General features: G+C 43.7%; 1 protein-coding gene across 1 annotated transcript; it reads right to left on the bottom strand.

Annotated features, from left to right (window-relative positions):
* Nucleotides 1-26,147: 26,147 nt before the first annotated feature.
* Nucleotides 26,148-142,387, bottom strand: LOC138289371 (protein FAM47E-like). The gene is made up of 8 exons (XM_069230168.1): nucleotides 141,946-142,387; nucleotides 138,443-138,821; nucleotides 127,329-127,501; nucleotides 116,949-117,111; nucleotides 75,052-75,255; nucleotides 52,364-52,522; nucleotides 47,518-47,595; nucleotides 26,148-30,567 (listed from the first exon to the last, which is right to left on the bottom strand). Exons 1-8 carry the CDS (start codon nucleotides 141,978-141,980, stop codon nucleotides 30,424-30,426), a joined length of 1,335 nt encoding a protein of 444 aa, XP_069086269.1. The 5' UTR covers nucleotides 141,981-142,387; the 3' UTR covers nucleotides 26,148-30,423.
* Between the last annotated feature and the right edge of the window lie 1,792 nt (nucleotides 142,388-144,179).

The raw sequence follows: 144,179 nt of genomic DNA, 5'->3' as shown, positions 1-144,179 counted from the left end.
AAGACTCAAAAATGAAGTTTTTCAAGGCTCTAAAGTGTGCTTTGAGGGGAGATACATTCATTACAGCGAGTGTGGGGGAGCCTACACTGCCTGAGGGTACTCCAGCTTATATCGTAATGGAGGAGAAGGGTAATGGAGAAGAAGGGAGTCTTTGGTTAAAGCAGTGGTGCAAACTGACAGAGAAGGAGGGATGTTTGGCATTTCCGGAACACGGAACGTTTAATATAAGAATTTTAGAAAATTTGCGATTGATGTTAAGTGTGCAAAAACCGTCCCCAAGACCAGCTCAGTATGAGGCATTATCAGTTTGGGATTTAATGGCCATACAACAAGGGCAACATAAATTTATGAGGAGAATGAAAAGAGCAGAAAAGACTTTGGCGGAAGCTAAATGGGATAATGAGACCAGGATGTGGAGAAGGGGAATAGTTGACGGAATTAATATGTTTCCGGCAATAACTCAAGAAGATGAGACACAGAGAAAGAAAGCCACTTGTAAGACAGACAAAGGCTCTAGTAAGACAAAGGAGACTCAGAGGTCTTGGATGGATTAAGATGATTCAGACGATGAAGAGTTTCTTAATCAGTTGTTACATGATCGCCCACCACCATATGCCATAAATGATAATGCACAAAGTACTAGTGTGGGTTTTGAAGATCTTGCACAAAATAAGGGAATCATGAATACATTACAGACGAGTGATACAGAATGGTGTCAGTGTACCCACTGCACCAGATGCGCGGATACAGTTGCAACCACCACCGATTCAGAGGCTCTATCCTGATGTCCCAGTATTGGAGACAACTACGAGTTTGATGGTGCCGCCTGATCCAGTATACACAAGATCAAAGTTAGTGCAGATTGAGCCAACTCCACAATTGCTGCCCCAGCCGCAGCAACAGGTGGTTCCGAGTTACACTTCTGTTGCAGGACTGCAGTCAGTAGCTACGGCACCCATGATGAACCAAGCTTTGGGAGTTAATGCTCCACAGGGTTTGGGACCTGGACAGTCACCAGCTGCTATATCATTGGCAATTACTGTTGGTCCACCAGTACCGCAATATGCGCAAGGTAAGCCTGGCGTATGTGATCTGGGAGTAATGACCCAAGAGGCAATAAGAGGAGGGTCTACCGGAAACCTGCAGGGAATAACACAGGGAGGACAGACAGCTGAAAGGTCTAGATCCTTGTTAGACTTTAGTCCAATTGGGATTCCTTTGGAGACGATGAGGCAAGCAGGGTTAGGTACGCTAACCCCACAGATAATGAGTACAAATACGACACAGACGCCAATGATGCAGTCTGGAAATGCCTTGTTGCAAGGCTTAACAGCGCAACTATTGAACGAGTGGTTAGACAAGCTCAACACTCCGCAAACTACTACAGTGACCACGGAGAGGTCAGAAAGGGAAGAATACATGGATTTTATGAGACTGGGTGTAGAAGCCACAGAACTAGTAGAAGGGACAATGGGGGTGATCAGATTAGAGTCATACACAGAGGCAGAATTGAGGTACCTGTGCCCCAAAATAACCAAGGAAGTGAGCAAGGTGCATCAGAGGTTGGCAAACCTGGCGGACAAATACGGCATAGATACAGAAAATACTAAACATTTGTAGAGGAGCTACAGGTTAGACTTTGAGCCTAAAGACTTCGATCACATGAGATCTACCGGAATGAAGGCACATCTTAAAGAGATATTACAGAGTGCTCAAATTTTGGGACCATTAGAGAAGTGGGAAGGCAGATGGGCAAAGAAGAGAGAGAAAGAGAAAGGTGATGGTCCGGAATCAAAGCAGGCTAAAGCCACACCGGACAAGGGGGCAATACAAATGTTACCAATGAGAGAAACAGCTGGAGGGGTTTTAGTTCATGTACCGTGGTCTAGAGGTGACATTCTGTCATTCACAAATGATTATCCCAGGTTGAGGGAGAAGCCGATAGAGTGGTATCAGCAGACGGACAGGTTTGTAAAGCTTGCAAAATGTCTCTGGGAAGACTTGAATACCCTGTTTGAAATTATAGTTCCAGCTGACTTATGGCTTGAGTGCAAGAGGGATCGGCAAGGGATAAGGTTACTGGAGCACCGTCTTCTGAAGTGATGAGATATTATTATGCTGCAGTTGATGATGCTGAGGAAGTAGAACATGATTGTCTTGAGGTAACAGATCTGTGCACCAAACCGAGACCTGACATTAAAGATACCCAGTTGGAGGAAAATGATTACATTATCTTTGTTGGTGGTTCATGCCTGAGAGACGCAGTAGGAGTACTGAGGGCTGGATATGCCGTCTGTACAATCACTGGTATCTTAGAAGCTTCCTGGCTCGAAAGAGTATACTCTGCTCAATTACTAGGGCATGCCACGCAGCTGCGACCCTGAAAGTCACTATCTATACTGACATCAGATACGGATTTGGAATTGTACATAATTTTGGCCAACTATGGTCACAGAGAGGTTTCATGACCTCTTCTGGTTCACCAGTGAAAAATGGCGAGAAAATTAAGGATTTGTTGCACGCGATTCAGTTACCTCTTGAAATTGCCGTGGTGAAATGCAATTCTCATGTTAAGTCACAAGACTTTGTGTCAATGGGAAATGGATATGCAGATCAAGTCGCAAGGTTTTGTGCATTGAACTGTATATCGTTTCAAGATCAGTGGGAATTGTTACCAGAAACTGAAAATGAAACATGCGTATGCCTGAAGGGTGGATGACACACTAGATGAGTTAAAATCATTGCAAGGACGTGCCAGCAAAGAGGAGAAATGCTCCTGGCTAAGAATGCAATGCGTACAGACATCTGATGACTTATGGGTTTCAGAGGAGGGGAAAATGGTTTTGCCAAACAGTCTTTTGTCACAGTTTGCGAGGTTTTACAATGGTCAAGCACATGTTGGGAGAGACGCAATGATCAGGTTGTTCAATATCGATTGGTTCAATCCAAAATTCAGACAAGCTGCAGAGGTTATCTGTCACAGGTGCATCATCTGTCAGCAGATGAATGCAGGAAAAGGGACCGTGATGAATTTGAGCCACATTGGGAGAGCAGGAGGTCCATTTAGCAGAATGCAGATGGATTTTGATGAGATGCCCGTGTGTGGAGGTCTGAGGTACGTGTTGGTGATTGTGTGTGTTTTCAGTCACTGGATTGAAGCTTACCCTACACGTAGGAATGACAGTCTCACAGTAGCGAAGCTGCTGCTTAGGGAACTGATACCACGTTTCGGGTTTCCGATCTCTTTAGAATCAGATAGGGGCAGACACTTTGACAATGAGGTGATTAAGCTCTTATGTGCTGCATTGAACATTGAACAGAAGTTGCACTGTAGCTATCGCCCTGAAGCATCAGGATTAGTGGAACAGATGAATGGTACCTTGAAGTCGAGAATGGCGAAGATGTGCGCAGATGCATTGCCCTTAATGCTGATGTCAATGAGAAACACACCTGACAAGACAACAGGACTGTCTCCTCATGAGATTCTTATGGGTCGAGCTATGAGATTGCCCGCAGTGCCTGCAAATGCTCTTGTGAATATCACGGATGATATGGTGTTGGACTACTGCAAGGGTCTGGCTGACGTGGTCCGCTCTTTCTCTCACCAGGTGGAGGCCACCACATTGCCACCGATAAGTGATCCAGCTCACACTCTGAAAGCCGGTGACTGGGTTGCTGTCAAGAAACATGTGAGGAAGTGGTGTTTGGAGCCACGTTGGAATGGGCCATATCAAGTAATACTGACAACTACCACTGCTGTGAAGTGTGCAGGCCTTCCAAATTGGAGACATGCCAGTCACACAAAGAAGGTGACGTGTCCAACTGATGAGGAACTTGAATTGTCCAAAACAGAAGCTGCAGAGAAGGAAGTCTCAGGGCCGGAGAGTAATCAAAGGGGAACTGAGACTGAAGGAGAGCCTGCTGAGGATGGCTTAGTCACTCAAACAGCAAACGAGTTCCAGAGGGGTGACATTGAGCCTATCTCAGCCTAGGCAACAGGGGAACGGACACCAAGAGAGGTTCTCTTAGAAGCAGACGGGCACAGGTTTGAAGTCGAGCCCATAACTGACCCTGAAGGCGAAGGAGGTGAGACAGAAGGAGGTCAAGGTGTTCTTACTCCTCCTGAGCCGCTTGCGGGTGCATCAAGAGAAAACACCATAGCACAAGAGGAGGGCGCTGTTCAACATCCTGCAAGGCCAAGCAGAAAGAAAACACTTAAAGGAGATAACTGGCCAGAGCCACAAGCTGCAGGGGAGAAAGTGATCCCTAACGACACAATAGAGGAAGAAGTTGATACAACCAGGAAAGAAGATCTCAGTGAAGGAGAGTTGCAGGGTGATCGCAAACTGAAAAGAGAGTTGCAAACAGAAGATACACAGGTCCTGAATGGGCGTATGCAATATCAGCTGAATGGCAACAAGAATTCTTGGCGTTCTGTTTTGATCAAGAAATTCCAGGTCAATACTACGGCACCTGAATTCAACCTTAGAAAGAGACTGTGTTAAATTGAAATTGAAATTGAAATTGAATAAAGCTGAAAAGCTGAGAAAAGAGACTCATAAATTACCGGATGTGACACTGTTAACCTGAATTGACTTTGAAAAAACGATTATGACAAGCTGCTAAACTGATTTGACAAAGGGCCTGGGAGTGAGTGAAACACTGTAAATACTTGCTGAAAGAGAGAGACTTTGCATGAGAAGAACAAAAAAAAAGAGCTTTTTACATCATCCTCAAGTTGATTGTTTGCTTTGTATTGTTCTGCTTTCTGATTCTTTACAGATCATGAGTTCCACTAGGGATAATAGTAATAAGGGTAGGACTTGTGCATGTTTGGCTGTTGGTGTGGGAACTATGTGTGCAGTAATGATAATAGCTGTGATTGTGGGAATGCCATTGGTGGATAAGAAAGTGACTAACAATGCTTAAATTCCTGAGACTGCTACACTAACACCATGGGAGAAGGTTGAGCAGGATACGAAATACTTGAATGATGGAACTAATTCAAAAAGGGAACTATCCACTAATGTCTTCTATCGCTTGCTGAATGAGTATGTTGACACAATGGATGCAAAGAATTGCTATGTGTGCACAAAGATTCCTTCGTCAGTACAAGAAGGGGTTACTTACCATAGTCTGCCGCTTACTTACAGAATAAGCTGTAGTTTGCTATTAACAAGATTCTATAATCAAGAACATGTTCAATACTTCTACTCTAATCTAGACGTAGTGTTTTCTTTTGTGCCTGTGATTGAGTTTTTAAATAAATTAGCTAAGGATAATAACATAAATATAATTAGGGGTTTCTTTGAGCCGACACTGACATTTGGAACAGCTTATGCGCACCGCAATAATTTAACTTGCTTACTAACGTCTGTAGAGAAAAGCTTCTTAGAACACACTGATGATAGACGAAAAGCACTAAAGGAAAGGCTAGAAAAGGGATTAGAAAAACACACGTTTGCAAATGATTATGCTTACACTGCAATAAAGACACAGGGTAAATTAGCTATAGATGCACTGCATGTAGGAAAGCTTTGTATATATAGGCCGAAATCTGAGCATGATACTTTCTTTGTGGGAACGAGTAAGTACAGACATGTGTTTTTGTTTCAGATTAAATGGACGTTCATGTTAAATGGACAGGATCCAGCGATCCCTGGGATCTATTATATATGTGGACTTAATGCTTATTACCATCTTCCAAAGGGATGGTATGGGACATGTTATTTGGGAATAGTTTTCCCAAAGATCTACCAAATTGATGACTTAAAGCAACTTCCTAAAATGTCTGAATTACATCATGCTAGACAAAAGAGAGAGACAGCGGCTGCTGTCGTAGGTGACATATTTGGAGCCATAATTCCTTCAGTCGGGGTTATCTTAAATTCAAAAAAGATTCAAAAGTTGTCCACTATTGTGGATAACATGCTGACAAATTTCACAGGGGCTACACTCCTGATGGATACTGAACTTGCTGCGGAAAGAGCTATGACTCTTCGAAACCAGCTTGCTTTAGACATTCTTTTAGCGAAGAGTGGTGGAGTCTGTAAGATGCTTAATGAGCGCCACTGTTGTGCATTTATTCCAGATAATAGTAATAAGATTAGAGGTATGCTTACTAACCTAACAAGAGACAATACAGATTTGAAGGAGCTGAACGAACCTGGAGTTTGGGAAAAGGTTGGGAAAGGAATTACTAAAGTACAGAATTGGTTTAGAAGTATTTGGAATAGGGTACTTGCAAAAATAATAGGGGGTATACTAATTGTTCTAACTTGTCTATTTGGACTATGGTTATCATGCAAAAATAGTAAAAGAATCAAGAGAAATTTGGCAAACGCAATAAAAGAAAAGAAGAAATAAAAAGGAGAAAATGTTCAAAGACATTTGGGAAAAATCACACAGGGGAGAAGCAATTGAAATGCATAGCCTGAGATAGTGAAAGGTTGTGAAGGGAAAGGTTTTGTATGATGACAAGTGTCATCAGAGGAGGGACTGTGAGAGCGTAGCTTATATACTTAGAAATTAACATGAAATGTTTATGAACTAATGCGTAATAATGTCGCATAGAAAATGTATTAATGTGTTTCTGCTAAACATGAGCTTGAAATGTGCCCACCGGGAGTGGCCGTCAATGTATACAATGATTAATCAAACTGACTAATGATGTAGAATTAATGTGTTAATGTATGGTTTTACACTAAATATTAAGGGTTATATGCTAAAGTTCTGCTAATAAAACATTAGGCCTTAGTTAGAATGAGTCAAGGCTTAGCTGCCCGGTTTCATTTTAAATGTGTTTTTCTAATGTACAGTGTGCTGACTTGCTGAAGGACATGAACTCATACTTTTCCAAATGCTAGAAGATGAGTGTAACTGTAGTAGATCCGTTCTCATGAAATTCGACTTGCTCAAGGAAACATTCATGCTGAATGCAACAGTGTAGACTAGTCGCAGGTACAAGGTCGCCTGAACCGGTACAGACAATGGAGCCATTGACTGAAGATGCGAAAAGGACCACGAGAGTATGAAATCATACCGGACATTCTACCCGCTGGAGACGTCAATCATAAGGACCAATAAACTACGTGAGAACTGTTATGGGGTGACAATTTTGATGAACTCACTGAAAACCCATTGGATGAAGATAGTGGGGTGCCAACCCTATCCAATTAAGAATTAGGGGACTGTACAACAGAAAAGGGATAAAAACCCTTGACACAAGGAAATGAGTTAGTTAGGGAAACGCTATTACGAACTTTGCTATGACCCAGACACTTTGTCACTCTACCTAGAGACTTTGCTGTTTGGTTCTTCAACCCATCCTTGCCCGTTTATACTTTACCTCCTTATGAGGGAAGTACCCTTTTACCTTGCCTTACCGAGCTGTGCTGAATTCCTGGCTGATGGCGAATTAACTGATGTCCTCAGGACGAAGACTAAATCTGTATGCTGACCCAAAACAGAGGGTAACTATATGACAATGAAATTGTGATTGTCTGTTGGCTTTTCCTTTCTAGGTACCAACTGCTTCTTTTGACAGAGACCTTAGTTAGAGGTTTTCCAAATTGATGTTACTAAATTGTTTTGCATGAAGCCCAACATGCCAATGCTAATTCGAGGTTAGTTAAGGGGTTCATTAAACAGACGCAAATAGACAAACAACTGAATCTATGCTTTGTTGAATAATGCGCTAATGTTACTCTACTAAGGATAACCTTTGTTGACGTCGTGCTATGTTCTAATATTCGTGATCCTTGCTTTGATGAAATCTTATCAGAGTTGCCATATTGTGACAATGTTAATGTGTTTCTTGGTTTTGAGACTAATAAACTTACTAGTAGAATTGTAATCAATAGGGAATAAACATCAAAAAATCATACTAAACTGGTGAGGTTATTCATGACTGAAAGGTCATGGTGGATTTCTGAGTTTATTAATGTCATTGATTAATCTGAATTGTCTTGTTATGGTGAATATTGATGACGTTATTGACATATTGATTGACATGCTGATTAGTTATCTCGTCCTAAGGTGTCTTCAATCCGGGTCGAAAGATTCATTGGCCTAAAACGAGTCCCAGAGTGAATAAATTAGTCATAAAGGGACGCGTCATCACAACAACACTCTATACCACTCAACTCTACAGTACTCAACTCTATGCCACTCCTCACTACCACACTCCATTGTGAGCTATTCCTCTATAGACCACTACACTCTATGCCACTCCACTGTATGCTATTCCCACTCCAATCTATGGAACTCCAGTGTACGCCACTCCATTCTACGCTATTCCACTGTATGCTATTTCATTACATGCTATGACACTGTATAATCTTCGACTGAATGGCACTCCACTCTATGCCACATCCCTCTGCACCACTCTACTGTATGCTATTCTGCTGTACACCACTGCACTTTACCCTACTCCACTCTATGTTGTTCCCCTGTATGCCACTCCACTTTACGATATGCTACTGTATGCCACTCCACCTATCCTCACCCTACACTGTTCTACTATATACAACTCACCTCTGTGCCACTACACTCTACAACACTGACTCTATGCTATTCCTCTGTATATAACTGTACTCTACCCACTCCACTCTATGCTATTTCAATCTATTCCACTTCTCCCCGTGTCATTCCACTCAATCCCATTCCACTGAATGCCACTACATTCTCTACCACTCCACACTACCCAACTCAACTCCAAGCTACTCCACTATGCTCCACTCAACAATACTATACTACACTTAACAAGTCTGTGCCCCCTCACTGTACCACCCTATACTCCACTGTATAGCAATGTACTTCTCTCAATGGCATTGTACAGCACTCTGCTTTACTCTATAGCATTTTATGGCACTCTGCTCCACTCTACCCAACTCCCTCTATGCCACAACATCACTATAATATACTCTGTTCTATGAGACACTATTCCACAGTACTCCACTACTGCACTCAAAGCCACTCCACTGTACGCTACTCTATGCCACACAACTCTACAAATGTCTGTCCCACTCTACCCTACCATACTGTACCACACTCTACTCGACTCCACACCTCTCCACTGTACAACACTTTAATCCACTCTGTAATACTCTACTTTACTCCACTCGACAACACTTTCTGACACTCTACAACACAACAGTATAATCCACTATACTAAACACCACTCTACTCTACAACACTTTACTCCACTGTACACTATGCCACTTCACTCTATTTGACTCCATGTCACTGTACTCTAGAACACGCTATTACACTTTATACTATGCCACTCCATTGGAATCACTCCACTACGCACAAATCCACTGCACAACACTTTACCCCACTCTATAGTACTATCTGTACTCCACTCTACACCCCTAACCTACACTGTACAACCTTCTTTTGCACTCTATGACCCTACACTACAGTGTACAACACTCTACTCCACTCTATGACACTTTCTAACACTGTACAGCACACCACTCCACTGTATTGTATAAAACACCACTCCAATTTATAACAATTTACTAGACTTCACGCTGCGCCTGTCCACTCTTGCACTCCACGGCACTGTACTACACTGTCCTACACAACATTCCACTACACTACACAACAATTTACTCCAGTCTGTGTTATGCCACTCCATTCTACTCTGTTACAATGCTCTACACAACTCTACTCTACCCCACTACTCCTTACCCCACTCCACTGTAGAACACTCCACTCTACGCCACTCCACTGTACAACACTTCACTGTACGCCATTCCGTTGTATGCCACCCCATTGTACCACTCAACTCCACTCTATGACACTATACTTTACAACAGGACACTGTACGACACTCTGCTCTACTCTTTTCTAACACATTCCACTTAATGACACTCCACTAAAAAACAGTAAATAGTATGAACTGAAACACATTTTTATTAAAAACAAAACATTTAGAAATGCAATGAAAAAACAAAGGTTAAAACTTTAAAATTCTTAAGTTACAGTTATACTTTAAATTTATAAACTACGCCCCACCTTTAAATTAATATATCTTTATTTATTCCTTATCTACAAAGCAAACATACTAAAAAAAAAAGTAATTTCTAAACGTATTCTTCTAATTTCGAAATTACGCAACACCTTCAAATTATTATACCTTCTGCACCTCCATACACAGTGTATTCAACTCGGCAGCCACACTACACTAACCATAAATCCCCACTCTTCCACGCACTGTGTTCCCACAAAAGATTTATGGCCTCATTAGAAGTTTAGTGGTCTTAAGACTGCCAAACTCACAGATGCGGTCGGACGCCGCACTCCTGGCAGTCCGACTGCCATATTACAACCCTGCCGGTCAGACTGCCAGTGGACCACCGCCAGGATCCCGACGGTGAGGCAGCAGTTGGAGTTGTGGTCAGACACGGAGGTGCCCATGGCAGAACCACCGTGCTGATCACGTGTCCAATTTCCGCCAACCTTTCCATGGCGGTTTCACCACCATTAAAAGGCTGCCGGACAGCCAGTGCTGAGAGCCACAGGGGCCAGCACCCTTGGTATGCGCACTGTCTGCTCTGCAGACTATGTGCATTCTGACAGTGCTGTTGTGTGATGCTATTGGCCTCGGCTCCCGCAAGGGAGCCGAGGCCAATGCCATGGCAGTGTTTCCATTGAGCTGACTGGTTAGCCTGGTGGAAACATCATAATACGACGGGGGATGAAGCCGCCCGTATTATGGCAGCCTCACCCCATGGGTTTGGTGGGCATACCGTCAGACCGCCAAACTCGTAATGAGCCCCTTAATTTGCAATGTCATAATTGTCCTTGTAAATACGATCATTTTAGATAGCATAAGTGAGATAGTATAAAATGGTATTAAATGGTGTAAGCAGTGCACTGAGAAAGTGCAAGTTACATTGTCAGGTCGAAAGATAGACTAATGAGTGTTGCAGTAATTATAAGTATGCAAAAAGGAGAAAAGCTTCCAATTTAGGTATGATTTTAAATTTTTGGTAGCAGGTGGGAGTAGAAAAATATACAAATAAGTGACTGGTGGAATGCATGAATTAATCTCAGCCACTGGTAATTACTCAGAGGCCACATCCCAGTCCATTGTTATTTTCCACACTGTGCAGTATAGGCCTAGTATGCGGAAGACATTGTGACACAAAAAGATTAACTAGTTCAGACACTGTTGATGAGCGAAAATGCATGCAGAAAACCAGTGTACCACACTGTGCTTGTGACGCTTATTTTTGCCATTCCATAAACGTAACTATTTGCAGTGGTGCATTGTTTATGGTACCAGGCTGAAACATGTGAGTCATGAGAGACACGGTGTTGAGGTTGTACTGACCCAGAAAGGGCTTGGGAGTAGTTTGAAGGTCCTCAGAGGAAAATTAATGGGTACCAGTAAGAGCAAGTCATAAACACTGATAACAACACAAGAAACCTGGAGAAGGGAACATAATGTGGTGTAAGCCGATTTTTAGTATATAAAAGGTGGGTGCGGTTGCCTCAGGGAAGCTCAGACACAGTGTTGTGCAGATCCTCCGCCGCCCATCAGTACCACCTTTGCTACACCGTTTCCGACAGAGAGATGAAGAGAGAGAGCATTCGGAGCGGGCTTCCCAGTGTTTGCTACTAAGCTAGGTACCAGGGCTAATGGACCAGATTCACCTGTTTTCCTCATGCTTTGATTTACTGCATTGTGAATGATTCAAAGACTGTTTCTTTCTTACGTTACTACGGAGCTAGCATTGTACTATCAATGTACCTGTAACCATTCTGCTACTGTATAACCATTATTCCCACAACACATTTATGTGCTGGTGATTTACTAAAAAAGTTGCATTTTCGACCTCTGCATTTGCTCTTTACTGGGTGTCCTTATTGATTTGTACCTGATAGACATTACTCGGGCTGGTTGCCAGTGGCCAATGCAGTACTATTGGTATCAGGAGTGGGGTACAAACCAATAATACCTTTGTTGGGATGCAAAAGAGATAAAGGAAATGAGGGAGGGCAGAATGGGGCAGAAACCAGACCCATTCCTGAGTGGTTGTCAACAGCCCTGTTGTCCGGTGTTGCAGGGATCCTGAACTGGTGGGCAGCACCGATTCTATGGAACGTGTTAGATGAAAAGGTGACTCCTCTTTTAGTGAAATATGCAGTGGATGGTGTAAAACTAAGAGGGGAGAAACTGGAGCTAAAAGCAGTAGGTCAAATGGGATGGCTTTTCCTGTCTGCACTCCGCACTGTGTACAAGCAGGCATTAACCCAGGATGCTGAGATATGAAAGCTGCGGGATGAAGTAGCAGACTTGCAAGGGAGACAGCTTATTATGAGAGAGACTGTGGAAAGGGCAGTGGTTAGAGTTGATCAGATAGAGGCAAGATGCACCACATTAGCAGCGCGACTACCTCAGCAGAAGAGCAAATGTAATCCCAGGGCACCCTCAGCAGTGCAAGTGAGGGCATTGGTGCACAATGAGGATTGAAATCCCAGTACCTGGAATGGGTCAGTCTCTTACAGTGATGAGTGGGACTGGGACAATGAGGTAGAAGCATGTGCATCAGACTTAGGAGGGGATGTAGGTGAAAACGAGGGAGGCTTTGGAGGCTAGCCCCCTCGTGTAGAACAAGTAAAAGGAATGGGTAGAGGACAACTGCAGAATACTCATCTGTTGAGAGATTATACAGAAAGTGAGTTATTGGAAATAACAAGCATGTTCAGGCAGAAACTTGGAGAGCCCCTGTTTAAACGGCTAGTGTGGTTATGAGATACTGGGGCAGATGGAACATTTTTATCACCTGATGAACTTTTAAAAATTGGATCGGTCACAACATATGCCATGTTGGGGCAGAGGTTTAGAGGTGAGCATGGGCAGTAAGCATTCTCCTTGGTGGGTTGGCTAGTTGAGAGATTAAAGCAGTTGATCCCAACTGCCATAGCTGTTGAGGCAAACTGCGAACCATGGCACACCATCTCAGAGGCAAATGAGAGGGATGGGGATGCTGACAACCACAGATTCCCAACAGTTTTCAGGTCCTGATGTAGTACCTCTGACTGGAAAGATCAGAGCATGCCTAACTAGGAATGCTCCCCTACACATGAAGGGAGCCTTGTTGGCCTTTCTTGGACCCGCTCAGGGGACAACCTGTGGGGGAAGTGTTATTGTTGATGGCACAGCTGGAGGGGACGGACCGGCAGAAAGCAGCCAGGGTTGTAGGACAAGATAGTAAAGGTAAAGGGGGAGATCCCATTATAAGACTGACCAGGTGAAAAATGTGTATAGATCTATTGAATGCCGGAGTGAAGAAGGAAGAAATTGACAGGAAGCCAACTAGGTATTTACTTAGCAAGTGGAATGAATTCCCAATAAAGAAGAGCCCTCTGCACCTCTTGTAAAGCAATTGGAAGAAAGGAAAACTGGATCACACAATAAAGGGAAGAGTACCAATGTCAGCTTTGTACCCAGACTTACTCAACAATGGCTGGAGTGTCCAGGAGCCCTTATTAAGGTTAGGCCAGGCCCTGGGGTCAAAGCAATATAAGAGGTAAGCCCCAGGACAGGAAGCCATATGTACATTACCTATTTATCACCAAAAAGGAATACAACATGTGATGGCACTGCTTGATAAAGGTGCAGAGATAACCTTAATAAGCGGCAACCCCAAGAGGTTACCATGGAAAAGTATGATTATCAATGGTTATGAGGTGCTGAGACAGAGGCCAAACCTGCTAAGATAATTAGCAGTATAGGCCAAGGACCACCATTTACAGCTCAGATCTTAGCGGCTGATGCACCAGAGTACATTATTGGTGTGGACTTGCTACTGGTCAAAACTATTGAGACAGACTGGGAGAAGTTTATATCTGGTGTGAGGAACATCCACATAAAGAAGCTTGATAAAATCCTGGTTGGACATGCTAAATGGAGCCCCTTGCATGTGCCCCCTCCAACTGAGCCTGTCTGTATTAAACAATACTGTATTACTGGAGGGCACAAAGACATTTCAGAGACTATTCAGGGGTTTTTGGAGGTGGGTGTCCCCAGACCAGCCATGAATCCTTTTTAACTCCCTTATAAGGCCCTTAACAGAGCCAGATGGTACATACAGAATAAATGTTGATTATTGCCAATCGAACAAGGGAGCCCCACCTTTAGCAACTGCTGTTCCTGACATCATCACCCTGGTCGAGAAGTAGAGCAAACAGGTGGGGGAGTGGTGCTTGGTCATTGACCTAGCTAACTTATTTTTCTACATCGACATCGATGAAGCCAGACAAGATCAGCTTGCCATAAGCTGGCAAAATAGATAGTACACTTTTAGATGACTCCCAATATGGTATGTACATAGTCTCACGTTGTGTGATGAAATGATAGTCAGGGATCTGGATAACTTCTTGGCTGGGGACACTCAATTTGCACACTACATTGATGATGTCATGATAACAGGAGATCCAAAAGAGCAGGTCAATGAGATATTAGAGAGGTTGATTGCATACTTACAGCAGAAAGGGTGGGCTATCAACCATGTGCTAGGTCCCGCCTAGAGGTGAAATTTTTTAGTACTATCGGGTCAGGGCCACTGAAAAGAATACAACAAAAAGTGATTGATCCGGTACAGCTGTTGAAGGTTCCTACAACAAAGGCAGAGGCACAAAAGTTCATTGGGATGATGGGATTGTGAAGACAGCACATACTTCATTTAGTATTAATACTGAAACCATTGCACCAGGTGACTAGGAAAAAGCATTGTTTTCAGTAGGGTTCTGAGCAGCAAGAAGCCTTTGAGGGAGTGAAAGATGCATTGCAGAATTATGTTGCTTTAGGTCCTATCACAGAGGGGGATCCGTTTGAGTTAGAAGTGGCAATACATGATGATGTGGCAGTGTGGAGTCTATGTCAAAGGCAAGGAAGGAAGAAGGTCCTGCAGGGATCTGGTCCACAAAACTGACACCTCTAATGAGTAATTACACCCCTCTAGTGAAGGAGTTGGCAAGAGCATAGTGGGCACTATCAGAGACTAAGCATATCGCTGGGGACTGACTAGTCACCCTAAGAACACGAGTCCCCCTGTTGGGTTAGGTGAGAGAAGGAGGAGCAGGTGCTAGACTAGTTAGGGCACAGGAGTCTACCATTATAAAGTGGAAATGGAATCTGCAGCAGAGTGCAAAGCCCGGGCCCACAGGAGTGTCTAAACTGCAAGAGGATATGTTGGGGGCCATGGACTTGCAGACAATAGCCCCTCCACTAGAAGTGACTGAGATGGCACACTATCCATTCAAAACTGCCCCACCTTTTGAGCAACCTAGTGAGGAAGAACATTGGAATACATAGCTGACTGATGGAACAGCTCAATACCAGCAGGGCAAAAGACAGTGACAAGCAGTTGCATTCCAACCTGCTACAGAGACAGTCAACCTGAGAGGAGGAGGCAAGGGTTCGAGCCAGTTTGCTGAATTGCAACGGGCGGCAGTGGTGATACAGCAAGCCCCTGTTGGAAAAATAACTTTTGTGTATAATGACAGTTGGGCCACTTATCAAGGATTGGTGAGCTGGGCAGGGACCTGGCACAGAGATGGGTAGAAAATCAAAGGCACCCTTATCTGGGGTGGTGAGCAGTTGTAGGAAGAGGTGTGGAAGAAAGGGCAGGAGTGTCAAATCTATGTGGGACATGTGGATGCCCACTGCCCATCAGATACCTCCCTTGCATTTCTGTTCAACAGTGAGGTGGATCACATGGCCAAAACATGATCAGTGGTCATTAATGAAGACGTTGAAGTGGCCTTAGCAAACTGGGCTCACACAGCATCAGTGCATCTGGGAGAGAACAGCACTTATGCATGAGCTCAACAACGACAAATTCCAGTCTCCAAAGAGCGAGTGCAACAAAACTGTAAAGGAGTGCCCTTCATGTAGCCAATGTAAACAGATACCCTTGCACAAGAAACTAAGTGGACATTTCAAAAGAGGGACTGCAGCTGTCACAGTTTGGCAAATTAACCTGAAGTATGTTGGACCGCTGTTGAAGGCAGGGGGCAAGATCTATATATTGACTAAGGTGGACACTTATTCTGGCTTGCCTTGTAAGTTTGTAGACCAAAAGGTCACTTTGCAGGGGGTAGATTACCTCATAGGACACTATGGGGTGCCAGAAAAAATCCAGACAAACAGAGGCACACATTTTTCAGGAACAGATGTACATAGTTGGGCTCAGGAACAAGGGAGGAGGTGGCTGTTAGATCTTAGCTATTACCCACAAGCAGATGGAATGACAGAGAGATACAATGGTTTGCTGAAGGAACAGCTGAGGAAATTATCAGCACATAAGAATTTGAAAGCATAGAGTAAAAATCTAACTAAGGCATTGTTTGACTTCAACAATGGCCAGTAGGACAACAGACTCAATCTATACGAATAGAAGGACAAAACACTGAGCCTACACCTACTACAGTTATTTGGAAGACAGACCCTAAGCCAGACTTCCATTACAGGCCACTCCAGGTAGTATAGGATTAGACCTATTTGTCCTACAAGGGGTGAAATTCAGACAGGACAGACAAAGGTGATGCCCTTGGGAGTAGGAGTCAAAGTGCCAGCAGAAACATACGGTAGGATTGCCCCACAGCCTAGTTTAGCTATCAAAGGAATATCTGTGTTACAAAGAGTTACTGACCCAGATTACAGGGGGTATCAAAGCGGTGCTACTAAATCAGGGAGCTACTGCAGTCTCATATCAAACACATGACAGAATTGCACAGTTGATCTGTGAGAAAGTGTAAACCCCACATATAGAGGAAAGATGTGGACCCCCAGATACTACCCAAAGAGGGGAAGGTGGATTTGGAAGGACTGGAAAAAAGTATGGATAGACCATCCAGGGAAAAAGCAGAGGCTGGAGCAGGGAGTAGGAAGTAGATATATGTTGCTTTTGAAACATTTGAATGTGCCTGTATTTATACCTGCAGCGAGGCTCACTCCGCAATCATGAGTGGGGAAATCCAAACCAAAGATCTGGTTCCTGTTTGTGTTGATGATTGTGACTGCGGGAGCCATATGGGTACATCCAAACATATATGAGAACATCACCTATGACCTTGGCGTAATTTGTGTACCTTAAGCAACCAATATTACGGACAACAAAGGGGTGGTCTCGCCCTTTAATGTGCCAGTGCCCTGAGGCAGATAGATGGCCACCAAGGTGATGACTTGGAAAGTGACGGGACAAATAATCTGACATGTTGAGGGGTAAATGAGTTGCAAGGATGCAGGCGTTAAACGCTTTTCTGAACATGACATGCAAATACTGTAATGCAATTGAGCCTTTTGAGCCAGAATCGATGCATCCGTACGTCCAGTATGAGTGCTCCAAGGAGCACATCATTCTACCAGGGCACATGGTGATCATTACTATGCATAATGGAACAAAGGGAGCCCAAAGCTCCAAACCTCCAGCGTCTATGTATTATGTAGCAGAGGTTATGCATGGTTAGCAATTTCGGCAATTACTCTGTGGTTCAGAGGCGTAGCGAACCGCCATGCTTTAGCACCTACAGCAGGAGTGGGGTTCTTTATGGGCCACTTCTATGTGGAATTTGGCAAACAAAAGCTCCTCTTTAACGCTGGAAGACAGCATCAATAGAAGAGCAAGCAGGAGCAAGAAAAAGCAACAGCTGCTTAAATAGATCAGGGCAACAGACAAGGAGTATTAGAAGGAAGGTGAAAAGAAGAAAGTATTCATGAATGTGTGGATGGATGAGAGTATGCGGATGAATGAGTGGGTGAAAGGATGAGTGAATTATAGGTGGATAGACAGGTACAAAGATGGCAAAGTAAAAGGAGGGGTGGATGGATGAGTGAATGAATGGATAGGTGGATGGACAGGAGAAAAAGTGACAGAGGAAATGGATTGATGAATGAGGGAATGGACAGGTGAATGAACAGGAGAATCGATGGCAGTGTAAAAGGATAGATGGATAGGTGGATGAACAGGTAGAACAATGGCAGAGTAAAGGAATGGGTAGTGGATGGACAGGAGAAAGGATGTCAGAGAAAAGAGATGGATGGATAGGTGGAAAGACAAGTGAAAAGATGGCAGAGGAAAGGGATGGATGAGTGTGTGAAAAGATGAGTGAATGGATGGCAGAGTGGATTGATGATTGGCCAAGTGAATGGAAAGATGAGTGAATGGATGGCAGAGGGGATGGCTAGCTGGCAGAGTGAGAGGATGGATGCAGAATGGATGCATCAATTGCACAGTGAACGTATGGATGGGTGGCAGAGTGGGTGGGTGGATGGGAGAGTAGAACGATGGCAGAGAGGATGGATAGTAGATTGGATAGATGGATGGATGAGTAGCCAAATAGATGGATGGCTCAGTTTAAGGATGGGTAGATAGCAGAGTGCCTAGATGGATGGATCGCAGAGTGGGTGGATTTATGGATCTCAAGGTGGATTAATGGATGGCGGAGTGGATGCATGGATGGCAAAGTAGATGGATTGCAGAGTGGATGGATTGATGGATGACCGAGTGGCGGAATGGAAGGGTGGCAGAGAAGATGGATGGAAGACATGATGAAAGGATGTATGGATGTATGGATGGATGGATGGATAGACGGATGGAATAACGAAGATGAATGATGGATGAAAGAATGTTGTTTGACTGAACATAAAGGTGAAATAGTAGATATCAGCAGGTAGCTGAAAGGGTGAAAGACAGAGGGAAGCAGTTCTAGGGAGAGTTTAGTTCACTTGCTTCGCTTACTTGGTGGAATCAGCACTTTAGTTAAAAGTGGGGGCTATTTTAATTTTGTGCCTACTGCCTTGCTATTGCTAGATATAAAATAAGATGTAAATAAGCCTTGCATGCAAGTATCATTAATCAAGTCGTAGTCAGATCAATATCACTAAGGGAAATAAAATAACTATTACAAACTGCAGCAATGGGATCATCCAACATGCACTGAAACCCACCCACTAAGAGTGATAAAGTAATAACTGGATGTGCTACAACAGACAGTACCCCTGTTGCAAAGAGGTACATTCATGTGGAATGCCAGAAGGAAAACCACACAGAATATAATAAACAAAAGACCAGAGCACAAGGCGAACAGTCACATAACAAGTAAATCAAATTCTAAATTTAGAAATCATAGCTTTTTTTTTTATAACAAACTATATAAAAAGATCAATGAGATGCAATGTCCATCTAGATATTCCAAGTTACAATCTCCACATGTTGCATACGCGATCGATATGATATACGAGCAGCCTTAAGAATACCAGGTTATAATTATTGTCTCTATCTGTTCTGTGCCAAATTGTGGCGAAGAACAAACAGCAAACATGTGTTTCATCTTTGCAACAAATACTTTTTCAGGGCTTAGGCATCATGTCAAGGCAAGTCAGTCTATTCTCATCACTCAACACTGATCAAAGAAAGAAGAATAGAAACCAACTATAATTCGAAAAATAAGTCACTTTCATGAATATAAAGGAAGTCCATATCCCAATACTTCAGAAAAAGGGGCGCTCAATTAAAGAATGTCTGAAAAAGTAGAGCAACAGACGCGAAAGTAAGGCAACCAAGAAACTCCTTGATAGGGTTTGTATATCCCCATGTTCAATTCCACAACCGGAGACGTAGCACGACGAGATGCCAGAGGGACAGTGTTGTTTTTAGAGAAACTTCAGCCCCCAACCGGTTAGAATGGACAGACAACCCGACAGAACATGATGTGCAAGGGGAACAAGTGCAACAATGTAGGGTTAGTAAACCAGTTATATGGTAATTCTGTAGTTTGTCTGTTTACGTATTACCAGAACTGCTATCTGTTTTTTCCGTGGATGTTGGCAAATACTTTAGGTTGCTTTAATGCTAAGAGTATTATTAATGATGAAAGCCTTCATGGACACAGTACATTTTTTTAACTGTTTAGTCAAGAAATATGTTTTCTCTTGTACATTTCTGCTTGAATTCTATTCATTTTAATGTTTTAAATAAAACAAAAACAGGAAAAAACGAAGTCTCTGACCCTTCATAAAGCCACCTTTTGGGCACTTTTTCTAGTTTTCTGCGTTCTAATTTGGTAGCCCATCAAAGCAATGATAGGAGCAGTTCATGATGCAAGTTATCATCAGATTTTCAACATCAGTTGAGAGGGCCATGGGTCTGGCCCCACATGACTTCCATATTTACAGTATGCCGAGAGAGGTGTCTCTCCATATCAAGGTAGGCTTTTCCTGCAGATTCCAAATAAATACTTAAAGTGCTAACTATACTATCATAAACTTCAAGATGTTAATGTGGCACAGTCCCTTTTGTAACCATAGACCTTGACCTGGTGAGGCTCTTGTGTAGCTTTCTCTTCATGAATAATTCCCAGAAGGGAGACTTTTAGCATATTGCCCAAGTGGTGCTTCATTTCTGAGATAGAAATAGTCTCATCAACTATATGTTTCCCTCCTTGTAGGAGACCATCATTAAGGGTTGAAGTCTGGCCTTTTTTTCAAATAAGGTAAAACCTGAATTTGGGGAACATAAAGGTGGTTGACTGTGCGCAATGTTTATTTCCTTGACCAACAGCCTTTCATAAGGCAGTGGCTTGGCTAAGGATTTATACAGAAATCTTGTGGTGCAGATAGGTTCCCACAGCAAATGCCGCAAAGCATCTGAAAAACACTCTTTTCAACATGAAAAGAACTTTCAACTCATTGTGGTCCTTCTCCAGCACAGTCTTGAGTAATGCTTTGAACTATGCTGTCAAGGCAATGAGGAAATAAGTATCCTGAAGATCTAGCATGACCATGTATTCACCTCTCTGAAGAGGCGCCGTCAACATTTTGAAATGCTTTTTGGGTGAATATGTTTAGGGATCTGTTAGAAATGGGGTCTTTGGTTGGCAGTCAGGTTACCCCCTGTCCAAGCAAGGCCCCTCACTCTAGTCAGGGTAAAAGAGAATTGCCCTTAGCTAACCCCCCTCACCCCTTTGGTAGACTGGCACGAGCAGGCAGGCTCAACTTCAGAGTGCTAGGTGTAAAGTATTTGTACCAACATACACAGTAACCAGGAAAACACTACAAAATGACACAACACAGGTTCAGAAAAATAGATAATATTTATCTAAACAAAAACAAGAGCAAAACGACAAAAATCCACAATACACGCGTCAAGTTATCAATTAAAAAACGAAAAGAAACTTCATGTAATTTTAAACACAACGCTAACGCTGTTAGCGTGGAAATGTACCTGGGTGTGTCAAAAATAACCCGGCATGGGTGAGTGTGCGTCAAAAAGAGCTTGCGATGCGTCGATTTCACTCACGAGCGAGACCTTGCATCGTTTCTCCTTCAGTCGAGTCGGCGTGCGTCATTTCTTCTCTCCGCAGGAGAGCGATGCGTTGATTCAAACCACACTCTCGGGTCCGGGCAGGCCTTGTGCCGTTTTTGCACGGCCAGCGATGTTTGCGTCAGAAATCCTGCTGCAAGATGATCCGAAAACCATGCAGCGCGGGTTGGGATCCCACCAGCCTTCATCAGCGATGCTGCGCGTCGTTTCACCAGCCACGGGCGTCGATCTTCCGGTCGTGTTGCAGATGGGTGCCGATTTTCAGCCGTGAAGCCAGCAGCTCGTCGATTTTCAGCAGCAGATCGGAGTCGCATCGATCTTTTCCCTGCACGGCAGTCAGTGCGTGGATTTCTCACTCTTGGCCCGCCAGCTTCTCTTTTCAGGGTCCCAGGAACTGGATGGGCACCGCTTGGCAGAGTAGGAGTCTCAGCAGAGGCTCCAGGTGCTTGCAGAGAGAAGTCTTTGCTGTCCCTGAGACTTCAAACAACAGGAGGCAAGCTCTAAATCAAGCCCTTAGAGAGTACTTCACAAGAAGGAAGGCAACACAAAGTGCAGTCTTTGTTCTCTAGCACAGGCAGAAGCAGCAACTGAAGGATAGCTCCACAAAGCACAGTCACAGGCATGGCAGCTCTTCTTCCTCAGCTCTTCTGCAGGCCAAGGTTCCTCTTGGTTTCCAGAAGTGTTCTAATGTCTGTGGCTTTGGGTGCCCTTCTTATACCCATTTTGCCCTTTGAAGTATGCTTACTTCAAAGAAAAGTCTCTCTTGTTTGTGAACTCCTGCCTTGCCCAGGCCAGTCCCCAGACACACACCAGGGGGTTGGAGACTGCATTGTGTAAGGGCAGGCACTGCCCTTTCAGGTGTGAGTGATCACTCCTCCCCTCCCTTCTAGCACAGATGGCTCATCAGGATATACAGGCTACACCCCAGCTCCCTTTGTGTCACTGTTTAGTGAGAGGTGCAAAGAGCCCAACTGTCAAACTGACCCAGACAGGGAATCCACAAACAGGCAGAGTCACAGAATGGTTTAAGCAAGAAAATGCGCACTTCCTAAAAGTGGCATTTTCAAACACACAATCTTAAAATCAACTTTACTAAAAGATGTATTTTTAAATTGTGAGCTCAGAGACCCTAAACTCCATATGTCTATCCGCTCCCAAATGGAATCTACACTTTAATCATATTTAAAGGTAGCCCCCATGTTAACCTTATGAGAGGGATAGGCCTTGCAACAGTGAAAACTGAATTTAGCAGTAGTTCACTGTTAGGACATATAAAATACATTACTATATGTCCTACCTTAACCAAACACTGCACCCTGCCCTTGGGGCTACCTAGGGCCTACCTTAGGGGTGTCTTAAAAGTAAGAAAAGGGAAGGTTTAGCCCTGGCAAGTGGGTACACTTGCCAAGTCGGCTTGGCCATTTAAAAATGCACACACAGACACTGCAGTGGCAGGTCTGAGACATTGTTACAGGGCTACTCATGTGGGTGGCACAACCAGTGCTGCAGGCTCACTAGAAGCATTTGATTTACCGGCCCTGGCAACTCTAGTGCACTTTATTTGGGACTTACTAGCAAATCAAATATGCCAATCATGGAGAAAGCAACGAACAATACAATTTACACAGAGAGCATATGCACTTTAGCACTGGTTAGCAGTGGTAAAGTGCTCAGAGTTCTAGAGCCGACAAAAACAGGTCCGAACAAAATAGGGGTAAGGAGGCAAAAATATTGGGGATGACCCTGCAAAAGGGTAAATTCCAACATAATCTCATTGTCAACATGGGTTTTTTATTGTTTGATCCTCAAAAAGGTACTGTCTTTTTATCACCCTCTTTCGTCAAAGGCTGTCTAGTGCAGGACAAGTAGATGTACTTGAGACAGTTCCTAGGGACATCTGGGGTACATTTGATAAAGTTAAGCCTGTGCAACATTACCATTCCCGAAAAGGCCAGGCACAGAAGTCTTGCAACCACCCTCTAACAAAGGTGTCTCAAGGAGATATCAAACATTTCAATGTAAACCCTTACAATGAAAACAAGTACATCGAGGATATGTATTTAACATCTACATCGCATAAAATCACAGCACAACTTTTTTCGAAATCTTCAATGCTACCTAATTTTAGAATGAGATCCGTATGAATTCGAATCATTTGGCAGAGTTGATTTTCAAAAGAATGTTAGCAGTACAGACCTATCCCTGCTGGTAACATTCTGTGTAAACCCTTTGTCTTTGCTTTCACATTCAGTAAGTTGACCAGTGTATGGATGTATTCAAGATTCAATACTACCACCTACTGGATGTTTAGGTAAAGGCACACTTCTTTTTTAACGTTTATCGTACAGTGTAGTAGAAATAATCCAGATCCCTTTTAATGTATCTCCTTGTTCAGTACTCTTTCCAATGATAAGGTACAACGAATCAAAGCAAGGTGAAAACTGTCCAAAAAGCTATTCTATAAAAGAAAATATAAACCCACAGTGTTCTAAACCCACTGAGTGTCTTTCGTATCAAAGAACCTTCCAGCAGGTTTAAGATAAAGGCTGGTGCTTGCAGACTTGCTGATCCTATTTGGACCAACAAAAGTGTGGCCATCCTTCGATGGGTTGCAATAGGAATCCTCACAGCAAGTGCTCCATTGTGTATGTCCTCCTATGAACGGTATGTTACCTTTATAATGGATCATTTGCTTAGACTTACATTTATAATTCATTTTTATAGCATGTACTTTACATGGGCTTATACCTACACAACATGTTTAACAATGTATTGTATTTCTGAGTCTATATAATGACATGTTTGTGTTCCTCATTTTAGGAACAGGTTAGAAAAGTATTATTTAAATTAGAATCTTTTTCGGTATTAAATTTGGAATTGTTTCATATTTAAAATCTACATTTGTGGAACTGGTTAGAAGAGTGAAATAGGGTCAAAGGTTTGGTAGTAATTTCATTGGAAAAAGTCACTTTAAAATAGAAGCTTTTATTTTTTTCAAAATACATTCTTTTTTAAAACAGCTCTTTAAAGTGATATTGGGCATGGGTGAGAAGTAAGTAAATAAACGATATTCCTTATTTTAGGAACGAGTTAGAAAAGTAATGTAAGGGCAACATTTGGGAAGTAATTTACTTTGTAAAAAGTACTTTAAAATAGAACTTCATCTCTAATCAGATTTCGTTCTATTTTAGAACAGGATTTTTACGTGATATAAGAGCCAAGGGTGGGAATTATTTAAAACAGAATACTTTTCAAGTTTTAATTTGGAATTATTTCGGTTTGCGATTCACATTTTTAGAAAGGGTTAGAAGAATAAAATAGGGGCAAATGTAATTTATTTTTAGTAAAACTATAAGAATAGAAGTTCATCTTTTTTCGAAATATATTCTGTTTTCAGCTTTACACCAGATTATCTGCTGCTCATTGGGCAAATAAATTGTTTTCCAATGAGGGGTGTCACGTTACATCAAATAGACAAAAAGAACAAAGATTGAGTTGTCTGTCATGTAAAACCCAGAAGTGGAAAATTCGCCATTACTAATTACCCATCTACAGTATTTTGTGGGACATAAGCCCTCTCCTGCCCCCTGTAATCTAATGCGATGGTGCTGTGCAGTAGAAGAGGAGGCATGAGTGAATCATATTGCACAATCCCACCACCTTGTCCGTTTTCTACTCGTAGCCCCAACCTCAAGTATCCAAACATTAAAATAAAATATCTGGTGCCTTGCCACCCTCACCACCTTTGGAAACCTGTTCCTACACCCTGCCAGGATATATTTCGTTTTCAAAGCTGTGTTGAATTCTGCCCCTCTGCCTCCAACACTGCAAAGTATCTTCCCATCCCAAATATAAAAACATAAGGCCAGACGTCCTGCCAAAGGTAATTACCTTCCTCTGGGCTGTCTAAATATTTTAATGTTTGGAATCATCACAAACCACCCTGTAAGCCACATCTTCCTTTCCCCGCAACACTGCCATGCACACTGCTCTCATGAGTGAGTGGAGAGCCAGTGCCATGGTGACAGCTGCCCTCAGTTAGCTGTGTCAGTGCAGGATAACGTCTTCTGTCAGCCACAAGTCAGCATGGACCACGGCTGTCTGGAAAAATGGCAAATAGTGATGGAACAACACCACCACATTTCTCCCCATCCTATTGGTCATCAGGACCAGAGAGCGGTAACGGAAAGGCTAATCTAACATCTACCATGCATCGCTTTGTCTGGTTCTACGTAGATCTGTGCTAGGTGGGGGTAAACACTGGAGAAGCAAGAGCTTCCCGGTGATGTCACAAAAGTGGAAACAGACTTTGTTTTCACTGTTGTGCTTGAATAAATTGGAGTTATATCCAGAATTCATTCACAACAAATCTATTGTCTTCAAATGGCCACCCTCCCATTCTCTCTTTATGAAGACAACCCCCAGTACTTCTCTGAAGGCACACCAGCTTCTCAGAACTTACACTCTTATAGAAACAGCAAGGATCAAAAAAATACAATAAAAACTAATTTTCCTAAAATTACGTAGAAACCACTTTGAAAGAGGGGAATGTCAACAAAAGCAAGAACATCGGGTACAAAATAACTTTGATGATCAGAAGTGGCCAACACAGGTGTCAATAATGTGGGGATCAGATTGAAAATTAATCTTTTCTGCATCTCCTTTAAAATAAACAGGCCCGCCTCACCTTACTGTGTTTTTGAATCTTCCAAAAGTAAAGGAGTCTTCATAAAATCTAGCTCTATCTTTTTGTCTGCGCCCCCTTGCTTTCTTCTTTAGAGGCGAGTTCTGATGTACGAGACATTTCTATTTTTTTTTTAAACTTATTTTTTTATTGGCATTTTGCATTAAGAAGGACAATGGTGAAACAATGCTGCATTATTCAATTGGTTTGTATCGTATAATGTCAGTGTTTATACAGCATTTGTGAGAAGCCTACATTCAACGTTACACAAACCGTACTACATTACAATTCCAAAGAGGAATATTCACCTAAAGATTGATTAAGCTCCATCCAAACCCCCTGAATATATTCATGTTTTCACGGGAACACTCGCAGCCCAAGCTCCTGTTTTTCCAGTATTTTACAGCGGTCAAGTCCTGCTCTCCATTCAGCCACAATTAGAGGCTTTGAATGCTAAGTTTATGCAGTATCTTTTTTAGCTATTACAAGGCCTATGCCAACAAATTCCTTACATTAAGTTCAAGATCTTTTTCGAGTAAACATCCTGTCTCAATCTTGTTGACCCGGAGGCTACTGGTACCAATAACATCTCCTCTCTCTACACTTATCATGGTACCATGAATTGGTACAAAACGATCACGTGATCATTCTATCCCTTATGTCATGTACTCCATTGCCGATTTTTCCATTTCTCTCCTGATGCCCCCAATTGTAGCTCTACGCTGTTATGTTTGTTCTCTTTTCATAGGACCTGGTAGAGAAACATATGACCAGTTGCACTTCTATATGTATCTATCATTGTTCTCTGTAAAGACCCTCAATGCCAATCTGGTAGAAACAACACTATATAAACCCGTTAAATAAATTAATTAATTGATGGCAAAAACGTCTGTGCTAAGATGGTGAGAAACTGGTGGCTTCCTGGGCATCCTCATTGGCTCAGGAAAATGAGATATGTGTGGCATAATTACTGCAGGGGGCCTGCCAATAACAGTTAAGATGACTAGTAATGGGTAAAAATGACATTTTATCTCTTTTTCGGGGAAGAAGACTCCATAGTCCAAGAATGCAGTATCCAAGGAGTGTTCGCAGCATTAGGTGTCCTGCTTTACGTCTTCTAGTGAAGGCTAAGGAAATGCCTCAGGTGATGCTGCTAAAACGCCCGGGGCTTTACCTTGGAACAATGTCAGCAGGCAGTGGTGTTTAGATGACGGTCAGAAGAGGCATGTGAAATGTCTGTTTATTTATGACATCTCAGCATCATATTGAGCACAGCACTTTAACTAGAAGCAGTGGCTACAGATGGTTGTCAGATAGCGTTTCCACTCACAGGAGGAAAATGTGTCTCCAAAATCAAAGGTAAAGCCAGCAAGACATTAAAACTGAAAAATGGAAACTAAGGCGATTGTTCAGAAAAGGACGTGAGGCGGTGTTCTTGAAGCAAACATTCTGAGAAGCTGGAGAGAACTGCAATAAAAATGTTAAAACTCCTGCCTCTTAGTCTTTAATTTGTTGTCTATTATGCAATTTTTTTTTTCAATTTTGTCTTCAGCGGTTTAAAATGGAAATACATATTTGAATTGATTGTAATTTTAGAAACAGACAAAGAAAATGTACTCAAAGGTCCCACCAAGCAGTGTACGTGTATTTCATAGCTTATTAATATGAATAGGACGTTATGGTGCAGTTTGCTTATCTATGCACTTGTATCATTTCTGTAAACAGACAGATGTTCAGCACCAGTTCATCTTTTGAAGCTTCTGTTCTTCAGAAGAAGATACAATACATTACATTAAAGACCCCACAAACAAAATTATTCTGTCATTATCTGGGTGCAACTGGCTAAGCAACTTAAAACGAGAAATTTAGGGCATGATTTAGAACTCATCGGAGGGGTTACTCTGTCTCAATGGTGACGGATATCCCATCCCCGAAATGTAAATCTCACAGGATAGAATGGGATTTAGATTTCGGCGGATTGGACATCCATCACCATTGTCATGGAGTAACCCCTCCACTGAGTTCTAAGTCAGGCCCTTACTCTTAACGAGGCCTACACAGTCAAGAAAATAGATTCAAAGGAGTTCAGAACATCCTTATCCCACTCAATGTCCCTCCAAACAAAAGATTAAGATAAATCTTAACACAAATAATTTTCATGTGAGTTCATATTTTGGGGTTACTGACACTGATTAAATTAAGGCTTCATTTGCATGCTTAGATTGAAAGACAAAATGAGTTAACTGGTGATTTTGCTTACATCCTTACATACTCCCTAAGTATTATGTACACACTGGTTTTGCGGTTCCAATAACAGGCATTTGGATTTTATCCCTTAACCTAATCCCAAAGTGCTTTATATACTTTCCATCTGATCAAATCTCTTTTCAATTTAAATTTGAAGATCATATATTGGGTGTGTATCCAACCATTCATGAGTGTCTTCAAACATGTACTGGAGAATCAAAGTACTTTCTACAAAAAAAATGATGCTGGGTGTGCATTTTAGGGTATTACAGGTTTTTCAACATGTTTGCTTGCATGCCGGAACTGATTCCTTAGCATTGTTCGGTTCAGGAGAACTGCAAGGACAGGCACCATCTTGTGAGTCAGTAGTACACTACAGAAACCTTATGCGGTGCAAGGCAGAAGTCACGATGGCATTGTGGTCTGAATGACAGCTTTGAGTCAAACATAGTGCACAGTATTAAAGCTATTAGGAAAGATTTGTTTTTTATTTGCAAAAGCCAATGTTGCTTTATTCTGTTTGTCTGCTGCTTCATTCAGAATTGTTTATGTAAAAACACACATGTGTACTAGAATTTCTTTACTATATACACTTTTTTCCAAATTCGACAATCTTGTTATGTACTTATCCTAATGGGTTTTATGGAAAATTAATTAAAATAATTAAAAAATGTAAAGTTCTGAACCTAATGGCTCACAGTGGAAGACCTCTGCTTTGGCTGCATGTAGGTACATGTAGTTTACTTTCATTAGTCTGAATGGGAGGAGGCTGTAAGGTATTGGCAGCTACCACACCCTTCTAGTCCCAATGATATTAAAAAAACAGTCTGAGCAATTTAGCACCATGAATTATAATATTAAGCAGACCTAAAATTAAGTGACAGCTGCCCCACTTAAAATATGTTTTAAGAAACCCCCATGCCCCTTCCACAGTTATGACGATACATCATCAAAGTGGAGTGCTATGGTTCCTTTGGAGATGTTCAGCTGCAATTAATGCAGACTAAGTGGTGGATAATCCAGTAAATTTCAACCTCCTTGTATCTATTTTTTCTCAGCATTTGTCCAAATGTCAGAATTTTTGGCGGAAACATAAGCTTTAAGGGAAAACATTCCACTCATTTTACAATTATGCAAATGGCATGCATTCTTGGGTTGTGTGCTATTAATGCAGAGGAAATGAAAAACAATTCTGGTGATATAGATCACATGGGAGGGACTGCTGATAAAAAAGAGCTTGTCTTTCTTAATTCTCTGTAATCTTATGGTGAGAGGAATCTTCCACATCGGATATAATAAAAAAATCACTATCGCTCTATGAGAATTCCTGAACCTTCCTAAGTACTAAACCAGTGGTTCCCAACCTGTGGGCCGGGGACCCCTGGGGGTCCGCGAAGCCTCCTCAGGGGGTCCGCGACTGCTTACATTTTTTTATAATATTAGCTCCCAGCTATCAGTAATGACTCAGTGGGGGTCCCCGTGTTCCAATAATGATTCAGTGGGGGTCCCCGGGCTCTAGTATTGATAAAATGGGGGTCCACAGAAGTCAAAAGGTTGGGAACCACTGTACTAAACCTAGAACAAATGGTGCGGACTTTGAAGCTAACAACAGCGAAACAGGAAAAAAGGGGGAAAAAAGTATGTCTCATGTCTTCTGGTGAACTCCATGCTTACCTTGATCACCCTGCACGTTTTCAAGGATATATCAATGAATAAACCACATTACAGCAGAATGTGAAAGGAACGAGTTTGAAACTGACGTTATTGCCTTACCAACGAACAGGTGCTCTTAAAATGTTTCTGACATGAAAAAGTACACAGGCAAAGCCTCTTATCTAAAGACGCTTAGATAACTGGCAACAAAAAAAGACATTTATAAGCTCTACAAATCTATGCGGATGAAGTTGTAGGCCACTTGCATGCCACCAGCTGAAAACCTGTTGGCATAATGTTCGAAAATCTTAAGTATCAGTGGTTCCCAAACAATGAGGAACACAAAATAGAGAATTAGGAATTTTGAAAGTACGCAACTTAAGAAAAACACAGAAAGAGATCTAAATTCCGCCAAGTCTTGATAAGTTCCATAATAACTAATACCATGCTTTATTAACCATGAAAATTCATAGCAGTAAATCCCTCCAACATGTGTTAATTAATAAGGCTCTCTTCGTGTGTGGAGGCAGAGCGGGATCTGAACCAAGAGCTTCTTTTTGAAGATTCACTTGCAGAGTTTCGTGAACTTCTGTCATCTAAAGTTGATGCGTCCTTTTTGGCTAATATTTTCGTCAAGAACTAAAATAGAAGGACAAAATAACATTATTGATGATGGCTTCAAACTCCATAAACATGTGGTGATGATACAGGTGCTTTTATCATTATTCCTAGCCAGTGCTGTATTATAACTAAGATACACAGTCATGTAGCTGGGATAAAAAGCTATTTCATCAAAACAGAGGAACAAAGCACTTTAATATACTGGATTTACAAGCTTAGGAACATGATATATACAGATCAGACACTGAACGTCGTGTTGAAGAACAGTGCTGTGATTTAGCAAAATAAAATGGAGAGGCTTTGAGCCTCTGTCAAGGGGAACTAGTAACTCTTTTGTTATTCACATCATAGGAGGGCAAGGGCTCATTAGAATATCCCCATCTCTGCTGCTTCAGTGACCTACCTGCTCAGCTTTTTATAAGGGATCACACTCCGGACATTTTTTAGGATGGCGGGTCTGCCAATAGCATTTTGCCAATCGTGTTTGAGTGCACCTTTCAACGAGATAACTTAACATCAGTGAAATATCCAAAATGTTAATTGTGGTCATGGCTGCCAAGTGGACCCATGTCCTGTGCAGTACTCTCGGCCATTCCAGGAATTTAGGCAACAGTGCATTGTATTTCTGGAGCTGTAGTTTTGTTTTTAACATGGCAAGTTTAAGTGCAAAAATCCCACCTTGAGGCTCTGTGTGAAGTTTGGGGTGGGGTACAGAGTGGAGGTGTGGGGGAACAGGTAAAGGAAGAGGACGCATTGTATGCTCCCTCTGTCAGAAACGAAGAAAGAGTCTTGCCTACTGTTACATTCTAAGCGTCACGCATTTTTCATGGTGGAAATGCTGCCTGGTAAAACAGGGCCTGTGTTCCAAGACCCAGGAATACTGGGAACATCCTGAGTGGGAACATCCTCCCACTCGGAATCAGACAAAGAGGAATTCCATTCTGCCTGAATCATGAGGGCCTCAGTATGATAATGTGAAAAAACTAAAAACATAAACGAACATCAATTTTTGTTTTTTAGTTCTTGTGTGCTCTCCAAAGTCACTCGCACATTTGTGTTCCTTTTCTCTCGTTATATGATAAACTTCTCAAAATGGGATTTAATGATACAAAAGGTAACAATTAGCAATTAATGTGGGGCTAATCTCATTCAATTCCCACCAAAATTGCAATCTCATTCAAAATTCTTGGCTTGCCTAATATATCTTAGACTGGATACATGTATTGTTATAAGGTAAAAAAGCACTAATGAATATCAGTTTTGTATATATTCATTAGGTCTGCTTTCAAGCCACATTTAGTTTGCTTTCATTTATCTGAAAGTGCAGGAGGTTGTAAGGTATTGATTGACGGCTACCAGTCTCTTTCTATAGCTAGAGATAGATTTTGGTATTGTTAGTTTCCATAGTTTCCGGTAGTTAGTCCTATTACTACATGCTATTGCTATTGAGTCAGTGGGTCATGCACACGCTGAAGAGAGTAGGCGATGGCTGAGCCCTGGGAAACGTCAAGTGGGATCATGGTGATCAAAACTGTGAAGAATGCAAGTTTCACTTGATGACCGTGATTCATAAGGAAAGCGACAAACCATTTTAGAGGGGTTCCATTGATTCTCTGAGTGGGTGAACCTGTCAAAAATGTCAAAGTCACTCAAGAGATTGAGTCGGATCAATACACTTGAGAAGTCCCGGCTTTGGGCAGCTATGCGTAACACGCTTTAGGAATGTTTTGGTACCTCAGGTGAGGCTGAAATCTGGTAGTCACTCTGAAGGCCAATCGCTTCAAAGTGAGATGAGAGGAGGCTGGGACCTCAACTTCATGGTTTGAAATTCACCACAACGTCTGGATCCACATTGGGATTTCTGAGAAGCGTGGGGATAACATGTGTACTAAATATCACCACATTACTGAGAGATGTACCGAAGAGACTTGTACGTGGCCAGCCTTCACATTCAGATGTTGTAGGAAGGCAATGGTGTTTTACATAGCTTAAATCCTTTTCAATCTCTTTGACAGTGACAGGTGAGACAAAAAATGAGGGGACTGAAAGAGAGGCATTGGGTGGGATCCAGGTGGTGATAACATTGATAACAGTAACTATTTTTATATGATGGTTTATATCAAACATCTTTTGTTTCTAATTCACTAACTCTACCAAATAACCAACCTTACAAGGATGGAAGGCTTATCCTTCCTTACCAGAATTCAAAATTGTGATCTTCAGATCACCGCAATCAATCGATAAATTGAGTCATTCTGCAGTGATACATGACCATCAGTAGTAGCTCTAACAGCCTTGGTCTGGGTGCTGAAAAAACAATATCGCATCACTATAACCCACTTAATAATGATGGTTATTCACTAGGAAGAGAACGGAGATTGGAGAAGACTAGGATACGTTCTCCCCCTTCAACTCAACAAAATTTATCCTACAAATGATATCGCCAAAGATTGGCAACACTTTCAATAGATGAAAGATGCTTGACTCTATTTGGAACCAGCAATTCCTTTTCTTGTTGTTAGACCCTCACCCACTCTATTAGTGGCATGCTTCATCAGTGTGTCTCATTCTGGTCCCAATCTGTGGTGATATAACTTGTAGGATACCTTTTGTTGAGTGCCCTGCAAAAAAGCCAAGAAATCACATATTTGTTGTGAGGGTGTCTGAGTAGCGGTTTTCTGAGCAAATAGTGTCTGTTCACAAAAGATGTTAAAAACTATTTTGAGGAGCTTTCAATTTATTTTTAGTGGCTGTATATACAGCTCTCCTTCGCTTCCCCTAGCCACTGCTATGGATCCTGCAAGCAATGATTTTAGACTTTCTCCATTGCCTTTTTAGTACACTGTCTTTTTAGTACACTGCCACATGGTTTCACTTTTTGAAAAATTGCTACTACATTCTGACTTCTCCATCTGGATACTATAGCATTTGATCTAGTCTGAAATATCCAAGGCTTGTGTAAGGTTCAAATAGGCCCAATATAATTAACACAGAGCAATATGGGTATGAAGGAGGAAGTCCTAGTCTGAAGCACTTCGCCAAGAGGTTAGTCTTGACTGCCACAGAGGGAAATTTAAAGTCAAGGACCTCCGCTGCCCACTTTACCACCATTGTGTAAGATGTTTCCTCCTCCATAGCCATGGTGAGGGGAAAGAGTATGCCAGTAACTAGAGTGGTGTCCAGTCCACTGACACCTCTTAGTTCCTCATACGAGTCCAAGGATGTTGGAGTGTCCAACTGGTATTCTAGAGGGTCCATTGACCCCTCCCACTCTTCCCCCATGCCTATCTGCTCCAGAAAACGTGCAGGCTATGATCTAGGACCAATGGACCCTGTTGGCATCAGAATCTGCATCAATCAACACTGCTCCGACTCTGCATTGTTGAGGATGAGAATGACACTGGGAGCATCGGGACCAGCGCCAGAGAAGGTCACGTTGGTACGACCAGCGCTGGTCCGGATCCATGGTCGGATCCACGGGGGCTCATCTGAGCCGAGGCCAAAGTCACCAGCGCAGAACCTAATGGGGCACCCTTCGAACCCCACGGGGCCCATTAGCGAGCCGTTGTGGCCAGACCGCTCTAAGACGAGGCACATGGCCTCTACAAACTCCCTCACCTGAGCGAGGGTCACTTTGGCTCCCAGAAACGGACAAAGGCTCGTAGTCGGACCCGGCAACAGCTCCGCGGAACCTTGTCTGGAATGCCGATGTTCCAAAGTCTTCACGTCATCCGACGGACGAGGAGAAGCTTGATTTGAATTTTTATGCTCCTTGTGCCTCTTCCCTGAGTTTCCCAATAACCTGGAGTGGGCTGAAAAGGACTTGGAGCTCCTGGAGCAGTCTTGTAACCTCCTCGACTGGGACCGTGATCTCTGAGGAGTCACGCTAAGCGGCATCGACTGCCAAGCAGCAAGCAGCTTTACGGATGATCCATCTAAGCTTTCAGCACCATGGCCAAGCAGTCTAAGCACAAATTTGAATTGTGGTTGCGCTTGAGACACCATAAGCACAACAGGTGCGTCCGTAACCAACAGAGCGTGGTGACAGGCACTCCACAGCTTAAGCCCTACCTTCTTAGATGACATTCCTAGGACACACTTTGAAAAAGAAACAACAAAACGTCGACAAAACCTGTCAAACAGAGACAGAGGGATAGCTCTTCTCCGGATCACTTTTCACTGGAGCGAAATAAAAGAACTGATGTCCGCGCCGCTAGGTGGCACCTATGTAGGTGACCTAAACATCATTTTTGGCACCAATGATGTTAACCATGACGGTGCGCAGGGGTACTGTTCACACATAAATCTTCCAGATCCAGTCTGATGCCTGGGAAATTCAAAGGTAATGATTCTGCAGCTAGAAGTCTCTATCAGATATGGATAATTAATCTGCAAAGTAGGGTTCAAAGGCAGGCCATTGATAGAATAAGGAAATAAGCATTACTTGCCAGAGGTAGTGTACTAAGTAAACTGTGCAAACAAAAAAGGCATTTGTCACAGTCAAGGTAATGAGCATTGAAAACGTTATTAGTTTGTTGAGTTATGCACATTAATAGTGGTCCACGTAATATTTTTTGGGATTGAGTGGACAAGTCATGATTTTTTAAGTTATTCCTGGCAGAGGTTTGGCAGGAAATTATGTGTTTTATTGGTAGTCATGGCTGTATGCTCTCTCATCATGTCTCCAGACAACTTTTGTTTTTAGAACGCAGGAGCATATTTCTGGCATAGCAGGTCTCATGCGAAAAAGAGATTGGCTTTGGGAGTTGGAGACCTTGTTGGATGGACATGAAGGCGATTTACTTCGAAGAAACTGCAAGGCTTGAGTGACCTTCCTATCCACTTTCTATGGACAATGAGCAATACCTATCCAGATTTCACATAGAATACAGAGGAGTGATGTAAAGCTACACGATACCAAAACAACTATTGGAAAGATTCACTCTTACATTTATATGCAAAGTGCCCAAGTGAAGAAATTATACTTGGATTGTGATTTTCTAATCGTGTCTCTAGGATAATGGCAGAGGTCACTGCATTGCGAAAATGTGCTCTTTTGTTTTATATTTAAAATTATCTTCTTCAACATTATGCTTGTGAAGAGCACCTCCTATACAACTGCCACTTTTAACTATTTAGCATTTTAGCATTTTACCTGGGACCACAAACTAAGCAAGACGATTTGAAGAGGATGTGTTGCTAGGCTATTTAAGAAATTCAACATTATTGCTGTGCATGGAGTTTGTGAACGCCTTTTTGTTCAGAGACACAGTGTGCAATCATTTGATGTAGTTCCAAGAGCTAGTAGTGGGGATGAATGAAAAAGAAGCTATTCTGCACAACTACCAATAAAAATCTTGCAATATGCTGGAAAACGTTCATTCTGCATGCTGCCAGGACTATCACCTTATTTTTATTTCAGATCCCTAGCATCACTCTTAACAAGCATTGCTGAAACCCAGCAAGCTTCAGCTGTGAAACCTATTGTCTGTTTGTTCTTAATAATAATAAATCATTGGCACGTGTAATGGTTTTAATCAACTATGCACTTTCAGAAATAAATTTGACATTTGAATCTTTTGGCTGTGCTAATGATATCTGTACCCTGGACAGCAGCCAGGAACGCATGCTCATTTATGTCAGTTAATTTGGGATGGGATTCTACTTCAGTATTACAAAATGCATTAAAAAGGTGCTCATTTCGGATGCACACATTCACTGCAGCCATCTTTATATGGATTTTGAAATATTTTAGCAAGTCCTTTTCAACGATTGCCACCATGGATGTACAGACGAATCTGCTGCGGATATATTAGAATGAGATATGTTAACATAAAAGAGAAGCCATGTGAAAATACCTGCCACACATGGATGCAAATCTACAGGCAGCCATCTTGGAATGGTCAAAAAAACATTTTAAAATAGCCAACAGCACAGCCAGGCTTGAAAAATGAACAAGGGGGCTGTCGAAGCAAGACACCACTTGGTGGAGGTGGCAAGAGGATTTAAAGAAAAGGGGATGAAGAGCAGACAAAGTGAAACGAGAGGGAGATAAAATAGTCTCTCCTTGTACTGCAAATTAAGGTCTTACATTAGCAATCGAATTATAAATCATCCAATCCAAACACTGAAACTTAAATGGTTCTGGCAGGGATAAACCCAAGAATAGGGTAGAAAGCTATAAGATCAGGAGCAGAGAAGTGAGACCCACTGTATGCCAGGAGCTGACCAATGCCCATTCTGTGTATATTTAATATATCTGAAACAAAAGGTCTCCAACAGACTGTAGAGAAGACTTTAAAGGAAGGCTGTTGCTACTGGGTCAGTCCTTGAGAGTCTTGGAAGGAGAATCTGACAAACTGCCTTAACAAGGTTCCAATTCACTGATACAGATGAGGCTACCAAAGACCTAACGATGATACATATTACAGAACATTTTCACTGGTGCAAGCAACAATGAAAATCCATTTACTCCACTTTACCTACTTCTGTACTATGTAATGGAGGAACTAAATTATGTCCCAGTCCACACTACAGACAGTATGCAACTGGGAAACAATAAGGGAAATGGAATGTGAAAAAATCTATAGCTTATAAACTATTTTAAATGAGATTTAAAAAGGCAAGCAGATTGTTCTACTTATGTAATACAAAAGAAACAAACGTGTGGAAAAAATGTATTTTCTTCACCAGTTTTGTGTAAAATGATTATGTGTTCTGTTTGTGATTGTGGAAATTACATTGTCTCTATTTGATATTACAAAGGGAAGAAAAAATGAAGCAAATAATTTTATCCTGTGCTTCTCCATAAGGGCAATCTTCATTTAATATGGTAAATAATGCCTTCTCATACCAGGTGGCCTTCAATTGCTTGATATTCCAGTAAAAACCGCAGTACATATTATTTACTTGGTGCGGCCCACTCTGACTTATGCTGCTCGGAACCAGGGATAACCTCCTAATAGGACATGCTATCTCACATTCTGACACGCCCACCCAGGAGATGTGGACTATTTATATTCAAGACTTGGAGTGGACCTTGATTAGCCCTGGTTTCACCTATTCCTGTCACAGGCACTAGGCCTAGCCACAAAAGAAGGGGTAGCACTTTTATCAGAACAAGTGAGGGGACGCAGGATGGTAGCAATTTTGTGGATCCCTGCCATTTCAGAAGTTGACGTCACACAAATGCACAGAAAATGTGCAATTTTAGGCAAAGTTTGAGGTTTGCAGGCCACTGTTAGTAAGAAAACATCATGGATCTATGTGAACACATCACTCTGTACTCTCCCAGGTGTCTACTTTTCAGAAATGTGTAGTTTTGATAGACTGTCCTGGGTGTCTGCTTATCCAGGGCCCAAATACCACGGCTGTCCCCATTATCAAATCATGTCATTTTAGTGACAGGAAATGTTGTCCCTTTATTGCGTTTTGTGCTCTTTCTTGCCATGGATACTAGGCCCACCCGCTCAAGTGAGGCGTCATTTTTATCAGGAGACATACAAGAATGCGGAGTGGTAGGAATTGTGTGGCTCCTCACAGACTCCAGAACTTTCCATCACAAAATATGAGGAAAAGTTTTGTTTTCAGCCAAAGTTTGAGGTTTGCAAGGGCTTCTGGGTAAAAAGAAATCCTAGTGAGAGCCATGCAAGTCACACCACCCTGCACTCCCCTGGTTGTCTACTGTCATGTGCGCTGGTTCACCCACACAAATGAGGTATCATTCTTATTGGGAGACATGTGGAAATGCTGGGTAGCAGGAAATGTGTGGCTTCAAGCAGATTCTAGAACTTTCCACCACACACAGAGGAGGAAAATGAATAGTAGGAATTGTGTGGCTCCTCACGGACTCCAGAATTTTCCATCACAAAAATATGAGGAACATTTTTGTTTTTAGTCACAGTTTGAGGTTTGCAGGGACTTCTGGGTGAATAAACCCTGTGAGAGCCACACAAGTTGCCCAGCCTACACTCACCCTAATGTCTACTTTCATCAGTGTGCACGTTTTGTAGCTTTCCCTAGGTGATGTTGAGCTAAAGCCCAAAATCCACAGCTACCAGAACTGCAAAAAAAGGCCATTGTGAGCGGCAAAAGTTTATGTGTCCATGTTGCGTGTTCGGCCCTTTCCTGTCAAGGGTGTTAATCCCACCCTCACAAGTGAGGTGCAATGTTTCTCAGGAGACATAGGGGAATGCTGGACAGGAGGACATTTGTGGCTCCCTGCAGATCCCAGACCTTTGTATCATACAAATGTGGGACAGATGAGTGTTTTAGCCAAAGTCTGAGGTTTGCAAGAGCTGCTGGGTGAAAAAAACCTTGTGAGAGACACGCAAGTCACACCACTGTGCACTTCCCTGGGTGTCTACTTTTCATAAACGTGCAGGTTTGTTAGGTTTCCCTGGGTGCCGTCTGAAAGAGGACTCAAAAAACACAGCTACCCAAATTGCACAAAAGGGTCAGTTGTGAGTGGAAAATTGTGATGTGTCCATGTTGCAGTTTGGGCCTTCTACTGTTGTGAGTGCTAGGTCCATCTACACAAGGGAAGTTCTCTTTTTATCAGATGTGGGGTATTGTTGGTTATAGGAAATTTGTTGCTCCCCACAGATTCCAGAACTTTGTCTCACAGAAATATGAGGAAAATGTGTGTGTTTAGCAAACGTTTGAGGTTTGCAAGGGTTTCTGGTTAAGAATACCTGGAGAGAGCCACAAAACTCACTGCGCCCTGGGCACATCTGGCTGTTTAGTTTTTTTTAGAAATGGGTGGGTATGGTAGGTTTACCTAGGTGGCAAGTGATCTAAGGCACAAACACCACAGCTTCCCACTTTGTAAAAAAACAAAGTGTGGATTCTGCTTGGTGAAATATGATGTCTCTAGATCAGGTTTTGGGACATTTTGTGTTGCAGGCGCTAGTAGGCCCAGTCATACAACTTAGGTACCATTTGTTTCAGAACACACAGACAGTAGAACATTTGTTATTACCAATTTGATGTCAATGCATTTGTGACTTCCAAATGTGAGCCAGTGTGCAAGAAAGAAGTGCAAAATGTGCAAAATGTCTCTGACTCACATGATAGTATGAGCAACACCTAGGTTCAGAGGTGTACAAATAACCACTGCTTGAAAACTCAGTATCTAGTGTACATTTCCGACATACATAGATTTCATACCCATTTTTTAACTCTTTATATTTTACCATATGAATTGCTCTTAGTACACAATAAAAAAACATTGTAAGGTGCAGCTCAGTTGCTCAGTTGCTGGCCCTGGGTACCTCGGGATCTTGGACAACCTTCAACCCCCTATAAGTCCCTGTGACCAGAACCGTCTAGCAAACACATTGTTATATGCCTTTTGTAAATTGGCCATCGTAACAAGAGGTTACAGATAAAAACACTGTCACAAGTGACTTATTTGTGCTACTCATTTTCAACACTGTTTTATTTCAACAGATAGTTTCTTTGAGAAAATGTTAAAAAATCCACAGTCCACACAAATGACTCCTTGCTAAATTCAAAATGTTGTCTACTTTTCAGAAATCCATAGCTTTCCAGGATCACCCACGGGTTTCCACCACAAAATGTAAGTAGGTTGAAAGTATAAAAATTAGGAAAATGGGCTACCTCTTAGAAAAGGGCCAAAAGGGTGGTAAAAATGTTTTGGATACAGCTCTGATTATTCTGAAAAGCTGAGAAGATAGTGATTTTAGAACACTAAACCTTTCGATTATGCCATTTTTATGACAAAATCAGACACTTTCATGTAGAGCTGTTCGTTTCCCCTTTTTCCAGAAACCACTAAAATGTATCTATTGTTTAGTTGTTTTCTGTGCCCCTTCCTAGGAAATCTATAAACCATGGGTACTCTTAGAATACCCATGATGTCAGGGAAAAAAGGATGCAAATTTGGCATGGATACGTTAAGTGGAAAAAAAGCAATGAAGACCAAGGTGCAAAGTGCAACTAGGTAATAGAGAGGGGCTCCTCAAACAAAGAGGACAGAGCAACTATATCAGAGGTAGCTTAGGCGAACAAACACCACTCTTCTCTCATATCCCAAATATTTGCAGTCACGAGTATGCAAGTCTCTTACCCAACAAACACCACTCTACTCGTGTCCCAACTCTAAGCAAGCATGACTCAGTACCACATCCACATAAAAGTTTGCACAGAACTTTAATCATATAAAAATCGTACACTACAAATCATTATAAGATACTCATCTTTAATATTGTGCAAAGTCCCCAAATAGCCAAAAAAGCCTCAGCTGTTAAGGGACTAACAGTGCTTCAATTATAAACAAATTGCTCCGGAAATCCATAAATCAGGTGTCAAGGTGTCAAGGTGTGGCAGCGGAAAGGGGGTCAGGTCATGAGGGATGGAATTATAAAAATGTAGTCTAACAGCCAATGAATGCATTCATGTTTTTTCAAAACCTTTGCTGCAATGAACTTGGCAACAAGGAGAACTGCAACAGTAAATCTGTACTGGCTTGCTTAATTGGTCAAATCAAAATATAATGTAGGGTTAAGGCACCTGCTGCAGCCTTCTCTGTGTACCGTCAATGTACTGAGGCTATTAATAATAATGGTAAGATTTTGTTTTGTCTAGCCACAGTTTTGACTCAGAAAGTAGCACTGAAGATTAATGTGCAGGCTGAAAAGAACAATATGTAACATACAGGATGTATTTATTATACAGTAAGTCAGTTACTGCTTGCCACACACAGCTACTTTTGTTATGTACAGTTAATATTTATTTATTTAGATAGTTTTCTATACCGTTGGCAAGACCCAAGGGTATCAGAGCGCTTTACAACAGTATAGGTAATAGGCGAACAATTTCAAGGAGACAGTTATACATGTAGGTTTCCAAGGGTTCAAAAGAGATAGAGTGCCGGCGGTGGTGGGGTGCGTGAGATCCTTTTTGAAGTGAAGGTTGGTTGAGGAGGAATTCTTTTAGTTGCTTCTTGAAGATCTGGTGGGAAGGGTTGGATCTGATGTGGACTGGTATGGAGCTCCAGATTTTAGGGGCGTTGCTTGAGAAGGAGCATGTCTGAGTTTTATGCTTCTGGGTTTTGGGCAGGATGAGGAGGAAGGTGTTTGAGCTTCTTAGTGTTCTTGTTTGACCTGCTTCAGGAGTTTATTGGCAAGGTATTCTGGTTTCCCGGTGTGAAGGGCTTTATGAGTTAGGCAGGCAGTTCTGAACTTGCAGTGGGCTTTAATTGGGAGCCATTTTAGACTCTTCAGGGCAGGGGAGATGTGGTCATATTTTTTAATTCCAGTCACCAAACTGGCGGCTGCATGGAGGGTGGACCTCATGGGGGCAAGTTGGGATTTGGCCGTGCCGGTAAGGATGGAGATCCCATAGTCTAGTCTGGAGAGCACCAGTGCTTGTGTGGCCTGTTTGAGATCGTCTTGGGGAAATGAAAGATTTGATTTTGTTCAGCAGTTTTAGGCTGTGGAAAGCATTGTTGGTGTTCTTCTTGATATGGTCCTGCATAGTCAGGTTGGTTTCCAGAGTGATTCCCAGTGACTTGACCGTGTTCGTAGGGGTAAGATTGCTTTTGAGAGCGTCAATGGATTTCAGCCATTCTTGCATCTGGGGGAGCTGATTCGTTTTTGAGAGGAGGAGTATTTCCGTCTTATCCTGGTTGAGTTTCAGGTGGTTGTGGGATAGCCAACATTCAGCTTCTTTAAGGGTGCTGTTCAGGCGGTGTATGTCTTCTATAGAGGATATTTCCATGTAAAGTTGAGTATCGTCAGCATAAAAATGGAAGGGGATGTTGGCTTGGTTGAGGATGGTAGTGAGTGGGTCCATGTAGATGTTGAAGAGTGTGGGTCAGAGGACGGATCCTTGGGGGACTCCTCTGGTGATTATTGAGGTGGGCGAGGTCATTTTATTTATTTTTACTTGTTGCGTTCGGTTTTGTAGGAAGGAGGAAAACCAGCAGAGAACTGTACCTTCTATGCCAATTCTCTTTTGGAGAGAGTTCAGAAGCAGTATCGAAGGCCGCTGTTAGGTCTAGGAAAATCAGAAGGCAGCATCAGTCAGCATCAAGGGAGTTGCGAAGGTCATCTACTATGTTGAGAATGGCTGCTTCTGTGCTCCAACTTTTTCTGAAACCTGATTGTAGAGGGTTAAGAAGGCTTTTGTTATCTATGTGTTGGGTTAGTTGATGGAGAACACATCTCTCTAGAGTTTTGGCAAGGAAGGGTAGGTTGGAGACTGGTCTATAGTTGTGAAGGTTGTTAGGGTCAGCTCCTGGTTTCTAAAGTATCAGTGTGATTTGACCCAGTTTGAGGAGGTCAGGAATCACACCGGTTTGCAGGGAGCTTTTGGTGATCTTGGTCCAGATAGGGGTGAGGGACTGGTGGAGTTTTTTGACAGGGAGGATGGGAGAGGGTCTGCCAGGTGAGAGGATGCTTTGGAGGGGGACAAATGTTTGGAGATATCCGTCGCCAGGAGTGGGTGGAAGGCTACCCAGCTAGTGGGAGTTGAGTTTTGCTTGTGGTTAGGGTGATAGACTTCAGTTCTAAAAGCCGTGTTGTTAGAGGGGGGTAGGCAGTGGATGTTTTTGTTCGGCAGGGGAGACTCTGTGTTTGGGTGAGTATCTGGTTCAAGGGAAAGCTCAATCTTGGTGATTTTGTCATTGAAGAATTTCGCCAAATTATCACAACTGTCTTTGGTGGCAGGTGGGGGGGGGGGGGTAGGAGGGGTTGGTAGTTTGTTTTTTAATGATGCTGAACAGATCCTGTGGGCGTTTTTTGGCTCTGTCTAAAGCATTGCGGAAGAAGGCGTTTTTTCATTGATTATGTGTTTTTTGTAGTTTCTCCGTTCCCTTCTGAGTTGTTCAAGGTGGGCTGTGGAAGGGTCGGATCTCCGGAGTCTTTCTGCTCTTAGTTTTCTTCTTTCTGAATTAAGATCATTGTTAAACCAGGCTCTGGATGGTGTGCTTCTCACTCTTTTCAGTTTCATGGGTGCTACGTGGTCAAGTATAATAGTAATAGTTGTGTTGTACTGGGTGGTTTACTCAGTAGTTGAGAGGTTGGCAATGAGGGCGGTAGTAGGGAGCTGATTTTTTCTTCGAGGGTTGTTAATGGGATTTGGTCAATGTTTGTTTTCCATTTGAATGTCTTTTGTGAGTGGTCAGTGTGTTGAGGAGTTTTATTAAGATGGAATAGAATAATGTGATGGTCTGACCAGTCGACAGGAAGATTATCGTCAATCGTGAGTGAACCTTTTTGAGCTATAATCGCATACAGTGTAGCTCCTTTGATGTGGGTTCGGCCCTTGCAGTGCTGGGCAAGGTCTTTGATATGCAGACGGTCATTTAAGGTTTGGATTACAGCATTACTATCGTCATTCCATTGGAGGTTGAGGTCACCCAGGATGATGAAATTGGGGCATGAGAGGGAGCAGTGCGTTATGAGGTCAGCTAGGTGATCCCCAAAAGGTAGGGAGTTGCCTGGGGGGTGGTAGGGTAGGTGGAAGGTTACATTGGAATCGTCACTCATCCTGATGGAGGTGTTGAGATGTTCACATGAGTTGTAGCTGAATGTGTCTCTTATCTCTATTTTTATATTATTTTTGTGAATGATGGCAATGCCTCCCGCATGGCGGTCTTTTCTATCTTTGTTGGTAATTGAGAAACCTGGCAGAACGAGGGTATCCATGATCGGTTGAGAGTGTTCAGACAGGCAAGCCTCTGTGATGAAGGCAATGTCAATGTTGTGATTAAGGATGGCATCAGCTAGATCCACAGCATGTTTAACTGCCGATCTGCAGTTAATGAGCATACAGTTTGTTTGCTGACAGACCTTGGGGTCTAGAGTGGAAGGGATCAGGGGATGTTGACAAGATGGGCTGGAGGCCTGGGTGAGGTTGAGGGTGTGAGATTTCGGCCTAGACCTGTGATGACCTGGATATTGGATGGGGGGTTAGGTATGGGCAAGGGCGAGTTGTTAGATTGGGCAAATGTTATTGCTTCAATGTGTGACAGTGGAGCGATTGTTCTTTTTGGCCTATGGGCGTTGAGGTGGGAGGGCCTAGAGGGCCAGTTAAGACTCTGGGGGGTGGTTATATCAGGGAGTAGAGTGTGGGTCTGGATCGGGGGGTGCAGAAGCGGGTTAAGGCTTCTCGCTATCATGTTGATGCCCTGTATGATGGTCTCTAGTTGGGATTCTAGGTTGGTGAGCCGTTCGTCAATTTTAGATGTGAGAGTGAAATTGGATGGGGGGTTGCGGATGATGTGCTTCCTACTGTGTGGGGTCTGAAGCGATTAGGCTTGATGGTTCTCTAAATCTTTGGGTGGTATGTGGGAGGAGACAGCAGTAGAGTAGTTGGGAGTGGTACCGGGGACTGCGTTAGATGTGACATAGGATGTGGGCGGAACATGGGTGTCTCTACGATTAGTTGAGTCTTGTCTGTTTGTGGAAGGCAGGAGAGGGGAGTTGGGAGAGGGAGCTGTTCTGGGGAAATCTTGGATAGGTTCAGGGAGAGGGGTGGTTTTGCGCAAGTGGATTGTGGTGGTGTAGGTTTGTGAGCCTTTCAGGATGTTGGGATTGATGGTTGTTGGGTACAGGGAGTTGGGGGCTGGGTCAGGGGGAGAGGGGTTTGTGACGAGGAGTGAGCCGTTCAGGTAGTTGAGATTGTCCTTTGGAGGGGAGGGGGTGCTGAGGGTGGCGTTGGAGGGGGGGGTTGGTAGTGGAGGTAGTGTGTAATTCTATGAGGTTGAGGATCTTGGGGGGGCTTGTGTGTTTTGGGGGATAGAGGTTGTGAGATGGATGATTTTAGTGTGGGGAATACAGATTCAAAAGCTCGGAGGTTAGTGTCATTGGCTTGTATCATGATGGTTCAGTTTCTGAGGATGGAGATAATGGTGTTCCCCTGGAATATGGGCGAGCTGGAGATTGTGAGTTTGCAGCCATAGGGAATATTGGTGGATTTGGAGGTGAGGAGGTAGCTGTTAAGGAAAGTGTCCCATCTAGCTGGGTGTTTAGTGAAGAAGATAAGACCTGTCCTTTTAGGTCCTTTATGGGCATTCGTAGGTGTCTGCAATTACCAACTCAGGGTGTTGCCTGATCAGTTTGTGCTTAATGTTTTTAAGCGCCGTGGGGGAGAGGTTGTTGGGGGGGATATGGAGAAAGAGTTGAGACCGCGGGTTTTAGAAAGGTGGAGATGGGTGAGTTAGCGGGTTCTGCGGGGATCAACATCTTAGGCTTTTATAGAAAGGAATGTGAGGGACCAGCTTAGCGGATGCCCGACTGGGATGTAAGGGGCTCCAAAAATGCGTTCAAGTAGGTTTTAACCGGGGAGGGGCAGATGCTTGAGGGCCTACTATCCCTCAAGGAGGAATAACGTAAGGACGTATGGTCAGGGAGACTGCTAGGTGGGGGATAGGGTTGGTCGGGTGGTCGGGTCGACTTGTGTGAAGACACAGTCAGCTTCGGCCGTGGAAGTGACCCTTTGGAACCTAAGTAGCCTTCAGTTTAAGCATAGCATAGACACACCTGAGATCCTTGGTGGAACTTCGTAGGACAGTGCCGCCTGAGCTAGTCGCCGAGTTTTAGGGGTGTGAGTGTGAATGTTGAATTGGACCCCTGCGGGAGGGCGTCCTCCAGTGATAAAGCACGGAGGAGTACGCACTCCTTGAAAGCGTTTTGCATAATAGGAGTGGTGGGCAGGGGCAGGACAGAAATGACTGCCCTCCAGCCACTCCGTCGCGAGTTTGGGGCGGGAGGATGCCCTTTGGGGGAGGGTGTCCTCTAGTGAATGTGCGCAAGGGAGAGCAGGGGGGATGGGGAGCACCCGCTCCAATGTCTGTCCACACTCTGCTCGATGGGGGAGGAGGGGGCGAGGAGCAGCCCCCAGCAGAGAACGCATGGGGCCCATGCGACCAGGAAGCCAGTGCCGGGAGGGAGGCCTCCGCTGGATTCCAGCAAGACTGGCTGCCCTCCAGCCCAGAGGGAGGAGAGGGTGTGGAGGCTCTCACCTCGTATCCAGGAGTCCAAACAACGGCTGGGCAGCAGGCAGGCGGCTGAAGACTCGAGAAAGATTCAGGTATGTTCTCTTGTTGTTGGAGCCGACTGTTTACTGTGTAGGAGGGCTCTGCTTCCTGTCGATTCGGTGAAGGGGGAGCTTTAAAGAATATTTCCGAGTCTTTTGTTTGGTGTTTCTAAAGTTGCGATGGCTGTCCCTGACGGGTGTTTCTTTTGTTTTCTTGTCGGTGTGGCGGTTGCCGGGGGTGCCTGAGGGAGATCTAGGGATTTTCACTAATTGTGATCCCGTCCCTCGGAAGCTCCGGGAGGTGCTTCCTTCCTCACGGCCATTTTGGTAGCCAAATTGCAAACCTTTAATATAGCACAGTAAGCTATGAACATGCATCAAGGAGCTGCAAGCAAACTGCAAGGCAGGGTTTAGAATCTTATGTTTTTTTCTCATCTCAATGTATTGCTATTCTGTGGTTTCTAAAGAGAGGTTCCTTTATATAGTAATAAATCTTATAAGTACAGGCAACCACAAACACCGTTAAATCTATATTTGTGTAATTACTCTCTCAGACCTATACAACTGACATTCCTACAGTGCATGCATATCTCTTACATAGAGTGGTTAACCAAAGTCAAAAACCTGCCTCCAAGCCATAGTTTTTCTTAAGTACTTGAAATGTTATAAACTGTGTGCTTTTGTTTCCCTCCATTGCAGTGGCATCTAGGTGTTAGGTTACAGATAGTTTCCCAGTCAGGATGATAGCCAATAGCCCTTTAAATCTTTGTTTTGGGCTCCCTCTCCTCCTGCACGTTGTTTTTCTAAAAGCTCCTGGATCAGCTCATTTCCCCCATCGGACCTTAATTTAAAAGCCTTTTGTAAAATGCAGTAAACGCAGTAAACCGCAGTTCATTTATGACAAGAGACAATCTCTACCAACCGTTTCTCCTTGTATTGGCCTCATCACTATTGCTTTCTTACCTCAGGGTTCCTGTACCCCTTGCTCTCGATGAATTCCTTGAAAGCTGCTGTTCCGTGGAGTTCCATTAGTTCCGCATCCTGAAATAAGATTTAAAACAGACTTGATAAACTAGAGCTACATTTGTTTGGAATCTGAAGAACAGAGGTATCATACTACCCTCTAGTGGTAGCTAGTCGATGTTTCATGTTGGAAAAATCTCGAATCGAAGTTGAGTGCTGTGTTCAATTACTGTTGTTTAGTGATTTGGGTTAAGGTACGTTTTTTTGCACATTGTTTACATTCCACAAATCAAACTGAAATGGACATCTGAGTCTGATCAATAAAGGTGTTTTGTGGGTACCGAAATATTAGGAAGTAGGTAAACAAGACGTTCTCTATCTATAGCTCCAGCGCTGACTTAGAACGATTGATATAGCAATTACTTTGTGCAAGCGTTATACTTGTGATTGCCCACTAAATTCTTCGACTAAATAGTGTGATACTAGGGTTTTTTTGTTTTCACTGTTTGGGAAAGGCAGTGTGAGAGTTAATTTTTCCTTTATCATTTAAATGCATTTTGAACAAAGCTCATCCTAACCTAAACTGTTTACACTGCCCTCCACCTTGCACTGATGTCTCAATACACAGTGTTCCTAGAGAATTTCCCTCGCTTGTACCTAACCAAGGATGTCCCAACAGTCTCAGGCTATTGATGTACAATGTATCAGTTAACATGCTCGAGTAAGCTGTCTGAATGACCGAAATCTAATGTAATACTACCATTAAGAATCTTCAAATGTTTTCTGTAGTATGTTTCCTCTTGCTTGTTTTCCATTGGTGCATATCCTGAGGCCTGGTACGTGTGCATAATGTATGAAAGACTGTCCAAAATCCTATAAAAGGTGTGAAGTTTTATGTACCCCGGTGTCCCTTATTCCCTACCTTTAGAAGGCAAATCTATGCAGTATTTCATATAGAACTTACTGAGTTCTTTATACTTATGACCTGAATGCTTTGATGTTAAACTTATTGATAAAATATATGTACAAAACAGTGATAGATGGAATGCTAGAACTAATCTCAGCCACTGGTAATTACTCAGGTCACATCCCAATGAATCGTTATTTTGCACACTATGCCACTTCAGTTTGGACTCAGCTATTTGCAAATCAGTCTTGGCACTGCTCCAATAGGAACAGTCCAGCCCGAACTGCCCAGGCAGGTCCTCCCTGAACTGGAACACAAGCAACCCAGAACCCATTATCGCCCTTGTTATAGGATCATCAGCCAGGCACAGCTTGGTTCCAGTAAAACAGTGTGCACAGGACCCAAGTCTAGGCATACTCGTCCCAATTAGAGCAACAAGATAAGTATATAAAACATTGATGGATGGAGTGATGGCCACATCCTAATCCAAAGTTATTTTGCACACCATGCCACATCAGTTTGGACCCAGCTATATGCAAATCAGTCTTGACCCTGTTCCAATAGGGACAGTCCAGCCCGAACTGCCAAGCCAGGTCCTCCCTGAACTGGAACACAAGCAACCCAGAACCAGTTCTGCCCTTGCTATGGGCTCACCAGCTGGATACAGTAGGGTTCCAATAACAGTGTGCATGGACCCACATCTGGGCATACCTGTCACACTAAGGGCGAAAACATAAGTATACAAAACAGTGGTGGATTGAATGCTTGAATTAATCCCAGCCACTGGTAATTACTTGGGGCCACATCCCAATCCATCATTATTTAGCACATAATGCCCACCTTGGTTTGGACCCCGCTATATGCAAATCAGTCTTGACCCTGCTCCAATAGGAACAGTCCAGCCTGAACTGCCAAACCAGGTCCTCCCTGAACCAGAACACAAGCAACTCAGAACTTGTTTTGTCCTAGTTATGGGCTCATCAGCCAGGTACAGCTTGGTTCCAGTGACTCGGATGTGGGTTCTGGGCTCACAGTGCCACTGGAGCCAAGCTATACCAGGTTGAAGAGCCCCAATTAAGGTGAAACCAGTCCTATATTGATTATGTTCTGGTTCAGGGAGAACCTGGCCTGGCAGATCATGCTGGAGTGTTCCCAGGAGGAGTAGTGTCAAGGCTGTGTCCAAACTGACGTGGCATGGTGGGCAAAAAATGATGGATTGGGATATGGCCTGAGTGAGGGCCAGTGGCTGGGATTAATTCAAGCATTCCATCCATATCCGTGTTCTGTTTTGCTAAACATATTGATGGCACATTTCATGTATAGTGCATATTATTAATGTTTCATCAATGATTATTGAATTTGACCATAGTTAGAGCAGCAATAGATCCAAACGGGGAGCACCAAAGTTTGTACTGGGACTACACTGCTCGCTGTCCCAGCAGTTGGAGCGCCTCATGAGCAGAATCACTCAGGACATGTTTGCGGGATGACAGCAGCATGATTTAAGCTCTCGAGACATTATCAATATCCTAAATATAATAACTTTTCAGCTACCAGCAGAAGCAATACAGCAGGGTGAGGGACTCGTGGGTAGCAACTGGCAGAGGCATTTTTGGCTATAAACATCAGGGTACGACTGGGACAGACAATACGTCCAGGCACCAAAATAAAAGTGGCCCCCCATGAGTAAATTAGAAAGCTAAAAAATGTGGCCCATGTTCGCGAATTGGGGTAATTTTGAAAATGTAAAGATACGCTGTTAAAGTGTTTTCTAAGGTGTGGATAAAATGGAGGTTGATGTGGGCAACATTTGGTTTAATATTAGAGAACTCAGTAGTAGAAATCGGTCCAGCAGACCATAAGACAGGCCCACAAACAGCCACAAACCGGCCGTCACACTGGGCAGTCCGACCATGGTAATTGTATGTTTACTACTGGAAACGAATAAGCCTGTCAGAAATTCACAGAAGGACTCCTGACGCGTTAAAAATGGGTTTACTAATGCGTACTTCTTTGCCACAAGTACGTAGTACAGAGCAATTAGAAGGAGAAGGCAGCCAGGGCCCTTAAGCCTGATGCTGGTGCTTTTTTCTGGCCCTACCTTCCTGTTACAACTGTAACAACCCGGGCCTGGTGCGTTTCTTCTAGAAGCAGCTATTCAGCAATACCGCTAGGTTGCCCCTATACTGTGTTTTCTGTTTTCTCAGATTACTTGTCTTGTTAATTATGACTTGCTCCTTCGATCAGCAAGGTTCAAAAGCTTCTGAGATTTCTGGCGTAGAATAACACAGCAGTAAACCCCACGCAAGGGGTGGTGAGTGGGTAGAACACAGTGTGGTGTGCCTTGTAAGTTCACGAATGCCCACAAAGTTCTGAGAGATGTTGACAATCACAAACTCTGACCCAAATATTTGCTATTCTGGAAATTATGGAGGTTACTCCAACAAAAGGTTAGATGATATCCCCTTTTCAGGGTTGAAAAGAAAATGGATCTCCTCCAGAGTTGGAGGGGATGTTGCTGAAGTGGTTTGCCTACAGGGGAAATGTTTTCTCTGTGGAGAAAAAAACTAAAAAAATGTGAATTTGCACTTGGGACTATATTTCCCCAATGCCTAGATTTCCAGGCGTACCATTGAGAATGTGTGTCAATTGCAAGCGCAAAAGTATGTTTAGGCAGAGCTGTAAATCTCTGCAAGTACTTTTACACTTCAACTGTGAATTTGGCCCTATGTATAAACATGGAGAAGAGGCTCAAAAGAGTGAGATGGTGTGTGAATGTGGGTGCAGTAAAAACAAGACGGTGTGTCAATGCAGCAATGAGAAATAGGAAAATATAGTCCTTTACTGGTAGGAGTCTGGGGGTGGGGCTGATGTGTGGGAGAGGGCACAGGCTACTAGAGGCTAGGGTGGTAAGCTAAATCTCATTCTGTATCAACAGTTTGTTCCAAGCCAGGAATCTACCAGCATGCTCCACAGGGCAAAACCTACTATGTGCTCCACCCAATGAATCCAATGGCATGGGCTTCCATTAAGTGGAAATGAAGGTGGAGTTCTGTCTAGAACTAATCCTAACATAGTGAACCTATTACCCTCAACAAGTCCATTAATGAAAGGCAACTGTATGATTGCTGTAGTAACATTCCTTTACTTCTTTGAGTCACATCCTAGGGTACTTACAATTGCATCTGAGGTAGAGGGGGTTTTAAGCATTAGAAGCACTAGGTTTTGCAGTCCCAACTAACCAAAGTCATTAGTTATGTAATGCATAATTTTCTTCAACATTATGGAAGGGGACACTTAGACTGAAGTATGGGGAAAGTGTCTCTATGGGTATTGTGGAAGACTAAAGAAGGGGCTAAAATGACTGACATTAACTAGGAACTGTTCACCTGCACGGCGTCAATTTCATAGAATTGTAATGTCTATGTGCTTTCTTGTTAAGGAACAAATGTGATGAAGCTAAATAGGAAGTTATTGAAGAAGTTTTTCTATTAGCATTTCTCTGTTGATGTTTCTTTATATAAATTTTGTCCTTGAGTGCTGAAGTCCCTCATAAAGGTAAATCCTGAAGCTTAAATACCTTCCAAAATGTCCTAGGCAAATAATAGATCTCGTGCAACGTTAGATTGTTCTAAGAGTGTGTAGAGGGAGTGGTTTTTTACTGTGCGTGGCTCATTTTCAGCACGTGTACAGCCGTATGAACTATGAACCGTATGTACATTTTCAGAGTTATTTTATTTTTAGAACTTTGGATGTTCATGCGAATGTTAAGTTAAAATTGATTTAGGCTTTGAAAGAGCAACCAAATAAATATATATTTATAATAGATAAACCAGTAAAAGCCCAACTGAATGCAAATTTAGAAGGTGAGGATTGTGCTAAAAGAGAGACCTCAAGCACAGATCAAATACAGCATCGCAGAGAAACGACTCTCCTTACCTGTTGATTGAGCCGAATTCTTGATGCAGGGCTCATGGTGTCTTCCTCATCACGGGGATCCCGTAAAGGCTCGTTTGCCTGCAGCTTTCTCCAGAGTTTCGGCTTAAGGTACCATGCTCCATACTTTATTTTCACCCAGCTTGGATGGTAAGTAGAATCCTGCATATAGCAGAAAATAAAGAAATACGATTTTGAGATGGTTGCAACAGTGGAACTCACACTACCGGCAATGAATATAGAGTGACACATTACTCATAGAACCAGAATCCCAGAAAACCATTAGTACATGTTTACATATATCAGAATGTATGAATGTTTAAACTTCATACAGCTGTAAGGCAGTCAAGGTCAATTATTACTTCACAACAAATGCAAACGGATTTATTCACACAGTGAGTGCCTTGCATGGGCAGGTTCAGAGTGTCTCAGGAAAATTAATACCTGCACTGGGCAGTAAACACATGATAAAGCACAAATGTGGGCCATTTGTTGATAGTTTCTCACCTTGAAAACATTTGCAGATTTACACCTGTCAAGTATAAGCTTACATCTGTTTTCAGTGTGTTGAAGGGGACACTCCAAAATTCAATAGGGTTTCAATAATGGGAACATTTCCCATGAACTCATTAACCAAAGATTTTACATAAGGCAAGCCATGATTTAAGACTAACATTTGCTTATTTTGGAAGCAGTGGACGCTTCCATTGTTTCATTCATGCTAGAGAACTTCGTTGACAGAAACTGTAATAATGCATCATCACCCAAAGTAATCCAGCATGGGTTTGCTATTACCATCACTGGTGTGCAATAATGATATATTATGAGGCCTGAAAGCTTCTTGACATTTAGCTAGATCGGGAAAACCCAATCCCAGCCAGACACTTAAGATCACCCACGAAAATCCGAACTTTCATTCCCAAATAAAGTAAGAAAATTATATTACAATCTTTGCTCAGAGTTCTTGGCTAAAGCAGTAGGAATACAAGAAATGCATGCAATATCTCTGGCTGCATATTTATCTTTACAGTATTTACTTTCCCCCCACAATTCCAAATTTAAAAAAGACACTGTATTATACCTCTTTATTATTGCTAGAACTTCCTTAAAACATATATTTGTTATTTGAGGCACATCACAAATACCTTTAAAATCTAAGATACTGGACTTTTTACTTGACTATTTAAAATTCCATCTCTCTGTGAAATGCCTAAAGCAAGTCTTCAAATTTGGAAACAAATACATTTTTTAACATTATTCCATAAGTATACTTACTTTAAGGTATGATCCAAGGACAACTGACGATTTGATAATCATAAAACAATATCACTAGCATAAAATAAAATGTCAGGCTCTTTTCCGAACAAAAAGACTCCAGTAACATTTTTATTTAGCTGTGAAGCAACCCAAGAAGTTCAATCAAAACATCAAACAAAATAGAGGGACACCTCTGTCATCCCCTTAGAACTAATTGATATTGGAAGCTAAAACCATGGTCTTCACTCATGTATTTGCTCTTGAATACATTGTCTAAATAAAATTTACAAAAGGAGGAGGAAACGTGGTCAAATGTGCCCCCCTCATACCGCAATCAAGATAACAGCTGCAATGAGTATATATTTAAAACACATTTAAATTAATCATTTGAATCAGAGGTTTTGTTTGAATGAACATGTCTGTTCTTAACTAAAATGCACAGGGAATCAATTTAGCTAAAATAGATGATGCATAGCCCATCAAAACAAGTCAAAATTTTAATGTTTAAGATTAAACAGAAATCAGTCAGTAATATTTTATAGACCTTAAAATCTCTATCTGGCCTGTGGATCAAAGTATTCAAATGTAACCCAACTGACGGAGGTTTCAGACCATCATGAAATGTTTCTGAATAAGCCTGAGTTCGTAGTGGAGACAATGATTTTGAAAATCTATCATCAAATTGTATTAGGAAATCACCTAAACTCGAACTTCCCATTCTTAAGAATTTTAAGAGTTTGACAATTTCTTCCAAAGATATATCTGCTCCCAAACTCTTAAAATTCTTTAAAAAATGGGAAGTCAGTAAACACTTATACACCTTCTTAAAGATACTGGAATTATATCCCTCCTCTTGAATGACTTGCCTTTACTACAAATTTCTCATGAAGATGCAAAAACTTTGGACGCAGATATCTGTATGAAACAACATTTATAAGATTGCCTTGATTTTTCCCCAGAATATGGACTGTGAATGATAGAACATCTGCCTCTAAAGACCTAAAGCCCGATTTAGATCTTGGCGATATTACTGCCAAATCGCCCACTGCATTTAGATATATTGCAGCTGAGTAGCAGACCGCCATGACAGAGTGCTCTCCCTAGCCAACCATATTTAGATGTTACAGTCCTGCAAGAGGTGTACTTGTGGCAGTTTGCTGACAGAGGGAGCCCATCGCTAGACCCAATGGACATCACACAATGGCAGTAGCAATGGAATAGAGGTAAGACACACACACACGCAGTGTACATTCACCATATATGTCCCCCGCACAACGCATTACACAACACACCACATACACACAATCATCCATTACCACTCCTGCACCACACAACACGTACATGCAAAAATCACACATTGCCATACATCCATGACACAACACACACATTAGTGACACTGATTCCACACACGACACAACCACAACTACACACTCAGCTACACTAACACACAAGCGCAAGTACACACATCACAAAAACGACCACCACACAACGCTCACCTGAATGTTACACACAGCAACACAACACACACAACATCAAACCCACATGCGAGTGCCACATATACAGACACAACCACATCACCCACTCCAGCTAATTCTGCCTCAACCAGCCAGTTGAATTGCACACACACACACAAAGACGTATTTACTCACATACACAACTGGAAGTACAACATCACAGGTCCCCTTGAAATGTGCACACATGGACATAGTCGTTGATTGTGAATGTGTGGAGGTCGGACTGCCACAGTTGGCTTGGCGGTAAGGAACATCCTAATCTGCTTGGTGGTAAATGTGGCTGGAGTCCCGCTGTAAGCTCCTATTCCCAATGCCGCCGTTGAGGCGGCTGGAGATTCTTGGCCGAGACAGCAGGACTCTATCGCTCTTTCGCCTATGAGACAGCAAACATCTACATCAGGCAGGTGGACCGCCAAGGCGGTGGATGATTCTTCCATTGAAAATTCAACAGTGGGACCATTACGCCAAGATCTAAATCAGGCCCTTAGTCCATGTGCCAATATGAAAAAGAGAACCCGGCAGACTGCAACATTCAGCAGCTCATTGAGCATCATTTGGGTAAGGTGCATATTAGGTAACAGTCCTGGGAGAGTCACAGGAATATTTAGTGGCACCCAAATCTCTTTCATCAAGAATAAACACACTCAATAACACTAGTGTAGGAAGCTGGCATGGTGTGTGGTGAGCACATATGGTGTTATCACCTTAAACCAGGTCCAGGTATCCCCTACTAGTGAGGTGTAGGCAGTGTCTGGGAAGCCAGGGCTCTCTAGAGGTAGCTGTGGATGAGCAGCCACGACTTATCCAGGAGACATGCAAAGCTTATCCAGTACCACTTTAGTCAAACAGCACCTACACACACGAAAGAACCACACAGTGTTAAAAAAATAAAGATACCTTACTGTAGTACCAGAAATATTAAAATAATGTATAGGCAATACTCTACTAGTAGGCGAGTAAACACACTATTATATACACATTAGTAATCAGGAATGGTCAGAAAAAGCAATAGAAAACAGTGAAATAACAGAATAATAGAGACCCTAGGGGGAGACCAAATCATATACTAAATAAATGGAATGCGAAAGGCAGACCCCCAACCAAAGAAGTGGAATCTGTAGAGGGGAGCTGGGAATTAGGAACTCCAAAGGGTAAGTACCAGAGTGCCCCCCAGCGACCAGGAGAGAAGAGGTAAGTACCTGTTTTTTTCCCAAACCAACAAATAAACTTTGTAAAAGGACTGTGCAAGACCCAAGCAACACTGGAAGCAACAGAAGATGGATCCTGACAGAAGAGGACCTGAAAATGAAGGGGACCAAGTTAATTTCCAGTTGAAGTGTCCGGTTGGGGCAGGATCTACTACCCACCCTTCTGGAGATGCAGGACCAGGTAGACGGTGAAGAGTCGGCTATGCAGCACAGGAGCAGGAGAAGAGTTTCAGAAGTGATGCAGTCTATGTCCTACATCGGAAGAAGAGTTGCAGTCGGTCAGACGTGTGGAAAAACCACCAACAATTCTTGGCAAAAGCAAGAGTTGCAGAAGAAGAGTTGCAGAGCTGCTGGGGACAAGGAAGGTTCAGGGGGGACTCAACCCAAGGAGGTGATTCCCAGGTGATCCTCAGCAGTATGGAGAGTCAGAAGTCGAGGATGCAGCCCCCACAGGCAATTCACAGGCAGCAGGCACAGGAGTCGCAGTGAGGCCCACTCTGCACACCTAGAGAGGAGTCCCACGTCACTGGAGCAGCAGGCAGGAGACTGTGCTTTGCAGGGAAGAGTGCTGGAGACCAAGGATACACGGAGCTTGGAGATTCCTTGGAAGAAGAGCCCACAAGCCTTGGTAGCTGCAAGAGTCGCAGTGCACAGGGGTACTGTATGTAGGATGGCAGCAGCGCAGGCTGCATGGGAAAACCCTGCAAACTGGTAGGAGCAAAGCTGGGAGATCCTCTAAGAAGCCCCCAGAGTGCATGGAATCATACAACCATTTCTGGTAACAGTATTGGGGTATGATTCCGACATGTTTGATACCAAACATGCCCAGGTTCGGAGATACCATTATGTAGCTGGACACAGGCCTGTGTCCAGTACATGGGTAAAATGGCTTCCCCACACTTATGAAATCCAGGAAAATGGAACTGGAGTTCGTAGAGGGACCTCTACTCATGCAGGGGTGCCCTCACACACAGGTACTTGCACCCTGCCCTCTGGGCTAGGAGGGCCTGCCATAGGAGTGACTTACAGTGACATCGTGCAGTGACCTGTAGTGAAAGGGTGCATGCTCCTTTTCATGCAGGCTGCAATGACAGGCCTGCAGACACATTTTGGATTGGCTCCCATGGGTGGCATAATACATGCTGCAGCCCATGGGGAACCCCTTGTGCCCCAATGCCCTGGGTACCTAGGTACCATATACTAGGGACTTACATGGGGGCACCAATATGCCAATTGTGAGGTGTAGAATGTCAGGAACGACCAAATTTAGGGGGAGAGAGCACAGTCACTGGGGTCCTGGTTAGCAGGGTCCCAGTGAACACAGTCAAAACACACTGACAACAGGCAAAAAGTGGGGGTATGTATATATAAAACACAAAAAGAGAGTACTGGGAGTATTTACTAGCCCACATCACCTCCCAAAAGAAATCTATAGAACCACTAAGGGTGTGGGGTAGTAGAGGTTGAGGGTGGAACTTAGTCAGTGTTCCCTCAAAAGGCGGTGTCAGTTAGGTCGCCTTAATGTACGGGTTGCAGAAGGCATGAGCAAGGAGTGTCCCTGAGATAAGAGACTGTGTTGTCCTAGGGGGGAGGGAGAAAGGGGGGAGTCCCCTTACCGACTAGGTGGTCTCACACACATAATAGTGTCTTGCTTCATCATTTGACCATCTAGCCCCCCCCCAAGTGAGATAATACTACTTGGGCGGACTCAACCTCTTGGTTAAAGGAACCAGAGGGAGTGCTGAAATTAAACTAGCTGGATAAATGCGGGGATCCAGATGAGGTGGAGATAGAAATAAAATTACCATACATGTCACCAGTTAGTACTAGTTAAATTTTAATAAAGGTGCGTGTTGGTAAGATTAAGAAATAGGGGGGAGGCTCATTGGAGAATAATGTCTCCTAGAGTATAAAAAGGAATATATATGACCAACATGTTTCTGCCCTCTCAAAGTGCTGGTAGGTCAGGGGCATTCTTCAGGGTCTAGGATCCCGGGGCACTAGCAATAAGTGAAGTGCTCAAAGTGAATCATAAAGAGCCTACCTGAACAGGTGGTTCATGGTGTGGTAGGTCTGTAATAGCTGATAAATGAACCACAGATTACTGAAGGTGAAAAAGTGGCACACCACTGCACACGACACAGCAAAAAACGTGACAAACTTTAAACAAGTGTAAGGACACTCAAAACCACATGCATAATTAGCTTACCCCGGAGCCAGGGGCGTTTGGCCTCTGGTCTGAATAGCGCCGGGGGGAGGGGCATTCCCTTGTAGTCACACTTTTAGAAGAAAGGAGGAAGGGGGATAAAGGGTTAAAGGAGGGAAGAAAGGGCTAGGGAGTGTCTAAAGAGACGAGGTGAAAGAGAATCCAAAAGTGCCATGTAGATCAAACTTACCACTCCAAAGGGATTACCGTGGAGAGTACCTACGTGCCGGTGCCAGACCGCTCTGGTGTAGAATGAGGGGCTGGCCCGGTATTTATGGTAATGAGGGTGCTCATTAGGCGTCGGCGTTCAAGGAACGTATTAATTACGCAGCCGATATCCTGGTGTGGTTAGCCCCGTGATGGTGAGGCCGGCGTACCGACCGCGTCCAGAGCGGAGGGCGCGGCCGGGCGCCTAATGGTGACGCGCTGTGAGGCAAGTAGCGCGGGATGGAGGGCCTCTGGTCTCCCCTGCTAGGGAGTCACAGGGCCCGGGACGAAGCGGGGCGCTCCGACCGCGTCCTGAATGGGCGGTGCGGTCGGGCGCTTAGTGATGACGCGCCGCAGTAAGAGCGGCGTGTCATGCTGGGCCGCGGGACTCTGGGAATGAGAGTCCCGCGGGGAGAAGCCAGCGTGTCGCGTGTTACGCGGCAAGAAGAAGTTGACGAATTCTCAAGGAAATAAAAGAAGGGGGGGGGGAAGAAAAGGGGCGGCGGGAGTATGGGAAGGGGGTGGGGGGGAAAAAAGAAGTGGCAGAAGGGGCAGCGGGGGAAGAGAGCAGGGGGAGGTGGAGGGGGGAGGGAGGGGGAGTTTTAAGGGGTGGAAAAATGGGAAAATTAATGAATGAAAAAATTAAAGATGAAGAAAGGGTGGGAGGGTGAAAGAAGGAAGGAGTAGAGAGGGAGAAGAGGGGACAGGGGAAAAAAATTAGGAGCAGAAATAAAAGAGAAGAAAAGGCAGGGTGAGGGGAAAAAAAAAGGGGAGAGAACACATAAGAGAAGAGAGGGGAGGGAAGAAACCAGAAAAAGAGAAGGTGAAGGCTGAGGGAAGACAGACAACACGGGAAGGAAGGAAAAAAGAAAGAAAATAAAAGAGAGAAGAAAAAAGAGAAAAGAGAAAGGATGAAATTACAGTAACTCGTAGCTCTAGGGGATAATTAGATTGAGCCAAGGTCATAGAGAAACTCAATGGCAGTGGGTGGTTGTCAAAGCAAGGAGTTCCCAAGTGAGGGACACATGAGATCCTGTGCGTGGTATATCTCAGTCAGGGTATCTTTTATGGTGAAGCCATTAGCCTAGGGCTGACCACTGGATATTGTCATTGAGCCCAATGGTGTCGGTACGCAATCTCCATATCCATCTCTGTTCGTATAGTAAGAGTTTCTGTTTTACATTGGTCGCTGTTGGTTTCAGTTGATCCAATACCACCCATTGTAAGTGGTCGGGATGGTGGGTGTGGGTGATGTAGTGGTCTGTGAGTCTCGTGGCATCTCTTTTGCAGCGGATGGTGCTTCTATGTTCGCAGATGCGGGTACCCACTCTTCTTGTTGTCATTCCAATATATTTTAGACCACAGGGGCATGTGATCATATAGACCACATTTATACTATTGCAGTTTGTTAGTTGTCTTAGTTCCCATGGTGTCTGTAGGCCCAAGTCTACTGAGAGGTTTTTTTTGGTGAAAGCACATACACTACAATTGCCACATGGGAAGTGTCCTTTGGGTGGAGGGAGACCCCATAGGGTCTGTTGTCTGCTCCCAGTGGTGATCGCTCGCGGACGGGTGTGTATGATCATATCCCGGATGCTTTTGGCCTTCCTGTAGGCATTCATAGGTACCTGAAACGGGAGGCCCCCAGAGGTCAGGATTTTCCAGTCCTCGTTTATTATTTTCTTGATTATATTGGATGCTGGGTTAAAAGTGGTCACACAGATCAGTGTATCTCCCTTATCGGTTCTGGTGGTGGGTTGGAGTAGTGTTTCCCTAGGGCTGACGCGGGCCCGTTTGTCGGCTCTCCTTAGTTTGTCGTCAACTTCTTCTTGCCGCGTAACACACGACACGCTGGCTTCTCCCCGCGGGACTCTCTTTCCCAGAGTCCTGCGGCCCAGCATGATGCGCCGCACTTACTGCGGCGCGTCATCACTAAGCGCCCGACCGCACCGCCCATTCAGGACGCGGTCGGAGCGCCCCGCTTCGTCCCGGGCCCTGTGGCTCCCTAGCAGGGGAGACCAGAGGCCCTCCATCCCGCGCTACTTGCCTCACAGCGCGTCACCATTAGGCGCCCGGCCGCGCACTCCGCTCTGGACGCGGTCGGTACGCCAGCCTCACCATCACGGGGCTAACCACACCAGGATATCGGCTGCGTAATTAATACGTTCCTTGAACGCCGACACCTAATGTACACCCTCATTACCATAAATACCGGGCCAGCCCCTCATTCTACACCAGAGCGGTCTGGCACCGGCACGTAGGTACTCTCCACGGTAATCCCTTTGGAGTGGTAAGTTTGATCTACATGGCACTTTTGGATTCTCTTTCACCTCGTCTCTTTAGACACTCCCTAGCCCTTTCTTCCCTCCTTTAACCCTTTATCCCCCTTCCTCCTTTCTCCTAAGAGTGTGACTACAAGGGAATACCCCTCCCCCCGGCGCTATTCAGACCAGAGGCCAAACGCCCCTGGCTCCGGGGTAAGCTAATTATGCATGTGGTTTTGAGTGTCCTTACACTTGTTTAAAGTTTGTCACATTTTTTGCTGTGTTGTGTGCAGTGGTGTGCCACTTTTTCACCTTCAGTAATCTGTGGTTCATTTATCAGCTATTACAGACCTACCACACCATGAACCACCTGTTCAGGTAGGCTCTTTATGATTCACTTTGAGCACTTCACTTATTGCTAGTGCTCCGGGATCCTAGACCCTGAAGAATGCCCCTGACCTACCAGCACTTTGAGAGGGCAGAAACATGTTGGTCATATATATTCCTTTTTAGACTCTAGGAGACATTATTCTCCAATGAGCCTCCCCCCTATTTCTTAATCTTACCAACACGCACCTTTATTAAAATTTAACTAGTACTAACTGGTGACATGTATGGTAATTTTATTTCTATCTCCACCTCATCTGGATCCCCGCATTTATCCAGCTAGTTTAATTTCAGCACTCCCTCTGGTTCCTTTAACCAAGAGGTTGAGTCCGCCCAAGTAGTATTATCTCACTTGGGGGGGGCTAGATGGTCAAATGATGAAGCAAGACACTATTATGTGTGTGAGACCACCTAGTCCGTAAGGGGACTCCCCCCTTTCTCCCTCCCCCCTAGGACAACACAGTCTCTTATCTCAGGGACACTCCTTGCTCATGCCTTCTGCAACCCGTACATTAAGGCGACCTAACTGACACCGCCTTTTGAGGGAACACTGACTAAGTTCCACCCTCAACCTCTACTACCCCACACCCTTAGTGGTTCTATAGATTTCTTTTGGGAGGTGGTGTGGGCTAGTAAATACTCCCAGTACTCTCTTTTTGTGTTTTATGAGTCAGCGCAGCGGCCAGCTTTGAGAGTCTATGTTACATACTCATTTATTCCAAATCCTGTGACACGTTCACAGGTGTATTAGAAGTCCTTCTTACTCTATCCTATCATGGATAAAGGACTAGTCTTCAGCGAGGAAGAGCTCCAGGCCATCCTCGCAGCACCCTCACTTTTAGGAGACGTTTCTCTCTCTAAGACAATAGCTCTATTAGGGGACTGGGACACACTGATTGAACTAAAAAGAACACAAGTATAAACAATACTACATGGGGCTGTCCTAACAGAGTATCTGAGAAAAAACGCAGCACCCAACGGACTGATCGTCACCACCGAGCCACGTATCTTCCTAGATGACAAGGAATTTAGGAAAGATTGGTCACTGATAGCCTGGAAGTGCACCAGAGATTGGTTGATCCTAATCATCAAAACCGCCTCCAGACTTTCAGATACCCTAATGATTCAAATCAAAGCAGCTGAAAGTAACCTAAAGACTGGTCTTACAACTGCTGCTTTTAAAAAGAAACTAGAGGAAACAAATAAAACAATTAGCAAGTTTAAAGATTATTTAACTCAACGTAAGATTACTAAGTTCCAGAAAAACCTGGATAGATTTTCTCTAGAAAAAGTACATCCTTACTCAAGGGAAGACTTCACAACTCAACTACCTTTACCCTCAGACACATCCTCCGGGGGTTATTCCAGTTCCGATTCCGACAATAGCCGGGCACAATCCTCATGCTCAAGGCGCAGCAGGAGGGGGAATCCACGGAACAATTGGCCTGCCCCATTTACAGGCCCCCCACCCCCACTGCTGAACATGTCACCCTGGTCTTGGCCCTCACCATATGGGCCACCTAACCAATTCCAAGCCCCGCTGTACCCCCAACCACCGACCACTTGGGCCTACCCAAATGCTCCTTTTTTTGGGAGAGGCCCCGGACGTGGAAGGGGAAGGAAAAAGGGAGTAAGTTGGAACCTGTAGGAGGGACCAACAGACGACGAGACCCCCAGCACAAGCAGAATACAAGCAGGGGCTCAACAACGGTTGTGAATTTGAGCACCAAGGTATTGAATAAGAGTGAGCTTCAAGCATTAGAGAAAGGCTTGGGCTTCGTCCCCACTCCCAAACTTGACATTTTCAAATTAAGGGTTGAACTGGCTGAGTTTTTCCGCAAGATCAGACTAAAAACCTTCTTCCTCCAGAACCCCGTACCTAACACAGAACAAGAAAAGAACACAGGGCTGCGCCCAAAATCTAAATTCACTCCGACCTCCCACCTAATGCCACCAGAAGTTCTGGCCTTTGAAAAATCAGTAGGCAGGAAAATCGATGATCTACAGAAGAAACATAGGGAGGTCTTCCACAACATTAGCACAGAAGAGCTTACAGCCCTTAACAACTTAAGTAATGACCCCTCTATCACTATCAAACCAGCTGACAAAGGTGGGGCAATAGTGATAATGCCTACGGCGATGTACAATGCGGAATGTCTACGCCTATTAGACAACAACCATCACTATAGGAGACTAACAAAGGATCCCACAGAAGATATCAAGGAAGAAATCACCTTCCTGGTCAACAAGGGTATTAACAACGACTGCATCACTAAGCATGAGGCTGCCTTCCTTATGCAATCCGACCCTAAAACACCTTACTTCTACGGTATATCTTACCCAAGATTCATAAAAATAAACATCCACCCCCAGGAAGACTGATAGTCTCCGGAATTGGCTCCATTCTGGAACCATTGTCTCAATTCTGCGACTGGTTCCTCCAACCATTTGTCAAACGGATACCCACGTATCTTAAAGACACCACAGATGTGCTTGCATTACTAAGCACTCTTGAATTTGACAAGGGCAACGAACAACTAATGACTCTGGATGTGGAATCACTGTATACCAATATCCCACAAGAGGCGACTCTAGAAGTGATCAGTGGGTTACTGAGTAAGGGTACCTGGAACTATATTACCCCACCAGAATTTATCCTGGATCTAGCCCAGTTGGCCCTTACCAGAAATTTCTTTGAGTTTGACAAGAATTTCTTCTTACAGATCCAGGGTACCTCAATGGAGAGCACTTTCGCACCTAGCCTGGCATGCCTATACGTGGACCATTTTGAAAAAGAAATGTTCCTTACAGAAGACAACCCTTACATCAGCAGCATCAGGCTATGGAGAAGATATATTGATGATATCTTGATCATTTGGAAAGGCACAAGGGAGGAAGCAACAACTTTTGTTACATGGTTAAACACCCTTAACCCTTTTCTAAAATTCACAGCCACCCCGGGGAGACCCAGCAGTCTCCTTCCTTGATCTTCTAATAACTGAAAGGAATGGCTCCCTCGCAACAGAAGTGTACTACAAGCCTACTGACCGAAACACCCTCCTTCAGTTCTAAAGCTTCCACCCACGCTCCCTTAGGGAGAACCTCCCGGTGGGCCAGTTCCTCCGCCTCCGGTGAAACTGTACCTAAATGACTGATTATAAAAAACATGCACAGCAACTCACAAACAAACTCCGAGCCAGAGGGTACCCAGATCACCTCCTAAGGAGAGCCGACAAACGGGCCGGCGTCAGCCCTAGGGAAACACTACTCCAACCCACCACCAGAACCGATAAGGGAGATACACTGATCTGTGTGACTACTTTTAACCCAGCATCCAATATAATCAAGAAAATAATAAACGAGGACTGGAAAATCCTGACCTCTGGGGGCCTCCCGTTTTAGGTACCTATGAATGCCTACAGGAAGGCCAAAAGCATCCGGGAAATGATCATACACACCCGTCCGCGAGCGATCACCACCGGGAGCAGACAACAGACCCTATGGGGTCTCCCTCCACCCAAAGGACACTTCCCATGTGGCAATTGTAGTGTATGTGCTTTCACCAAAAAAAAACTCTCAGTAGACTTGGGCCTACAGACACCATGGGAACTAAGACAACTAACAAACTGCAATAGTAAAAATGTGGTCTATATGATCACATGCCCCTGTGGTCTAAAATATATTGGAATGACAACAAGAAGAGTGGGTACCCGCATCTGCGAACATAGAAGCACCATCCGCTGCAAAAGAGATGCCACGAGACTCACAAACCACTACGTCACCCACACCCACCATCCCGACCACTTACAATGGGTGCAACTGAAACCAACAGCGACCAATGTAAAACAGAAACTCTTACTATACGAACAGAGATGGATATGGAGATTGCGAACCGACACCATTGGGCTCAATGACAATATCCAGTGGTCAGCCCTAAGCTAATGGCTTCACCATAAAAGATACCCTGACTGAGATATACCACGCACAGGATCTCATGTGTGCCTCACTTGGGAACTCCTTACTTTGACAACCACCCACTGCCATTGAGTTTCTCTATGACCTTGGCTCAATCGAATTATCCCCTAGAGCTACGAGTTACTGTCATTTCATCCTTTCTCTTTTCTATTTTTTCTTCTCTCTTTTATTTTCTTTCTTTTTTCCTTCCTTCCCGTGTTGTCTGTCTTCCCTCAGCCTTCACCTTCTCTTTTTCTGGTTTCTTCCCTCCCCTCTCTTATGTGTTCTCTCCCCCTTTTTTTCCCCTCACCCTGCCTTTTCTTCTCTTTTATTTCTGCTCCTAATTTTTTTTCCCCCGTCCCCTCTACTTCCTCTCTACTCCTTCCTTCTTTCACCCTCCCACCCTTTCTTCATCTTTCATTTTTTCATTCATTCATTTTCCCATTTTTCCACCCCTTAAAACTCCCCCTCCCTCCCCCTGCTCTCTTCCCATGCTGCCCCTTCTGCCACTTCTCTTTTTCCCCCCACCCCCTTCCCATACTCCCGCCGCCCTTTTTCTTCCTTCCCCCCCCTCTTTTATTTCCTTGAGAATTCGTCAACTTCTTCTTGCCGTGTAACACGCGACACGCTGGCTTCTCCCCGCGGGACTCTCTTTCCCAGAGTCCCGCGGCCCAGCATGACGCGCCGCACTTACTGCGGCGCGTCATCACTAAGCGCCCGACCGCACCACCCATTCAGGACGCGGTCGGAGCGCCCTGCTTCGTCCCGGGCCCTGTGACTCCCTAGCAGGGGAGACCAGAGGCCCTCCATCCCGCGCTACTTGCCTCACAGCGTGTCACCATTAGGCGCCCGGCCGCGCCCTCTGCTCTGGACGCGGTCGGTACGCCGGCCTCACCATCACGGGGCTAACCACACCAGGATATCGGCTGCGTAATTAATACGTTCCTTGAACGCCGACGCCTAATGAGCACCCTCATTACCATAAATACCGGGCCAGCCCCTCATTCTACACCAGAGCGGTCTGGCACCGGCACGTAGGTACTCTCCACGGTAATCCCTTTGGAGTGGTAAGTTTGATCTACATGGCACTTTTGGATTCTCTTTCACCTAGTCTCTTTAGACACTCCCTAGCCCTTTCTTCCCTCCTTTAACCCTTTATCCCCCTTCCTCCTTTCTCCTAAGAGTGTGACTACAAGGGAATACCCCTCCCCCCGGCGCTATTCCGACCAGAGGCCAAACGCCCCTGGCTCCGGGGTAAGCTAATTATGCATGTGGTTTTGAGTGTCCTTACACTTGTTTAAAGTTTGTCACGTTTTCTGCTGTGTTGTGTGCAGTGGTGTGCCACTTTTTCACCTTCAGTAATCTGTGGTTCATTTATCAGCTATTACAGACCTACCACACCATGAACCACCTGTTCAGGTAGGCTCTTTATGATTTACTTTGAGCACTTCACTTATTGCTAGTGCTCCGGGATCCTAGACCCTGAAGAATGCCCCTGACCTACCAGCACTTTGAGAGGGCAGAAACATGTTGGTCATATATATTCCTTTTTAGACTCTAGGAGACATTATTCTCCAATGAGCCTCCCCCCTATTTCTTAATCTTACCAACACGCACCTTCATTAAAATTTAACTAGTACTAACTGGTGACATGTATGGTAATTTTATTTCTATATCCACCTCATCTGGATCCCCGCATTTATCCAGCTAGTTTAGTTTCAGCACTCCCTCTGGTTCCTTTAGCCAAGAGGTTGAGTCCGCCCAAGTAGTATTATCTCACTTGGGTGGGGCTAGGTGGTCAAATGATGAAGCAAGACACTATTATGTGTGTGAGACCACCTAGTCCGTAAGGGGACTCCCCCCTTTCTCCCTCCCCCCCTAGGACAACACAGTCTCTTATCTCAGGGACACTCCTTGCTCATGCCTTCTGCAACCCGTACATTAAGGCGACCTAACTGACACCGCCTTTTGAGGGAACAATGACGAAGTTCCACCCTCAACCTCTACTACACCACACCCTTAGTGGTTCTAAAAAGTGGGGGTAACCATGGCAAAAAGAGGGTAATTTACTACAGACTAGGAAATGTGGAATATATTTTTGAGTTTTTTTTTAAATTAAAACACTATGTTGGTGTACCGATAGTAGTCATTATAAAATTAAACAAGGCAAAGACAATGAAATTTGTCTATAGGCAGAACAAAGAATATTGTAACATAATGACTGTATATTAGGGATTATCTATATATTGATAGCCCAAAAACCTCCCTTCTATCCTTCCTTGGCTAACTAACCTGATCCTGGCACCAAAAAGGGCCTACTTGAGTTTCATGGATGGCCTACACATGCATATCTTTTCTGAATCTCAAAAGCAGTGTTTAATCAGGAGACAGCTGACACCCATGTCTCTGCATGGGCAGGCCAATAAGCATGAGGTCTTAATGTGCTGTTCCTGTAGCCTTCAACAAGAAAAGATGTTTACAGCTACTGAACGATCTATCATTTGAAATCCCTGGATCAAAGTTCCTCTCTATTACGATCATAAAAAAACAATCAATTCTACAAGTTTAAAAACATGATAAAAATATAAAAATGATAAAATAATAATAATACAGTTAAAAAAAAAAAAAAAAGATTAAAATGAATTACCCACCTCCCTTCATCCCTGGACACGCTACATACATTTCTTACCGATGCACCAGGCCATAAACAAATATCTGGACACTGGAAGCAGAATTTGCTGTTGTGCATTAGTTTTCAAAATTCATAAAGCCTCTAGAAAGTGAACAGTACCTAGTTGCCTACAGTGGGGGGCCAGCCATTTTGAATGGCTTTTTTAATCTTTGCAACAAATAAAAAATGTGCCACTGTTTCCTGTGACTCACCACACTCTTAGCATATAGCACACAGTGTAGCACACCCTACCCTCCACTTGCAGGTCAATGTACTAAGAGGTAAAGCCCCATGTCTGAACTGAAGGTACAGTTACTTAGCTAACACTGGGAGCACCTTGTCTAAAAAAGACTCAAACCCATACAAATCTTTACAATCTAAAAATGTGGAAGTCATGTTAACAATTGCAGGGTTAGCCAAATGTAAGAACAATTTAAAATCCCTGTAAGACCTGGCCAGGTCACTTTTGGTTGTCGCAGGACAAGCCAGCTCAGGGCTCCTCCACAGGCTATCTCTTCCTATAAGTCTTGTGGTACCCAGAAAGTGTTTCAACCATGGAAGTTTGCGAGCTCCTGGCAAACCCATAATCTCCTTCAACCGCTCCAGGTATGAGACCAATTCAGGGGATGTCCATATTCGTCTCCAGAAAAGGCGCAGCTTCAATCCTATTTCCTCATCTATGGGCCGCACCCCCACATCAAATCTTAGGGGCAAGAGCAGGGTACTCGAAAGAAGGTTTAATAGATGTTTAAAAAATGCATTCTCCACTTTTAAAATATCACAGACTCTCTGGTGCCCCCACAAATCTGACCCACACAACACTGTCCCCAAAGCCTGTGACCTGTAAAGCTCACAGACTGGGCTTACTGGCTTAAAAGAGGAATCATTATAGATTCTCCCTAGATCGCCATTAAATTGAGCCAGTCTTAGCAATTGCTTATTTATGTATGGTAGCCAGTCCATTTGTTCTGATAATGTAATTCCCAAATAATCAAATTCACCTGAAAAAACAGCACATTTTCTCACCGCTTGAGCACCAGACATTGGAATGCACCACAAACTATCCTCCACTGTCACTAAATCATCATCTATCCCTATACTAATGGGTTCAAAGTGGCAACTGAAGTCCCTACCTATCAATTTAAACAGATCACCGGGGAGTTGTGATAAAAAAAAAAAAAATAATAATAATAATCAGACAGGCACTCCACAACCGGGGATTCCCAACCAGAGACAATAGACCTAGACTACACATTGATCACATATAGGCCAATGTTACTTGGAGATGAAAGTAAAAAGGCACACAATGTCACTTTGAAGTGTCTCCACAACCGAAACAGAAAACCCCAGGTAGGAAGCTACCCAGGTGGACAATTCTCCCCCCAATGGCAGCCCCTTATCCCCTCCTATTGCTGCCTTAGACTAGATGGCATACCCAGGACACTGAAAATCCCTTCTGATCCATGTCTCCTGAAAAATGCCAATATCGAACTGAGTTATAAAAGAAACTGAATAGGGTTATCCATTTTACCTCGAAGGCTAGCCATCTTCCAGGAGAGCACCTTAGTGGGGTTTAGGGGTCTTGGCTGCAGTGTAAAAGACTCTACAACCTCAGATCTCTCAGCCCCAATTGGCTTACAGTGGGTAGTGTCCCCAAGCGCTCCCCTTCCCCCATCATCCTCCCTCAGTTGACCAACTACAGACAATAGAGACCTATTAACCTCCTCAAATATAGGGGCCGTTATCCCCATTTACACCCAACCCCTTTCCACCATCCTCTGACGAGCCCACATAATTAGAGAGCCTAGGGACAATGTCCATCAAAGCAGCAGAGGTTTCCACATAGGCCCTCATACTGGGGCTTCCTATTACTGTACCATTAGGATTGCAACACCCACTGATCAGACTACTCATCTCTTCAAGATTATTATCTCTGAAAACACTTAAAGGTAGAGGTGGTCCTTGATCTAGGGATGGGCAGCATATCGACCGTAAATCCACCTCTTCTAAGGTCACTGTGGTGGTTAAGCGAGCATTATACCCACATAGAGAAACATTACCACTGGAGGCTACACGATGTTGGGAGCAAAAAGCCTGGCTTCCAGGCAGTACCAGAGTGAGTGGTTTATAGAAATATCCTAATGGTAATATAGATCTACCAAAACCAGCACTCTGGCTTAGAGGCTCCTGCTGTAAAAGGATCTGGGCCATGTGAGGATTCCTGAAATTTACAATCACACAGTCCCCTGACCGATCTTTTGGGCATGCACCAATTCAGCTTACACGTCTGGTTAAAATAATATTGTCCACCAGTGAGCGTGGGTATTTCTATTGTGCATATACCAATGTATATATTTATTTCTTAGTTCTTGGTGTGATTCTCTTTGATCCACCCTCAGCTTGGGAACCCCAGAGAGAACTACCACATGTGGACACGATGCCGGGGGCAGATTAATGATCTGGTGGAATGCAGTGTTGTCCCCCCCAACAACATTCTGCACCTCCCCAGCCCTAACCCTAGATGCACTCCTCCTTGTTGCTGGTGTCAGACCCACCCCAGCATGGCTCAAAGACAGGCCACCCCTAGGGTTTCTCAGTTATATAGAGTCTAAAATATTCCCACTTAATGGGGAGGGGGGGGCGATTCACCAAGTCCAGATTGAAATCAGCAGGGGTGGCTCCTCCACAAGGGCAGAGGAGCGTTGCCCCCCCACCAGCAGCGGCAGCTTCAAACCTTTTCCGCAAAAACGATAATACATTTTGTTTATTATCGTTTTTGGGGAAAAGGGACAGTTCCACGGGGGTGACGAGCAATAAGGGGGGAGTGCTCAGCACTCCCCCTCAGAGCGCATGTATGTTTGGCTGGCAGTCTCAGGATGGCCAAACAAACATGTGCACAGGGCTCTCTCTAGCCCAGCAACACAGTTTAATTTAATCCCCCCCCCCATGTGCCCCCAAACCCCTTCAGCGAAGCGTGAGCCGCACCTGGAAATCAGTGTTAGGGTTCATTTGCTGGGACCACAGACTGGCTTCGTTTGAGTTCCAACCGACGTGGTCAACTTATTTGCATCAGTGGCCTGCCTCACCAATTCCCTCTAGGTCAATTCCAGCCTTTCTAAACATGCCAGCAAGGGCGCAAGCTCCGCTACTAGCACACTTCTAAGCATGCTCTGGATATCAGATCCAAAATTTGCCCTGGATATGATTGACCAGTAAAAGGTTCCAGGCTGGATGAGTAAGTTTGCCTACTATCCCTAGCGCCACCACAAATTTCATCCTCTACAACTACCAAAACTTCAAGGGCTTCCACATGTATGATTTCCATTTGCTGTAGTTTGACAGCAGCCCCACTCTTAGCTGTTGATCAAGTGTCAATTTTGGGAAGCCCTATATCATCACGGTCATCGGACCCTGTATCATCAGGATGGAAAAACCCGGACCCAGGTGTAAGGTTGGAGCAGACCTAGGGATGACGACTGAGCTACACCTGTTGAATTAGGGTGATCACAGGACAGAGATAGGTGCCCTTCCGTAAATTCAATTTCTGTTGCTACAACCCCGATCGCATGTGGCAACATCTTTTCAATTGTAGTTGGCTTCGGGGAGCAGACAGAGTTAGGATCCTTAGACGTGCATTTACGTTTACCCATTCAATGGCAAATTGAGGGGTTACAAGAACTCTTTTAGTCAGGTAATATTAGCCACAGCAGTAGGCTGAACTCTCAAAAGTCAACCTAGAGAGACAAAGTACATAGACTCACACAAATATCATGGATAGGACACCTCCTTGACAATTAAGACAAAGAGAAGAGGCCCAACCCAGGCTCTTCTGGCCGATGATGGGTGAAGATGGCCCCAGTCTTCGCCCAGGCCCGTGCCCGAGCATGTTCCACACACGTCCCGTGCCACGTGGCTGGGCTAATATTTTTATGCACCTCCAGGCGCATGGGTTGGCAGTCTATCACTTCTGCCGCACTGGTTGATGGATGCAGTAGGCAAGAAAGGGCCAGGCTCCCCCTAGCTTCTCTCAACAGCGCGCCCCATGCCACGGCCAATGTTTTTATGCACCTCCAGGCACGTGGGTTGGCAGTCTATCCCTTCTGCCACATTGGTTGATGGGTGCGGTAGGCAAAAGAGGGTCAGGCTCCCCCCGGCTTCTGTCAACATCACGTACTGAGCCGCGGGGCTGTGCAAATGTTTTTATGCACCTCCAGACACGTCTGTTGGCAGTCTATCCCTTCTGCCACACTGGTTGATGGGTGTGGTAGGCAAAATATGGTTATCCTCCCCCCAGCTTCTCTCAACAGCGTGTCCCGTTTATATACTGAGTCGGAACATTCTTAGACATTGTCAAAATAATCAATCAATAATGAAGCTCCTCTAGACTTTCAGCTGCTAATATGCTGTAAAACACTGCTTACTATTTAAAAACAGCAACAAAGGAAAAATCTGGATATTAATTTCTATGAAGATTTGTTCTTTATTTGAACACAATAATTAGAAAAGCAATTCAAACTAATTTACAATAAACATAAAAATATTTGAGCAAGCGGAATTGCCACATTCCTATAGAACACATTTTTAGCAACATTAATACTTATGTATTTATATTTGAAGGATACACCTAAATATATAAACATGTATAAACCAAAAGAGGATACCTAAAATAGAAACTACATGAAGATTCAACAAGCATCATCTTAAGACATCTGTGGCAAAAGCAATTAATTCAAGGAAGGGGATATATAAGCAGTGGCTTTTTGCTAGTTACTAGGATCTCTCCCTTCCCATTTACAACAAACTTAAATTTAGCGACCCCTGTGAATTCTGTATCCTAATATCTATCACTCGTGGATTTGTATGTGCTTAAAAAGATAAGATTTATTTGTCTTATTGAACTTCAAGACTGAACAGGACGTAGGTCGCATTAATAATAGGTACTGGTGTTGTAAGGAGATAGCAAGCAAAATAAGCAGATTTGTAAACTGTCTGTAATACAAAGAATCCCTTTTCCAACCCAAAGGAACTTGTGCTGAAATTATAACTATTTTGAAGACTTCTTAGGGAGGATTCGCCAAAAGCACCAATGGGGAGAGTATGGCTTGTCTGGCAGACATTACTGTAATATTTCATAACGGTCCCTGAGTGACTCTGGGTTTTTAGTTAATTTATGTGATAATTCTCTTGTAAAATTCACTAGTTTGCCTTTTATTTTTCTAGAGGAAGGACATCTTATAAGCTTTAATTAAAGTTAGACTCGCTAGCACCGTCAAATTCAAAAAAAATATTTATGCACCGCTACTTTAAATGCTCATCTGCTGCCTCTGCTTAACACTGCTCCCAGGGAAACCTCTTGCACATGGAGTTTGTAAAAATGTTGATGAGAGTACACCTCGAGCTCCACAGACAGAATTCGAGTCTTCTCAATGGATATCCCACTCATGTGAGGAGTGGAAAAGCTTGCTCAAGCTGTTGATACTTGCCAAGTGGGATACCAGGAGGAACATGCTCCTACTGCCCTATTTCTACTGCCAGCCTTCAGGATTGATGAAGCCTAGGTCTACCTGATTTTGAATATGCAGTGATGTGCAAAAATGAAGATTCAATGGTTTTCCATATAAATAACTATGTGGCATCCATCCATCCTCAACTCAACAAGTTTTTAAAGCATAATTTTAACCTCACATGACAACAAACACACATTCCACTTCACTTTTTCATTGTGTATTAAACAAAAAGCAACATACTGTACATATGTGTAAAAAGGTAGGTGAAGTCCCTGATTATGTAACGTGAAAACTAGCTTTGCAACTTGAAGTAAATCTTCCTTATCAGTCTCTTTCAATTCTCAGTCAAAAATCATTTAGAATTTCTATAGGTGCAGCTTGTGCTGTACCGCATTCAGCCACTTGAAAGTTCCTCATTTCTGAATGGTCTATAAGGGCAGCAGAGTATTCTCTCATCATGCCACAATGTTGTGGAATATGGAACCAAAGAGTTAATTTGTGGTTGAGTGGAAGGCCACCAATAGGACCCTCAGACCACTTTGACTGAGGGACAGGGAACTCATGCAGGTGTATAGATGAGAAAAAAAGGATTCTGAAGTGATTATCTTACATTTATTTCATGGGACTGCCTGATGAGTTGCTGTTACGTTAGGTTACATTATGTTATTTTATGTTATGACTGTAAAACCTTACGGATGGAAGAGTCAGCTTTGAAAAGGTAATAGGTGACTTAGGCATCTGACAATCCAGTTGTATGGAGGGTGCTATGGGCGTACCTGGTAACAGACAGCCATGAAATGTTCAGTCTTCAGGCCTATGCAAAACTTAAAAAAAAAAAAAAAATGATTCTCAGATGTGGAGGGAGGGCATTGGAAAGGAAGAAGCTTTGGGTCTACTGGGATCTTGTGCTATTTTTTGGATCTGGCTGAGCACATGTTAAATATGTTATCAGTGAGTCACCTTTGTCTACAGGAACATGACAGGAAAGCAAATCCCCCTTTTCAATTTCCCTCATCCATTAAAACACGGTTGGTCCACTACTGATTTAGTGAATCGTTTCTCTATCTTTTCCTTTGTATATGCTGTTTCTCCTAATGTTAATCTCTCAACATCCATGAAATTGATTGAAAACAAAAAAGGTATCCAGAGTAGATCAGAATATGATTCCATACTCCGAAAAGCTTCTGACAATCTGCAGAAAAGGAACCAAATTTGTTGCATCTATGTGCTATACAAAATACAACACATAACAGAAGCTTTATTAACCTTCCTCTTCAAACCAAGTGTATTTCTCTGGTCAACACACACCCCAAAGCTTGGGGCATGACGGAAATAACTCCCGGTATCCTTGATGGCACAGCCCATTATTGTGACCACAGCGACGTCTGAACTATGAAATCAACATTAGACTGTGGATTTGAGGACATACGGAAACTCATTGCAGGAATGGAAATCTTCATATGCACACCCCCGCCTGTGTTTTCTTTCACTTTCATAAAATAAGACTTGTGCTTGCCTTAGGCTGCCATTCCTGGTCGCTTGCTTGGGTTGTTTTCAAAGCAGAGTGTGGCTGTGAAGCTCCAACGGACCTCCTCAGCTCTGCCGGCACGTTGTTTAGCTCCACCACATGGATGGGTACGCTAAGAGCTGGCTTAGTGTCGAAACCACTGGCAAACAGACTGAAAATGGTGGATTCATCAATGTTGTAACTGTCTCCACCCTAAAAAACAGAATGTGATTCCTCAGTTAGCTAAGAACACAGATTTTTGACATATTGCTGTATAAATTAAAACAGTTTCAGGAATAAGACAAAACCTTTGTTAACAACAAAAAAGAATGTAAATACATACTGAAGTCCTTCACAGGCTAGACTTTCTGTGAAGTGCCTAAAAATGCCTAACAAACCAGAGGTTCTTCAAGAAGAGTATTCATGTGAGAAAGGCAGTTTTGAACGTGTGTGGGCATTAATTGTATAAAATGTAGGGGAAAAAAAAGACTTCTTCCGCCCAATGTTAGGTGATGAGTATAAAACACAGATGCCGTGACTTTGGCAAAGGCAGGGAGTGCCAAGCGCAACCAGAAAGAGAGCACTGGTCTGCTAAAATGTCTGAAAACTTCTATGAGGGTATTTCATCTAGATGAGGAACCCTTCAAGTCAAATAAACACAGCCAATGGGTTGTATGGTCAACATCTTGAAGAAATAATTTGTGAGACAGAAGTTAAGGTTTATGATAGCTAAAAGATCCTCATTCACTGTCTCCACCACAAAGAATCTGGAGTAAAATCATTAATTCCTCACTGCCTGAAGAACAATCTTAATGTGCAGTTTCAGGCAGGCTAGCAATGTAGGTCTTTGAGATTCTGGGAAATGAGGCTAGAGAGAGGAGCATAAACTGTAAATGTGTATAGCCCCCAAAAATACTCTACTAAATAACTCAAAAGAGGAAATCATTTTTGCTTCATTTGTTCGGTAGAAACAAACAAGGTGGTAAAAGGTATTCGGGGACTTCTAATGCTTCCTCTTGTGAGGTCTTTTAGACCATCTTTGAGGGCCTAGATGCGGGCATAGCCAATATCCCAGTGGAAGACACAGGATTGGCACTTTGTCAATGATTCACCACTGGTCGTTCCCCAAAATTTTAGGCCATTTATGCTCTCTTGAGCAAGTTGAGAGGTAAGAGGAACAGAACCAAGGCTAGTAGCACATATCCAACCCACCAATCAAGTCAACTGTCAATGGACATCCTGAGATAGTATGCTTGTCTCGTCGAAGAAATGAAGGGTGGCATCTGCATGAGAATTACAGCAGAAATGCGCTTCTTAAAATTCATCTAGATAGTCTAGATCTAGATCTAGATAGTGATGAAAAACGTGAACTTTAAGAGAATCCCTTCATCGGGGTCACCACGGTGGGTGCTCACTATATTGCCTAGCCTACAGCTCACCTTAGCTTACAATACATTGGTGCCCCAGTCACTGCCAGCCCTGTTCACCTGTGTGTATAGCTGCTGCTTAGGTCCCACCTCCTTTGGCAGATCAATCCTTTCTGATATATTTGCAGGTTTTTACTAGAAGTGGGACTGTTTACAAATTAACAAGAGAGCTGAGACAAAGCCGAGCCAATGGTCTAGCTTGGCTGTAAAAGCACATGCATGAGCCAAGCAACTAAAATATTTCCCATGTAATTCATGCAACAGACATCATATAAAATATGTTAAAATCTTTTTAAAATTTAACCTGCAGAAATGTTTAACCTTACCACGTTAGATGATATTACTGCATTAAGTAGTAAGTATTAATTGATAGATTGTAAACCTGATCTCTGAAACATTCCTGCCCACTCACTCTGGCAATATTGCTATTAGAGTTTTGTGTGGAACATTTACAAGCAGAATTAACACATGGTTGTTGTCAGACTCATTTAGATAGGTGTATACATACATATATATATATATATATATATATATATATATATATATACACACACACACACATATATATATATATATATATATATATATATATAGGTATATGTGTGTGTGTATACATATATACACACACACATGTGTATATATAGATATCAATAGCAAGAAACACAAAATTGGAGTATTAATTGTGGTGGGGTGAGTACTAACCACAACCATTGTAAGGGTAAACTCCTAAAGTCATTAAATTAACCTCAGCTCAACCACTGGTAGGGCTTGGAGGGGACAGGCAGGATTAAAACAGAGGCAGCTTGTAAAGTATTTCTGAAGTAAAAAAAGTAATAAAGTCAAAACAGAACACAAGAAAAATCCAAGCCAATTTCAAGAATTAGAGTAATTTTAATATGTAAAATTACACCAAAACAACAGAAATACAATGAGGGAAACCAGTGCTATAAATGTTAAAGTTAAAATGTGGAAAAGTGTCAAAAAGCGTACAGCGCCAACCGCACTCATCTAGTTTCACTTCATAGGTACCTAGTCTAAAGGTAAGACCTACGTACATAAACCTGATTTGACCGGGTCGGAAGTTTCATCTTAAGACTTATCCTCTGTTACAGAAGTCAAAAATCCTCAACAGGACAAGGCAGGCTGTGGCCAAAGAGGGCTCAACGTTGCTGGACGAGGTCTTGGTGAACCTGTTGAGTTTTGAAGGAAAAGCTCCAAGCCAGATACATTTTACAAGAGGTCCTGCTCAGTCGGATTTGCTGCTGCAGAAAAGCTCTGAGCAGCAACAGTCTGAATCTTTGGCTCAGCAGCAATGCACCTTCGGTGGATTCACTTGATAGGGTGGTCCTCCGAGGTCTTTGAAGCCAAAAGGCTTTTTAAGTCCCAGGTTTCAGGAAAAGTGAGGAGGTGTATACTTTGACACCAGCCAAGGGTACAGGACATTCGAGACAATACATGGGCGTCAAAACTCAATCCAGCAGAGGCCAACAGCAGGTTCCAGACCAGGTAAGTTGCAACTAGTCATCTGGGCAGTTGCAGAAAAGGCCTCTTACAGCATGTTCTGTCCCTGTAGTTTGACAGAAGGTTTGCCTTGTGACCCTGCAAATCCACTTCTTATCTTAGGAAGAAGAGGAAGAGCAGGTCCAGACTTATAGGCCTCCCATCCGGTCCAGTCATCTTTTGTTCTTCCACAGGTCCAGAAAGGGTTCGTAGGAGGGAACTGAAGATGGCACATTTATGCCTGGCACCAGCCTTTGGGCTGGAGACACTCCTGTCCACGCTCTAACCAATAGGGTAAAGTTTCCCAGGGGTGATCCTACCTAATTTAGCAAAAAGAACAGATGATGGACGGAATGCTGAACAATGCAAACATTTACCCCCGTCACACAAATCTGGGTTTAATCCATCGTTTTTTTGCTCACCATGTCACCCCAGTTTGAACCCAGTCATATGCAAACCAGTCTTGACCCTGTCCCCCATGGGAACAGTCCAGCCCGAACTACCAAGCCAGGTCCTCCCTCGACCACAACCAAGCATCCCAGATTCAGCAGAGAATTGAACTTGAAGTAAATATTTCAAAAACTCCAAGAATTAATTTTTTAGGTGTTTCCTAGGAAGAGATAACATTTTTAAATGTAATATTGTATCCCCATGCTTTCCTAAGGAACAGCCATCCTTGCTACAGTGAAAATAGCTATTAGGGCCTTGTCACTGTGAGGACAGTTTTAACATTAAAATGTACATGCTCTACTGTTAAATACCATGCACCCTGCCGTAGAGGAAGTAAGGACTTCTCCAGGGGGGCTTATTTACGTTTAAAGGGAAAGGTTTAGGCCTGTCAAGAAAGATTATTTTGACAGACTGAATTTGCAGTTTTATAACTACACTGCCAGGCTTCAAATGGTATGCCTTTACTCAGTCCACTTGTGACATTTAGCTCATGTGACATTTAGCTTACAGGTCCTGGCTTCACCTTTGCACCATATACTAATGGGTTAGCGGTAAGTTGAATGTGCCAATCAGGAGTATACCAATTTCAGCATTTTGAAAGGGAAGGCACAGGCACTGTACACTTGCACTTTACCACTGGTTAGCAGGGGTAAAGTGTAAGGGGTTCTACAGCCAGCAAAAACAGGGTTCAGCAAAAAAATCCATAGTGACCTTGCAGAAACAGCAAACTTCTAACCCCCACACACACACATACGTAGTCACTGAAATAACAAAGGTTAAAGGGATGGCAAAAATGACTTTTAAAACATACTGTTTCAAGCTAACAAAGCTAATAAAATTCACCCGTAATAGATATCACAATTAACTATGACTAGTGACCTAATGTAACTATAACTCATGCACATGCTATGCACAGTGTTGTGATCAATGATGTCATTTCAGATATCGCAGGGATGTTATATAATAATGTCATAGAACGTCATGAGTGATGTAATATGTGAGTAATTAGCAGTGCTTGGTGATCGCGCAAGTCTTAGTTATTTTCGGGAACAAGTTTTGTCACATGAGATATCTATATATGGTGAATGAGTTTCAGTGGTTTATTTGTTTAAAAAAGTATGTTTCAACTGACATTTTCACCAAATTATTTTCCAGTGAATTTCTAACATTTAAAAAAAAGAAAATACAACATTATTACAATTCATAACTAAAAGGTCACTTTAACTTTGCTTTTTCCTGTGAATTTCTATAGGTTTTTCTTAATGTAAAGTAAGGTGTCCATTACTATGAGTGGCATGACGTTGGGTGCCCAAACCCCATAAGTTCACACCGCAGACTACATGATATACCAATATAAAGGGTGCTATTTTAAGTAAGGCAGACCTACTGAATTTCTCAAAGATCTACTGATTTAGTCGAAGGGTTACCTTTTTTTGGGAGAGTTTTGTGAAGATCCATCACATGGTGCCAAAGTTATTAGCAAACCAAAAAATGCTTTTCCTATGGAAATGTAGTCCTAACTATAACTATCCAGTGGCGATCGCCACAGATTAGATAGATGGGTAGATAGATAGACACACAGTCACCACTGGGTAATTATGTAAATTATGTTTCAGCTGCACATTCTTCTGAAAGAGCAAGTTACTTACCTTCGGTAACGCCTTTTCTGGTGGATACACTAGCTACCTGTGGATTCCTCACCGAATGAATTCTCCCAATGCGCCAGCATTCAACGGAAATTTTCTTCCTAGCTCTGCACGTCGACGAGGACCTCACAATTGCCCGACTCCCACGCGACGCCGTCTGACGTCATCGAGGCAATAAGAGGTCCTCGCCGGCGTGCTGATGTCAGTTTTCACCATTTTTTACGTGCCTTTGAGGCGAACAGGTGACTACCGACAATACATACTTGACATGAGTACATCAATCAAATATAAAACACAATATTTAATCAAACATAAAATGCAAAATATCAACAACAAAACATTTATATATATATATATATATATATATATATATATATATATATATATATATATATTTAAAAATATATAACCTCACATACGTACAAATATATACATATACCATCAAGCAAAAATACACATTCTTATATACAAACACACCCCAGGATATCCCGGCAAGACCATACAGGCAACGGGGAGGCGGGTGGGACCGTGAGGAATCCACAGGTAGCTAGTGTATCCACCAGAAAAGGCGTTACCGAAGGTAAGTAACTTGTTCTTCTGATGGATACAACTACCTGTGGATTCCCCACCTAATCAATAGAGTCCCAAAGCAGTACCGCACTCAGTGGTGGGTGCCTGAATGGTCAAACCAAGAAATCCTGCAGCACGGACTGTGCAAAATGGCCATCCCTCCTAACCTCTGAATCCAAACAATTATGTTTTGCAAAAGTATGGAGGGATGCCCAAGTTGCGGCCTTACAAATGTCAGCCACAGGAACACCTCTAGCCAAGGCTGAAGAAGCCGACATAGCCCTGGTGGAATGGGCTCTAATTCCCACAGGAAGAACCTTCTTTGCCAAGGAATAACACACTTTGATGCAAAGAACAACCCACCTGGATAGTGTTCTCTTGTGGACAGCCTTGCCTTTCCTCTTCCCCACATAACCGACGAAGAGCTGATCCTCGACTCGGAACTCTCTAGTCCTGTCGATGTAGAAACTCAACGCCCTTTTTGGATCCAACCGATGCAGTCTCTCCTCCTCCTTTGATGGATGGGGAGGAGGATAGAAGGACGAGAGTGTTATAGACTGCCCTAAATGAAAGGGTGTAACAACCTTCGGTAGGAAAGCCGCCTTGGTCCTCAACACCACCTTGTCCACATGAAAGGAAGGGAAAGGGGGCTTAACGCTATGCGCCTGAAGCTCACTCACACACCTAGCCAATGTGATGGCTATAAGAAAAACTGTTTTTAATACCAAAAACCTTAAAGGACATGAATGCAAAGGTTCAAACGGTGAACCCATCAGGAATGTTAAAACCAAATTTAAATCCCACTGAGGCATAACAAAAGGAGTGGGAGGAAACCTGTTAGTAAGGCCCTTTAAGAACCTTAAAACTATAGGGGATTTAAATAAAGAAGGCTGATCAGGAAGGCAAAGAAAGGCTGACAGTGCCGACAAATAGCCTTTAACAGTCGCAACTGCACAACCCCTCTGCGCCAAGGATAACGCGAATGATAAAATGTCCGACAAATGGGCACGCAAGGTATCAATTTGACTCTCTCCACACCAAGCCACAAATTTTGCCTATCTGCCAGCATAGATAGATTTGGTGGAGTGTCGCCTGGCCGATAAAATAACGTCCACCACTTCTGGTGGGAGAGAAATGGAACTCAGATTGCTTCTTTCAATCTCCAGGCATGTAGGGGCAGCCTCTCGAGGTGGGGGTGTAAAATCTGCCCCTGCGACTGCAAGAGGAGGTCTGCCCTGTGAGGGAGATGGAGCGGAGGGCACAGTGAGAGTTGGAGAAGATCTGTGTACCACATCCTTTTTGGCCAATCCGGAGCTATCAAGATAACTTGAGCCAGGTCTTGGCGAATCTTCCTCAGAACCCGAGGAATCACGGGTATGGGGGGGGAATGCGTAAAGCAACTAGCCGAACCATGACATCTGAAATGCGTCCCCCAACGCTCCTTGCACCGGATACTGGAGGCTGCAGAACGACAGGCAGGGCGCGTTTTCCCGAGTGGCAAACAGGTCTACCTGTGGAAACCCCCACATCTGGAAGATATAAAGTATCAGGTCTGGATGGAGATGCCACTCGTGATCGGTCAAGATGTTCCGACTGAGGCTGTCCACCGTACGTTCAGAACTCCGGCCAAATGGTTTGCTACTATGCAAATCCGATGGTCCTGTGCCCAGGACCAGAGCTGCAGAACCTCTCTGCAGAGAAGGTACAACCCTACTCCCCCCTGCTTGTTGATGTACCACATCGCGGTAGTGTTGTCTGTCAGAACCTGAACCGACTGAACGCGAAGGGAAGGGAGGAAGGCCTTGAAATCTAGACGTATCGCCCGCAACTCCAACAGATTTATATGAAACACCTGTTCCACTGGAGACCAATGACCTTTGATCTCCAGGTCCCCCAGATAAGCTCCCTACCCTAGAGTGGAAGCATTCGTTAAGACCGTGGCCACTGGCGGTGGTATTGAAAACAGCCTTCCTTGGGAAAGGTTGCCATCCACAGCCCACCACTGCAGATCCGCCACAGTGTCTCTGGAGATCCTTATCGACTCCTCGAGATCCCCTCTGTGTTGAAACCACTGCCTGTGGCACCACTGAAGAGCCCTCATGTGCCAGCGTGCATGAGTGACCAACAGAATGCAAGAAGCGAACAGACCGAGCAGACGAAGGACCTTGAGGACTGGAACAACCGCTCCACTTTGAAACATTGGAATCAATGCCTGAATGTCCTGAATCCGCTGAGGCGGAGGAAAGGCCTGATTCAATGTCGTGTCCAGTACTGTCACTATGAACAGGAGGCGTTGAGAGGGCTCCAGGTGAGATTTGGGCACGTTCACCGAAAATCCCAGGTCGAACAACAACCGGGTTGTCAATCGCATGTGATGCAGCACGAGCTCTGGAGACTTGGCTTTGATCAACCAATCGTCCAGGTAAGGGAATACCGATATTCCCTTCCTCCTGCGATTTACTGCAACCACCGCCATCACCTTCGTGAAGACTCGAGGTGCGGAAGGAAGACTAAAAGGAAGGGCCGCAAACTGGTAGTGTTGCGACCCCACCGCAAACCGGAGATACTTCCTGTGCGACTTCAGAATGGGGATATGAAAGTAAGCATCCTGCAAATTGACAGACACCATCCAATCCTCTTTGTTCAATCGCAAAAGCACCATCGCTAGAGTACGCATTTCGAATTTCTCCTGTTTGAGGAACCAATTCAAAACCCTCAGGTCCAAGATAGGTCTCAACTGACCATCCTTCTTTGGGATCAGGAAATATCTTGGATAACAACCCTGACCCCTTTCCTGCTCTGGAACCAACTCCACTGCACCTTTTGACAAAAGGACTAGAACCCCCTGCTGCAACAACAGGAGATGGTCTTCCATGCAGAAGAATGGACGGGGAGGGATGGGAGGGGGGAACTTCCAAAAAGGAAGGGCATAACCTTTCCCCACAATATTGATGACCCAGGAGTCCAATGTGATTGACTCCCACATACGGAGAAAATGCAATAGCCTTCCCCCTACAGGAGAAGTATGGGATGGAATGGATGGAGGACTAAGGCTGTTTTCCCTGTTGCACCCCTCCCGAGGAAGAGGCAAGGTGCTGCTGGGCGGCCCCTCTCGTCCTAACCCTACCCCGCCCCCTACATGACCTATAGGGAAGAGTAGTGGTAGGTTACTGGCCTGCCGGCTGGAATCTCCCCCGAGAGGAAGAGCCAAGCCCAAACCCCCTGAACCTCCTGAATGATCTAAAAGGGGTGGTGGTAGAAGCCTGCAAGCCCAGAGACTTAGCGGTGGCCCTGCTCTCCTTGAAACGTTCCAAGGCAGAATCAGCCTTAGTACCAAACAGCTTGCCCCATCAAAAGGCAAGTCTAGGAGGGTCGATTGCACATCAGATGAAAACCCAGACGACCTCAAACAAGCATGCCTCCTGGTTGCTATAGACGTGCCATCGCCCTGGCCACCGAATCAGATGTATCTAGCCCTGACTTAATGACCTGAGTCGCTGCTGCCTGCGCATCAGTCAGAAGGACCAGAACATCCTGGGACAAATCAGGCTGCGCAGCCTTGGCCGTGTCCATCAAGGCATAGATATACCTGCCCAAGAAACAGGTTGTGTTGGTAGACTTCAGGGCCATGCTGCAGGATGAAAAAGTTTTCTTTGCAGATTGTTCCATCTTTTCCGGAGTCGGGTGCCTTGAAAGGAAACCTGGATCCCCAGGAGCCACTCGATATCTCCTCGCCACAGTTCTACTCACAGCAGACGAAGATACTGGCTTTTTCCACACCTCCATGATCGGTTCCGTGAGCGCCTCATTAAAAGGGAGGAGTGGCTCCGCCGCAGCCGAAGCAGCATGCAATACCTCTGTGAGGATGTTAGTTTTGACCTCAGCTGCAGGAAGCGGAAGATCTAGAAAATCCGCCGCCTTCCTTACCACTGAGTGGAACGAGGCAGCCTCCTCAGTATACTCCCCAGGAGATGCCAAATCCCACTCCGGGGAAGTGTCAAGACCGCTAGCGGAGTCCAAGCCCTGAAGGTCTCTCAGGGGCTCCATGATCTCTTCTTCCTCCAGGAGCTGCCTTCTATATTCCTACTCCTTTAACAGTCTCAGAGCCTTTTTCCTCGAGCGCAACCTGGCCTCTATCCTTGGCGTTGACAAAGAGTTAGCCGACGTCGAAGACCTCGGTTGACGAAGATCTTCGGATTCGCCCGACATCGGATCCATCGGTGCTGTGGACTGGCAGGCCCTCTTCACCGGCGTCGACTGGAGCCGTGGGGAAGTAAATGGTGCCGGGGCAGCAGAAGCTATCGGCGTTGCAGGTCTTCTTGGTGACGCCAACAGTACCGGTGCCGAACCAGCACCTTCTACTGGGCAGAAGGACATGAAAGGCGTTGACCTGCATGGATCCGGAACACCCAAATCAAAGGCCAAGGGACCTGAGGGACCAGCCGGTGCACCGCCAGAGGGCCATGGAGGCAAAGATATTGAACACTGCATTAATAAATGTGGCCGGGTCCGCACCCGGAGCCGGGAACAATGGATACCCATGCGGCATCTGATACCCTTGCGGCGTCGGTGCCGTAAACTCCTGTGGAGCCGGCGTCGGGTCAGGCACCTGAGAAGCCAGGGCTCTGTTGAGGGTCGACTTCTAAGATCAACAGCGCCGAAGAAGCCGAGGGCTCTGCATCTGAGGCATCACTGTCGGGTTGATCTCCCACTTCGAACAACGCCAAGCCTATGGAGACCTTGAACGAGACCTGTCCCTCCCCGACAGAAGTCGGGAATCATGCCGGCGCCGGGAGTCATGACGACGTCGCTTATGGGTCTTCGAAGATATGGAAGACGACCTCCAATGTCGGCGCTTTTCCTTTTTCTTCGATTTAGCCAAAAACAACTTGGCTTCACGTTCTTTGAGCGCCTTCAGATTCATTTGTTGGCACGAACCGCACTCCTCCACATCGTGCTCGGAGCTTAAACACCACAAGCAGTCATTATGCGGGTCTTTCACCAACATACGGCCCATGCACTCCCTACAGGGCTTAAACCCAGATTTCCTAGGAGGAGACATAATATACAAAGTATCACCTTCTGAGAAACAGTTGCTCCCTAGAGCCTGAAGAAAAAAACTTTACTCGAAGGCACCGAAAAAAGGGAACTGAAGTCAGCACGCCAGCGAGGACCTCTTATTGCCTCAATGACGTCAGACGGCGTCGCGTGGGACTCAGGCAATTGTGACGTCCTCGTCGATGAGCAGAGCTAGGAAGAAAACTTCTGTTGAATGCTGGCGCATTGGGAGAATTCATCAGGTGAGGAATCCACAGGTAGTTGTATCCATCAGAAAGCCATTTTTTATTTTGCCTTTAACATTGGGCACCAAAAGGCCCCAGGACCCAGAAATGGCAACCTCAACACAGACTTATTTTGATGACAAGCTCACCATCTCTAGTGGTTCTCTGCATACCCGCAGCCAGGACATCATCAGACTGCAGACCAAGATGTGTAAAAAAGAAATAACAAGGCAGCGGGGTCTTCCATCTATGCAAGAAAGACCTGGATTAGCGTACCTGTATCCATCAGGACCACAACAATGTTGCTCCAACTTAGGAATGAGTTGAAGACTTTCCTCTCTAAAGAACAGTGCAACTATATCACAATGCAGTAAAAGCGTACAAACCAACAACTTCTCCTACCAATTGTTGACTTAATACTTGGCTTTACCACTGTTTAGTGCTCTACTGTCTTTTGACTAGGGTTGTGCTATAGAAATACTACATACAAGCAAAACCGGCCTATAGATTTGCTTTTTCTTTCACTCAATGGCAAATGGAAGCACAAAGACTATAAGATATATGTCCATGGACAGGGGAACAAATGAGCCAGACACAGCACTATTAAAAAAACCTGGTGCTTTCGTTCTGAAAGTGTCTCTCACATGTTCATGGAAGGCATGACTTTCTCTACTGTCTCTATCAATTAGTCATCCTACAGACTTAGCCCCTGAGGCAGCATCTGTAGAAGCCAGATGGGTAAATAAAGGTACTCAACGGCTCCACTGTCAGATTGTGCCTAAGTACCATAGTATCAAAGTGTGGATAGGGGAGCGGCTAGTAAAATGCCATTTCCTCTGAGCCAGGGCTGTGGCTCTGGTACAGTCCAAGAGACCCCTACTCATTCTTTATTTCCTCTTGTTTACTAAACCTCCTTCTACTGTGAGGAGTAACTTTACCATCTATAATTCAGTCCACTGAACAGCACAGGTATGAGTAAAATGTACAGATATTGCTTGTTAATTTATATTTGTATCATTGATCGAATGGCCTTTGGCACACACAGGAGTGGCTGCTCCTATGAAAGACCTTTTTTTAAAGCAGAACCAGTCTGCAAACATATCCTTAGTAACCACCTAGACAATAACAGGAATGGTACAGTTGACCAGTACTGTTTTATCCAAGTAGCATTGCAAAAGGCTGAGGACAGCCAATGGTTTATAGATATTTACAAAAAGCTACACTGGTGCATGTGGCGCTGATAGCTTACCCCTCTGTATTGGATAGCCATCATTAGGAGCTCTGTTGCTACTGTACCATCACTGTATCTCCTTTACTTGGAAAAGCCAGTCTATGACCCCCATGAAACCTAGGTCTATCTGCCAGTAAGCAGGGGTTTCTTGACAGTCCCCTCGTCTTACAGACATGAACAAAGTGACTCACCTTTGGACCAGGTGTCCGGTCAAGAAAGCCATTTTTAGGCCAGTTTTCAAAGGAATAAGAGTTAGAGGGCCAACTATCCAAGGTAGGCTTGAGAAAAAGTCTGGGGACTATACAGATGCAAAGGTCTGATCATCAACTCAAACACAAAGAAAGGACGTGGTATGGGAGCTTGATTACATACAGAAGGGGTCCAAACTCATTGGACATGTGTCAAGCTCTAATAATAGTCTAATAAGAGGGAAACTAAGACATGGTAGTGCAATATTTGTTACATGAGTAAATACTCATCTAAAAAAAAATGCCAGACATATTCTCTTTATTTATGGCTTCATATATTAAGCCGTTTTGCGACGGCAAACCCTACGAGTCACAAAATCACTGGGTTTGTAATCGAATAAAGACTTTTCTTCATGTACATAAGCCCTTTTATTGATCAGAAGTTTTCTCTGACTTGTAAAAGTACTTTTGCAATCCTATCAGAATTGCAAATAGGAGACAACATGAAAAGGGTGCCACATCTCTTATTTCCAATTGTGAAAAGAATATGACAAAGGTTTACGACTGCATTTGCTGTTGCAAACCACTGATGAGTTACTGACCACAAACTTGAGGTGGTAACTGATTCGCAAAGGGGAAGGGGTCTCTTTACTACACTTTTTCTTTTGGAAATCAAGTTGGCACTTTTACAGGGAGAAGTCAACGGTTCAGGAGCCCACTGCCTGCTCCCCCTGAAAGTTTCCAAAATATTAAAGTTTCCTTTTTAAAAGCAGCACTGTTTCCTTTAAGGTACACAACCTGCTTTAAATTATACGTTAACCTATGCAATCATAATGATGGTGGTCTGCTGTCCCTTTCAGGCTACCATCCGTGTGTTTACAGATTATCACAGAGAATAGCAAATTGTTATCTGCCTACTTAATATTAATTAGAAAGGTCATCCTGCCCTAAGCCATTTTCTGAACTGACTTATCAGTACACAATGGCCACTTTTTGAAAAAGAAAAAATTATACATAATAATACATGATGCTTAAAGTTCTCACATGAGTTTTTATCTTTATCTATATCTACCATATATATAAGTACTTAAATCTCATTTGTTTACCTTCGTGCCCCAGCTTAAATGAACCCTAGTGAAGCCCACCCAGTAGTGAAAAACGACATCTGTTATCATTAAGACCTTATGATTACGTAGTAAAAAAAAGAAATCCAACATGTCCATTTCTCTCTTTCTAAGCCGCAACGTCCTCGGGACAAAGAACTCTGAAAGGATAGGCTTTTCCAAAGAAAGCCCCAATAAAAGTATAAAACTTTCAGAATACATGTATATTTAAAGGCAAGAATATATTTCTGCATTTGGCTCTACTGTGAAGCGATGAAACATATTGCAACAGCAGGCAAAGACCCCACAAAATCCCAAATAAGAAATATATTTTTTTAAGTACAAGGTGCCGATCAACCAACTCACTGGCATTGGTCCCTATTAAGGACGCACCTCCTGTACTGAAGGTGGCCCCTACACGAGAAGCAATGGGTCAAAACGATTCTTCCGCCCAGTCTTGATGGGGAAATACCCACAAGACTTGCAGAAATTACATCAGCAGGATTAATACTGATAACCCAATACCCTTTAGGGAGTATTACCACATATACAATGTTCTCTTGATGCTATAATTACAGGAAAGCAATTACTCTTCCAGAGGCTACACCTGTCAAATCGCTATTTGCACAGCACCACTGACCTTTGAGACACTCCCATAAAGCTCTAGTCCTCAATATGTATTATGGAATTAGTAATATGCATGAACCAGTGATCCTCAGTAGAAACAGACTTTCTGATTGTGACAGCAGTGCAAACCTGTATCTTGTGCTTAAATGGCCACTTTGCCTGCACGTTTATTTTGTTTGCATTGGCGTTTTAGCTAAAACTCAAACAGTGATTACAGCTGAACTATGTGGCTTGCATTTGCTCCTGTGATTCTTTTCCTCAAATGTTCTAGTCTATCAATAATCACTCCCAAGAATTGTAGTTTGCGGAAACGAATAATTTCCTTATTTAACGTGAACCCAGGCATGTATCGTTTGATATAAACCTACTAAATCGTATCCTGTGGTTTCTATTGTGGTCGATGAAAGAATACAGATGGTAAAACAAAGGAAAATACGCATCTCCTTGCTTCTTAATTTCCAGCATTAAATACTGATCATTCGCTCACATAAACCTTAAGAATTTTCCTTTTTAGAAGATGATATTATTCACCATCGCTCTGCTATAACTATGTAAAAATCTCATCTGTTTCTGATGTTTGACTAACAGACTGAGTAGTCGCTGTTTTCAATCTGTGTTTCCATCTTCCCCTGTGTATTCGCTGCCTGAGATCTAAAATAAGCCCGCGACCCTCACTCTACTTTCAAGTGACAAAACATCATTAATACATCCCCACTTACTACTCCGACCTTACAGTTATCTCATTAGCTCCGCTTAAAGGAATATTTTGGGGTTTATGCAATACAATGTAGTAAACTACAGGGTAGAGATCTTTATGTCATAGGCATGGAAGATACAATATTGTGTTCAAGAATTGGCCTTGCATGATTTGGAAAAGGATCAATGTTTGATTAAAGTTCGATTCATCCCATAAGAGAGTCAATTACAGAGACATAGTAGTTTTTCATCGGAGAATTTTCATAGTGATCGTGAGTCACCTAATTCATGTCCTAGATAATTAAACAGATACATCCATGACTTAAGCACTTGACTGGCATTCGATTAAGTGCTTCAAATACATGCATATCGTTACACCATAGCTGATACTCTCAATAACAAAGAAAGCCCAATTTCTAGAACCTGAGAATATGACCCTGTTGTCCTGAGGAGGCCAATAAAAGAGAATACAAAACCGAAACAGATTGCTGTGTAAAGAGGTTGTCATGGGATGTGTAAAGAGTGTTGACAGCTACTTCCTTACTATAGTAAAAGAGAATGGTCTCTCCCAATATTTATCTCTGATTTTAAGGCAGTAAGCAAGACATATTAAATAGTGTGTAGGGCCTAGTAGAAAACATTGGGGCCTTACCATGATGACTAAGTGATTTTAGATATCATAACTGTGAATTGGCTGAAGAAAAAAAAAAATGTTCTCAGAAAAAGGTATATTTAATGTAAATGACAATTTGAAATTATGTGTGACTAAACAATCATACACAAAATGTCACCAACTGCATGCCTGTCCCCAAATGACTAAATGATCCCTCCTGCGATTTAAATGTGTAGCCAACTAATAGGATGGCAATAGCCTCTGAGGAAGTTGTTGTCTATGGTGCTTTCTTTATATTGACAAAGCAGAAGTTAAGGAGGCTCATCATGTCATGCTTCATACTCTATGCCTTCTGGAAGTAAACTCAAAAGATTGTTGCTGTGTGTTGCAAATTTATCTGTCAGTTCTGGCTAATATAGCCACAATATTCACTACTCTGATCAACTGTACTTCTGGCGATGTCACTCTCTCCCTCCACACCCTTCAACATCCCCTCCACCTCCCAATTTGGTACACCAACCTTCTGTCTTCTCAGGTGAAACTGCTGATAAACACACAGGATTCTGTGATTTTTGTCTTAACTTAATAATAATTAGGGGGGCGTGGCACGGAGCCGAGCATGGCGCACGCTTAGCTGATCGGCTCCGGAGGGGCCGACTTTAAATCGGTGCCTGGACGCGCTGAAGCGGGCGGTCCGGTGCCCAAAGTGGAGTGGGTCGACTGCTGCGGACGGGGGGACGAAGGAGGTGCGGTCTCGCCCCCCTGGAGCGGGCCCCGAGTGACTGGGGCTGATCGGAGCTACAGGGAGGTCGCGGCCCAGCCGGCGGGCGGGGCCGAGACACGCTGTGCCGGGGGGCTCCCCGTGTTGGAGGATAGCAGGTGAGCGCCCGACGCTGCCGGGGCGGCTTGGGTGCAGGCCTGGGACCGCGTGGGTCGCCGCTGGATTGCGGCCGCGGCCCCGGACCGAGCGGTATGCTGCGCCCGGCGCTGGCCTTGAATGCGGGCCCGCCCTCAAGGAGGGGTGCAGACCGGAGCGCCTGGTGGGGGCACCTACCGGTGGCGAGTCGGCCTCCAGCTCGGGAGGCGGAGCCTGATGCTCCCTGGCTGAGGGACTACGCACAACGGAGAGACGCGGAGGCGGGGGGCCTCCCGGGGCTGCCCGGTGGGGGCCCCGCTTTGGGTGCGCCCCCCTGGTGAACGCACGACCGGATCTTTGGTGTTTGCTGCCCGGGAGCCCCCGAATGCCAACGACGGGACTTACTACACCCAGAGCCGTCCAAGATGAGTACTGACTGTCCTTTATGGGGCGGGACAGCGTGGAATCGCCTTGTGCCATCTGCCGTCATCTACCAGTGTTGGGGGCTGGATGCCCTTGTTCCCGGGTGCGGAGCCCCCTTTGGTTGACCGGACCAACCCAGACCGGAAGGCCTTGCTACACCAATCGCTTATACGCACAACAACGCAAAGCTACGAAAGCATACTAGCCCCGGCTTAGCCAAAAACTGGCTTCTTGCTATGGAGTAGATATGACGCGACCGGGGGACTGAGCGCGGCGTATTCACGATTTCTCGGTCCGCGGGGGGCCACTGGTAGACCTGGGCCTGAGCGCACTGGGCGCTAGCCTCATTGAGTCACCCCGACCTGCCTGTCCAATGCCCCCCAAGGGCAAACATAAGAGCAAAACCATGGACCCTCTGGCACATACAATACTGGGGGAGAATGAACCGACCACGCAAAGCCAGCCGCAAAGCAAAATACAAGACACTCTAGACAAAATACTGGGTGCCATTGAGGACACCAAATCCACATTACAGCGCGACATCAATCAGGTGGCGATAGAGGTGGGCCTCCTGAGAGCTGATCATCACAAATTGGCTGACAGAGTAAAAGAAGCGGAGGCAACGCTAGCGGAAGTAGTCCCAAAACAAGATGATGTATCAGCGGCGATGACCTCCTTGGCTGGCAGAGTGGCGAAGCTTGAACAGCGAGCTGAAGACGCAGAAGGCAGAAATAGGAGGAATAACATTCGCGTGGTGGGCCTCCCTGAAGGGGCCGAGGGGCCGAATATGGTGGAGTTTCTGGAGGAATGGCTAAGCACAGTTGTCGCACCAGGATGTCTGACCCCCTTCTACTCACTGGAGCGAGCACACCGTGTACCAGCTAGACCACTAGCTCCTGGCAGGCCTCCACGGGCAGTAATAGCTAGACTCCTGCACTACAGGGACAGAGACATCCTCTTGCAGAAAGCCAGGGAAATGGGCCCATTTAAAGTAGCCAATGGTGAAGCAACATTGTTCCCTGACTTCACCTTAGAGGTCCAAAACAAGCGCGCCTCCTTCCTAGCCGTTAAAAGAACCTTGCGAGAAGAGGGGATACAGTACTCGCTATTCTACCCAGCAAGACTACGAGTGATTGCGGAGGGGAAAACCACGTTCTTCCAAACCCCAGAGGAGGCATGGGAGTGGCATGAGAGATCGGGGACACAGCCGACACGACCAGTATCGGAAAACCGTGGGGCGGGCGGGACCCGGCGGGCCTCGAAGGGGAAAAGACTCAGAGATCGCCAGAGACTAGCACCAACGCGGACACAGAGGGAAACTGGCAAGAGAGAGGCCCTGGAGGCGGCGGCCAAGGTGGGTGGAGAGTCGTCGCCCCCGGGGATCTCCGAAGAAGAATCAGATAGTACGGTGGTGTCCTCGCCCGATGGCTCTGGGGACTCGACTTACGCACCAAGAGTGACCCCGCAGACCGCTGACGAACTTACATAGATCGTACCCGCGCCGGCGCTGAAAGGCGAGACAAGATAGGAAGCAAAATGGCCCCTCCGGACCTGGCCGCTCCCCCGGACCTGACTCTTGCCTGTCAGTCCTGACTGGCGAGTATTGCGGTGATGTGTTTGAATAATTTGCAGTTTTGCAGAACTTATTGGGCAGCCTACAGTTCCGGAGGTGCCCTGGGGATGGGGAGTTGGGGTTTGCAGTTACTAGTTATATCGGCTACACGTGCGAAATGGTACGAGCATGAGGAAGGTACAAACTTGTGGGGGAATCGATCGGGGCCTTGGGCGTGCCGACCCTTCATACAACAGGCCTTGAGAATAGGATGGCAGACTACAATATCATAACTTGGAATGTCAGGGGGATGGGTACTCCTGCTAAGAGACATAGAATCCTTTCCTTTCTAAAAAGGAGAGGGGCACAGATAGCTATGTTACAGGAAACCCATCTCGCACCCGGAGAGGGAGAGAAACTAAGGCGGAGATGGAGGGGACAGGTGTTTGCCACAGAATATTCAGCTTACGCAAGGGGAGTCCTGATTTGGATTAGGGCGGGGGTCCCCTTCACGATCGATTCCTCCAACATAGACAATGAGGGAAGGTTTGTCATATTGGAAGGGAAATTACAGGGGCTCCAGTTGACCCTGAGTTGTATATACGCCCCCAACCAGGACCAAACAACATTTATGACTACCCTGTCTAGGCACCTTACACGTCATCGCACAGGGGAATTACTAGTAGGTGGAGACTTCAACGCAGTGCTCGACACTGACCTAGATAGATCTACCCCCCCCACTACAGGGAGCAACATCAACCAAAACAGCAAAAAAATTAGTTGGGTGGCTAGACGCCTGGGGGCTGGTAGATGCTTGGCGGTTACAACACCCAGCGACCAGGGATTATTCGTTTAATTCGGATCTTCACCAGGTACACACCAGAATCGATAGGATAGTTTGCACTGCGGGACTGGCTCGTAGAGTGACCCATGCTGAATACCTTGCCCGCACAGTATCAGATCACAACCCTCTATTACTGACACTGAGAGTATCACAGGAAAGACCCCCCATACCGTCATGGAGAATGCTCCCGACAGCGCTTGAAGATCAGGCATACAGGGAGGAATTAAGATGCTTCCTAACAGAACATATAGAAACTAACCAGGGATCCACTTCCGCCAGAGGCATAGAGTGGGAAACTCTCAAGGTGGGGGTGCGGGGTCACTTCCTTGGACAGTCAGTGGGGATAAAACGTACGCTTGAGAGAGAATTAAACGCGCTGGAGAGGGTCATACATGAGGGGGAGCTGAGACAGGGCCCTGCAGGGCAAGTGGATGTAGAGTACGATTGTGCACGTAGAGAGCACTCCCAGGCTGAAGAGCGACTAAGATGCCATAGTATGCAAAGATACCTGGCATCCATACAGTCAGAGGAGGGACGATCTGGTAGACTATTGGCATGGTTGGTGCGACTGAACAGAGATAGTGACCCTATTGCAAGTGTACTAGACAGGGGGGGAACACGCAGACTTAGCCCAGACTCCATTAATGACGCATTTAGAGATTACTACACACACCTATATAGGAGGCCCGCAGACATAGAGAGGGGGACCCTTGACAATTTCCTAACTCGGATACCTTTACCGGTAATGAGCCCAGAGGACAGGGTCGGCTTGGGGGGCCCAGTGACTGCGGATGAGACGATCGAGGCAATAGTACAGTTGGCCCCTGGGAAGACCCCCGGAACAGATGGTCTTCCTATGGACTTTTATAAAAAGTATAAAACCTTACTAGTCCCCAGGCTGATAGAAATGTATACGGAATCGGCAAAGAACGGAGAACTCCCACGTACATTGCGTGAGGCACTGGTAGTGCCACTTCCTAAAACAAACAGCAAAGAGGCATCAGTGACAGACCATCGCCCACTATCAATGCTAAATAGTGACTTTAAGATCCTCAGTAAGATCCTGGCCAACCGGCTGTTGCCTCTTATGCCCACCTTGATACATCCTGACCAGAACGGCTTCATACCTGGTCGCAGCACCTCCCTAAACCTTAGGCGTATTTTCTCTATTATACACATGCCCAGTGAATCGAAGCCACCAACTGGGGCGCTGCTAGCAGTGGACTTTGAAAAGGCCTTCGATTCAATTAGGTGGGACTACCTGAGGGCGACAATGCTAAAGATGGGCCTGGGTGTGGGCTGGGCCGACTGGGTGGACCTGTTATATTCATCCCCACTGGCAAGGGTCAAGACAGGTAGGACAGTCTCTGGTGCCTACCCAGTACACCGAGGAACCAGACAGGGATGCCCCCTATCCCCATTGTTGTTCGCACTGGCGATGGAGCCCCTGGCGGCCTGGGTGCGAGGGGAGGGAGCGGCCAGAGGGATTCAGTGGGGACCAACTGATCACATTATATCGCTATATGCAGATGACATCTTGATCTATCTTAGAGATGGGGCGAGTGGTCTCCCCTGGGCCCTGAACGCCCTGGAGGAATTTGGAGAAGTGTCAGGATTACGACTAAACCGCAATAAAACATATGTGTTCCCCCTGGTGCCTGGATATAGTTGTCCTGCAACTTGCCCAGCAGACCTGAAATGGGCCCCACAGACATTTAGATACCTGGGGATCCAGATCTATCATGACGTGGGAGACTTAAGAGAGGGCAACCTTGGTAACGAGCTCCGATCCTTGAGATCCTCTGTAGAATTTTGGCGCTCTCTGAGGCTGTCGGTGATGGCCAGGGTGTCGCTCTCCAAGATGATCATGCTCCCCCGACTTCTCTACTACTTTGCCAACTTGCCACTGCTAATACCCCGAACCTGGTTCCGCGATCTGAACGCATTACTCAGAGAACTAATATGGGACAATGGGCGCAGGCGAACTACACTTGCAACTATCTGCAGACCACCCAACGCGGGTGGCCTGGGAGCCCCCGACTTTGAGGCATACTATTTGGCATCCCAATTACAGTGGATTCCTGGCTGGCTTGCGGGCCAGGGCCAACTGGATTTATATACAGCCCAAGGAGCAATAGACACGGCGTGGATTGTGACATGCATGACAAACAGAAAGATAACCCCCCCTGGGAACAATATAATGATAAAAGTGGTGCTGGCATGCTGGAAAAGATGCATGAAGAGGGTGGGAGTGGGCCCTCCATATTCCCCAGCTTTGCCACTGGCGGTGCTTGCCATAGAACCCAGGGGGAAAGGGCCGGGAAACACCGGACTTGGCCCCTGGTTGTCATCTGGAATAGAAGTAGTAGGAGGACTCTTCAGGGAGGGAGTGTTGAGGGAATTTACTGAATTAACTGAAGAAGGGGTTCCCGGGGGGCAGTTCCTGCTTTATAGGAAGCTAGTACATACTCTTAAGACCCACTGGGGCACGGTGAACGCAGAGCCTACCACACACGAGGTCCTGAACTCGCTGTTGACATTAGGGGAAGAATCACATCTGATCACTAAAATATATCGGGCCCAAGTTGAGGCAGCCTTGGATCCACTACGGTCGCTGAGAGGACGGTGGGAGGGCACAATTGGGCGGGAACTCACTGAATCAGAATGGAGGAGAACACTGACCTACCCCCGAAAAATATCACATAATACACGGCTAAGATACATTCAGTACAATTACTTACACAGAACCTACCTCACGCCTCACAGACTGTTCCGTATATATGGAGGGGCCTTGGGGAATTGCCCGAGATGTGGAGGAGGAGGGGCAGATTTTGACCACATGGTTTGGACTTGCTCGGCGATCCAGGTGGGCTGGAGGGAAATATTGCCCACCCTGTCTGAGTTGATTGAGTCTGAGTTAAGACCCACCCCTGAGCTGTGCCTGCTGGGCCTCAGACCAGCTGCGCTCTGCGGAAAAGTGGAGGGGCGCTTTCTGGACCTTTCCCTTGCTCTTTATAAGAGACTAATCTCAAGGGGCTGGAAGGCCACAGATCACCCCCTACTGTCTGACTGGAAAAGGGATATATCGACATGGACTAGGGCTGAACTACAGGTCCTAAAAACAGAGGAAGCCAGAAATATTCGCCAGGTTCCTATAGCCCCGGGGTGGGAGAATTTAATGACGAGCTGGGAGAGTATAAATAAGAGGCTGGCAAGCCCAGTAGGAGAAACCAGTGCAACTCAATCCACACCGAGGATGGAACCAAATGGTGGAAGCACATAGACAGGCACCCAAGAACAGACCCTAGCCACACACAGATCGCACCAAGAGTAAAGGTGGGAGGACAGTTGGACCTCTGACTCCTGATCCACTGACAATAATAGTAAGCAACATGAGTGTCACGCCACCTCCACGATGCGCCGGTGCGCCCTGGATTACCATCTTCCCTCACTCAAACATGGGCACATAATAGTATCTTCAAGCTAGCAATCACAAAAGCCATTTGCACGAAGCCGTAAAGTTGACCGTTTGGGGTCATTTGAATTTCTTTTTTCTCCCCTTCCTCCTTTCCCTACCTCCAACTAACTCAAAACGATTGCCAATAGAAATTGTACATCGCATACCTCGGGTTCTCCCTCCCCCTCACCTTCCTCTTCCCCTCCCACCACCCTTACCTTCCTGTATCCAACCCCGAGCACCACCCTCCCAAGTTACAAGGAAGAAGGGGTCCAAGTTTGTTGTTTGATTGTTTATTACACAGAATAACGAATTGCAGAAAGGAAATATACTTTAACAAGTAAATGTGCATAATTTATTGAATAAAAAATGTTAAGACCAACGATAATAAAGAGTGCAAACATTGAGCAAAAAGAAGAATACAACAGTATAAGCAAAAAATGCATGTAAAATGAACAAATATGAAACTGTGTAAAAACAAAATGTTAATAAAAATATATTTTAAAAAACTTAATAATAATTAAAGTATTCAAAGATTCATTGCTTTTAAGGACAAGGATTTGCGATGCAATGGGCCTTGCATTTTCTTGAGTTAGAGCTATCAGCATTGTAAATTCAGAACTGGACTTTTCTTGCCATATAAGTTGCTCAAACCTGCCTCATAATTTCATCTTTTCCTGCCATGTTTAGTGGTCACTGGTGTCTACTGACATCAAAAATCACAAGCCCTTGAGAAGAGAAGTGAAAATGACTGCACTACTTCAAGTTATGTAAACGTCTGAACAGAAACTGGAAAATAAGGCTGGAAAACTACTTTTCTTTTTATGTTAACAGAATGAAAATATTTGCAAGCATTTTCGCCTTGCATTTCAACAAAGCTCTAATGAAGTTAACAATTGCAGAGCAGCCTGAGAAGATTTATGGCCCAAATAAAGGAGATAAGCAATGCTCTGTGTGAATATGTCTCAGAAGGCTGGCAGGGAAGGGCCTGGAGAGAGAGACTCAATATGAGGCTCTGCAAGTTTCACACCATTGCTTCTAGGTTTTGCTACATTCTACCAGAAAGGGCATATTGTGGCTTTCGTGAGCAGTGAGCCAAATGTTTAGGCACATGGTGTTTCTTTTGTAAAATAAGCTTATTTTAGGAGCCAGAGGTAAATGAGGGCAGCAGTGGAATAAAGCCAAAACAAATGTCAGTGCCATGGAAGGAGGTGGGAGGAACGGAAATGCTGCAATAAAATGTAAGCAGCTACCAGCCTTAAACATCCACAGTGAAAAGTGAGCAACAAAGAAATGACAAAAGAAATCAGTCACAGGAACAGAAAAAGAAACCAAAGTGGAATAATACAGTAGTTGGTCACTGCTCTGAAACAGAAAAAGGAGGAAGAAAAAGGCAGAACTGATCACTAGCAATCAATCATTTTTAAAAGGACACTGCAACCAACAAATGAAATTGCTTTAAGCCATAAATAGTATACAAAAATGATACATGAGGTTGAATGCTTACGCTCAACCTAAAAACAAAAAGGTCAAGGATAGCCAATTAGGTACCCAATTCTTAAAGAAAATTACAAAAATGCACCCATAGAATATGTCCTTACATTAGTGCAGATTTACGGCTTTCATGAATTCACAAGATCTTACTGACATAGGCTATGAAACAGTATTTCTAGAAAATATTTGTAAACTGCATTTTATCACTAGCAAATATACATGCATCAATTTGCTCATGCAGAAATCTGTTGAGTGTTTACAGGTTCACTTTCCCTCCAACTACTTTTTCCCAACCCTGGAAGAAGTTTTATTTCTGCCCGTAACCGGAGTAAAGTTCCAACCTTTCTTAATGTATGAAAAGATTAGAGAAGAGCTGGTAAAAACCCCTAAAACATGCAAGTTAATAGGTTTGTGGAGACTCAAAAGGGCATTCCAACCCTGGAAGTATTGCTCATCCCTATGTCCATCCCCAGTATGTAGATCTGTTGAGCAGTGCAAAATAAGGGGATTGCAAGTATTCGAACCCCACAATAGTATGAGTCCTGGCATAATTAGAGAAACTATTACCAGAGCTCTTATAAAATGAGACTGCTGCCATAATTTGTCACCCTACATGACACCAAAAGGACGACTGGATGTTTTACAGGACAAGTACATTTATGAAGCAACCTTTCCCAAGGACAAGTAGATATTTTATAAAATTCCACATCCCTGTATAAGTTACCTTAGAAGAGGAAGGAAAGGGGTGTTGCCAGTTGGATTTAGAGAAAATGCCCAAAGGGTCCACTTCGAAAGTACAGATTTCAGTGGTGCAAAGTGAAAGTAGGGGAACAAATGAGTTAATTACCACCTCCTAGCGAAGAAACTAAAAGTCTAGATGATAGAACAGAAATTAGCACAAAAAAGAAAATGTTATTTGGCGAAGGAAAGATAGTCAATATGGACAAGCTTGAAGACCGATTTCTCATATGAGCTTATAGACTGTAATAAGAAGAGAAAGGGGATTCACATTGCTACTGTACACTGTAGTAACAGAATTTCACATCTCACTAAAAATGTACATTTTGTTTCAAATAATTAATTGAAAGATATCTTCTGTACACACAAATGTGTTCAGGTCTAATTTTACTGGATTCTTAAGGTAAACCAAGCAGGCCACCAAAGTCTCACTTTTGCAAAGTTCAGATTAACATGGGTGTTAAAGACTATGAATTTGTTTAATCTTTCACTTTCAAGCACATTGACTCCTAAGGTGAAGTTAAAATTAAAAATAAAAACTCCCCATAAGATGTCTCAATTCTGAAAAACATTTAAGCAAATTGAAAAAGGCTGAAATGAACCTACTGGGAGGTCAAGCAGGAGTTAGTGTTTCATCTGGGTAAAGTCGGTGCATACAATGCATGTGATGTAAATTAACCTTGTTCAGGAGTCAGGAGGGCATGTTAGGACAATGTTCTACACTGCAGGCAGTACAAAACACCTCTTTTCAACCTTCACCTGACCGCCTCACATTTAGCAGTCCTACTGGCCCCACATATGGTGTTTCTTTTTAATTTTCACTTTAGCATATTTGAGAGACTCTTTGGAGTTTACAACAAACCAATACCACTGCTCAAAAACATGTGGTCATGTTGCACCCATACATCTCCTAAGGTATGTAAGCATGTGTGTGTTGTTATTTTTTTTTTTTTAACACATTAAAAATGACGGAAAATGGGACATTAATAATGCTCTGCACTTAAGGTAACAGACAAACAGGTTGTTTTAATCTTAACTTGCCCATATTATTTAAGCCTGTTGCTCTCAGTTTTCTTCTGATATTAAGTGGGGTCTGGAACTGGCAAAGGTTTGGGCATGGGTAGAACTGCCTCATGCCAAACGCACAAACAAGTTGGTTGTTAGGCTCTCTTAATATCAGATACATCCGTGCCTTACCTTGATACCCTTTGATCAAAATATTTTCATTTGATTCTCGCTATATGGAAACTATTCTGCTGAGACTAAAGTAGAGCAATTAATTCTCTCCATTCAGGATCCTCCCAAGAACTCCATGGTGCATGAAAAAAACGTAAACTTACTCAATGGTGAGACACATTCTTCTAAGCTTTACTGCATTCAGATGAATGAGTAATCAAAATTATTCAATGCTTCTCCAATTATGCCTCTGGCTGGTAGAGATAGCCAAGCTAGTTAAATAGAAATGTTGTTGTCAAGCATGGTTCTTTAGGACAACGCACCTTAAAAAACTGCATCAAAAGTGTCAGTACACGAAAAGCTGGTAAGTTTACCCAAGTGAGAGAGAGACTGGTAGAAGTCCTGTGTCAGTATCATTAGCAAAATGGTTGCCGTTTAGTAAAGAGCTCAGTCTTGTTTCTCCACATAAACTTAAACAAGACTGTTACCCCCGTTAGTGGGCACTGTGACTGTACTACACATAAGACAAAAACGAAGTCCATAGACTATTTTGGACGCCACAAAATATACAGGAGTTGCTCTGCATATCTTGCTCATTAAAATGTTTACAAATTTAGGGTTTATGGTTGAGAGTCAGTCCTATCATACAATACACACAAGGGAAAAGATTCTGATAAATGCAGACAATAATTGATTTGCTTCAACGCTATATGTATTTTGGTGAAAACGAAACAGTAACACAGAAAGAGCCACAGAGCAGAACTTATAACAAAGTGAAAGGGCAAAACTAGGGCACCGTCAGTTGGTACAGGTTTTACTTTGCAGCATCTGACTTAACAAATCAAATGAGATATATTTTGGTCTGGCAAAGCTAACAAAACAAGGTTCTTGCAGTGATTTTGGAACGTGGTTATCCGCCCGGTTAAGATTTAAAATAAACAAGTCAATTCAAAGCGCCACGGCCGCCATGAGCGTGAAGGAGAGACACAAAAGGAAAAAGAAGTTATCTTGCAGTGGAAAATATTGGCAAATGTGCAATTATCTATGTAACAGGGTCAATGGCCAAGGTCATCAAAGGAGTTTTGAAAGGCAAGCTCACAAACGAGTGAAAGTGATGGGCGTGAGGTGGGGGTGGACAAAAGCTCACATAGATACCAGCATGTTGGAAAAGCAGCGCTTGCACGCTGCTATGCTTAACCTAAAAAAATAAAGAATGTTATATATTTTTTCACTGGTCTCTTGTAGTCATACAAAAACAATCTTTTAGCAAAGATAGAGCCAGACATGGGTTCCACTTTGAAAATTAAAATATTGTTTCTTTTGATTTTTACAAATGAAATGCCAATTCCATTGCATGCAAGTGCCACTGGGTCAACAGGTGGGCAGTACCCATTTGGAACCCTTTTACATCAAATGTGGAAATCACTATGTAGTTCTCTTAAGAGTCCTCACTTTGCTTTTGAAGAGCAAGCTCTTACTAACGTTCCTTGACTTCCTCCCAGTCACACTGTGACTCTCATTACAAGATAGCTAGACACTCTGCTTGCTAGGCAGAGCAGCACTCTGTAAGATGGCGGCCTTCCTCAAATTATTTTATGTTGTTCAGAACACACCTTACTAGATATCAAACTCCTACTTCCAAAACTTTGAGGGTGTTATACATAATAAGTGAATAAATGAATGAATGAATTAAATAATTAATAACATTAAGTGCAAACCGTGACCTCGGAATGTTTCCAGGCATTGTTGGACAGTGAAAAACAGAATTTAAAATCACAAAGAAAACAGGTTTTTGTGCCAAACCTTTTTATTAGTTTTCAAAAATACACCTGGGATCACATTACTATGTATACATGAGCTAAACAAGTGGACTTGAGGTATCAAGGAATTCCCAGACATCTTGAATTACTACCTACAAAATAGGGAGAGTGACATATTACAAAACTGCAGGAGGGGGCAAACGGGAACATGAAGGGATCTCTGTAGGCATATTTATTTACCGCTGTGGGGAAGGCCATAGGTTGGTCAAGATTGTCTGCATGATACGCTGAGTGCTAGCATGTGAATGTGATGGTCTCATTAGGGGATGCAGTAATGTAGCTTGTGGGAGGTTGCCTCACATTCATGTGTAGCAACCAAGAGGATATAGAGATTGTAAGGCGTTTACTTTCCATAATAAAACCAGGTTTTGAAGGTTTTCTGAAATGTCAAGATAGTTTGAAACATACCCAATCTAATGGAGAGGGTTGTTCCATTCTTTAGATGCCAAGAAGGAAAATGATTTCCCTAGAAGGTTTGCACAAAAACAGCAGGAGGCTTGAGGGGGGAGCACATCTCCTGAAATGAGAACTGATGTCTGGTGGCCTGAACTATGAATAGCTTTGTGGGAAATACACAGAGACTTAAAAATAACATTCTTGAATGGGGAGCCAATACAATGCTGCACGATGACCAAAAATGAGCAGATGTCAGGAAGGTTTAGAATAAGAAAAACAGCAATCATTTTTAGGTGTCTGCAACCATTTTAACTTGTAATCGGCTAGGTCAAGATAAATTGCATTAGTCTTGTGAAGTTTAAGTAAAATGAGAGCCTGAATCAGGGCTTCATGATCAAAATTGGAAACGATATAAGCTTTTGCACAATACTTTTAATGTTAGGAAACAGGACACTCATAACTTAGTTAACTGTGTCGAAAAAGATAGTCTACTGTGAAAAATGCCAGGCCTGTTCTTCAGGGTGAGGAGGGATGCCTAAGGAAGGGAGCAACCAAGATTCAGACCACAGTGACAGAGAATTGTTACAGTTGAAAATAGGGATCTCAGTCTTCTCCGACTTCAATATCAAGTGGTTGTCATACATTCATGGAATGACTCTGAGTTAAAAGCTTGTTAGATGTGCAGTGTATCAATATAAAGCTGGAGGTTTATAATCAGCTTGGTATCACCAGCCCAGGTACAGTAGATGAAATGGTACACCTTTTTAAGATGATTAAGCGGGATACGCTAGAGTTTGACGTGTAGGGGACTTAAAACCAAACCTTGTTTACTCCTCTGAATAGAGGTTGAAATGCTGAGCAGTATGAGGAAACCTTAGCTGTCTTTCCAGTGTACAAAAAGAACAAAGAAATCCACACATGAACACATTGGGCCTGATTCACAAATCATATTTTGTAGTATATACACTAGCACTACTTACTTATTCCAAAATGCAATTCACAAAGTGTAAATCTCTACCTTCGCCCACTACTATCTTTTTATGGGGAGATCCGCACACATATAAGGTCATTTCTTAGTAGACGATTTGGGAGGTTCCGGGGGGGTGGCTGGAAAAGGGGCATACTTTCTACTAAATGGGAGGGGCGTACAGTGGAGTAAGAATGGGTTTAAGGAGAGTAGGAAGGGGTTTAGAGAGGGTCTGTATCCTCCCACAAAAGAGTAAGACAATTGCTATTCGAAAACTGCACTTCTAAGATTACGCCAGCCAAAAGAACCCGAAACAGTTGTAAATGTACTGCAGTATCACACATAGCAAACCACTGTTACTGCAACACCATTCCATAGAAAATAATGACGGTAGGGACTTAAAATAAAACTGCACAGGAAATAATGTTACATTAAATTACATTTTTAAACAAGCTAAAAATATAAATATTATAACACGTACACATATTTTAAAAACATTTAATATTTTATTTTTAAATATTTTAATAACTTTTTTGATTTCAAAATCAATGTAATATTATTGTTTATTAAAATTAAAATTAACTTACTTCCAATTAATTCAATACATTCCTTTCAATATTATTTAATACTCAAAAACATGTATTTTATTTTACTTCATATGGGACTTTATAAAAAGAAATATTTAAATTTATTTGGTATATTTAAAATAATTACATATTAAATTAAAATTAAGTTACTAGGGCCGTAGAACAATTTTATTATTTTTCCAATAAATATATACAATTCATCTAGATTAACATTTAACATAACATATGTTTACTAATTTTTTTCCAGTTTAATAAACTTTTATACTTTTCGCCATACTTTACTATAGGGAGATGCCTGCCACCAGGGCAGAGATCTCTCTGTGGTAAAGTATAGAGAAGGTTTAAAGATTAGGGGGTGCCTGGGAGAAGCACCCCGTCTAACCTTAGGAAAACTCCTGGTGGTGTTGATTGATTAAAAAAGCCTTTATTTGATTGTTAATGAATAATCATAAAAGTACAAATATAACCACTGATAAAAAACTACATGTTCAAAAAATACCCATTAAACTGTACAATAAATATCTAAAACCAAAAATAAGAAGACAGAAGGAATAATTACAAGTTCATGGCAGCATTCAAATGCAGAGCACTTTTTAAAAAAGAGACGACTGCAGCCACAGTTGCTGGATCACCCAGCATTTGAAGACAAAGAAAAGCAGGCCTGAACTGATAGAAACCCCTCAATCTTAAAATGGGGAGCAAATAGCTTCTACTTGGATAATTGTACATAGGACAGAACCACACCAGATGATCCAAAGTCTGCAGAGTGCTACCATCACAGAGACAAGGTAAAATAAAATTGGGATAAAACTGGTCAGGGGAAAACAAAGACTATAATGTATTGAGCCAAATCGAAACCTGGTAAGCAAAGATCTCTCCCAATGGTTTTTGACCAGGGTAAGGCAGGGCTTAGACCAGGGTTGGTATTAATGTTCTTACAGGCTCTCACAATAGATTTCTTCAAGGTCCTAATGTCCCTTGTTTTAATGTTTAATTTAAGAAACAATTCTTTCTCCTTTTTCCCGTCAGTTTTAAAAATAGACTGGGGGGACATAGTACAATTCCGGATGACTCAGATGGATAGTTAAGTTTCAAACATAAGATAACCATGGAATTTTGTGCCCCAGGTCACATTTAAAACAGTCCTGTATTAATTCCCTATAAAAGGAGATCCATAAGAGAAGCTGGCTAGTTTAATATGATCTTCAACAAATCACAAACCCAGCACATCACGTACCGAAACGGCTAGGACTGGAAGGACCAACCTTAAGTAATCTTCAACAGACCTGGTTCTCTTCTTGCTGCATTTTCATACAATTCTGATATCCCCAAATGGCAGCACTATAGGTAAGTACCGGCAAGCATTTCATTCTAAAAAGTTGCAGTAGGGGAACAACAGGTTTGTTACCAATAGTCGCAGAACACTTGAAAAGGGTGCTGCATGCTTGATTAAAGAGCTGGCATCTAGCAGACTGACAGGGGGTCCAACTGGAGTGCTGATCGAAAGTGACTCCCAAGTATGGAAAAGAACTAACTCGCATAACAGCTCTATCCTTAATACTCAAGGACCTAGATTTGGAAGACAGCTTCCCATATACCATTAAATAGGTTTTGGAAATATTGGTATCTAAATTTATATCATCCATAAAATGTACAAACAGGTCCACCAGACCCCTTAGACCATTGGATGTTCAAGATATCAAAACAGCGTCATCTACATAAAGCAGAGTCAAAACAGGATTTAACCTTGGGCATGTCCCTTCCATTCTATATCAAGATATTTATTCAGTCCATTATTATGTAAGAGAAACAAAAGGGGTGCCAAAACACACCCCTGCCTTAGCAGTAATAAGCGGAGCCCAGAAAGGGATGTTTGTTTTGTATAAACCCATGGGATCCCCATCGGGACCAGAAACCTTATTACTGGGGCTGGACTGGATAGCCTTCCAAAACTCCTCCATCCTCAATCTAATATCATGGAGAACCTAGGAGTTTCCTCAGTGCTATCAGAAAGTCTACTCATATCCACAGGTAAAATTGCAGAGAAATGGGTTAACCACTGCTCAGGAGTTATGTAGGTGATTATGTCGTCAGGGACATAAAAAATCAAGTTCTTACCCTTATAGATCTCACAGAATCTTCTAGAATCACCCTTGGTACAGGTAGCCATAATTCATTCCCATGCCTTTTCCTTCAGAGTTTGTTTCCTACCCTTTAAAGCCATCCTGTAATTTGTTCTGGCACGAACAATGTGTCCTTGCATTTTTGGCCAGGCATATAGGGGGTCATTACAACCTCGGCGGGCGGCCAAGGTTTGACCACGGACGGCCGCCAATGAAGCCACACTTGCGCCACGGCCATTATGAGATCCCCACTGGGCCGGTGGGCGGAAACCTGGTTTCTGCTGGGATCTCGGCCGCAACAAAGGAGCCGGCTCCAAACGGAGACGGCGGTTTTGCAGCTGTGCAACGGGTGCAGTTGCACCAGTCACGCTTTTCACTGTCTGCATAGCATACAGTAAAAAGCTGCACAGGGCTGTGGCAGGGGGCCCCTGCGACTCCCCTTTCTGCCAGCCTTTTCAGGGCAGTGCAAACCGCCATGAAAAGGCTGGTGGGAGGGGGACTCGTAATCCCCTGGGCAGCGCTGCAAGCAGCACTGCCTTGGAGGATTACTCCCGCCGGGACAAAAGTGGCAGGAAACAGCCGGTCCCGGCAGTGCGACCGCGGCGCTTCCGCCACAGTCGTAATCCCCAGGATTTCACCGCCAGCCTGTTGATGGTGAAATCCGTCAAAACAACCCTGGAGGTCTTGGACCGCCATGGTTGTAATGACCCCCTAAGTGCCTCTCAAAGCTGCTTATTAGCAATTTTATAATCCCAAACAAACCACCCGGTTTCACCCTGTTTTCTAGAAGTATTATAGAAGTTATATTATTACTCTTCAAAATTGTCCTCATCAAATTATTTATGTGACATACCAGCATCTCTGGCTATAACAGGCTACATATTATTTTAACAAAGTGTGCACAGAAACCAATTATGTGCAAGAGTGACAATACATTAAACTGGCAAAAAGGGCAGGTAACCTTATCCAACCCAGCCTATCTAATCCTTTTTACAATGGGTGTGTTTTCAACCCTATTTGATTTGCGGGTAATTCTTTCAGTATAACCAATAGGATGCCTAAAATATGGTCTGAGCTGTCCATGTTCTTCTCCAATAGAGACAGAATGGATGACAAATATGTTAAAAGCTCTGCAAGGATCTGGAGAAGCATACATAGTCAGCTGAAACGTTAACTGGAGAATTCAGAAGGTAGGTTGGGAAAGGCAAAAAGACTTGAGTGATCAGAAGTTATAATGCTGGGTGTACTCGAAAACAGAGCCATAGCTTGTTTTTGCTGCTCAGGAGTTTCAGGCTGTGCTTCCACACTCCTATCCCAGATCTGAGACGCCAGTTTGAGTGGTGAGATCTCGGATGAAGTATAGTCCAGAACTAATGAGGCCAAAGGAACTGATGCGGTTTCTGTACCTTTTCTGCCAGGGGATATCCATGATAAGGACTATTCCCCTGGTGGTCCTCTAGCTATCTCGGAAGATGGTTGCACTTGAAATTGAGTACATTTTGGAGTGGGTGAACCCCATAGGCCCTCTACATGCACCATGAGAGGAATATCCTTGCCCTTCGACTCCCCTGATCAAGCTGATTGTGCAATTGCACTATCAATGGGGTTTTCATAAGCAGATAATTTTTGAAAGAACACTGGTATTTTAATACTACCTTTGAGTATTCCTAAATGGGGAACTCAGTCCCTCAATGAGTTAGCTTTAGTCTTTTTGCACAGTCTGGAGGTCAATGTTCATCCTGATCTAACTTTTTTTGCAGTCGTTTATTCAATTATTGGGGCGAAGGATGGTACGGGTGGAACCGTGCCAAAGAAAATCACTTTGAGTGCCAACCCCAGCACCGTGCCGCTGCTCCTAGGTGGACTGCTTCAGCGGGAGCTTTCTCAGCACACTGGCAAGAATAGGGTGGCACGATAACCTGGTCACCACTAAATTGCTCCCCAACAGGTCCTTGTGCAGTTAATAAATGGATACAGTCAACATGCAGGTTTTAAAGCGAGTGATTGGAATCAGTGGAGAGGTAGGTGCCCTCCCTTCTACTTACTTTCAGTAGTGTCCGGGTGCCCCGTGTGCAGTTACTTCAGACTATGCTGAGAGAGTGCCACCCCAGCGACAGAGGGGAACATGAACCTACGCCGCACTTGTCTAATACTGGCCACTTCTGGTCCTCCTGACAATGGCCTGCAGAATTATGGCCTTACCTCTCTCTCTGACTGGCCAGCACTCCAGGAGCTCTGAAAGAGTTACTCAGCGGTGTCCAGCAGTATTGCTCACGTGGGGATCAAACTCCAATTATCATCGCACCTGGGAGTCCTCAGCCTCCTCTTTGGGCCGTCTGCAAGCTCACTGCAGCCTCTGTAGCTTCCAAGAGCCAGCAGCACTGGCAGTAGAAAGATTCTGCACTCTTCCTGGCTCGCCTTCGCAGCTCTTCGAGAATGGTAGCACACTACTCAGCAGCCGAATCTGCCAAGATTTCACTGGTGCATTGGCTCCCAAGTATACCCCATAATTCAGCTTCTCTGTGCGGTTCTGTGGCAGGCAGCAACCATCTTCTCTTGCCTCCATGCCTCTTCGCATCTCCTTGGTCATCGATCTGTGCACAACAAACACACTGGCCATTGGCCAACGAACCTGGCACAAGTTCTGGCATCAGCTCTGGGCACATCATTTAATTTCCTGTGCTTAATATAAAATGAATCTGACCTGTTTCAAACTGGGCTTAGTTTAAACACAAAAATGAACATGAGGATTTATCCCTTACTCTGCTGCAGAAGAGGTTTTTCAAATTTGCTGAAACAACTGGTATCAACACCAAGATTTATCAGAAGCCTTGTAAGTTAAGTGAGGTGATGCCACAGGCACCCTACTCTGAAAAGTGTTCTAACTCCAGGACAGTTCACCATCTGCTACATAAATGGCCACAGTCAGATTAAAGACATATTGAAGGATTTGACCAAGGTCATGTTAATTACAAACAATGCTGTTAGAGAGTAACACAAAACATTGTAAGGCGTGTTTTATTTTAGTAACTCACAGCATTTTGAAAGTAAATCTACTATTACCTTAAACAATGACCTCCACTTCATGTACACTTAGGAAAAGTGGGACACAAACGTTTGTTGTTCTAAAAATTGGGTCTCAGCTATAAAAAGTGTGAGAAGCACTGCATTAGGGCATACACTGAGGAACCAATCTGCAGAAGTGACCAAACCTCACTCTGGTAAAAATAAAAGCCAGGGAAGTTTTGAACAGGAGAGTAGGCTGGCAGGGTGTGCTGACTATAGAGACACCCTTATAGGATGTGGCAATCTTTAGAGACATGGGAAGTCTTTCATGATTTCAAAAATCAGATGTCTTAGGTATATCTAAGCTGGGTGGCATCTGGGGCAAGGATGCATTAAGGCATATGTGACCCTCAACTAAGACTTTGACCTAGCCATCTCCCAATACTTAATATACCTACAAGTCAAACAAGTGTTACAGAAGTACTCAGAACACCTGCATAGGATCGAACAAGCATCCCCACTGGAATACAGAATATTCAGGGCCCACTGCTCGGGAATGCTAGAATGATGTTTTATAGGATTCTATTGCACCACTCATGGTGCGGAGTACAAAATAGGAACAGGATAGAGGGATGTTACATGACAGCAACTCATGGGAAGAAGCCATCAGACTGGGCTTCAGGTATGTGCAGTTAAAAATCCTACACCGATTTTACTACACACAGACACAATTAGCCATGCTGCTGGTATTCACAACAAAGTGAAATATTCTGACAATACTGTGCTGGATCTTTGAGATCCATTTGTTTGCTCTCCTTCGTATAGATTACAAATTGCCTAATGAAAAATTGTGCTTTGGTACTTTGATGGTGACGTGGCATTTTTCCTATATAAGCATCAGATAAAAAAAAGAAGACTTCGTTTGCCCTTACAAAACAAGACTGATTTGCATATTGATGGTCTCTGAGAAATTAGAATGATCAATTCAAGCACTGCATTGCTTTCTTTTTCAAGGGAGTATTATATCCAAGGATGATAACTTTGATATCACTGTTGGAGTGAATACATTTTGGTACTCAGGGTATGAATGAAGTCTCTGTGGATCTTCTTGTTGGCCATCACTAATTTTCATCTATTGCATATGCATGGACCTATTCACAAAGGTAAATATACATTTGTATATTTGCTTATGTGTATTCTTACTACTACACCTACGTGTAACTCTACGCTTTTTTGCTATTTACCTTTTCTGAGTGTAGGTTTACACCTAAATGTAGTCTCACATATACCCACAACTCAAATCAGAGGGAGGAGCTTTCTAGAAAAGGATTTAAGAGTGTAGAATCTACATGAGTAGTACTATTGTAGTACTAATTTACGTACTAAAAAATGCAGGATGTGAACAAGCCCTACAGTGTTTTAGACAAGACACTTGTACAAGAGTTGAAGAATTAGGAATGGTAATAGAAATGTGCATTTGCTCCATCCCTGTCAATCTGATAGAGACATCTAGTTGCAGATTCCTTACCTTAGAAGTTCCCCAGGTGTCATTCTAGATCCAAAGATTTTTCTTGAGCAGTACACCTGTGCGCCGTTAGGCGGCGTTGATCGGCTCCACATCCATCACCGATGTCGTCTATAATGGATAGGCTGCTTTTCACCCATTTCGTGGCTACATAAGCCACTGTGCCACGCATGCTGCCCAGCCTCTGCATCACCAGGGACATAGGATACACCCTCCTCGTGGATCAGGGAGTCAGTGGTATGACCAGTCTGCCACCACTTCCCCTAAGCAGCTGCCTCCAAACCTTCCCAGGTTGATGCTTCCCCACCAAGGACCAGTCAGAGGCAGGATCCGCCATCACCTGCTCTGCTGACAGTCCATCACGTCAGATAGGTGGGCTTTGTAGATATTTTGAAGGGGCTACTCCCTCCCCTTTGGGACTAACCCTCCGTCCATGCCACCATCCTATGATCAGATGATGGAGGATCACTTAGCACTTCTCCAAGAGGAACTTATAGCTCAATTGGCCAAGGGAGCCGTAGAGAGGATTCCTGTGCCAGAAGTAGGTTGTGATTATTATTCCCACTACTTTTTGGTGCCCAAAAGGGACAACGGCCTTCACCCTATCCTAGACCACAAGTCCCTCAATCTCTTTCTCAAGAAGAAGTTCAAAATGCTCACTCTGGCCCAGGTTCTATCTGCCCTGGATCCAAGAGACTGGATGGTAGCCTTGGACTTTCAGGACACGTATTTCCGTATCCCCTTCCAGCCTGCCCACAGACATTACTTCCGGTTCACGGTAGGCCACAAGCACGTTCAGTTAATTGTGCTCCCCTTTGGCCTTACCAGCACCCCTCGGGTGTTCACCAAAGAGATGGCGGTGTCGCAGCTCATCTACGCAGAGCAGGGATTTCAGTCTTCCCCTATCTCGACGACTGGCTGTTAAAGGCGGGCGCACCCAAGGCTGTCACCTCCCACCACCAGACTTTAGTGGACCTCCTGCATTTGCGGGGGTTCACTATAAACATGCCAAAGTACACCTGGATCCCTCTCAGACATTCCCTTTTCATCAGAGCTGCTCTGGACACAGTGCAGTTTCGGGCTTATCCTCCCGAGCGCTGAGTTCAGGATATTCATGCTATGCTACTGATGTTTCAGCCTCTAACCTGGATTTTGGTGAGAATAACTCTGAGACTGCTGGGCCTCACGGCCTCCGGCATCCTGCTTGTGATACATGCCAGGTGGTACATGCAGGCTCTTCAGTGGGACCTGAAGTTCCAGTGGGAACAGCATCAGGCTAATCTCTTCAACATAGTCCACATCTCGGAGGGAACTGCACGAGATCTCCAGGGGTGGATAATGAACCGCAAATGGGCTAGAGGCCCTTCCCCAACCAGACCTGACAGTAGTGACAGATGTGTCACTCTGAAGATGGGGAGGCCACCTGGGAGAGGCAGAGATCAGACGCATCTTATCTCCGGCTGAGTCCGGACTACACATCAATCTGTTGGAGCTCCAGGTGATCAGACCAGCACTGAAAGCATTTTTTTCCTCTCTCAAAGGGAGGGTAGTGCAGGTGTTCACGGACAACACCACCACCATGTGTTACTGTAACAAGCAGGTCAGGGTGGGGTTGTGGATCCTTTGTCAAGAGTCTCTGTGCCTCCGGACATGGTAGGACCATCAAGGCATTTCCTTGGTTGTTTAACATGTGGCAGGCTCTCTGAACGCCAGAGCGGAATAACTCAGCCGACAATGCTTAGTCGATCACAAATGGCGTCTCCATTTGGAAGTGGCGCAAGTTATCTTTCAGCAGTGGGGAGGGCCTTGGTTAGATCTGTTCGCCTCTGTAGAGAACACGCAATGTCAGCAGTATTGCGCCTTGGAGTTTCCAAGATGGCAATCGCTCATCAACGCTTTTCGCCTTAAGTGAAACTCAGGCCTCCTGTATGCTTTTCCACTCATACCACTTCTTCCCACAGTTCTAAAGAAGATCAAGAACGACCGGGCCCAAATAAACCTTGTGGCTCCGGACTGGACACAGAAAGCCTGGCATCGTGAGAGCCTGAGCTACTGAGCATGGCCATTGATCCTCCAATCAGACTGCCCTTTGGGAGGATCTTCTGTTGCAACAGCAGGGGAAGGTTCTCTTCCCCAACTTGTCAACACTCCGCCTTTTTGCATGAAGATTGACTGATGAAGTTGCAAGCTTTTAACCTTCCACCCTAAGTCTGTAATGTAATCTTGGCAGCCAGGCGTTCCTCCACCAAAACAGTATAGTCCTGTCATTGGAATACATTTGTGGCATGGTGCACAGACAAACCGGTGAGCCCCTTTCTGCCCCTCTCTCTGAGGTTCTGTTGTTTATACTTTCTTTGGCCCAGCAGGGTTCTGCTATGGGCACTCTCAAAAGTTATGTGTCTGCCATTTCGGATTTTATGTGGTTGCCTGATCAACCTTCCTTGTTTAAGTCTCCAATTGTAAATAGGTTCTTTTAAGGCATTACTCATATGTTTCTCCATCTCCATTTATTATGCCCCAATGGGAGTTGAATTTAGTTTTGCCATATCTGATGTGCGCTTCTTTCAAGCCTCTCCACAATTGTCCTCTCAGGCTTCTCACTTCCTTCTGGCCATTACATCTTCCCGCAGGGTGAGTGAGCTACAGGCATTGTCATCCAAGCCACCCTATCTTACCAACTATCCTGACAAAGTGTTGCTCTGCACTAGGCCCTCCTTTCTGCCACAAGTGGTTACTCCCTTCATGTAGGCCAATCCATCACCTTGCCTACTTCTTACGCATCTCAACATCCTTCTAGGGCAGTGGTCTTCAAACTTTTTAATGCCACGCCCCCCGAATTGAAAAATAAAAATCATTGGGCCCCCCCTCAGAATTTTTCACAATTATTTTAGAAAGATGGCAATGTTTAAATAGGTCTAAACCTATTTAAACATTGCAGTTAAGTATTGTTACCTTTATAAAACTGCAATAACATGCTTTTGCTTAAAACAAAGGCATGTTCTCTGTATAATATTTCTTTTGGCCAGTGTTTGGCGCCCCCCCTGGGATCACTTGAGGCCCCCCAAGGGGGGCCCGCCCCCCAGTTTGAAGACCTCTGTTCTAGGGTGATGGAGAGACTCCACTGCCTGGACCTAAAAAAGCACTGGTGTTCTACCTTGATCGTACCAAAGAGATCCGGTTGATAATCAACTCTTTGTTGGGCATGTGGGTGTGAAGAAATGTTGAGCAGTGCAGAAGAGAACCATCTTCAGATAGGTCATACTCTGCATTAAATGTGCTACGCACTGGCTAAGAAGCAATTCCCAGAGGGCTTACCTGTTCATTTTATCAGAGCTAAAGCTGCGACCATTGCATTGGCAAGCAGAGTTCCAGTCTTTAACATCTGTCAGGCGGCAAAGTAGGCATCTCGGCACGCATCTACCAAAAAATACTGCCTGGACAGTTAGGTCTGTAAGGACGGGCACTTCGACTGTTCAGTCCTACAGGACTTTCTAGTATGTTCTTAGTTCGAAGACCCACCTCCAGGGATGGTACTGGTTGGGAGGTTTAGTCTAATGTAAGGAATCTGCAACTAGATATCTCTATCAGATGGATAAGTTACTTATCTTCTGTAATAATGTCTTATCTGGTAGAGGCAATATCTAGTTGCATATTCTTTACCAACCCACCCAGCCTCTCTGCTCTGTGAATGATTTCTAAGGACAGGGACTCCCTTTCAGGGACCTAGCTTTGACACTCCAGTGGTCAGTGTTCTTCAAGGCTCTGAGCTTCTGAAGTGGATGTCGTGAAAAGAAACTGACATCAGCAAGCCCAGGTGGCGCCTTTACAGGACCTGCGATGTCATATCCGGCGCGGACGACGGCGACGACGGACATAGAGCCGATCAAGGCCACCTAATGGGGTGAAGGGATACTGCTCCAGAAAAATCTACTGATCCAGACTGACACCTGGGGAAATTCTGATGTAAGGGATTTGCAACTATATATTGTCTCTACCAGATAAGGTATTACCGAAGGTAAGTAACTTGTCCATCATCACCACCTTTCTCCAGTGTTTACATTTTGAATAAGTCATAAAACCACAGCCCGGCACAGAATAATCAATCTTGCTGCACAAAAGCAATTGCTAGACATATTTTTTTGGGTCTACACGTCATTAAAATGCCCCAACAGGTGAACTTTTTATCTCCTATTCGCGGTCCTACTCCACTCCTGCATTGAATCACTCTGAAAAGATGATATTATGGGGCTGACGTTATTTTCAAAAGTGAATCTTACTTTTCACAGCTAGGCTTTTAAAGAAATCATTGTAACCAGGAAAAAGAATCTATGGGCAAACAGTTTTCAATCTAAAAGGACAGTGTTAGAATCAAAGTTCTCTTCGGATCTTTCTGCTTTTCAAGTTAAAAAAACTAATCTGCCCTGGGGTGAAGAGTGGGTACATTATTTTGAGTGTTCTCCTCAAATGATTTTTTTCAGGAATAAGTTTCATAAATGTATTTGCAAATAGTGCATTTCTACATGTGTGACATTAATAACATTGGGGAAAACATAGTATGTTTTTTAACTTATTTTATTAGAATTTGTTCATTAAGTACAATGGCATGTATCTGGGCAAAAAATACCCATGATATGTATCCATACATTGCAAACAACATACTGGCAGGAATGACTGGTTCTTTATATGCAAGTAGAACAGTTACAAACTATAAAATACTTCTGTACATCCGCAAGTTAGTCCACCATGGTGTTGCCCCCCCCCCCCTCAACAAACAAAACACCCCTTCGTGGTCAGTATGATTGTAAGAGCCCTCTAAGGAGCACCTTGTAGAAGGCTAAAAACACAAAACAATTTCCTGCGGATGCAACTAACTAGCAGGGGACAGGTTTTCCCTCTGCCCACTGGCTGCACCAATAGGTGAGAACCAGAAGATGTAAAGGTGTCAGTGTAATGGCAGCAAACCCTTTGGGATTTCATGGAAGGAAGACAGCATATTCTCTGAGACTTGGGTCCTATCCACCTCTCTTCCCATCGGCATGAATAAATGACTAAAGCCCTCATTATGACAGTCAGAAAGCTGCATTCCAGGCGTTCGGACCACCACATTATGACCCTGGTGGTCAGATCGCCATCATCGTCAGGAACAAGGTTCCTGATAGGGTGACGGTGGGTGGACTCGTGGTCAGCCACTGCTGCTCTGACCTAAGCGCCACTGTGCTGATCAAAACTCCTGTTTCAGGCAGCCTTTAAATGGTGGGGATCCCGCCATGGAAAGGCTTGAGGAAACAGTGCATAGGCATGGGAAGTGCAGGGGCCCCCTGGCATCAACATCTGTGCATCAACATTGGCCTCAGCTCGCACGGTTTCCACTGGGCTGGCCGTCGGAAACCTCAGATTTCAGAGGTTTCCGTCGCTCAGGCCAGTGGAAACCTCGTAATTGGCCCAGGGGTGAGACCACCAGTCAGCGGCGGTCTCCTCTCCACAGGACTGGCAGGCCAACAGTCAGCCCACCAGCCTCGTAATGAGGCCCTAACTGCCACAGTTGTTTTTCTCTCGGTTCACGTGTTGTACAGCTAAGAGAACTGAGGAGAAATTCACTCTGAGCTTACCAGAGATTTGATCCAGTTACAGAAGTCCTTCGTCGCTTCTTTCACATGCTCAGGTATGTGAGGAGTTACGTTCTGCATCCTCTTGCAGGTCATATCTTCTTGTACTACGTCATCATGTGCAAAAATCCACTTGTATGCATTTTTGAGCTTAGAATCTCTACTCCTAGTGGTGGGATAAATTTGAAATAAGCATGTTCGTCATCAAAGGAAACCAATGAAGGTCACATAGGCTCACCTGCATGGTATGATCTTCAAAGACCACACTTTGTGATAATAAGATGCATGCCAACTACCTATTCATTCTAATAGTGAACATGACTTTTCTCTCCTTGTCTCATTTTTAACAACATTTCCATTTCAGAAATCAACTGTAACACGATAAACAAGTACCTATTCTGTGCCCTTTTAACCTTTGGATAAAGGTAATCAGAAAGTTACTTCTGGATAAGTAAACAAAAGGTGTGATGGGAAGCTTTATACAAAAAGTTAATAGAAAGCAGGAGAGACTTCCTCAAATCACAAATCTACAAAGTGAGGCATGAAACCCTTTTCTTAGAAACACATATTTATGAACCTTTCCATTGTGTACCAGAAAACACAGTGCGTAGTTTGCAAGTATATATATATATATATATATATATATATATAAAAGATGTACCCGGGGACCATTGTTTTTCTTAGAAGCCTGCCACTGATGCTGCTGAATATCAGACCTGTCACATACCAATGCTTTTTTGTATTGATTCCACCTCGTATGTCTTTCTTCTGCCACCCTACACTTTCTACCCCTGTATTCCACTCTTGCATGTTTGTTTTCCACCCATTGGCCCCTCCTCCGCTATGGCAGAGGGGCGTCGCACCCCCTGTCAAGAGTTGTAGCAGCTGCAAAACTTTAAAAATAAAACAATAATAAACAATGTTTATATTGTTTTATTTTTAAAGGGGCGTGGCCATAGGGGATGACAGGGACAGAGGGGGAGTGGAGTGCACTCTCAATGCACATATATGTTTGGCCGGTTGTCTCAGGAAAGCCAAACACACATGCGCACTGAGCTCCCTAAAACCCTGCACTGTGTTGCTGGAAAAGAGACAGCAGGCCCAGGCTCCCAGTGTGCCTAGGAGCGTAAAGCCAGGGCGCTCAGGCCAATCCTGACGCTGCTCTCATGCTGCCAGCATTGGACGCAGGGCAGGCTGGGAGCCTGGAGTCCAGCAGAGACCTGAAGGACGGCGAGTTCGAGGTAAGTTTTTTTTAAATTATTAGTTATTTGTTTTCTTCACTCTCCCCCAGCCCCCGCCCAGCCACATTGCCCCACTGCCAGCCGCAACTGTTTTCACCCATGCTTTCTCAATTTGTCAATGTTTTCCTATGTTTCTCTCTTATTTTCTGCCTTTCTCTCTCTCACTCTCGATCAAAGTCCGATGTTGAAAAATAAATGGGTCACCAAAAATTAGGCATTAATGGAGGAGATGCCAACATGTATGTAACAAAGCATGTTGATACTGTTATAACAGAAGCACAGCTTGTGTGCGTAAAAAAACAATTTGTAGTTGAATTTGTATGAAAAGCAACAAATATTCATCAGTTCCATAGATTCATGTAAATAATGCGAGGGCATTGTAGTGTGATACATTAAAAGCTGCTGGCATGTTATTTGAATTTGAAGTACAACATGTACAAGTCTATGCGGATGGTGCATTGGCTAATTTCAAGTGCTAAAGGGGTTATGAGATACATCCTTTAAAGATGCTGGGTAATTTGAGTAATACTCAGAAAACACAGGACATGGGTAGCTGTAGTGATGCTCATTTCACACACACAGGGATTCCTGCAATACTACTGCACATTATACTTGTCCTGCGAGTGCAAGGAACCATAGGCTGGAGCCACCTTTTCTACAATTGTTCTTATGTTTTAGGGTAGCTGCCTCTGTTGCTGTTAAAGCTTTACCTGGGGTGTATCCTAGTGAGGCTTAGAGGCTTTACAAAAGTCAAAACAAATGGCACAGGAGAGGAAGAGAAGTGTATGGTGCAAGGGCAGAACAAAAGGTGTAAGGGGAGCAAAGGTAGGTACACTGCAGGCAGCAGCACATACCGTCCCACACACGCAAGAACAGGCACCACATTTGTATTCTCTGTGCAAACTTCCTTGTGAGGGTGCCTGTACATGTGCTGTCTCTCCGCATGGGTGCCTAAATGTGTTGTATGTGCTGTTCGGCGCATTCATGTGAAATACAAGGCAGCCAAAAGAACAATCCGTTTTGGTCATGAAGCAATTTCTCCTCAAAAGTGTACGTGGAATTTATCATGATCTTCTTCAGTCAAACCTGCCCGATACACCTGGCAGGTGACTGACTGCCTCAGCCATACTGGCCTTCGAGAAGCATGCCTCACATATAATTGGTTGTGTTCAGGCCTTACTGCCGTGCACAGAGCCACATCCGGCATGTGAATGATGCTATCCAAGCCCTGTTTGAGAAGTGAGTTACTCCACCCCAAGCTAATAGCTTTTCAGATGTTCTAGCTGGTCAGGAATCCTACCACTCTCCAAGAGACCATCCTCTCATATATCACAATTTGCCAGCTGGGCTCTTTTATGATCCTTAAATAAGTGAGAATGGAGCATTAAGCATATTAACGCTGTGAGACACTGAACGTCCTCTGCATTTGTTTTAAATAGAACAAAACAGTAAAAGCTAAAAAGCACGTCATGATGCCTGTTCCTAGAAACACAGTGAAAATGTTTTCACAGCTCAACAACCAAAAATTAAGCTTCGCAGAAAAGGGCACACCCATTGCTCCCTTTGCGGATTTACTTTACTCTTGCACCAGTGAAACGGACCTATGCCTTTGTGCACAGCTTTGTCAGCACTTGGTTAAACACGACAGCAAAGAAGGACAAGTCCTTAAAATCATCAGGGAACTTATTGACAGAAATGCTGGTTTTTCAGAGATGTATCAGCCATGTGACCGACTCTAACCTAGCCCTGTACAGCGAAAATGAGACATGACAGAGTCTGCCACAAGAACTAAACTACAATTCAAATAAGGCAGCAGAGTCCTGATGCTGTAGGCCCAAGTCACTTTAATCTACCCTTCAAAAAACACTCGCAATTAAAGTGGATCTTCTTCTTCTACCTGACGTGATCCTTGAGTCGTACCCACGTGTTATGCTAGTTACATTAGAACGTGACCACCCTCGCTAAGTAAACACTAGCACATTGCAAAGATGTTACCATACACCCCACAATAAATCTATTATACTGATGACCACCTCGCAGATTGACTACACAAGGGATCAAAACATCAACCAATCACCTTTCGACTGTTAAACTAAAGATTACGAAAAACTCCCAGACCGTTAACCCGTTAGATAGATAACCTATGAACAGGAGCTTCATTTATCCTCAGTTGTGAACGTAACAGGCAAACGTCTTTTTAATTTTCAAATAAAAAGGTTAGAATATAGAATTTAAAATATTTCCCAATATATTAATTTAGAAAACCACAATACTGGTTTATTCATCGGCTTCACTTGCTGTGTACTAGGATTATTACCTACATAAAAAAAGTTTTATAACAAAAAATAAGTGAAATTATTACATATACAATATATATTAAAATAAAAACACTAACAATGAAAAATAATTTTAAAACTCTTAAGATTAAAATATTCGAAATAATAAAGCTATATAATACAATTATTAAAATAACAAAATAAATTACTAAAATAATATTCATTCAAACATTAGCAAAATGTATAAAATAAAAATAACATTATCACAAAAAAATGTATAATTAAATCAAACAAATACATGTTAAAAAATAATGCAAAAACATTTAAACTAAAAAAACTAATTACGCAACAAAAAGTAATATATTACAAAATTTGCTAACAGGACTGCCAAAGCCACAGTGGCAGTTGGACTGCCGCACTCATGATTATGGCCCTGGCGGTATTGTATATACAATTATAAAATATATATTACCTAAACTTCCCACCCTAGAGACCCATTAATCAACCAGTGCACTGAGAAAATATAAATCAACGATATTGAAAATAATTACACATATTTAACATCAAAATAATAATAACTTACAACAAAAACAGTAACAGAATAAAACAAAATAATTAAAAACAATAATATATACACAACTATATCAAATACAACAATAATGAACACTTAAACATATGATATTTTTACCTGCAATATTCTGCCCCTGATATTTTTCACATCACAATATTTCTGACCAACAATATTTTTGCAACAATATTATTTTCTTACCTGCAATATTCTGGCCCATGATATTTTTCACATCATAATATTTCTGACCAACAATATTTCTGCAACAATATAACGGTTGTGCGCTGCATCATAAACATGCAGTGCTCCTTCTAACTTCTTATTTGAGCACAACAAACCATCTCCATCTCCCACATACTCCCTCGTCTTCCAACCCAGGCCTCATTCATTTTGGGCTCACAGACCTTCACTTTCTAACTATCTGGCCTATGCCCTCCTCTGTCCCTTTTCCCTGCCGATGCTAGCCTCCAACCCCTATTTGGACCTTTACCAGCTCTTTCTATCACTTTGTCCCACCAGCATGCCATCTCCCCTCATCCTAGGAGAAGAATTTAAGGGGCAGGGGAGCCCCACCATGGATCTAGGCAAAGGTAGTTTAGTTGTCTACTGTTAACTTTGGATTGTATTCTGGGCAACTAGATCACGATATAGTGGCAGAGTGAACAACATACTTGTCACTGCACAGGGCAGTAGAGATGGTATTACACCTGCCACTGCAGGCACCAATCTACACATCCAGGTGAGTGACAGGGAAAGTGCCCATCATCAGTTTTGGTGTTAATCCCTAAAAAGCCAAGGAGTTCCCACAATGGGTATGAAGGCACCAGATGTATTACCTGTACTTGGCCAACTGACAGAGCAGGAGGCCTCAGAGGGACACTACTGAGTGGTCAATGGGAGTCCTACAACTGTAGGCAGCAGATCAGAAGAGAGAACCCATGCGGAATACACCTCTGAGAAATGCAGCACAGCTGTCTGAAGCAAGGATTCCTAAACCTGAAAACCTTGAGGGCCTAGTCCCTCTTAAAAGAGGTAAGAAGGACTGTCCTCAAAAGGTAAGACACCTTACAGGGATAAGGTAGCAGTCCTGAGTTAGATAGGTTAGCGGGATACAGCAGCTAGTCAGTGCCTAGGCTGTAGAAGTACTACCAGAAAAAGGATATATACAAAAGCCTACACCTGCCATGTGAACGTGTAACCATATTTTTCTTTGTTTTAGTAGGTTACACTCTTATTTCAATTCCTATCAACTTCCTGCTCCATGTATGTACCTTTCAGGTGACAGCTAGGACGTTATCAGAGAGACAGGTACATCCTACACAAAGAATGTATCTTTCTAACATAACAGTCCCACTGAACTATCATGTGCAGCGCTCTGTTGTCCCATTGGGTGATTATCCCGAAATATATAGAACAATAAAACACATATAAATCAATAAATACGTAAACTTTGTTCTCCAATTCAGGACGCTGTGTAAGCCAAGAAAAGAGGGGAAAATGGATGAGAAAGAGGCAAGCCTATCAGACAAACAATCTCCGCTGAGAAGTCTGATCCACTTATGCATCTACTCGTGAGTTAGTCGAAAAAGTCCAGTTGTATAAAGAAATGACTGATCTCTAAATGGCCACTGTACAAATGTAATTGACAAGATTGTTCCTCCTGAGAACAACAATAACTACCATATCCCAGGAATGGCTGGAAGCTATCTCTTTACCTTCCGTTAGCATGTAGCAATGCACAACATCATCCACTGTTCTGGGCTGACAGTGGCAGAGGTGACTCATTTGCCAGAATCAAAGGTGTGAAATGGGGCTCAAAGACAGGTAACTAGGCAAAAAAATACACATCTGTGGATGCATTTGGAAATCTAACTTTCTCTTCGGAAGGTAGGACTTGTGAAATCTCTGGGAAAAATGTATGAGGAGTAATATAAAGTTCATGGACTACATGGCTTTATTTAGCTAATCCTTTAAGCTGATATAATGGCAACGATGAATGCTTCCTTGCAAGACGTGCTTATCGTCAAATTTGTGTCTAAGTTAAAAGGGAAGGTCCATCAATACTGATAGGTATATTTTCAATTCCCACCCCAGAGATGGTCTTATCAAGGGGTAGAGTCCCTTTAGATCCTCAAAAAACACAGAACACTGGAATGGTGAAAAGGGATGGCTGAGAAAGACATTTTCTGTATGGTGAAAAGGCAAAGAAGTCTAATAAACAGGAGTACTGTTTCTTCTGAATACAGTTACTGATCAATCTCTTTCTATAGGCACCCAATTCAGAATCTCTCATTTTACAATCCCCCCTTGGCTCTGATATCAACGTATGATGAGGTTACCTAGGTATCTATCCTGTGGTATAGTAAAAGTAGTGTATGATTTTGAGTCTGATTACATTGTGGCAGAGGGACGTCTTTACTAATTTTGGAAGAGAAGAACTGTTGATATGTTAGGCCTGTAACCAGTGACTAATACCAGGCTAGTTCTCACTTGTGACATCCTGCCACACAGTTTCCACTTCTATGTAGACATGCATCTAAGGCAACCCAAAATTTGTTTTTACATTACCTACGTACTAGAAGCAACACAAAGAGGAAAACTGCAGGTTAGGCAACAGTATTGTACATACGCTGATTACATACCACGGAATGGGTTGAGGAAGGATGGTTCGATGGTGTGAATATAGGGTGGACTTGGAAAAAGGAATGGGGCATTGGAAGAGTTATGCCTGTTGCAGATGATGATTGGCATGTATAGGCGGTGTTAGAAATGAGGTCTTTGGTTTGCAGTCAGGTAACCAATGTCCAAGCAAGGACCCTCACTCTAATCAGGGCAAAGAAGAAACACACCTGGTTAACCCCCACTCACCCCCTTGGTAGCTTGGCACGAGCAGGCAGGCTTAACTCAGTGGCAATGTGTAAAGTATTTGTACCAACACACACAGTAATACAGTGAAAACACTACAAAATGATCACCACACCAGTTTACAAAAATATGTAATACTTATCTAAATCAAACAAGACCAAAACGACAAAAATCTAACATACACAAGTCAAGATATGAATTTTAAAAACAATAAGAGTCTTAATACATAGAACACAGTGAGAATGCTGTTACACAAAGTACCTGGTTAGCGTAAAAAATAAAGGCACACGGGTGAGCGTACATAAAAAAAAGGCCAGAGATGAGTTGATTTTTCACTCGCAAGCAAGACCATGTGTCGTTATTTCTCTAGTCGACAGGCGTTGTTTTTCTCTCCTGCAAGAGAGTGATGTGTCAATTCCCAGACAGGCACCTTGGGTCCGGGCAAGCTTTGTGTTGATTTTTCAGGCCCAGCAATGTTGCGTTGAAATCCGGTCTCGCAGTGTCATGAAACCGTGCTGCATGGGGTTTGTGTTGGTATCAGCAGCCGTAAGCAGGTGTTGCACATCGTTTCTCCAGCTGCGATGCATCGATCTTCCAGCCATGATGCAGGCGGAGTGTAGATTACAGCCGCGAGGCCGACGGCGCATCGTTTATCAGCCACGTTGCAGATGGTCCAACAACAATTTCCCGCACAACGGTCTGTGCGTGGATTTCTGTCCTTTTCCCCCGGCTTTGCCTTTCAAGGGCCCAGAGGCAGAGCAGGAGTCTGAGCAGAGAGTCCAGGTGCTGGTAGAGAGAAGTCTTTAATGTCCCTGAGACTTCAACAACAGGAGGCAAGCTCAGTTCAAGCCCTTAGAGATTCTTCACCAGTGCAAAGACACACAAAAGTCAGTCTTTGTCCTCTCTAAGGCAGAAGCAGCTACTGCAGGCCAACCCAGCAAAGCACAGTCACAGGCAAGGGGGCAGTACTCCTCCTCCAGCTCCCCAGCTTTTCTCCTTGGCAGAGGTTCCTCTTGGTTCCAGAAGTAATCTAAGTTTCAGGGGTTTTGGGTCCAACACTTATACCCCTTTCAGCCTTTGAATTTGGAAAACTTCAAAGGGAAGTCTCTCTTGTTTGCAAGATCCTGCCTTGCCCAGGCCAGGCCCCAGACACACACCATGGGGTTGGAGACCGCATTGTGTGAGGGCAGACACAGCCCATTCAGGTGTAAGTGACCACGCCTCCCCTCCCCTCCCCTCCAGCCCAAATGGCTCATCAGGATATGCAGGCTACACCCCAGCTCCCTTTGTGCCACTGTCTAGAGGAGATTCACAAACAGCCCAACTGTCAGTCTGACCCAGAAAGCAGAGTCACAGAATGGTTTAAGAAAGAAAATGCCTACTTTCTAAAGGTTGTAGGGGTGCCTTACATTTAGAAAAGGGGAAGGTTTAGGCCTGCCAGGTCGAACTGGCAGTTTAAAACTGCACACACAGACACTGCAGTGGGAGGTCTGAGCCATGTTTACAGGGCTAGTCATGTGAGTGGCACAACCAGTGCTGCAGGCCCAATAGTAGCATTTGATTTACAGGCCCTAGGCACCTCTAGTGCACTTTACTAGTGACTTACTAGTAAATCAAATATGCCAATCATGGAAGGCCGATTACACATATAATTTACACAGGGAACAATTACACTTTAGCACTGGACATCAGTGGTAAAGTGTCCAGAGCAAACAAAATAGCAAAAACAGAGTACAGCACACAGAAGCAACCTGGGAAGCAGAAGCAAAAAGTTAGGGGAGACCACTCCAAGGCTGCCAAGTCTAACAGGTGGTACAAGAATATTTCTCTGTTTTGGGCCTAAACTGATTTCATCCCACTGATCAGGCCTTATTGTGACTCAGCCTTTGCGACCTAGGTTAGATACTGCTCTATCGGAACCCATTCAGACCACTGCATTTTTTGAGTAACGCATGGGTGAGATTTGGTAGGCTCAGCCAAATGAGGGAGGTTTTTCTAGTCCATCTAGGACGGAGGCAAAGATGCATGATATTCAGATTTAGGTAGTCATGGGCCCAGTGCTGCACATGGCCGGCAGAGGACATACCAGTATTGGATAAAAAACATTTGCTACTGCCTCTATTGACATATCACAAGGTGATCACATCCAGGGCCAAGGGAGTGATGCATGCACTGTTAGAGCCACTGTAGACCTATTGTAGTACTAGTAACTTGCAAATGAAAGCACTAACATCAAGGGACAAATGAAAGTCCATCTTTTTAAAAAGCTAACAAAAGATAAATTCCCATTTTAACTTCACATTTCACTTTTACTCTTCTCCGGAAAACCAAGTTGAAAAGAACAGAGATATGCAAGGCCACCTTTTTCACGTAGTAGGCAATGGGATGTGCTTGAACTGGAGTAAAAGAGGCCTAGTGGTGTGAAAGGCTCTTTGAGTTTATCAAACAATAACAATACCCACTGCTTTATAAAAGCTGAACTTTGGAGAACATAGCACAGATGACTTCCCAAGGAGCCCTTTGAAAACACTCAGAGGAGGATCCCAATTTTTACCTCTAGATGGAGCTGGGCATGACCTAATTCTATTATATGGTCAACTATTTGGGCAAGCCTTGCAACCTCTCTCTATGGAAGGGTGATCATTGAACTTTGGAATTACAAAGCTTGGACTAGAAAGTTCGTAGAGTGCCAGAGCACTCTTGTAAAAGAAGGAGACTGCAACAATTAGGAGAGGACTTAGAGCTACAACCCGGAAAAAGATCTCTGAAAGGTAGAAGCAAGCCACATGGTTATGGTTTACTTGAAGGGCAAGTATGTTGCAAGATTTGAGGATTACATAGACTAGACTGGCTCAGCTGAAGTGATACATAACGTTTACACTGGGCCAGTTGCTACTCAATGGAGATGTAGTCAGGTGGTTGATTTATCCAAGATAGAAAGGTATTTCATTTTTTTCTGTGATGAAGAAGCCTTCAAATCCCCAGCAGCTTTTTCTATCTGTTGACATTCGAATAGGGGGCAGACTAGGCATGTCCCTAATGGTTCTGCCCCTTCCTTGTCTATAAAGTAATCAGGGAAGAAATGGGTGAAGATGTGGTCCAGAGACTGAAGATAAAAGAAGTGTGTGTTGCAAACTATTTCTTAGCTCCCAGGTAGAACCTAGTGATCCCATATGTACTGTCTTCTGTGGTGGCCACAACCTGCTGCTCTTAATTTTATGATAAGCTTTGGATTTTATATTTAAGTTTCTAATAAACAAAGTTTGTTGTTGCTATTGTAGTTACCTAGAATACAACTCAGCATTCTATTAAAAGTCCAATGGGCACTGATTCAGATTGGTGCTTCTAAATCAGCTTGTCATATCAAAGCAAAGACTCTTTCTTGCCGGGACACAACACAATAGTTTCTGACACTCATGTATTTATCTCTTACATTGCAGACTGTCTGGTGCTCAAGTCTCTGGTCTTCAAGCTCTGTTGATCGTGCTGTTCTTTTTCAGGGATGTAGCATTTGTATACCTGCTCTTCCACTGGAGTTATACAGGATTCAGATTCACTGTTCAAGCGCATATCTGGATCAAGGATATCAACAATATCTTCAAAGAGCTGCAAAAGTGTCAAAGATAATTTTTTATATTAGGTATTTTAATGGTCTGGAAAAGCTTGCTATATTAGGTTTCACATACCTGTTTCCAACTCCTTAAGCTAATCACTTCACAACTTTTCCAGTCCTTTTATTTACAATATTTTTTAACTAATGCCATGAAACGCAATTCCTTACCTGCTTGTAAATATGTAAGCACTCCATTAGATTTATTTTTGTGGGCCAACAATGCCAACAAGAATAAATTATACACCAACGGGACTATTCATAAAGGTAAATAACACTTGTGAGTAACTTTACTATTTTGGAAATTCCCAAAGTAAGGGCCTGATTACAAGTCTTGCAGTCGAAGGACTGCCAGACTCGCAATGATGGTCGGACTGCCGCATTACAACCCTGGCAGTTGGACCACCAGGGGACCACCGTCACTGCCGGCAACATAGTTCCTGATGGGCTGACGGCAGGCGGACTTGTGATCAGCCACATCGGTTCTGAACTCAGTGCCACCGTGCTGATCACGTCTCCTGTTTCTGCCAGCCTTTCTATGGTCGGGACCCTGCAAGGGAAAGGTTGGTGGAAACACAGTGCAGGCCCCCATGCCCAGCACCCTCGGAATGCGCACTGTCTGCTTTGTAGACAGTGCACATTCCGAGGGAGGTGGTGTGCCACGGTATTGACCTCGGCATCCTTAAGGGAGCCGAGGCCAATACTGTAGCACTGTTCCTGCCGGTCTGACCGGCGAGCACGTCACAATACAATGTCCTCGTTGGTCAGCCCCGCAGAACAGCGTAATACGACTGGGCGGGGAGGCAGCTGGTATGACGGCTGCCTTCTCTCCGTGGAGATTTCCGACCGCCAAAGTCGTAATGAGCCCCTAAGCCTGTAAAGTTACTCAAAAGGCTAGACTTACACATCTCGATAGCCTGAAAAAAGAGAATAAGCCAAATTTAGGAGGGTAAATTACTACTAAAAACAACAGTAGCAAGTCCAGCACTACACATGGCGATCCACTGGTATTGCAACCCCGACCCTATGAAAAATAAAATGAATGGAGCTATTTATTTAAAATACCTCCCGGAAATAATGTTAAATTAAATAATTTAAAATGGTCATAAATCTAAATAAAAATAATTTAGTATTACAAACGATTTATAAAAATAGTACATATTTTCACATTTAAATATAAAATGATTTAATAACCTTTTTCATATTGAAGTTAATGTAATAATACATTTCAGTAAACTATAATTGAAGTATTTTAATAAATTCTATACATCACATTTAATAATCACTAACGCATATTAAAAATATGTTTTAATTTTGGTGGGAATTTATTTTTTCTTTCAAATTTCTAAAATATATTTGAATTTACTTTATTATAAAGTTGTAATTCCAGATGTAATTCCAATGTAAGTTAATAAGCTTTTTAGTTTGTTCTACATTTAAAATAAATAAGTAAAATTAATTTACAGTAATGTTTAACATAAAAATATTTCCATTCGTTTTTTGAAGCTCAAGAAACTTTTTTCATTTTTTTTTTATTGAATGAAGTACTTACAAGTAATGCTGCAACAGTAATCAATTTCCAATGGTAAGAAAATCACTTCATATTGCTACTTTGTCACTCCTAGATCACTAGCATGAAACCCTTTGGCAGCTGTTAAATTCAAATACTGTAGCTAATGTGGTGGTTTCTAAGTAAGTGGGAGTGAATCTGACATTTTCAGTTCACTATTGGTCAACTCAGATTGCAGAAATATCCAGGAGTGAGTAGAAATATATGTGATTAAGTGGTCTGCAATGCTGCAGCATGATTTCCCATCACGTATGTTCAAAACCATAAGCTAGCAGTTAAGGCGTTTCCATTTTGAGCTCTATGCAACCATTCTATTTCAGTGCATCTCATTAGTACATAGATTGAATAAAGTACATGTTTTTCAGAATGTATACTTCATCTGATCATATGAGGATGTCATTCACATGCCAGGTACTGCTTTGGCAGGTCCGTATTATAGACTGTGACAAAGTAGGTGAATGAAACTATAAACAGTTTATTCATCAGTAACTGTCATTGTATCGAGATGCAGGAACAAGACGTTACATGCATATCCACAACAAGGTAGCACTTGCATTCTGTTAGATCCCATTGCATAGCAGCAGAGGATCTCCCATCCCACTATGCAGTACAAATGTGGCCTTAAAAATGTGACAAAGCTGCATCTTGGTGGATTTAGGTCACTCCCATGTTCCGTGATCCCACCACAGGCAAAGCTTAAGCAATGTCGCCCTTCACTACCTTACGAAATGCTGATCACCGGGGAATTTGTAACAGCTGTTGGTGAAAAGTGATTAACAACACAATATGCTGTATGAAAAATACAAAGAGCAAGGTTAAGCACAAGCATATTTTAAGTGTGCAAAAAGTATTTGCAATCGATATCTAAAGATTAGGATATATTGGTGTCCAATTAGTAAAACAGTCACACTTTGGCAGGCATATCATATGTTCTGCAGGATTTGACACAGAATTGCCATAAAAAGGACTTACTTCAAAGGATAATCAAAGAAAAGAATAAAAACAACATTTCCATTTTCGTGAATTTATTAATTGTATTAATTTGTTTTAATCAATTTAATACTTTGCAATTTTGCATTTCCATGTTTCTATTATTTGCACACCAGGCGGTGCATAAAACAAATCGCCTGCAATGCCTCAAAGATCACACAAAAAATACAGATTAAGCTTTCTTGTGCTTTTTTTGGACTCGCCTACCAGACAGCTTTCAGCTGATGTACCAACTCACCCACAAAATGACAAATAAGCATTTGCAAAGCCAATGGGTCTCACCTATACAAGTGCTCTTAGCTTGGAAATGTGTTTTTGTCATGTTGTACACCAGTACGGCTGCTGTACCGCATGGCTTAAAGTTTGGGACGTAGAGTGTCAGAGTGGAGTGGCAGAATAGTGTGTACAGTGGATTTGTTGGAGTAGAGTGTTATAGAGTGGATTGGGGCAGTACAGTGTCAAAGAGTAGAGCAGATGGGAGTAGAGTTCAGTGGTTCAGGAGTGTTGTAGAGTGCAGAGTCATGGAGTTGAGTGCTGTAGAGTGTAACAGGGTGGAATAGGGTGGAGTGGGTTTGAGTCAATTGAGGTAGTCTGGTGGATTAGATTGGAGTACAGTGGTTTGGAATGGATTGGGGTACAGTGGGGTGGATTGGGTAGAGTGAGACAGATTGGAGTGGATGGACTGGATGGGGTAGACCAGAGTGGGGTGGATTGAAATGGAGTCAGGTGGATTGGATTGGGGTGGACTGGAGTGGGGTGGATTGAATTGGAGTGACGGGACTGGGGTGGAGTGGATTAGGGTGGTGTGAATTGATTTGGGTGGGGTGGACTGGAATGGAATGGGGTGGATTAGATTGGACTGGAATGGGGTGGATTAGATTTAACTGGAGTGAGGTGCATTGGATTGGAGTGGAGTGGGGTGGGATGGGGTGGATTGGAGTGGGGTAGATTGGATTTATGGGACTGGAATGCAGTGGATTGGACTAGAGTGGGGAGGACTACAGTGGGTGGAATGGATTGGGGAGGGTGGGCTGGAATCCATTATGCAATTATGCAACTTCCAAAATGATATTGATACACCTTATAGGTCACTCCACGTTTTCATATTTCCTTGGCTCAGCTAAATGTCAGAGTCCAGGCCTTTTGTTACCCTGCGGTGCCCAGTTAATTACATTTCTCTCCAGCAGCAGGAACAAAGCCTCCCACACAAAACAGCAACGAACAGTACTTCTCCCAGCTCCTGAGGAGGAAAGGGTTAGGGCGAAACGATCCATATCAATCTCTCAGCTGCCACACTGTGCCAGGCATGGGCCTGCCCAAGCCCACTAAACAAAGCAGAGGGCCCAGACAACTGGAGCCAACACTGAGGGGGCTCTCTTTGAACTCCTAGTGTGCAAGTCCTTGGCAGTGATGTCAGCGAGGGGCACAGTGGGGCCCCAGGAGCAGATGTGACCAATGGCTCCAAGATGACACCCATTTTGAACTGTCCACCATGCTGTGCAGGAGGGTCACTGGGGTGAAGAGGTGATGTGGTACCGTGGACTGGAAAGGGGTGGCTGACTTCTGGAAACTACCCATCTCCCCTTTAAAAAATCCTTACACAAAGGGGAGAATCTCTCTTGGCTGTGGATGTTTCTACACTTCACTGATGGTTCCTGGAACCCCCATGGAGAACTGAAAGGAGGAATCCCCTGACCCCAACTGTGGACCAAGGACTCTACCTAGTTGACCCCAGGACCAGTGGGTCTCCTAATGGCCAGTGAGGCTGCCCCCTTATACCTCCTGAGGACAAGTTGGGGAAAGCCCCAGACTTTTCTGCAGCCAGAATCCAAGACCTGGAGGAAGGCCGGCACAGGGTGGCAGGTAAACCAGCTCCCTGAGGGCTGCACAGCTTTGAAGGTGAGGAGGTCTCCTGCAATTGCCTCTGGTGACTAAAGCTCCCCACCAGAAGAAGAATGACCCTAATACCGTCAGAATCAGCCCAACGAGGCATGAGTTATGGCATATTAAAATGTGGTGACATTTGATCTTTTACAGCGACAAATCGTGTGGGGCTCTGCTTTCGGTTCTTAATTTACCCCAAGGCGGGGGGGAGGATTAATTTGGCTAATTTTGTTTGGGACAGGGTGTGCGTTGGGTTCCTTCGTGGACTCTCTGCTTAATCCTGGAACCCCATCCCCTGGGCATATTTATCATAGAGGGGCTGAGACCCCATCCCTGACCCCCAAAGGCCAAACATGAAGGAGGAGGGCTGTTGTGCCCCCCCCCCAAAGGCTGTGGCCTTGCCCCCCTTTCCCTGTGCCCATGTCTGGAGGTGCGGGAGACCACTGTACCATAGGAAATCTCTGCCCGCTGGAGCAGGCAGAGGGGGAAGAGATGCTACTCCTGAAAACAGTGAAGAAGATGCTGTCCAGGCGGGGAGCTGACAGGGGCAGTCAGGGGAGGGCTTCCTGGGCTGCCCCCATCAAAGGAGACTTGCGGGGTGCTTAGGTGGGACCAAGCACCCTCCTCCTCTTGAAAAATATTTTAAATAAAAAAAGACAAAAGAAAAAGCTTCACAGCTCTCCCAGCTCAGTAGGAGAGCTGATACTCAAATATTCACTATTCCGAAAGAGAGACTCATAATGCCCTGCGGGACTGGAAGGTTTTGCTCTAATTTTGGTTGCTTCTCTCCTTGTAGTGACCCTGAGACGAGGGGCTCACCATCAACGTGTAAGGAAGGCACAGCCTTTTCCCACAACGGATTTCATTGGGCCCACCCTGAGTTGGGAGGGACTCTAAAACATTCACCACTACAGGATTTTCCTCACATTTTTAACACTCCCAAAGCTGGAGCATTTGTTATACAGCTGGGAGTGCTCCACCCTCTAGGGGCTATGTATTTGACTGCATTCATCATGGCCTGAAAGGCCTAAAGGTGGTTAAAGGAAATACATAGAGGCCAAGTGTATGGTTACAATGCAATGTCATTACAATCTGGGGCCCTCTAGGACCTGTTTTATGATTTAAATGTAATGGTTAGAAATGTATAAAAATACACAAACACATGTTTTATTCATTACAAATACTTTATTGGTTCCTATAATTAGGATACTGATTATTGTTCACACAATGTCATATATGGTATTTTCCATCTGCAATGTACATATTTGTAAAGTAATATGTAGTATTTACATATATACATTTATTGAGTGTTATTATTGCATGCCAGTGAATAGTGATTACTAGCCCACACCACCTTCCCTGAGTAGGCATTGGACTGCTCTGCCTCACTACTTTGAGAGAGTCAAGCACTACAATGGGGTGCTTGGTTCCCAGAAAGGACAACTGAGGACCTATTACTTGTGCAAGCCACATCACTAATAGCCCACTGGGGCTATCCGGAACACTGCAGGTTCATGCAGCTTACACAACAGGCCTTAGTTCGGCCCTCTGAAAAGAACCATACTGCACCCACTCACAACACTTCTTCAGTCGAGATCTCTTTTAAAATTAGAATTCAGTGCATTCATTTCAGCTATAACTTCCGCTTGTCATGGAGGTTAAAGTGCATATACAGAATGCATGATAGGGACGCCATGCCTTAATGTTAAATATGTATGCTATGTTCCCTCACATTTTCATTTCATAAGTACAGGAACTTTGCACACAAGGACATTCAGTGCCTCAATTTAAGTATACAATATTTTCAGTTTTAGTTATCCCATAAACTCAAGATAATGTGAATGTATATCTCCTCCTTATCTCTCCTGAATATAAATCCAGGAAAAGAAATGAATAACAAACACAGAAAGCTTCTGTTAGAAAGTGAGTTACTTGTTGACTGGGGTGTGAGCCCTAGTCAAGCAGCAACAACAATCCTAGTCAGGGTAACAACCAAACCCCAAATTAACCTGTGCTCAGCCTCATTTCCATTCCAAGATGTGGCGAGGCACTGTTGTGAGGTCCTGTGGCACAGATACTGAGGATCCCATCAACAGGACTTGCAATGCAAAGTCTGGAATTGGGGATTCGGAGCGCAATTGGGGTGGTGCTTCTGTTCCGAAGAGCTGCGAAGCTGCAATGTAGAGTCTGGAGTCATCGCCGAGGCTGCCGTCGATGAGAGATGGCAGGGCCTGCGCCAAGGAGGTGTTGTGCAGTGATTGTTCCGAAGGCAATGCAGGCTGCAGTGAGGATGCAAGTTTTTGTAACTGGTCCAATCCACGCAGCAGCGGAGATGAGTGGGTTCTACACTGGCTTGTGCAGCGCAGTAAAGGTGATGCATCGGTTCTGCTGGATCCACAGAGGCTGCCAAAGCACATTAAGCTGACATCCAAGAGTCCAAGACAGGGGTGGCACCACTTGGCAGGGTAGACTCACAGATGGCACAGTCCAAGTGCAGATGTACAGTCCAAGTGTCAAGTGTTGGAAGCCTATAAGGTCCCTGAGGTTTCGATCAAGAGACCAGCCAACTAGCCCTTGGCATTGCTCTGTGTTCAAGTGATGCAGGTCCAGTCCTTCTTCTCCAGGCAGGTCCGCACAGCAGGGCCTCAGTTCCATCAGAGCAGCAGTCCAGCAGAATGGTAGTCCTTGTAGCAGCACAGCAGTCCTTCTGCTAGTAGGAGTATCTACAGGTCCAGACGTGTACTAAAGAGGTGGTTTCTGAGGTCCTTCTTTTATACACAGTTGTGCCTTTAAAGTGGGGAGAAACTTTTAGATGCATACCTTTGAAGAGGACGGATGCCCTGCCTTCCCTGCCCTGCCTCCAGACTAACTATAAGGGCTATGCAGCCCTTTGTGTGGAGGCACGACACAGCCTATTCAGGTGTGCGGCTGGGCCCAGCTCCTACCTTCCATTCTGCCAGTGATAACCCATCCAGTCACACCTAAACTCTTAAAGTTTGTGTCTGTCTAGGAAGAATACACAAAGTCCAATTGCCAACTATACCCAGTCATGTAACTAGAGACACGCTGCAGGCACCAATGGCTAATGCAAGAAAATGCCAACTTTCTAAATGTGGCATTTTCAGAATTGTTATTTAACATCCAACTTCACCATAAGTAAGGATTTTAAATTAGGATTCCAGAGACGCCAAACATGAATCAATCATGTCTTCCCATTTAGGAATTACACATATTAAATGTAATAAGGCAACTCCAATGTTATACTATGGGGGAGGTTGTCCTTTCAGTAGTGAAAAACTAATTTAAGAGTTTTTCACTAGCAGGACGTGTAAAACTTAAAAGTACATGTCCAACTTTTTTAATACACTGCACCCTGCTTTCAGAAGATTACCCATTTAAATCAAACTTCCACAGGAGCAGATGCCTTTTATCCAACTCCCTCCAACAGATGCGTGCTGAGATTTTAATTGATTATCTGAACCATGCATCCGCTAGGGGGAAAGGGGAATGGGAATAGAAAAAGAGAGATCACCTCCAGATCCAGTTCAAGCCTGTGTTTCCCACTTGAAGATAGGATATTCAGTGTGTGTCTCTGAAAACCGGCACCTTTCTTCTTATTGGGATTTCTTTAAAGGAAGGACCTGAAGTCGGGTGATAAGAGCATTGATAAGTACATTCCTACTGCGCATTCAACTTTTCAGCCATTCACATTCACCCAATTCTATTGTTCTCCTAACCTGGATCTTTTGAGAGACTAGCCTCTCTCTAAGAAAACAATGTTAACTTAATATCTTCTTTTCTCCAGGAGTCAGCGGTTTCCAAGGTTCTCTGGAGAACAGTTCAAAAGTTCACAAATATACAATCTACTATTATCTTTTACAGGAAACGAACACTCCTTCTCAAGGTTCAGTATTCTCAATCACAGTCTCTAGAAATTAGTCTGAGCACTGAGGTTTGTCTCTTAGACTGACAAGTCTCCAAAGAAAATAGTTCTTGAATATATATATGTACATATATATATTGGCAAGTCTGGAAATCATACAAAAGGATTCCTTATTGCAGTTGCTTGAAGTTCTGTTAGGCCAAAACTAATTCTCCTAAGAAAGCAGATAGCCAGTTGTTGGAAGAAGGAACAAATTCAGCTTCTTCAAAAGGGAAAAAATAGCTGGTGTGCACACCATAGCAAGAAAAAGAATGAATTACTCAAAACTGGAAGAATTCTCTGTGAAACGAAGAGCCTCAGGAGCACCACTCATTTTCCTCGGGATGACAGTTGAAGTGCAGGGCTCCCAGAGAGAAACAGCTGGAGGGAAGCTTCAGAACGAGACTAAGGTAGAAACACTAGAGCGCTGACCTCAAAAGGATTTGCGGCCACCATCTTGCGTGGAAGTTAAACCTGAACAAGCTAGTTCTAAGACCAGCCTCCGCAAGAGCCACCGGGAGTGAGGACGCCGCTGCAACCAACGTGGGTACAAGGAAAAGGGGAATAGTTTTTGCTGCGGGAAGAACTTAAAAACGGGGTGACCCTACAAAAAGGGCCAGGCCAAGTAGCTGCAAATGTAGATTATGCATGTTAATATATACTTATCTTTCTCATACCCAGTTAGCTGTTTGAGATCAACAAAAAACTAAACATAATTCTCTTGTTCCCCCTACAACTACCATATGTATTTATTATTTTTTATGAATATAGATGTTGCATGCAGTAGGCCAATGTGAATCAATCTAAAATTGAGTTACACATCCTGCTAAACTCGATTCAACTAAAAAACAGACTGTTTGATCTTTTTACTGGTCAATTTCAATGTTTTGTGAATACACTTGAATCACTCCAATAAGTCCTGTATATGACAATCCATGCTTGAGTGTATGCATGAGTTTGTGTAAAAATAAAGAATCTAAAATGCTCAAATGGAATCATTTTGCATACAAAGTTCTACCTACAAAAATATAAACAGGAATGCTGATATCGGCATGTACATTTCCTAATGACGTGATACCTTGCTCTGGCCACTATATAACTCGGGTCATTTGTCTTATCTTTCGATCCCCCAAACACCCTCTCTCACGTGTGTAACATTTGCACTTGCAGCGCAAATGGTACACAACCCTTCAAATCTGTGGTAGTGAACAAAATAAACACAATTTTAAATGACACCTGATAAAATAAGATTCACCACTGTCCACTTTTAATGTGTGAATCAAGCCTGCATGATTCAGTTGCAAAACTATTTTGACACCATTTGCAGTTTAAATACCTGGTCAATGAAATAAAGAGAATTTCTATATGGGCAGGTAGATATTTGTGTTAAGCAGTGTGAGGATGAAAGTTCCCAGCTGACAATACCAGATGCCCCATCACTCCACTTTACCCACTGACCCTATAGGTTCCCCTGTCGCTTTAGTTTTAATGGAGGTTGAGGGGCCTTGGCCTAAGAGACTCTCAGACTGCACATATAGTGCTTCCGAGGACATCCTTGAGGAACCAATGGAACGGGGGTGGGTGGGGACACTTACCTGGTCTCCCACTAAAAGTTTAGAAGGGTAGCTTTCTGAAATCACTGAAGTCCCTGGCTGGCTGCAGCACATAAAGGCTTTCTCTGTGCAGTAGATGCACCCTGGGGTTACGCCGACTGTACCATGGGGTAAATTTAGTCCGCTGACCTGTGGTAACAGCTGAGCTGAGTCGTGATGCTTTGTCGCAAGTCTTGATATGTGATTGTTTCATCTCCCCTGGCAATGGCCTCCCAATCTTCCCTTTTCTCATACCCAATACCTGCCATCTGGTATGCTACACAGCACCACTCTAGGTGGCCTGTTGTCCCCAAAACATACTGAGGGGTTCCCTGACTCTGCCTGGCTTTCCAAAGGTTCACTGCCTGCCTGGCTTGCTTGGAAGCCACATGCTGTTTGAATTGTTCACTTGATTTTAAGTATCAATCCAAAATCTGTAATTTAATGCTGACATGTCCATCTACCCTGGAGAAACAAAGACAATATTTAAGACCTCTTGTCAGGCAAGCCAATAATAAGATTGTTAAAAATACTTTTAATTATTGCCAATTCCTCGAGTCCTCTAACGTTGCTTTAGGAGTTGCATTGCTTTTAGTCTTTCTGAATAATTTTTGATGACTTTAAACTTTTTTGTAACATAATGCTCTTAATATTAAGGATATTTTAATGTCTTTTGTAGAGATTTATAACGAAGAATGCAATAAATATAAATAAATATTGAAGTAATGGCTACACATGCGGTTAACCAGTATAGATGGTCAGTGAATTCTGTGGTCTAAAAGAAACTGCTGTTCCACTCTCAATAATGTTATATGTCACAGAAGTAACATTTCCCACCCCAAAATGGTAGCAGCCTGGCCACAGTTATAAACAAACGTGCTCAAAGATCTATTGGCAACAGAACAGTCAACAGGATTTCTGACAAATAGTTTCGTAATGCAAAACAAATGAATACAATATGTGAGAACAAAGATTTTACCTCTGGCGGAATACCATCTTCCAAGTGGGGGTACAGAGCAAGAGGGTGCTGTGTCAGGCCGTACTCTATTTCGTCGATGTATTCTCTCCTTGCTTGTTGTAATGGGAGTAGCTTTGAAAAAACTGCCTGGTCTTTTGTAAACCTTTTCCTGGGCCTTTTCTGCTCTCTGGCACCAGATGGCTCATGGAGGTTGTGAATGATAGGCGAAGTGTCTTTCATTTGCAGAGGAGATAAGCCACTGGATTGAGGTGGGTAGCCATCTCTGAAATCATCTACTGCTGGGTCCAAGAACCTCCAACGACTGCCATTTAGGGAACCAGATAAATTCCTTTTGGTGTGGGGATCTTTTAGATACTTAGTCGTCACTCTTTCCTTGTACCTGGGAGCAAACACTTTTGAGTTAATGTTAAAAGAGTGAATTTATTTCATGCAAGTGAGCAAACCACATTGATGCAACTCAGGCTTTTACTCTAAAGTAATTCACAAGTACTTCTGTAAGAGTACTCTGAATGGCAAAAAGGAATGTGCACCCAGTCTCCCTTAGAGATAATCATAAAATTACAACCGTCCTGACAAATGAATACCATTAGTACTTTTGATATTATTTTAAGAAATGTTGCATTTATGCCTCAAAAAAACTCTGTGGTCTAGGGTTTCAACAAGCAACACCTCTCAAAAAAATAAAAATATTCTGCTCGTGCTGCCAGCTCCCTTGCATCATGAATGCTTGGCAGGTTTTGCCTACTGTACTGTGATCTATGTGGGCCTTCAAAATCAATCACACACTGGGCACAGAGCCTTCACACCCTGAATAGTAGGTTATGATTTAGCTGCTCTAGTTTACTAATTGTAAATATAAGACCTATTATTTATGAAAGCTATAGATACTACCTGACAGTCAGATCATTGAGGGTAATTGCATATGACTTACAGAGTTCCAAATCCTTTACCACCTTCTGAAGTAAATCTTGACTGGTCACCCACTCTACCCTAGACAAGTAGGACACGCAAAGACAGTAATTGCTTAAGACATGTTTCTGTGTGGTGGGAGGCCTTGAGGGAGGGGTTTGGGTAAGCCAATCAGAAGCACATTCCCTCAGACTATATGAGCAATCACAGGTGCCTGGATGGCTTGTGTGAAAACTTCCTTGAGGGCGTAGAGCTCGATATTATGAAGAAGTCAAGTGTGATCCTGGGTATTTTTAGTGAGATTCTTAATGTATTGAGTAGAAAACATTCACTTCCAGTGGTGCCCAGCTTTGGGGAGACCCCTCAGTCTTCCAAGTGACGATAGCAGAGCTCAATGCTGACAGAGTCATGAGAGCGGGGTAAACACTTAGTGGTGTCTAGATTCAGTTTAATGTGTTACTATGTAACCTACGATCACATGGCAAAGTGGCACGTAGTCAGAAGTGTGTTCTTTCTCAATGAGTTGAGACGAAAGTACAGTTGCCTGTAAATTAGTAGTAAGAGATGGCCTGCTCATCCAGGAGATTCCAAAGAGGCTCCGTGTATATGATGAAGACCAGAAGGACAAAAATGCAGCCCAAGAAGATAGTTTTGGGGAAAGGAAGGAAGTTAACTATTTCACAACATGAAAAAAACCAGGAGGAATATATGGTTCTTAAAAGGATGATGTGATAAAGACGAAGAATCAATATGCAAGAATAATCAATAGCCTAGATGTGTAGGGAGTCACTGGCCACTAGTACCACCCAGTTTGAAGCCAGAATGAAATGTATCCAGCAGGAAGCTTTCAGAGAAGTAAATTACTTTGCTGGTGGCTGTGGTGGCAGTTTTGCTGTAATTGCAATGAATGCACACAACCATGTATGCATCTGTGCACTTACACATCTGTTCATCCAGCCATTCATTAATTTGTAAATCTGCTCAATAACCCATCCATTCACACAATAACGCACACAAAAAGTTGCCAATACTAAACTTATTAAACCATTCCTAACAGCTTTGTCAATGTTTGATTATTTTATGAGAACATTAAGAAATGATTAAAATAATGACTATATAGCTTGTATATATAAAACAAAGTTAATTCCAGGACAGAACTGTAACTAAAAGAACTACAGTGCCCTTGTTGCAGGCAATATGCATACTTATGGGATTTTGTCGCTTTAAACAAGCAGTAGACATGTCAGCTACAACTCTCAAAAGAAACACAAGAATTGCTGTGCTACTTGAACTCAGTTCGAAACATGCCATACTAGGGTGGTCATCTGTCCTGCACTGCACAGGTTTTCCCTGCAACTGTGATTCTTCTCCTGCTGCTCACAGAAATGCACCGCAGGATGCCAGCTATTCGATATTTTGGTTCTTTGCCACTTTTAACCCACTCAGAGAACAAGCAAATCTCTTTCAGTCCTTCTTGTCCTGTAACAGAGGAACCTTGATGACAGAGAGGGAAAGGTTAGGCACAGAAGGGATTCTGCACAACATAACTTCAGGAACACATTCAGCTATTGGGACCCATGTCCAGCTACCAGCTGATAAACAGTCAGGCCTCAAAAAATCATATAAACCTCGAAAAATCATTAAAATGTTCATAGAGCTGCAGCTCGAATAACTTGAATAATCTACTCAACCTAACTGTAATGTACTTGACCTGTAGACAGGTGTCAAAGTATGTGATCCTATGCAAATATTTTATTTTACAGAGTTGCTTGTTTCTTCATTCTCACGAGTTCACCTTCAAATATGTGCATTCAGCATATCTGGTGTAAAAAAAACTACTGTTTGATTAAATAAATGTCTGCTCCATGTATAATACGAATCTAGCCCACATTTAGGGTACATATGGTCCAAGACTTCCCTCTTACTTTACTAATGCAAAAAGAACAGATTATGGACAGAATGCAGAACAAATCAAAAATGTACTCCCAGTCACAGAACTGGGTTTAATGCATCAGTTTTTTTTTTTGTTCGCCATGCCATTCCAGTTTGGATCCAGCCATATGCAAATCAGTCTTGACCCTGCTACCCATGGGAACAATCCAGCCCAACCTGCCAGAACAGGTCCTCCCTGAACAAGAAACAAACATCCTGAGACCAGGTTTCGGGGTATCACCCCTCATCTGCCAGGTTAGCTCAAATCTGGTGGCCTAGCGAGCACGGGACCCACTTCTAGGCATACTTTTCCCACTTAGGGCGACAAATGCAGATGATGGATGGAATGTGGAGCAAATCAAACATTCACTCCCAGTCACAGATCAAGTTCCATGGCTTAAGCATCCCCACTGTCCTGAGGCAGTAAGTGGTTACTGGCCAGTACGCATTTTAGATGCTCATATTTACCATTATGGATTCTAAACTTAAGACTATTTCATTCGATTTGGATACCAGAGTTGTTCATTTCCTAAACCTGCCTTGCAATAGCAGCACCCAAGGCTTAGTTCAGGAGGTGATACAGCCATGTAGTCATGTCTAGACTTTTTAAAAGTTCATCCTCCAGAAAATTCACCCTCCGATCCCAGCAGGCATTGACTCACCATGGTTGTTGGTTGTACTGCCCCTGCTCCTGCATGGTAATTTCAGAGGAGACTAAACGGCCTGTCTTGGATAGAGCGCTGGCTGCAACATCACTTCATTACAAGGGCTCGGTATAGTCACGCTTTGTCATGTACTACCAAACACAGGAAATTGGTCACCATATGCCTCTTAAGTATGCCCACAGCGGTCACCATGGCGACCGCGTCCCATTTTATAAGCTAACCAAGTTTGAATTGCGCACGCGAACACGGCCATTTTAAAATCAGGCATAATTGAGCACATGACAATGATGTTGCGTGACAAAAACACGTCTCTGTGTATTAACACTTCTGTGTCATTGTTGCATTTGATGCCATTCCCTTTCTAGGGCGTAATCGGTCCCACTCCCGTGCAGTACGTGGTTGCTGCACGTAAACAGCGGCTACCTATCCCCAAACCACTAATACTGAAAAGAGAGGAAAGACTTTCCTACGAATAATTTGCGCGGACGTCATTTCAAAATGAAAGTAGACACGTAAAACCCAGCAAATAGAACATTTGATCAACATAAGCTTAGTCTCCCAATAATAACACGGTACTGGATTATTTGGAGTTCAGGAAAATAGGCACAATATATGTATGTGTCAAATTGTTTGGTGTCCAACAATCAGACAAATGAGTTTTTGTAAAAACAAGCGCTCGCCAGGTGTAACACATCTGTTTTCACAATTTGTTGCGCATGCATGGATACAATAATGATTTATGAACATTAGCCTCTACCAGTGTTCCTGAATGTTCCAATTTAAAATGGCGACCAAACTATCGAAATAACGTGTTGTAAACTTACTCTTGAACGTCCTCTTTCCCTTTCTATTTTCCGTGTGGTTGGTGTCCCACCTTGTACGGAAGTGACCCTTGAATTTCAGGCATCTGCAGAGTTCATGGTTAGTCGGCAGGCTGTCGGGATGGACGCTGTCGAAGCTGATAGAAAACTGCGAGAGTCGAATAGGGAGGAGGCTCGCTCCTGTTTGCGGGAGCTCTCTCGGCACTCGTATTGGTTCGACATGTGGATCTTTCTCTTATTCGAACTATTTATTCTAGTCGTCATCTTTCTGCTTCCCTTCTGAGTGTCCACCTCAGCCACGCCAAAGGGTGAGTGTTCTGCAGAAGTGTCGGGAGCGTGGAGGGTTGGTGGCTCTGTGGTGTAACCGTAACAATCACTCTTGGGGTGGGAGCACCTGAGACACTGCACAGGAAACCTTCCATCGATTAAAAAAACCCACAACCGGGTAAAATTGTATCCAGTGTATTAACCCCTTCGCTGCCAGGCCTTTTCCCCTCCTGTGCCGAGCCTTTTTTTGGCTATTTGGGACAGTTCACGCCTAGGCCCTCATAACTTTTTCTCCCCATAAGCTACCCATGTCAAATTTGCGTCCTTTTTTCCAACATCCTAGGGATTCTAGAGATACCCAGACTTTGTGGATTCCGCTGAAGGGGACCAAGAAATTAACCCTAAATACAGCGACATTTTAGTTTTTTTAAAAAAAATGGGGAAAAAAGGGCTGCAGAAGAAGGCTTGTGGATTTTTCCCTGAGAATGGCATCAACAAAGGGTTTGCAGTGGTAAAATCACCATCTTCCGAGCTTTCAGGAACAGGCAGACTTGAATTAGAAAACCCATTTTTCAACACAATTTGGACATTTTAGTGGGGCATACCCCATTTCTGCTATTTTTTGTGCTTTCAGCCTCCTTCCAGTTAGTTACAGAAACGGGTAAGAAACCAATGCTGGATCCCAGAAAGCTAAACATTTCTGAAAAGTGGACAAAATTCTGAATTCAGCAAGGGGTCATTTGTGTAGATCCTACAAGTGTTTCCTAAAAAAAATAACAGCTGAAATAAAAGAGTATTGAAATTGAGGTGAAAAAAAAACAGCCATGTTGCTTCACGTTTTACTCTGTAACTTTTTCCTGCGATGTCAGATGTTTGAAAGCAATATACCGTTACGTCAGCTGGACTCTTCTGGTTGCGGGGATATATAGGGCTTGTAGGTTCATCTAGAACCCTAGGTACCCAGAGCCAATAAATGAGATGCACCTTGCAATGGGTTTTCATTCTGTACCAGGTATACAGCAATTCATTTGCTGAAATATAAAAATTGAAAAATAGGTATCAAGAAAATCTTAGTATTTCCAAAATGGCCACAAGATTAAGGTGTTGAGAAGCAGTGGTTATTTGCACATCTCTGAATTCCGG

This window comes from Pleurodeles waltl, chromosome 1_1 (assembly GCF_031143425.1).
Source record: "Pleurodeles waltl isolate 20211129_DDA chromosome 1_1, aPleWal1.hap1.20221129, whole genome shotgun sequence".
Lineage (NCBI taxonomy): Eukaryota > Metazoa > Chordata > Amphibia > Caudata > Salamandridae > Pleurodeles > Pleurodeles waltl.
Note: the sequence above shows the minus strand (reverse complement) of the source record. Positions and strands in the feature narration are given on the sequence as shown.

What these genes read in the sequence shown, in the direction of transcription:
- LOC138289371 (XM_069230168.1), bottom strand. Translation starts at nt 141,980, where the DNA reads ATGCAGGAGCAGGGGCAGTACAACCAACAACCATG. An exon ending in AGCACCAGACAGTCTGCAAT is followed by an intron (nt 117,112 to 127,328) that starts GTAAGAGATAAA and finishes TCCCACCACTAG; the next exon opens with GAGTAGAGATTCTAAGCTCA. An exon ending in AGGGGTACAGGAACCCTGAG is followed by an intron (nt 30,568 to 47,517) that starts GTAAGAAAGCAA and finishes CTTCTATTTTAG; the next exon opens with TTCTTGACGAAAATATTAGC.